Genomic DNA, 142,393 nt, shown 5'->3' with positions numbered 1-142,393 from the left:
AGGTTGGGCAGAGAAGTGATTGAGAGCAGCCCTGCAGAGAAGGACTGGGGGGTGTTGGTTGATGAAAAACTCAAAATGAGCCAGCAGTGTGCTCTCACAGCCCAGAAAGCCAGTGGAATCCTGGGCTGCATCAAAAGGGGCATGGCCAGCAGGGTGAGGGAAAGGATTCTCCTCTGGTGAGACCCAACCTGCAGTGCTGCATCCAGCTCTGGTGCCCACAACATAAGGACATGGAACTGTTGGAGCGAGTCCAGAGGAGGCCATGAGGTTGGTAAGAGGACTGGAGCCCCTCCCCTATGGAGACAGGCTGAGAAGGTTGGGCTGTTCAGTCTGCAGAAGAGGAGGTTGTGTGGAACCTCATTACAACCTCCCAGGATCTGAAGGGGCCTGCAGGGAAGCCGGAGAGGGACTCCTTGTCAGGAACTGCAGTGACAGGACAAGGGGAAATGGGTACAGACTGAAAGAGGGGAAGTTTAGGTGAGATATAAGGAAGAAATTCTTTACTGTGAGGGTGGTGAGACACTGGAACAGGTTGCTCAAAGAACATATGGACACCCCATCCCTGGAAGTGTTTAAAGCTGGGTTCAGTGGAGCTCTGAGCAACCTGATCTAGTGGAAGGTGTTCCTGCCCATGGCAGGGGATTGGAACTAGATGATCTTTAAGGCCCATTCCAACCCCAGCCATTCTATGATTCTATGTAACAGATTACAGATGCTGAACAGGCCACAAGTAATTTTTGAGAGCTTATATACAGCCCCTCTGCAAACAGGTTTTCAAGTGCTAAGTGAGGATACTGTACTGGTATTAAGGCATGGTGGCAACCCCTTGAACAGCACTGCAATCTCCATTTAGATGTTCTCCACAGTGTTTAAGGACCTGGGCAGTAAACAAGGCTTTGAATTACATCACAAAAACAAACATTAACTCCTGCAGTCCATAAAACTGGGCTACTGTGTAGGGAGGGGGTCTCACGTGTACGAATTAATTCAGCATCCTTCCAACAGTGCTGTTAGAATAAAAATACAGCATTTTGATAGTGGGGTTTTTTCCTCCTACTTAGGTAAGAAAGCTGTGCTTTTTTTTCTAACAAGATAAAAAATGGCAAATATGACATTCATATTGGTTTCATTTTGTGATTACCTAGCTAAAATGAGTCTACATTACCCCAATTAATGACTGACTGCAATGTTTTCATAGTACAGAACACTGGAACATTCAAAAGACACAAATTCCAATAAATACATTTGAAACGGACACTCTTTGGAAAAGTACTGGTTCTTTTGCAAAGGTTTTGGAATCTTTCATGCTTCTAATAAGAACAATCATTAAAAAAGCCCTAAGGCTAAATTTTGTCAGTTGTGCTAAAACGTACCATATGTGCTAAATGCATGTCTAACACAAAATGTGCACCATTAGAATATTTGTGTGCTTCCTTAAGCACTCACAAAAGTATGTACAGATCTTTGTATAAACTCACACCTGAACACAGAATAATGGGACACTCTGGGGAAGGGCAGGGCAGGGCCTTTCTCAATTCAAGTCACCTCCGCGCCCTGGATGCTTCTTGCACTGAGCATCAGGGAAGTCTGACTTGGAGGCAGATGCTATTCAAGTGGCCCTCACAGCACAGGAAAAATGTAAAAGCAATTGCCAGTAATTTGCTTGTGCCACTCTGTGCCTCCTGGATCCCCCAGGAAAGAATAAGACTGAGTGGCTTAAGGAGAAGAGGCAGAAAAGAGATTGTACACACAGCAGCTTGTAGTTTTGGAAGGCTAACCAAGAAGGCAGGAACCTTCTGAGGAACACACAGCTGACAATTCCCAATTCTGTTAACAAAAGCTGAAATAATACCATTTGGAATCAAAACTATTTTACGCCATGAAGCTAAAAGGATTTTTAGCTTGTTAAGTCCAAAGTTGTGCAGACGTTTTATAAGGAAAGAGGAATTTTAGAAGCTGTAGTGCTTGCACAGAAATTAAGGGCTTTGGGGTGGGGTTTTTTTCCCAAACAAATAGTACCATTAGGAAGAAATGACTGGCTTTTGTACTCCAACTGTTTCTCCCAATTGATCATTCACATCTGTGAATTACTGAAGCTAATCATGAAGAGTTCTTCTCTCATGTCAGACAGACAATTGTACAGTAGTAATAAAAAAGTCCACGGTTCTGCAGGAGACAAGCTGTTAATTGTACAGACAGCTTGAGGAAAGGCAGAATTACTGTTTTCCCAGACCTCCCACACCACATCTTTTGGATCAACATTGTATGATTTAAGACTAACACTATCGAAACAATGGAATTAAAAGAATGAAACTGTGAGCTTTATGGAACTGGCTTTTAGAAACAAGTCATCATTCTACCTTCCTCGTGAGCTAACTTTGTTCATCCTTACTCCCGCCAGGATGGGCCACGCTCTGCGGCACCTGGTACACGAGTTGGTCGGCACTGCCTGGCCCCAGCTGCCCCTTTGGTATATCGTACAGTGCCTGTGCTGAGGATGCACTGTCTGTCCTGGATAACAGTTTATTGCACGTTCCAACCAGTGGAGGAGCTTGAGTCCCTGCAGCTTTGAAGGTGGAAATGGAAGAAGCGCCAAGAGGTGTGCTGGGATGGCTGGACATGTCCATGATGATTGGAGTGGCGTACTCGGGTCCAGTGACAGGCAGTGGCTCAGCATAGGCGTGGTAAACTTCTTGGATGGGGGAATTGTAAGGGTCCAAGTCAGCATAACTGGCTTCTTTTCCTTCCTCTGGTTTGAAGGTTGATCTCTGGTGAAGTGTGCCCACAATTCCCCCTACCAGGGGCTGAGCATATTCTGTGTTGCAAGCCCCAACAAAACAAAATATAAACATGGTTAATGGATTGTTTTACAGACAACCTGCCAGTAGTCTCACAGAGATCATTATCCCACATCAAAGCAGTGGTCCATCTCTGTCCACCAGTGCCAATCGCTTTGGAAAAGGATTCCTTTCCACTCAACAGGTAAAGCCATTGGAATAGCCAAAACATTCCCACTTCTCTGATTTACGCTTCTTCCCAGGTGAGATGCAATTTCCCATGCTGCAAATCTGCCTGAAAATAAAGCTTATTGAAGTGTTCTTCTTTTTAAATTAGATTCAAATAAAATTATTCTGCCTGTGTCTGGATGAAAAGTGGTCCTTGGGCTGGGGGGTTTGTCCTTTGAGGGGACATGCATGTAGTCAGGCTGAGGTGTTTTAGCTCAACAGATAATCTGAGCTACAAAAGCTGGAAGTGAAAAGCCTAACATTTTTAGCTGAGTAAAAACAGACAAGCAGCCACAAGGAGAAAAGTAATTCTGCCTGCCATGAAGCTGTAACTCCTGCACATCTGCCCAATTCTGCCATCAGCAGGTAAGCACAGAACCAAAGGCACAGTCAGTCATCCTCCTCTCCTGCCTGGGTCACCAGGGAAAGGGCATGTGCCACTATCCATAAATCCTCCTTTTCCAGATCAAAAGTATGATTTAACCCTTATAGTGAGGGTAGACAATCAGGTATCACATTTCGGATCCGTGCATAAAAATATTGTGATCAAATTATTATATAGTGCATGAAAATATAATCAAAAGAATTCTTTAACCTTTTATGAGGTTTAAAAACAAGGTAAGAACTGCATTAACTTGGGCAAGTGTCTATCTACAGCACATTGAATGAGAGAACAGACCTGAAAAAGCCTGCATTTTAAGATATATGCTTACCCACAGAACTACTCATTTCTCCTGTTTCCCCCCAAAAACCAGAAAATAACTAAATGTAGCCAGATTCCTGACATTTTTTGCCATGTCATATATATATATATATAAATGGCCCACAAAGTACCTGCAGAATCTGTTTGCAACATTGTTGGGACTTCTCTTGGTCTTAGGTGACTGATTTCACTGCTGCTGTAGCGTACAGGAGTTTCTTCATGTTCTGCTGATTTGGTTGGGAGAAACTGCTTCATTCCTTTCCACCATCCTTCACATGGGTTAAAAAAAACAACAAACAAACCACCCAAGATTGTGTATATACTGTGTTTTAAGCTACTAAAATATTTTTCAGCACAGCTTGTATTTTGTTGAAGCAGGTAAATAACTCAATTATCACTATTTGGATTAATACCTTAAGACAACAAAGCTGTGACTTTTCAGAAACAGACACGTAACAAATCAAAGTGAGGGCATTAAAAGGTTCCTTGTCTAAAGGGTAAGACACACTTAAGATTGCCAGTAAGCAGACACACAGATGTGCAAGTTTTCAACACGAGGCCAGAGAAGTGAAGCACAGTCATACAGCAGTACCAACCCAACCACTGCAGCTGCCCTTTGCACTGGGGCACAGGCAGTTTCAGGACCACTGCAAAGGGCTCCTTGGTGCAGTTGTCTCACCCCAAGTTTGTGAAGCCCAAGACAATATGATGGAAGATATACCTAAATCCCACATGCTTACTAGGGCAATGAAGACAAATTTTGACAGAATTTACACACCAAGATGAAAGATTTTTTCCAGGACAAAAAAAGTAGCAAAGAAATGATTATGGAATGTATAAAGACATTCCTTATAAATTTTTTTCCTCTCGTGTTGTATAATTAAGAGGTTCTATACTTTGTTCACTAAAAAAACCCCATGAAGCTGTCAGCTCTAACAGGAGTCACGACATTTACTATTTCTGAAAAAAAAAAAGAAATCAGAGAAAGAAGGAGTGAAGTTTGTCCAGAAAAGACATTCAGTGTTTGCTATGCCTCCCTCAGTTAGCATTAGAGAAGCTTCTGCTTCTGCATCTGGAAGATGTGTTAGTGCAATCTGAAATACACATCGAACAAAACAAGCTGAGTCAGTGGTTTCATAAAACCATTTTGTTACCTGCACGATCCCAGTAAGGTAGATCATATGTGCCCTCAGTTTTTTTCTTGCTGTGAAAGAAAAAAAAAAAAAAGGAAAAAGGGTTATTTTAGCTAGTCTGCTTATCAAAAGATGCATTAATTAATGCTGACCAACTACCACCTTGGCTGTAACTGGTCCTCAAATTTAATGTATAAGCACCAGTAACCTGGCTTGCCTTCACCAGTCTGCTGCTACCAGAGAAACCAGATTTTAGTCAAAACACTTCTAATGAAAACAGTTACAAAGAGCTGTTTTGTCCTTGCTACTCAAGAGTGTATTTTCTCAGAAAGAATGCCATTCTTTCCACAAATGCAGACCACAGAGTTCCCACAGCAACACATGCAGTATTTCATTCCCACACACCAGGCTAACATTCATTTAAAGCACTTTCATCCATCTGTTCATTTACCGGTTTCTCCAATGCCACGCACAAACTAAGACAAGAATCAGAGTAGTGAAGACCATCACCAGCACTGGAACCAGAACTGCTGCCAATGCCACATCTGAAAGCCATTAAATTGAGTGGTGTCAGACAGAAAGAGCTTCTCATAAATCAGTTTTTGATTTGAAAATTACTTGGGTAAAGCACAGAGTTTTCACTTTTAGTGTCTATCACACCAGATCCCCCAGCTAAGCTACTCTGCTGGATGCTCCCACAGTGCAGGCTTCAATTAACATCTGGCTCTTCTACATGCATGCACAGCTGGTGGTTTTGAAGGGTTTTTCATCATAATCAACCAGTTTGTTTTAATATATGGTTTTTCCATTACAACAATGTATTCTGTTATTTATGCAGAAGATCCCTTAGTGCCACCACTTAAGTTTGAACCTACTTTAAGAAGTAAATTCCACAGTACCTTACCAGTTAATCCCAATCAGCCTGTGCTGGGTCTGTGTGTGTGATCCTGTCCCCTGCCATCCAAAGGACACTTCAGCAGTGCCCACATCTGCAGTGACTTTGCTCCCTTTTCTGACTGTTTTCTTCGACAAATGAAATGACTACACCAGGTGACATTTTTCAAATTTCATGTCAACAAGACTGCTCCAGAAAATATTTTCTATGTCAAAGGTGTTTTATTCTAATTATTAAATAAAGCAGTTACACCTGATTAATTCAGAAGGGAAGTCCAAGTTGCAAAAGCTGAACTCAGTGTGAAGAAGTTCTGGAAGATGGAAGTATTTTATATATACATATATATATAAAATATATATATTTATATATTACTTGGCAGATTATTTTTGTTTCTGCATGCAGTATGCAACTGTACATCTTTTATCATACTTGTATTTAATAACTGGAAAGCATTAGAAATCAAATATTGATGATCTGCTGTAGTATGTTAAGTTTTGAGAAAATTTCAATTCAGAAAGCATACTTAATATAGGCCAAAGCGCTATCAGGAGTTCCAAACACTTCTACTGTTTAACTGTGGATACCTTTGGTTACACTTGGAGTCACTGTAGTGTTTTTTATTTCAGGTGTGAAAGTTGTTTTATCTGTCTGCAGTGAAGTCTTCACTGAATGAATGAAGTCATCCATGAAGTCAGCATTCTTCTCATCATTCTTGTTCTGAGGTGGTGGTGGCAAGGTGAGTTTAGGAGCACGACCTTCAGAAGAAAAGAATTTATAAGGTAAGTTCTTGGAAGTGCTAGTTTTCCATATCTCCTTTTTAGGACAAGACAGCTGGAACCGTTTGCTATAAAGCTTTTGTTCACATTACATAATGAGGAAACCCCCTCCAGGAATCAATGACATGGAAAGCAAGTGATTGGCGTCTTTCGACATACTTATTTTGTAAATTACCTTGTGTACACCAAAATTCAGTATTTTCCTGGTTAAGTGTAGTAACTTTTGGATAAACTCAGATGTACCAGTTACAGAATGATTATGCAGCCAAAAAGTACTTCAATCTCATTGAAAATATACCCACAATATAACTTTTAACCTTAACAATTTCACTTACAACCTTACAAGTTTCATTTCTTATCTTGCACAGTTGAAAGCTTTCAGTTGTCTTACCTATACTAAACTGACATCCTAGCAATTCTACTTTCATTGCAATTTTCTGGTGCCATTTTACGGGGTTAATCCTAAAAAAACGTGCAATAATAGGCGGAATGAAATTATTGCGAACTTCCTGGTACAATTCAGTATTCCCTTGGAATATCTAGAAAAGAAGGTGAAAAAAAGAGAGAAACATTATGTTCTACAAACACAATAGCAATTAAGTAACTACTACCAATTTTGATGTTTTATTTAGGAAGAATAAGCAGTGAAGGATCCAATTCACCCCAGAACAGTGCTGCTGCCTGCACTTGTCCATTCCCTTGGCCCCATTAAATTTACAACTAAATGAAATAAAGAAAGCTGTGTGCACATGCATGCACACAGCTACATAGTTCAGAGTAAAGGTACCATGTAGTATCCAACTGATGCTCCCCAGGCAGTGCCTGCTGTTACACATCTCACATGTTTATGGCACTGAGTCATTCCAACTTGGGTCCTTTCTTGGGATTTTGCTCTTAACTTTTCAAGCATACATGGATAGCAAGGAGCTGTGACACTGTGCAAGCAGGAATTGAGCGGTGCCCTCACACAGCCCAGCAGTTCAGCACTGTCTGTCTGAGGATGGTGTTCATTAGAAAGCATTGGGAGGCACCCTCAAGTGTGTAACCACACTGTGCTCTCGTGGCTGCTGCCTGTAAGTGCTGAGCCACAGCCAAAGAATTTGGGCTCAGAACGTGAAAGCTCTTCTCAGTCTCATCTGGAGCCATGAGGTTCTGCAAGAGAAGGGCACCGGCTGCGTGAAGGATGAGCTCAAGCTGGTCCTTCACTGCCATGCTTGCACACAAAGAACTCATCAAAATGTGACAATACAGAATGAGTCTGGCTGAAGTTTAAAAGCAGTGAGCAGAGTCCCTGCAAGATGCAATGGAAGCACACTGACAAATTTACAGCTAACCATGGGTTTTTCACCCCCAAGCTGCTTAAAACAATACAGCAGCTTGGCCCAGTACTCCAACCCTCCCTCTCCTTTAGCAGGACTGGTTTGGCACCATCCCTTTTGGTAGGAAGTGAGCTGTCCCTCCATGTTAGTGCACAGCAGTGGGGCTTTGGCCCTGCCCATGCAACTCTGTTGTGCTGCTGCACCACTGAAGTGACAGTAAATGAGTTCTTTCTTTTGAAGGCATTTTTGATACAGCAAATCACAGTGGACACAGTGCAGAACAGAATTATGACACTTGCCAGGAAGAAGTCATTATTACAAGGAATTTTCTGCTCACTCACACCACTTGGTAACCAATAAAGCACCCTGCCATTCTTAAGGACAAGCACTGCATTGTGTAACAGCTGATGTGTCTGGCTAACATGGAGCAGTCAAGAGCTTTTAGCACATTTCTGATCAATGCAAATCACTGCTGTTTCAACCTTGATACACAAGAGAAGAGATTTCTGTATTGCACTCCTGAGTTTAAGGTATTTGAAGAAAATGACTAGAACATCCCTACAGGTCTGAAAAATTATTCCAGGAAAGTATCCATTCAGAAGAAGTCCCTGCCCTGAATTTAAGCTTATTATTCTAAAATATACTTAGCAGCAACAAATGAAGACAAAGTAAATGCAGGGGGCAAGCCTATGATGTTATTTTGGAAATAAATGAATAACACCAAGTAGTTAGTTGTATTTCATGTGTCCACAGCAGACTGGGTTTCAATTTACAGCCACTTTTCCCTTACTACTTTTTTTTTCCTTTTTTTTTTTTTTAATGACAGGCTTGTAGCTCCAGATCTCACCAAATAATTATTTGTTTTGGTAAGGATGCGAGGGAGAAGCAAATTACAGAAGTGACTTCCTGTGGGGATGCTGTACTGCATCCTTGCTTGTGCTGTGCCTGCCAGTGCCCATTACCAAAAGAAGGCACATCTGGCTGCCCAAGCAACACATGCAGAAGTTACAGATTAGGGACAGATGCCCAACTCTGAAAGTTAAATCTCAGGTTTCTGAGGCTCAGGTTTCTGAGGCTGAGGTTTCTGAGCATATAACAGCAAGGGCAAAAAGAATCAATGATGACTCTTACCTTCAATAAAGATTAACAGTAAAGATCTTTAGTCCAGGCTTTTATCAGTCAAGCTTTTCGTGTCTGGTGTTACAGAAGTAACTTAACTTTACCTGCACCTCCGTATTTTTTGTTACCCTAATTTTTGCATTAAAAAAAAATTTGCTTATGAGATCAATGCAATACAAACTTCTTCAGGAGAAATCACTTTCATATTCTTTTTATTATTAAACTCTTTCCATTTCCCTCTGTGCTGTTAGACAAAGCTTTTCCAACCTGCAACTCTGATTTGTCTTTTTCCCCCCAATTCAAACATTTTACTTTTTTTCATATATGAAAAGTTAAGAAAAGTTTTTCTTGAGCACTGCCGAACCTATAAAAGGTATTTGCAAAAAGGACTATAGGAAAATCTTGGAAAGCTTCTATTCTCTTGAAAAATGTTAGGAATTTCAAATATGTTTCAAAAAAACAGGGAATAGCACCTCCCAGTTGGTCTGCTGTTCTCAAAGGGAGAAGCCTGCAAACAGATGCATCCAAAAGCACATTTGTTTCAAGTGAGGTGATGGCAGATGGAGAGAAAATCTGCTATTTTGAACCAGACTGAACCATTTTTTCTGTCATTTAAATACAGCTGCCACTTCTGGGTACCTCTGATTCTTCATTCCCTGTCCCTTTAATGACACACAAAGTGCAAAGAAAGATCTGTTGCCTGTAATTTCAGGCTCCACAATTTGTTTCATTTCGTGAGCATGCAAGAGGAACAAAACATTCAAATTCAAGGCAAGAGCTGCAAAGATTTTTTAAGAAAATTATCAAACTAACACTGAAGCCTAAATCCAGGCAGCTTGCTAACTGAGATCTTATTTTATGGCCATAAGAGGGCACTCAAAACTAGCAAAATATGCTGGATTTTTCCTTGAGTATTTCACACCAACAGTCACTCTAGTTCACATGTAGGCTCAGACCCACCTGTAAATTCTCCTCCTCTCTTTCAAGGGTTTCCTACTGCAATTATGTTCAGTGTTCAAAAATCTCTTAATTTAACAAACTTCAGCCTTTTACTTCATCAACAGGATGCTACATCCTACCTTGAAACATTCTTAACCCAGAGTAAAGAGAAGATGACCAAGGACAGCCAAAGAGTGACCATTCTTAAAGCCTGTTTCTAAAAAACTACCAGGCTAGTAGTTAGTTACATGTATGTAATACCACAGGCCTACAGAACTAAGGTAAAATAAAACCAAGGATTTTAAAAACAAGAAGAAGGAAAATCTAGCTGCAGTCACATTATCAGGAATCCTGTCATTTCTTTTAAGAAAATCTGATCTGAACCACTGGAAAGACACGAATTTTCTCATTTTTACTGTCTATTAAATACTGCAGAACTTTAAACACAGGGGAAATAAGATTATCTTGCTGCTAACATTAGGGACTTTTTCTGTGTGGCAAAACATTTGCAGTCTGAACATACACCCTCTGCAAAGGCTACTCTCTTATATAAGAAACTTAACAACATTTGGTTAAAAATTGAGATTGACAAAAACATAAAACATGAAAAATTATACAACCCCTAACATTTATTCTGTAACCACAAGAGGATAAGAAAGTAAAGCTTAATTTTAAAACATGTAGCCTATTTTAAAAGAAATACAATTATTCTTGAAGTGATGCAGTACCACGCAGAGTACCACTGGCAACAGAAGTTTCTTGTATAGAATATTCCCACCCCAAATAGTAATAAAAATAATATCTGAGCTTTAGAACTGTCCAAATTCTCACATATTTGCATATGGTCATATTTTCCTGCTGTTTATGATTCAAAATAACACTGAAGAGTTATTTAATCATTCTTCACCATACCAAAATGAGTTGTATTTACAATTGTGAAATCTCTATAGAACATACCTACAAGGCATGTGGTATTTTTTACCTTATCTTTATCCATGCCAGGTTCTCTGTACACTGTCCACTTCTGTGCATCATCACTGTATAAAATTCTGTAGGCTGAGACATAATAGTAGTGCTCTGCTAAAGTTGATCCAGTAGTTATAATACCTGTGAAATTTGAAGCGCCCAGTTAAGACCAAAAACTGGTAACACTTTGTAAAAATTAACAGATCAGTTTTTGAATCCAAAGTTGCATAGCTGAGAGTCTTCACAGGTCCAGTTAATTTCAGGAAGTTTTACCCAAAGTACCAGGGTCTGAAACTTCCACAGTAACTGAAACTTAGTAATCATTTTACTTACTCTATGTTTTAATTTTCATGACATAACCTTGCTAAGCCCTTTTCCCCCCATTTCTTGATGGAAACAGCCCGTTCATTTGACCACAGCCCACTCCTGTCCCCTGCTGCTGACACAGCCCTTCTTGTACTGCCAACCTAAAGGCACCACTGAAAGAACTGCAGCTTCCTACAGCTGATGCTGCAGCACAACTCACACAGGAAAGCTGTTTTGGAAAAGCTTATTAGCACAGGAATTAGAGGAGTAATGCAAAATCCAAAGAGTCCCCAGGGAGGTAATAACAAAGGCCACTGGTAAACCCAAGTTGCTTAATGGCAGGAAGCCATGCTGCTGATATGAGGGTGTGCAGCTGAGGTTACAGAGACCAGCTCAGGCATTTTGGAAAGACAAACCCAAACTGATCAGCAGAACATGTTTCACAATAGCCTTTAAGCCCTGGACCCTATGAAGCCCTCCACCTAAATCCAATTTATTTTTGATTTACATCAGATGACAAACATGCCCATTAACAACAGCAAATCACCTCTGAACAATGAAACCAGAAAACACTAACATTGGCACTGAAGATACAACAGCTGCACAGCTACCCTGGAGATTAAACCCAAAATGCCAACACCTCATGAAGATTAAACCCAAAAAGCCAACCAGTGCTTCACTACTTGGAATGGGCAACACTGCAGTCAACAGGAATTGGTAACCATGAGCTGGCTGCTCAACTCCCAGTACAGAAAACAAACCATCCAGAGCAGCCTGGGAAACAGCACCTACAGCCGTCTCTCCAAATCAACGCAGCTGCTAAAATCACCCCCTCTGTGAAGGAGCACAGCCTAACCTGCCTAAGCCTGCACTGCGGGGCCTGTTTTCTCTGGAAAGGCCCAGCAGAGACTGCTGAGGGGGCTGCAGTCCCCAGCTCTGGGCCCAGCCCCGTTTGAGGCAAGGAGGTGAAGGGAAGGCTGCCAGCAGCCTTCCCGTGTCTGCTGCTCCCTCACACTGCACTGGAACTGCTCCTACCCCTGCTGTCGGATTCACTGCGGCCGTGACGGGCAGTAGGGAAAGCCTAGGAACACAATCAGTACACCTGCATCAGAGGTACCAGTGGGCTGAGCTGACTGGATTTCCACCTGCACCTTCAAGGAGACAGTAAGGAGGAAAAGGGAAATACCAAGGATCCAGTAAAACCACAGGAAACACTTCAACAAATTCTGATGGAAGAGATGTCTTCTGCCATGAAACTACACCTCTTCAGCTCCAGGTTCCTCAGTGTATATACCTAGGACATGGAACCAAATTCAGTGCCACCCGAGCTTTATCTAAAGGCCCAGAACTGGAAAAAAGGATGTCTGTAACCAAACTTTTAGAAAGCTGCTGAGAAGCCACATCAGATTCACTCACCTGTTATTTTCTTTTCTTTATTCAAGTCAATCTGCAACCACTGATGTTCATCATTGATAAAAGCAGCCCAAGGAGGTCCAAGCCTTTTTAGTCTGGCATTTTCAGGTTTCCAAATGTTTACTTGTCCTGTTTGGTTAGGCCACTCAAGAATAGATGATGATGTGATGTGGGAATCAGGAATCACCCCAGATTCCATCCCCAGTGTCCCATAGCAACCTGAACAATAGAAAAGGTGACGACTGAAAATGAGATATGACGTTACGCTGCTTGGATTTTAAGATTTTACATGCAAATATTAAACTGCTGTCTAAATTTATTCCGTAACAACAATACCAACAAAACACACTGTCTTTTGCTTTCTAACAGGGATACTAGAACCAAACTAGTCATGAGAATGCCATGATTTATGCCTGTTCCAAGAGCAATGTGGGTATTCTCTCCCTCACCACAGTCACACAGAGCACTCGACGAGAAGCACCGGGGACCTTTCATGGTTTAAGAGTATCTATGGTTCATGCAGGAATGGGAAACAGACTACTGGTTCATTTGTTCCTTTTTTGTGTCTATATAATTTCCTGGGTTTTTAGAACAACCCCAGGATCACAGTGTTAATTTGAAAAAAACCAAAGCATGTAGGAAGTCATGTCATAATCCTGGCCTTGAGCTCAAATACATCTTTGAAATTAGTTACATTTTTCTGGTCATCATTCTTACTAGTTTCTTCCCACACTGAATTCTGCTAGTGGCTAAAGAACATCTCCTGAATTCAGGGCTCAATTTCTTGTCCTGTAATACCAACAGTTTTCCCCTCTCAAATGCACAGTCCCCAGAAGTATCAGCACAGAGCAATCTTTGCCTTCAGTCAGGCCTGTGGAACAACCCAGCCTAGTTTCCCTTCTCCTTCCCTGCACCTTGTCTCTAGCTTATTCAATAATTTCTCACATCACTGAAATTCAGAGTCCAGATCAGCGTTTTGTCCTATCTCTTCCAATTTCCAGGCCATTTAATTACTTTCATACACACTGTCAGATCATATTCTGAAAGACAAAAGAACCCAGCAAACCCTGCCTGGGATCACTGTGTTTAATATTCTCTATGCATAAGGACACCAGATATGTAATTCTTTCTTTCAGCTCTTGCAGAGGTCTGGGAGAGAAATAATTTTAATATTATGTGCATTGTATTTTCTAATTTTTGCTTGTTTATACATTTCCATCACCAAACACTCCTGCCTATCAGATTCCTCTCTTTATATCCCCATTCACTGTCCCTTTTATTTATGTATTAGGAAAAGTATTTGTTTACTTTTGAAGAGTAGGTGCATGACTCCCCCTCTTTCCTTTTTTAACTTTATCTTTGTGAAAAGCAGACACGATGATTTATGGTTTTTACATTGTTATTAAAACAGTTAAAGAGACTAAGGAAAGGCCCCTGTCTTCACAGTGTTTCCAACATCCACTCAGAGATGGCATTTAAAGTGACCTACAGGAAAACTACCTTCCACTTAGAAAACTACAGCCAATTTATTTGAAAACCAGGTAAGACAGAAAGAAAAACATGCAAAGCAGTAAAGCTTCAAAAAGGGTCAACACTTGTTACACCAATCATCAACCTGGTACACATGGACAAAACAAAACATAGCAGCCAAGAAAGGACACAACTTAGAGCAAGGCCCAAGATGCCCTTCCAGAGCGAGAGAGACAGTCATTTATCACATAGCATCCAGTTGCACAAAAATGGGAGATAAAGAAGCCAAAAGGGGGTGGACAAAAGTGAGGAATCATTTTGAGATTTCTTCCAGCTTTCTAAATAGACAACCAGGAAAGTAAGGAGTAAACCTGGAAGAAAACTAGAACATACAGTTTTTACAAATAGAGAGCAACTCTCAAGTGCCCAGCTCTGCTTTAGCAGTGTGTTTTAAGTGTAAGAGTCAAGGCACTTTATAGACTACAACAGGGAACATAACCTGAAAGAATCTCTTCCTGCAGATAAGCAAGGCTTACTTTAAATATCACTGTACCTATAAATGGGGTGATGATGAATCATCAAATTGAGCTAGTAAAACAATTAAAAAATATACATTATTGAGGAATGCACTAAAAAAAAAGTCTCACAAATGAGAACAAAAATTAAGAAATCAAATGCCTGCACATTTATTTCTATTCACAAAGTTTGTATGAAAGCTATAACATGTAATACATGTGATAACGCTTACCACTCGTCTTAAAGGTGAAGAGACTTGTAGATAAGGGTCCCCTGCAGAGAACAAAAGATGATGTTTTGCAGTACCCAGTGAGGAAAACTGAAACAAATTGTCTTCAATTTATTTTTCTTGTCTGACTGCTGGCCACTGAAACCTATGCACATATGCCTGAACAAGCACTTAACATCCTGCCAGCAAGTTGCAGCGCTTTCAGTACAAACACCTTCTCAACTGAAATCTAGTCCAGAGATACTGGGTTAAAGAATTTCAAACAAACATCTACCCAGCAAAGTGCAAGACTTCAGTTAAAATGCTTTCCTTTCAAATTAAGCTAATCACAATAACACAAATCAATCTCCTGTGATTGCTTTCATTCATGGGACGTAAAATACAATGACAAGCTACACTCTTTCCCTGCAACTGAAAAGCTGCCATTAAATTACTGGTTTTCCACAGACCAGGAGGAATTTATGGCCAAGATGGTAAAAACTCCTTGCAGAATTAGGAAAATGATAATTTCTGGTCTAGAGATTAAAGATACTTGGTAAAACAATTAAACCACAGCAAAAGTGTGAGAAACTTAGCGAAGAGAACCTGTTCAGGGAACACGGAGCTGCACTAGCTGAAATTAATCCCTCAGTGAGACACTACCTCTAAGGTGCTAAAGATAAGGAAATCATAGAAAGGACACTTACACTTCTGAGGTGACATTGTTAGCCAAGGAACCTTCATAGTATGGAATGCCCTTGCTGATTACAACATTAATTTGACCACCCAGAGTATTTGACACGACGCCTGCGTGAACACCAGCCATACAAAGTGATGATGACTTGAAGAAGGGAGGGAAAGAAAAATTTAATACTACTAAGTAAATAAATTAAACACTACAACACATATTGTAAGTGTTACACTGTCCAATTACATGTTACTGTTACATTAAAAGACTCTTCTTAGTTAACTGTTACCTTGGTTATTTAGAAACCATTCACCTTTATTTAATACTGAATTTATGAAAAAACATAAAAAGAAGGCCCTACATTTCACTGTGTCCTTGCCCAGATGTATTTGGAATGTAACTGTTGTAATCAAATAACCTCAAACCAACACCAAGGTGAATCAGTCTGAAGAAGCCAGACAGCCAGGCTCAGCCTGTAACAAATTATGTTAGACAACAGAAGTTGAAGATGTAAATACATAGACAACCTTTTAATAGAAAGCACATTGAAAGTATGTTTGTTTATTTTCTCAAAATTAAGGGGTGATGCACTGCAGATTTTGTAGCTTTTTGCCAAGGGGTTGTATTTTTTAATCTTAAATTGGGGTTAAACATGGTTTAACCATCCAGCACTCTCATCCATATAAAGCCATGGTAATGCATACAACTCATCCTAAACAAGTCAATTACCTATGTTGTACAAGGCAGTGAAGATCAGTGATAAAAAATGTTTTTGCATAGTATCATGTTCTTGCCTTCTCTCCCTGGGTGACAGAATCTACCAACAAATGTCACAGTGACACTTCCCTGGCTTGCAGGCTGCCTGTGCCACAGTGAGTGGGACTCATGACACCAAGTCCTTCAGGCTTGCACAGAGTAAGCTCACATCCAGCAGGTCTGGGATCCTCTTTCCATTCAAGCAAGAGTACAGGATTCTGCAGGAGATGCAGCTCTCACCTCCCCACTCACCAGATGTCAGCAATGAGAGCTCCGAGCCCTCAAGGACTGTGGACATTAGGGTCACACAGGAAAGAGTCAAGATTTTGGGTATTTTTTAAAGCAGCAACCAGTTCCTGTACATTTGAAAGAGATGCATGAGAAACCTCTACCTGAAACTTGGTCTAAAGTGCTGGACAATTTCATTTCTTTCCACACAGCCTGACTTCTGGGAAATTCTCTGCCTTTTCTGAGTGATAAAGTATACAAAAAGAAAGTCACAAGGCATTTATTTCCTTAAGTTTCCTTTTCCTCCATAGAAAACAATTATTCCAGATTTTGGCAAAAAAACTCCCAACAAGCAGAACTCCCACAGATGCTGCAAATTTGTGAGGCAGAGAATCAATTTCATCTTGTTACCAGCTACAAAAATGACCTTGCAGCCATTTAGTGAGGACTCACTGTGGACCAGGACATATAACACAGTTACACTGTGGTGACATTTTTACATGGAGGTGATTGTTTAAGCAAGTAGCCTTGGATTTACAAATATTTGGGAAGAAAACCAGACAGACACATTTCAAGTTCATATTTAATACTAAAATCTTTGATTACTAACATTTTTACATTGTCTTTCCTCTGTGCTCGATCTAAGGGCTTATCAAAAGAGTATTTTAAGATAAAAAGCAAAGATTTCATGTAATTTTTAATAGAGTGCTAGCAAAATTATAATCACTTAAAAATAAACAAAGTGAACATCCTCCCATCCTATGGCAAGCTCATTAATTGACCTTCAAAGGCTTACATTAGAAAAATACTGTATAGGGTTTTGCAGTGTTTTAAGTAAATAGTACATTATTAAAGATGCTCATTAACAATTTATAGAACTACTGTTACAGTATTAACTTTGTTGTGCAAATTATTTTATAGCTGCTGAGCATAAACAGTATTTCATCTCTCAAGTGTAACAAAAATTAAGATAGCCACTGAGACACTGCTGAGAGAGGCATTACAGTGTCAAAAACAAGAGGACATCATTGAAAGAACTGGTTCTTTCTTTATAAATCTCACTTTTCTAACCTGAGAAAGCCAACAAAAACAAAACAGGAAGTAGAAAAACCACCTAACCTTTTGATTGATCCACCCTTGTCTGCAGGCCTTACAAAAATATTTAAGACTCCACTACACCACTCCTTGGAGATGTTACCATCTGAAGCACCTGTCATTTAGCACCAGTGCTCAAAAATGAGTACCATATTATTCACTCTCAGGAGGTACAAATCCCAGCATACAGGAAGTACAACCAATGCCAACAACTAAAACTGGCTTGTATTATCCACCACGTGTTTTACCAAAACTCCCTCGAGCCCGTGGTGTTTTTACTTACATCTCTGTATCCATGAGGAATAGTGCCTGAAATACCAGCAAAAGGAATCACACATCCAGCTGGACAATACTTACTGAAAGAGAATGAAATATCAAGTCAGGATATGCGTGCACCTACAAGTCTCCTACTGTTATAGAACAGTTACTATGTTTTGGATTTACAACACTCTGCTATTCATGTATCACCATGTAATGATACCTTCTAATGGAAGGCCTATCAAACCAGACCAAAAATACTCACAAGTACGCAACAGCAGAACAGACCTTTGAAAATGTTTTAAGTTTCAGCTGAAAGTACAGTCCCAATCTCAATATAATGAATTAATAAAGCTGGCATTTTATAATATAAATACCACATGGCTCCTGTAAATTCAAAGTCATATAAGTAACAATATTAATGAATTTTATTTTATGAACTAGAGACCTGCATATCTATTTGTTTTGCATCCTTAAATAAAACATCTGAAAAGTAATGTTATTTTGTAACAGCTTTTGGCAATGCTTTAATAATAAAAATCTGGCCAAATTACCACTAGCTCATGAAAAGCAAGAGGCAAGACACCAGCACCTCTGGAGCAAGCCTGTGTTCATGTTCCAGGGCCATTTTATACTGCACACATGAAAATTATTACATCTTCAAGAGCTAAAAGTAAAGTGGAGTAAACTCATTAACATTTTCACCACAGTTCACCAACAGCTGAAGCAACGTTGTAGGTTCCATGAAAACAGTGGGATTCAGAGACTTCGTCACATGTTAAGGCCACAACCTACAGTTACAGCCCTATTTTGGAACCTAAGAAAATGAAGGAGAAATGCAAAGGTTGTACTTTGGAATGTTTCATGATGCCATGGCTTAAGTTCTCCAAAAAGTAAGCTTAGATTATCCACAACAGTCTGTAGCTTTAAACACTGTCTTTGCTTTAGATGGAAATGGAGAAGGAGAAAACAGGGAAATGACACATTTCCCCCATCAGAATGTACAGCATTCTGTGTCTCCACAGAACCTCATTAATGAGCATCAAACTGTGAAATGGGTTTGCAATTTCTAACACATTCCATTATTTAGTGCTCCTTAGGTAACTGTAATGTGAATTTCAGTAATTAAGTTGTGTACCTGCTGTAATATGTTTACAAAAGCAATATTCTTTCTATGGAAATGAGATATTAGCTCCTATGTGTTAGTGCAAATTAACGAGGTTCTACTGTATACTGCATGTATATAACACAAATGGGAGAGACAGGAAGAGGAAGGAGGAGTGCAAATATCAAAATTCTTCAGCTCTAACTCTAATTAGTTTGTGTCTCAAGTTCTCTGGATGGCCAATTTTCAAGCTGCATCAGATATAAGTAACAAAGCCAAGTAGAAACACTAAAATTACTTCATTAAAGAGACTGAGAAGGAAACAGGTAAAAATCAGTCTTACTTGAATTCTGGTTCGGAAAAGTGACTTGCATAGTCTAAACAGGTAATTAAGTCTGGAAAGAAAAAATGTTAGGTCAAGAGGATGATAAAAAGACAACAAGCTTGAGTATGCTTTTTAAAGTGCAGGAAAACATACATTTGAGCCTCTGAGGCTTAACCAAAAGTCTCAGAATGAAAAGAAAAAAAATCCTACTGTATTTTCTTGCAACAGATTTTGTATTACAGTAGAACCTTGCTAATTTGTCTGAGTAACTGGGAAATCTACCGAGAATATGACAAAAGGTAAGGTTACATACTACAAAAATTCATTTTCTGTGCAGCTTAATTTTAATTTATAGCTATACTTCAGAGTAAATCAGAGGCAGAAACATAAGCTCTTTTCACAAAATTAAATTAATAAGCTAAAGAGGCCTGTGTTTCCAGCATTTAATGGTTCTGCAGTGCTGAACCCAAGCACCACAGTGAACAAATGTTAGAATGCCATGTTATTGGCATTCATGACTGATAACACAAATTTCATGTTTGTGTCTGCTGTGTATCAACACATACAGTCCAAAATAAAGAAAGGAAAGCATCAAAACCCCTACAAAATTAAAAACTGAAACTCTTTATCTGCTCTTTTTAGAATAACTTCCAGATAGGATTTTTGCCTTCTGAAGCAGTTGCTGGCACTCCTTCACTTCCTTGCAGACCACATATATCACTCACCTTTACAATGAGTGGGAGGAGATGCAAAACAAATACAGCAACCTCTTTCAGAGGCTTAAAGTAATCAAAACCATGTAAAAAAACCAAGAAAAAGACAAAAAACTAGTCAGCAAATTATGTAATAAAAGAGCTGAGGGAGTAGAGGATACTGCTACTGAAATAAAAATTTCCATGAGGTTAGTCTGTGTAACACATAGACAGTTTGATAAGAAAACTTGTTAGCTATCTGCCACCTTGACTACTGCCTGAAAAAAATGCATTTTGTCCTGAATCTGAACCAGTTCTTTCATTTATAAGACAACTGACATTTTTCCTCTGCTATGCAAGGCAAGCTTTGATACCATTTCTTTAAAATTACAGCAACTTTTAGGTAGCTGGCAGTCTAATTTTCTACACAGAAGTATCATGAAAAGTATATTAAATTTTTAGAAGCTATTTTTGAGAATGTGAGAGTAAATTATTTAGTTCTGTGTTTCTACTAGATAGCTCTAATTTTGCCAGCGAAGAAAAATTACTAAATAATTATAAATACCTGATTTGTCAGTGGTTGAATAAGCTGCAAGAAATCCACGTCCAGAAGTGTGAATTCCACTCATGAACTGTACTGTGACTTCATTACTTTTTGAAATAATTAAACCATCCATTTGAAATCCAAAACCACAGTATTTTCCTGTGAAGAGAAGAAGGAGAACAAATATTGACTTAAAACAACATGAGTAATAAGCATCTTATTCAATTTTGAGCATCTTATTTCATCTGCAACATAGGCTCACATTAGTTCTGGTGTATATTCAAAAGCAAATACATGAGCATGACACTAAATAATGTGCTTAGTGACCATTTAAAGCACATGGCAGACTGTGAGATCCACATTTGTTTTGTCACTGTCATCAGGTCTCCCACACCCCAACACTTGCAGATAAATGTGACCTTATCCCATTCACCTCTAGCCATTGCGTAACCTCCACAGTCAGCGCTTCAAAGAACATGAGGAATCTCTCAAGGAAAAGGATCAAGTTAGGACAATGAGAAGCATCTACAGAAGCAAATGAGAAAAAAGCCCTCCTTTCCCCTCAGCTGCTGGAGCACTCCTTCCTCATAGACTCTTTCATGGTTTCTGTCAAGTACTTTCCTTAATTCTGGACAACAGCAAGCACAACTCACTGCATTTCAGCAGTATCATACATGTATCATATCACAGGTGAGCACCATTAATACACATTACCAGTTAGTTCTCTTTCTGTTTTGTCACACCTAAAAAAATCCAACAGAAGTTCTGTACCTGGGTACTTCTCTTACCATACAAAATGAACAAAAGTAACACAATTTCAGCTGCTGCGGTCTGCAGATGTTGATAGTATTTACCCTACAAAGTTCTACAACTGCTACCAAATCACATTCATGGATGAATGGCTGTTACACAGACCCCAGTCAATGGGGAATTCTCCAGTCCTACTAACTAGAAACTTTAGAAAAGGTACTGAGCAGTTAATTAACTTGTTAAGAAAATAATAATCTTCCGTTCTACAGGCTACCTTGATCATTTGATATTGTAAAAACCATCTGTAACCCTATTTAAGATTCTGCAGTAGATAATCAAAGTGGATAATCACCAGCAGTAAATGACACTGCCTCTGTTTTAGCTAATCACTCCATTTGCTTTCCTTGTAATAAGTATGTTATCATATTGTAAAATAGCAGAAAAAGAGGCAAGACTCCTTCCTCAAATAAAGGCAAATTACAATACCAAAGTAAAGGCAGTGGAGTAGCATCGTCCTGCAGGAATAGCTCTTAACAAATATAATACAAAATAAATAGAATATGTCAATTTCCTTTAAAAAGTGATCTGCACTCCCAAACACCAATAAAACAATGTTAAAAAATTTTAGAAGTTAAAATACAAATTCCTATCATTATTCAGAGCTTTCCAGATGTTACTTATTCAGGTAGGTTTTTTTTAACAAAGCAAGGGTATCTTCTAATAAAACCCAGAAAACAGATTTTACAATACTTAAATGCAATTTATATTATACCAACACAACCTTTTCTTTTCCCTTTTTAAAGTTTTGTTTCCAGCCACTGGATCTTGTTACGTGATTGACCATCATGACCATCCTCTCAAAACACCATTTATCCCCTTCTTCAGGCAAACACACAGTGCAAGCCATTTAAATCTAGCTTGGATAAACTCTCCAGTGCTGCTTGCACCATGGACATATGGCCTTTTACAAACTGTAGAGTGATGCACCTTATGATTCACAGCAAGACATACTTTTGAGACTATAAATCATTTTTCTACCTCTTCCCTGGCCTCCTGCCCGATATTTGTCAATCTTTGAAAAGGCAAGCACCAGGAATGGACAAAGCATGACTGCAGTAACACCTCTGTCACCTGTATGTGCAGAAGATGTAATATTGCTCTTCTGTCTGTATGACTGAAGGACCCCACGTGCTTTTGTACAGCAACATTACAGCAGGAGAGGGAACTCCCATGTCTTAAATAAGTACATCTGCCTGCAGATGCACAGTGATTGGACTGTAATGAAATCTAATAAAAAACTCCTCTAGATCTTACTTATACTAGAGACAAACCTAACACTGAGCATTTGAAGCTTCTTTTGATTTCTTAATAAATACTCAACAGGCTTGGAATAAGCACTAGCCCTCAAAAGCTTCATTAGAAACCCTCTCTGTTTATCAATGAACCCAGTAACAATTTATTTTTTAATCGAACCAGCCAACCTTTAAGTCAATTTAGGTTAAAAAAGGTATGACTGAATTTCAGATTTTATTTAAAACAAGTATTTTAATGTTAGACCATGTCAGTAGTCTTGAATGGAAAAGCTCAGGATAAATCCAGATTTCTCCCAAGAAAATTCAAGTCACTGTTTAATCTCTCCAGTGTCTGTTGCTTCAAACACGAAAAAACCCCAAACCCTGTATGATCTGTATTTGCCATTGTTAACATCACTGTTTGTCCTGTGATTTAATTTATTAAGAGCAGAACAACACACACATTTGCTTGACATACTGTGCTGCTACACCAGCAGGCCACAGCTGAAAAGCAAGAGAAACAAATGAAGCAGGCATTTACTCGAACCCATGAAGTCCCTTGTAAAAGTGAGTAATAGACTTATCAGAACTTGACGTTCCTTGCCATTTAAGGCATTCAGTGTTTCCTATTTTAGACCAAGTCTGGCTCAGCAGCTCCAAGCACATACTCATTTTCACACACACTTACCTAGGTAACAGTTGGAAAAGAGGTTAACAAAGCTAACAGTCCACTAGCCTCTTTAGAAAAAGACTCAATTTAGCGGGATCAGCATTTGAACTGCACAAAAACGGTCTCAGTGAGTAAATCTCTCTTTCTCTCTCTCCAAATTAAAGCTTCAGGAAAGAAAATAAAGTTAATCTGCATAATAACAACTAATTTTAGAGAAGGAAGAATGACAACTCATTTTGAGTTTTATGCAAAGTAACCACAAGAGCCTTAACACTCTACATATACCTTGATGCAGATGATAACATCACACTGCTATATGAAAAAAACCCCACTGACTTCTAATCATCAAATTCTCCTGAAGAGAACAAAATCTAAGAACATTATCAGAAGATGGAGGATATTTGCACTACACACCTGAAGCCTGACAGCCTTTAACACCACCAAGATGAACAGCTAAAGTCAGAGTGAATCCATATAAAAAGAAAGGCATTTCAGGTAAGATATGTATCTATATATAGCTATAGATATAGATACATATATGTACATACGTCTTTCTTTAAAAATGAAGATGCTTCTAGTTTTACAGTTCCCTCTCCACTGCTTACAAGAACTTTGCAAGCTACTGGGAAACGTCAGAGAAAAAACCCCTACATTGCAGTAGAGCTTCCTTTGAGAATCTCAAGAATGAAAGATTATTACAGGATCTGTGTTGCGTTTAGCACACAGTTGTTGTCAAAAAGTAACAAAAGTACCAACAGTACACCCGAGTTCTATACAAGACAACAGTTCTCAAATAGTGATAATTAAAGCTCCTACCTATCTCTGTCCTGTTGGGGCCAATGCCATTATGAACTCTTAGGTAACTGGAATGACAGGAATCTGAGTCATCAATATCAAAATCACCAAACTTGAGCTGAACTCGCTGCCCAGGCTTCACACGGATTTCCCATTCGCAAACGGTGCTGTTGGGAGAGGTCCGGGGGTAGTTTATGGAGGCCAGGGTCCCACTCTCAGGGCCCAGCACAGTGTGTCCACACCCATCACCTAGGAAAGAAGAAAAAGAAATCAGCTCCCATGTTCATCTTCAAAGCCTCACGTGACACCACACCAACCATGGTGCAAGAAAACAGGCAAATGACACAGCAATGGTGAGAAAAAACCATCTAACTAATGTTTTTTGCTTAGCTTATCATCAGAGAGGGCTGCTACAGCTTCCTCAGTGAGATGGAAATTTACCCGTAATGGCTTAAAAAATGGCATGGACAGTACAGGAAGTGTCCCTGCTACTTTATATTCCCTCAACACCACAGTACAGAAGGAAACAGATGCTGAAAAGGACAGAGAAACCTGACAGTAAAACAAGAGCACATTGGTTTTACTGCATTACTGTACTGACAACATAATGAAAAAGAAGTAGAAAGCCAATGGACAGCAAATAAAATGCAGCAACTTAAATACAGCTCTGACATTACCAAACTGCTAATATGTTGTTTCCTGCTGCACCACTATTTAAATGCTGCAATTCACATACTCGATTTTTTGGAATTTGCACAACAAATGAAATCCTAACTCCAGCTTGGAGCCCTCTACCTAACATTTGAGTATTAATTTTAAACAGCTGTAACAGTACTAAAACCAGTTTGTTTAACAAATGGAAAACAAGGCCACAAATTGTATATTGTCAATATAAAATTATAAAGAGCAAACAGATAAATTCAATTACTCAACATCTAGACATGTTTCTCCCCCAGTAAGCAGCACAAAAAGTGTAAGAATTTCTGTGCTGGTTTAGAAGGGTGAATGTTCTCAGAGTAACGTTCACAATGATCACCATGATTTGTATTGACAGAAGTTTGTTTTGACAGCTAAAAGTGTTTCATATTATACAACAATATGTGTAGTTTCTCTACTAAATACGAAAAGGTAAGCCAAGCTTTAGGTACAAAAACTGTACGCATATTGAAGAATTTTAAGTACATTTCAAAATGCTTAAATGTATTACATGTTAGACTGAGTGGATAAGTAAGTCTAATGCACTGATGTGGAACAAAACCCCTGTGATTAATTTAACCAGGTCTGATTAATCTGTTGGCAAACACACCTAATTTCTGCTAACAAAAACTAGTCTCCTTGTAATTTGAGCACATTGAAGGATAGCTGCATGTTATAAAAGCTAAAGTGCTGTTGGTATACACAGAATCATAAACAGACGCAGATGTAAACTGCAGCTTTTTACCTTGCTAGCAGTCTTGAATGAAAATGATACATCTTCGGAAAAGTTAACTGCAATATCTGCTTAGTGAGATCAAAACTTTTATTTCTAAAGCTGTTGTTCAGCCATGTTTTTATTACTGTGATTTGCTTTAAAACACTTTGCTCTATCCCACGGCAAATATTATTTCCTTTTGGGGGATAGCTGATAAAATTACTCTTGTAAGTTAGGGTTTTTCTAACGTGAAACACCACTGTCCAACATTACAAAGAGGTAACTTAAACCGCATGCTGTACGCATCATTGTAATCCTGGTTTCTTTCAAAAGGCATGTTATAAACCTAAGAAAAGTGAAAGTTTTATCATGCAGAACCTGTATGGCCTTGGTTTATTAGCCACTAAGCATTCAAATGTCAGATTCCTGATTAGTCTTAACATGTTACACTTAACAATAAAAGATTCCTTTTCTAGTAAAATGGCTTTTCACAAGCAAGTACTCACACACACTACAAAATGCATGGAATTTATTATATTAACAACAACAAAAACAACAAATATATTCATGGTGAATATATTTGGGGTTAGAATTTTAAAACTCTTTATATTGCAGACATAAAAATAATTATCAACACAAGCAGCAGTCAGTTTTAAGTTATGTCCTGAACAAAAGCAACGAGCCATTAACCAATTCTGTGTTTTTCCTACTCCATGGTAAACAACTGCTTATTAACTCATAGATTGAAAATACTCTGCAGATACACTGACACAGTGGCCTTTTGAACATGAAATCATAGTAGCTTTCACCTGTGTGGGCAGATACACTGTTCTGAGTGCATTTTATGGAAAATAAAAATGCTTGCATGAACTACAATGCTCAGAAGTTAATTATTTCTCATTTCTATAGGGCTGTTATTGCAATGCAGTAACCACACAAATACTATTTCTTAAAACCAGGAATACCAATAATGCACATGATTCTGTATCTTTGATTCTTCCCCACATTCTTCCATCTCAAGCCTATACTGCTGGAAATCGAAGGAGAGCTTGGGTCTCCTCTTTGACCCAAAATGTAAATTTCTCCAGTTAAAAGTAGAAAAGATCATTCCTAACATTCATTTAAACACTTCTCTCCACTAGATTGCTGTTTAGCTGTCTCAAGCATCAAACAATACCTGCACTGTGCTTGCATGATGAACAAACACGGCACAGCTTTCTGATGGGAGAAGCAAAAGAACTCCAAAACAACTAAACACATTCAGGTGATAAAATACAAATAAAATGTTTTAAGTTTTTAAAAAACATTGGGCTTTTTCTTTTAAAGACACATCACTAAAAAATGACAACATTATCCCCTGTAGTTTGGAACAATGTCTTGTTTCCCATGGCTAGAGAAAAAAACTTTCTGATTTTCCTCACACAGTTTAACAAAAATGCCAGTCTCAAACCTCCCTTTTATTATAGGCTTTCTTGAAAACTTGAGAGGAAAAGTACTCCTCTACTCTTATTAAAGAACCTGCTGTCAAATCATACTAAAAAGGGAGGGAAAGGAAAAACAGTTGTGCTGAACTGCAGCATCTTACTATAAAGGCAATTTTTAAAAGTAGCTCGTTCTGAATGGACATATTAGATCTTTTTATTGTATTTCACTTAGGTTAGTGATAACAGAAATGCCAGACACTTCATGCCTGAAGAATTTGAAGGTTACCGTGGCATATACAGTCTGCTAAGGGCAGCAGCATCACTCATGAGCTGTTTGGAAAATTTTCAAAATCACAATTCCAGTGAAACTCGCAGAACAACGAAACCACGTTCTGTTGTATTGGTACTATAAAAGGGCAGTTCTTGAGCCTCTCCATGAAACGTGGTGCTTCATCATTTCTGCCATGCTTATTTAAACACCAGTGATGAACTCCAGAGACACGTACACACATCCAGCATTAGGGGAGCAATTTGCAACATTTGGCCATTTCTCCAAGAAAAAGCACAATTCTTTGCACTACAGCAGCACGTATAGGACAGCAGTCACTTCGTTCATTTGGAGGTCATTAAGTGCCACAGAATCTTTTGCTTCTGTTAATCTGTGCATGTGAGAGCAGAATATTTGAGAACACACTGAAGAGAGACATCAATTCCCTAATTAATTATTCCTGAATGGGCTAACAACCTCTGTTGTCAGTACACGGCTGAACAAGCCTCCTGCTCTCTTTCAGACTTCCCTGTCACACCACAGACCCCCTGCACCTGCAGGATAGATAAAGCCCTTTGTTGAAGCACCAGATCTCTTGTGTGCACACATCACACCTGACACTTAAAAGGCCTGCAGACGCGCATCCAATTTCACATGTCCTGGGGACCAAGTTCACAGCCAAGAGGAAAAGCTCAGCTCTTCACCAAAACTTGTGTTAGAAACACGGGCACCTCTTAATCAGCTGGCAGAAGAAGGCAGACTGCTGTCATCAGGAGAATGATCCATCTCTGGATGCATCTGCAGGCACCTCTGAATGCAGTCTGGATGAAGCCTCCTGACAGATCCCATACGACCCCGAGGCCATGGGACATTGATGTCTGATGCAATCATGCAGATAATTGAAAATGATTTCTTAAAGCCAAGTTCTTTACATCAACAAAATAGAGGACTCAGACCAACACAAACATACCAAATCCACAGGATTTTGATAATTGAAGAAAATGTGGAATTTAATAAAATGAAAGAACACTGAACATGCAGGAGTGGGTCCTAAGTAGTCTAGTAATACCCACAAAAAAAAAGATTTATAGTTGTGGAAGTCAATTAATCAGAACTTTCCCCCCACTAAGAACAGTTGCTGTTAGTGACTGCTAACCTTGTTCTCATTATCAAAACATGTTAAAAAATAATTTTTTAGACCAGTGAATACTTTCCCATTCCTTACTTAGAGAAGAGTGAGTGATAAAGACATTAGACAGTTCAATATTATAACATATAAAGCATATCAAAACACCCGTCTCAGTCTCAACACATGGCACTGCCTTTTGAACGGGATCATTTTAACCAGTGGATTTCCTGAGAAGACTTTACATACATTTTATATAAGCTATGATTTTCTGTATGTTTGTGACTAAATATTGGATGTAATTAAAACTGTTTTAACTAAGCAAAGGTAGAATCAAATCTAGTAGAGTTATGTAAGCAAAAAAGGGTGTTTTAAAGCATTTATTTTAACTTTAAATACACAACTCTTTCTGATTCAATGCTGCTGATTCAACGCACTACTATAATTTCTCCTCTTCTGTTCAGCCCCTGTGCTCTGCATTTCCCTGCTTTTTATCAGCATACCACTAAAAGATACTACATCTGCTTTTTGCTTTTTTCAGTGTGGGCATGAAAGTTTACACAAAGAACAAAAGAGTTCCATGAATAAGAAACAGAGGAATTAAGACCACAGAGACATCACATTCTAAATAGCTTTTCCAAGTGTTTTTAAATGCCCTTATTTGTGTCCTCCAAACTCATTGCTGTTTCCACCGAATTCCACAGAGTGATGTTCTTCAGGAAGGAATCCGTTCCTCTGTCAGAATTAATTTTCTTAACAAGCCAACAAGCACACAGTCCACTTTGATCTTTATGCCATTTATTTGCCTCAGTAACACACTGGTTTGGGCATTTCATCCCACTACAGACGTTTCACAACATAAAATACCCCACACTGCCACAAGTGAGGTCACAGGTCAATAAACACTTGAAGGCACTTTAAATTAGCACAGCCACACACAAAAGCAAGCCTTGTCTGCCTCTCCCTTTTGGCCACATGTTCTCACACCCTTCCTGGTACTGGAGGCAAACACTTATGCAGCCACATGGCCAACCAGAGCAGGGATTTGGCACAAAAACAGCTGCTAGGTTTAACCTAGAGCAACCCCCTAACTTATTTGAGTATGCACATGCAGCAGCACCTTCCTTGACAGAGGGATAAGACAGTGTGAGAGAAGGGAAACACCAGCAACTGCGTATTTCACCAGCACTGCCAACCTGTGCTTGCATTTTAAACAACCTTGAATGCCAACCAGAGAGGCAGAAACCATCCCAATCCTGGGAAGAGCAGTCACACAGGAGTAGTGCACTGGCTTGAGGAACCAAGCTGGCTACAGAGAGTGCCTGACCCACTGCCACCACACAGCGCTGGGTTTCACCAACCCACCTTTCTGAGGCAGCTCTTGGTGCCACTGCCAGTGGCAGGGCAAGGAATGGAGGGCAGGTGGGATTATGGCTGCCTCAGCTTGGATTGATTTACCTGTTGTGGGGCACCCTTAGACAGTTAATGAAATTATGGGCTGAGGTTTAACAAAGACAGGAACAGGACAAGAGCACAGTAAGCATTTGCTTTTCAAGATGTTGGCAGATCAGTGGGGTGACAGGAGAGGGTGAGAGGAGACAGAGGCTGATTCTTGTTCTTACAGCAAAAGTACAAAATTTAATATGCCATTACAACAAAATTTTACTGTTTTCATTTACAACACTGGTCACATGCTGGGCTAGTGATAATTAGCACTTTATTATTTTTATCTGTACATGCAGGTTTATAATCGTATCTCTGGAACTCCAGTCTTAGCTTTCAGCCCCTGAATTTTACACAAAAGAGTAACACTTAGGAATCCTAAATTGAGCATCCAGAATATGATAACATCTTAAAATAAATTATCTAAAATTATTAAGTTGTTAGAGCAGGTAAGATGTGTTCCTCTGCTGCCGTGTACTAACTGGACTGACTACTTCAAAAGAACAGAAGAAAGATCAGCTGTGTAAGACTGCTGCAAAGCTTTTACTTACTGATGTCAGGGAAACTATATGAATCCTCAGGAACAGTTTTGACTTGCTTATATAGTATGCTGGCAAAAGGAGCCTATGAAGACAGGCTAGGCATGGTGAAAAGTGATTTACACAAGGACTCTGTGCTCAATGGTACATAATGCAGAAGCCCTTCTGATCTGCTGCCCAGGCTGACTCACAGTGACAGCTCATGTTGTATGTCTTTGGCTCGCACACGCAGCTTGCCCACTTCCCAAGACACAGCATTTACTTTGCAATCTGCACCAACACTTTCTTAAAAATAAACACTGTTGTGCTTCAGTGCTTTAAGCGCTACACAGCAGAAACACAGATGATGAATAAATGAAAAATAACACACAGATGGTCATGCAAAACACTACAAGAATAAGCAATAGTCACGGTCAGAATGAGCTTCAAACCTCCTGAAAAGTTTTTCAAACTCTTCACCACACTAGGACCCCATGAAATTTCACAAGCCTCGCATATGTCAACTAAGAGGCAAAAAGTTCTCCAATCATACCAATAATTCACACACTAAATTAACTACACTCAACATTTTCTCCCTTCCATTTCCAGTTCATACATGAGACTGCACACCCTGAACTGCAGATCCACGGTGGCAGCACCATGGATCTTGCCTTTCATGAGCAGCTGTCCCCTCCCTGCCCCATCCACTGCCAGCGCTCACTGTACCCCTGCTGGGCTGCACCACAGTTCTGTGCCCAGGTTCCTATCCCAGCTGCCTTCTGCTGGGTGAGGGATGGGTATGGCCCACCAGCCACAGGAGTCTGAACAATGCAGAGGATGCATGGTAGGGACAGGGAGGAGGCAGCAGCTGTCACAGGTAAGAATAATTTTTGGTACCATGGAGTCGACAGAAGCTGGCAGGGAGGAAGCTCATGGTTTGGGTACCTGAAAAAAAAAGCCAAACCAAGTGTGGATGCTTTCAAAAAGAAAACCTCAAAACACACTTGTCATTATTTGCACCCCACAGCTGCACCAAGAGACTTTAAGCATATTTCTAACCCTCTTGAAAGTCTGTCATCCAGCTGATGAAACAGTCCCACTCTACATCTCTGCAACAGCAGTTCCTTCTCCCAGTGTAGGTGGCACACACCATCATCTTGACTTCTAACAATCATTTTCTAATCTAATTTCAAAATTACCACGGGGACTGTTTGGAGTTTCCCCATTTTGAACAACTTGGCTTCATTCTAGCATCATAAAGTTTAATACACAATCTGTTCTAAAAGGCATTTCATGCCTAATTTTGCCATGTAGATATTCCCTTAAAACAAAGATGTTTTCACACTTTTGACCCTCTATAAAAACAATCAATAAAATAAATATTATGTATTACTGAATAACAATATTATTAACTAGGAAGATGACAGTAAATTTAAACGTTTGAGCCACCATTTTTTAAGTGCTAAATTTATCATTAAAAGTACAGCACGAGCATGTAGGAAGACAGTGTGTGAAGCTTCAGTAGAAACTATCTGTGAACTTTAAGCTTGCCCATGACCTTGGCTGTATCTTCTTTGTAACAGGAAGAAAATGATGTTTTGTGTAAGAGGACTGGAGAACTTGAAAACATCATTTAAAAAATGAAGATATAAAGTAATGCAAATGCTTTATTTGAAATTTTCAAATATACTTAGGAAAAAGACAAAAACTGATCATCACTAGCCTGTGTACACAAGTGTTCAAAAGCATTCAATTTAATGCATTCCTCTTTCTACTCTTGTGATAATGAGATGTACCTTGACACCTGTAGACAATTGCATAAAAATAGAATTTAACAGATAATGTGGTTTAGGGCCTCGTGGCTTATCACAAAACTCACAGATTTGCAAAAGAAAAATTTAGTACTTAAGGCTTCTTTCCACCACACTGAACAAGGCAAGACATCTTTCTCCATATCTTAACCATTCTGGAGCAAAGTTAAAATAACCAGATGTGGTCTTTAACTGGCCACAGTCCTGCTAAAGATGCAGCGGCTGCCAGCTAAGAAACCCTGTGTGGAACCTGCAGGCCAACATTCATGCACAACACACTCAGCATACAGGCTGCATCTCTGCGGTGAACAACCCTTTCAGAGGCAAAAGCTCTGAACTCTGAGGAGTAACCAAGCAAAATTGCACCACTGTAATTCATCTTTCCACTCAAGACATTGAGGATCTTTCACCGGCCTCATTCTTGTGGGGCTACTCTCCAGAAAAAAACCCCATGTTTACATGCAAGTAGCTATACAAGTGGCTTGTCTTGCCATTTTACATTTTACACACCCCATTTTTGCATTTTTAATTTTATATTGGGGTGAAACTAAAGAGAACTGTGGCACAACCAGTTCAGTGTTATCCTTCAACATCCAAAGCTGCAACTGGGCACTGAAAGAGCTACTACTTCTACTTCAAGAATTTGCAATTAAGAGGTCATGATAAACAGTGTGATATGACTGACAGCATCACTCTGGGAAGCTTTTACACCATCATCAATTTTAGAAACCATGACAGAAGAATCATCTGCTCTCAACCATTTTCAGAAGCATGCCAAGCTTTTAAAGTTCCCTTTTCCACCATTAACAGTATCCATCAAGGATGTATCAAATTATTACCTCTGACAGCACTTCAATTAAAGAACTAAGAAAATCAGAGGGTTTTTTTTTTAAGAAACGGGTCTATCAGAAAAGCCATTGTAGGGAAAAAAATTTGGAAAGAGCATCCATGTGACCTCATGCACAATCCATCAAATTCCAGCAAGACTGACAATCCAAAGATGAGCTGCTGGCAAGGATTGTCATTCTGATGGATAATATTCCAATCCTAGATAACAAAACTTCTTCCTTGAGCTAAAAGTAAATTTGGAAAACTTCAAAAATCTAGGAGGAAGATTTAGAGGGAGGATTAACAAGGGAAGATATAAAGTGGGAAGGGAAGTGTTTAATAAAGTACATAGATGATCTGACCATTGATTTTATTTTCACTTTTCAGTACATAAATGATGTGTGATCTCTGCAATAAGGTTAATAAGGTGGTATCCTGTGATTAGCTGAATTAAGCTTTCACATCATGAAGAACGTTAAAATGTACTACACTGACTTAAAACTTTTACTGAACAATGAAAAAATGTTAACAAAGATACCTACACAGAACAACAACAACAAAAAATCTTAAAATAGCTGTTTGGTTTTTTCCTTAATACTACAATTAACAAAACCACTGTAATACAGTCTTGCCAATGAAAGACAAACTCTGGCATAAAGAAAATGCCAGAGAAATATTTCCTAAAAAAAAAAAAAAAAAAAAAAAAGAGAAACATAGAAAAATTACACAAATAAAAAACTTCCAGAGTCTCTCTCTCATAAAGAAAAAAAAGCAGCAAGTTTGAACCTGTTTGATCTTAATTCATAAGTAATTTTAAAGAATGATGGATTCATAGAGTACTGAAGACCAGAAGGGCCTTTTTAAGTATGATTTCTTGTACACCTTGACTACTTAGAGTTGGCTAGTCACTATACTAACTAAGGGGAATTCAGGATGTTGCATTAAATTTCTTTCCAGAAAGCTTTCAGACGTGAGGAAAGGCATCTCGAGAAAGAGACTTTAAAACTATTTCTATTAAAGCAAGCATGCTTTAAACACTCGGAGAAGGAAACAAATAAACAAAATACAAAAACAACCCCCCACCCCATCTGTTTCTAAGACATTCTTAAAAGCACACCTACTGGTACTGCCAAAAATGACACAAGTGAGTTCACAAACTTGGTTCAGCTTCCACACCAACATTTACTAATGTGATAGTAATGTATGCTATCGCAGCCGTGGTGCAGAACTGGGACCTCCTAGCTGTGACACCACTCAAAAACCAGGGGCATGCAATTTCTACTAACAGGACAAAAGTTAGTATTTTCAGTAATATACTGAGAACAGAGTCAAGTAACTGTAGGAAAACAGTGATTACCTGAGTCACAATGCACAAGACATTGTACAGAGACCTCTAGTACAGAGACCAGTGAAGAGGCCAAAACATCCTCCTCACATCAGCAAACATTAAAAGCAAGCACGGCTGACATGTACATAGTCAGTCCCCATTTATACATATTCTGCTTCCAGGACTCCTTTTGCTTCAAAAGGATGTACTTTTTTAGAAGCAATTGCCAATAGCTGCTAAGAATACTTGCACTTCTAATGGTTCATGGACTTGTATTTCATATTGCTACTGCAAGCATATTCCCACTGTGTTGTAGCTAGAGAGGTCAATTCAAATCACAGTCTCACTGCAAACTTGCAACAAAATATTTAGAAGTATGAGTTGCCACTTACTGCAAAGATAAACACTTACATGCTTGATTTTTCAGGATGCAACTAATCTCACCAAAATCAAGAAGATAACTAATTTCTGAGCTTCAGTATCCACCAGCTGAGCTGGTCTAAATCTTGCAGACTGCTAACTCACTGAAAATTAGTTTTATTTTGGTATTTGCAGAGAAAAAAAGAATATAACCAAACAGAAGTGACAACTGCAAACACAGAGATTTTGTAAGAAATGCCAACAGGAAGCATCCAAATGCCATAAGCAGTACCAAATGACTGTGCTACAGTTCCACAGTCCAACTGATTGAAATGCTGAGATAGCTAAACAAGTATTAACTATCTGCTTTAATTTCATTTTTAAAGAGTTCAGCAACCATAAATATATGTTATCCTCTTGCAACTCTTCACCAAGGGAAACTAAGTGGTCATGCAGGGAAGCACCAGAAATTACATGCCTGAAAAGAAAGCATCAGTTAAATGCTTCTTACCCATGCCAGGGCTGGTGTTTTTGTGGGGGGTGGGGGGGGGGGGGCGTGTTTCAGACACTAGACAAAAAATTCCTTAACCAGAAGCCATTTTCAAAATCAGTGTTATTCTGTGGTCCAAATGTCAAGTCACTATCAGATTTTCAAGTATAATTTTTGTTTCAAATAACATAAAATGTTCAGTTATAAAGCAACAAGCTCAAACAGAATATAAATAACACAGCTCAAGCTGTTTGCCTCCAGTAATGGATGGCAAAGGACATAGCTTAGCAAAATCTGGTGTTTCAGTCTTGCTGCATTAATGAACAAGCTTCACAGATAACGACCTACCACTCTGTATAAAAAAAACCCCAGCACTGAAAATTTTATAGATCCTATCTTAGTGCAGGTTACCACATGGGCTTCTACATTAATCCTACTCCTGCTCCCTCTCCACCTCCCCTAACTTCAGTTTAGTAACAAATCCACACTCTATGCTTGGATCATGGTTTCAACGACACTATTTTAAATAGAAGTACCACGGATATTCCATGTTATTTTAGAGAAATTAATCTAAAAGCAACTCTTATCAGAAAATGCAAGAGGAGAAGGAAATTCTTTGACTACAAAACAAATTCCAGATAATCCTAAGTGCTTTCCCCAAAGCACAGGGTGCAGTTATAAAAGTGGGGGTGACAAGCAATGTTTTTTTTTTTAAAAACCTTTCAAAATATGGATAAAATTGCCAATATAGAAACACTTCGCAATACACTGAGCAGCAATTCCAACAAGGATTGCATTTGAACTGATGACTATCTGAGCTATGAGAGCTGATGCATTCAAGGCAGCCTTTAACCAGCTGATGACTGAAACTACATAGAGCAGCAGTGATCACATTAAAAACCTAATGCATCATTTCTCACAGCATAAAGCAAGTTGGCAGAACTGCAGAAAAAGGAGACGGATTATTTTTCTCTTACATGAATAACATAAGAAAACATTCCTGAAAGTCTTGAAAGCTGAACATCTCAATTCAGTAGCAGGACAATAATTTTCCTAAAGACTGCACTAACATGCTGGAAGGTCACTGGCTTGAGATGCACACAGTAACAGCATACAAGCTTCTGAAAGAACATTTACATTACCTTTTTAACACTAGCTCAGATGCTTGATTTTTATAGCCACACAGACACAGACATATATATATATATATAAATATATAAAACCAATATGCATTGTACTGCTTAAATACAAAATACAGTACATTCTTATGAGAGCTCCAAAGAGTATTTACACAAAAGGGTGATTCCTGCATTCTTTACAGGAATGGACTAGGCTAGCACAACCTCAAAAGGCTCCCAAATGAGCTGGACTAAACCAAGCCAGTACTGCAAGGCAACCTCCCAGGAAGGATGTTCTGCAGAACACATGGATGTACCTTTTGCCCACCAGATCCACATACCCGCTTCAAATAAGGCTCATTAAATAGAGGAGGAGAAATAATGTTACTGAGGTTCTGGTTTTCAAAAGCAAAGAATATTCACTCTTTTTAGGTCTACACTTCCAATACCAGCTCACTTCCCTTCAGGAACAGCACTCCTCCTCGAAATTCTTTATGGCATTGTTCTCCTCTCTAAATCTATCTTCAAGGTGCAATACTGGGAAGTTAAAAAGAGCATCAGAAAACCTAAATAAGCCTACCCTAACTTTAAGCCCTGGTCTTGAAAAATTCTTCCATGCTTCTCAACACAGGGATGGAAAGGGATTTGCCTCAGCAATCCTGCCTAAATGGTACCAATCCCTGAATCCTCAAGCTGCACAATTGCATCTTCAAAACACTCTGAACTCTTAAGTAAAACTGTCCCATTAAAAAAGCAAAACAGTTCATTAGAGCATTGCCCTCCTCATCATAAAACACTTAATCTGATGTTAATTTGAGGGACAATAAATCCCTCATGCAAAGATCTGAGGGTCCTTTTAATCAAAATAATTCCTCATGGTTTTGGCTGTGACTCCTTCCCAGAAGAGCCCAGCCAAGGAGGAGGAATACAAAAGGCAGTGAGACACCACCCAATCTAATTTAGCAAGAATAGCAAACAGCACTGTGTGCAAGGCAGCACATGGCAATTGCTCATGTGACAGATGGCTCTGTGGTAGTGCTTTGTATTCACGTGCACAGAGCTCTCTGCAGCAGGAAAAGACACACCTGCACTGGGCTACCCTGGCAGCTGGAACCCTTGTCAGTCCCCTGTTCTAGAAGGAAATCATCTCTTCCAGGACCCTGAGGGATAAGCTGCAGTCTCTTGCGCAGATGATGGATATGTAGCTAGAGCCATCTTCTCTTTGCCTGATTCCTTCTCCCCAAACTTCGGCTGACGGATCAGCACATGCCCCATTCTGGACTGGCCACAGCCAGAGCCACCACTGTCTACTGCCCTGCAGGAGGGACCAGCAGAGGTGACACCAGGAGCGCTGCGGAGAGGAGAGCACACCGAGGAACTGAAGAGAAGCAGGGAACACACAAATGATCCACAAATACTGCGGCTGAGTCCCAAAACACAAGGCCACAGAAAACCATTTCATGAGGCTCAATGTGCACAGAGCCTTTAGTTCTTTCACTTCACTCTTCAGATGATGGCAACTCAGTACAAGACATTCAGAAGTTAATTTTCTCTGCTACACCAGAGCAAACATTTGTCAACTACAGTGGTGAATCACTTTTTTGCACTTTCTTCAGTGAGGTTTGAGCATATAACAACATCCTCATGAGCCGCTATTTCTTTAGAACAAAATGTGGGAATCACATTCAAAAACAAGCATCCAGCAATAGTTTTTTAAAATAGAAGACTGCAAACAAATCTGTTTCAAGTCACTGGGGAATCAGCTTCAGAATAAAAGGTTACTTTTAACTTTGAGCACTTTTTTCCAGTTTTACAGGTACATTGGTATCCACTAGGAATCCCAACAGATGGCTACCAAACTACATGTGTGATAACAAAGTTCTTGCTCTACAGACCGTACAAGCTTCATTATTTCAGAATTACGGACTCTTTATTCAACTTCTGCTTGGATGAAAGCTAAGCAACCATTGCTCCTGTAGCTGTGTTTTTCTAAATTAAAAAAAAAAAAAAGAGGTTAAACTTAGCTAATGAACAGACCATAAAACTTAGCTAATGAACAGACCATACCAAATTTATGTTAACACTTAAACATCTGTTAAGAGCACTGTTTCTCAAAATGCAATCCACAAAGAGCAGGAAGCTTACATGGTGCTGGCTTGCTTTCATTCACACCTGCCTAATTACATGAAAAACAAAAAAAGACGCATTTTTCAAATATCACTTTCCTTGCAACCAGGAGCTAGAATCACTACAGAACTGTTTCAAAAATCACAAGAGCTGATTTGCGCAGCCATCGGACGGACCAAGGCACAAGATTATGAAATGCAGCACAGGGCACTTCTGAAGGTGTTTGAGCTAAAAAAAAAATGCTCATAATTTTCCAAGACGGCAACACACTCAAGTTCAAGCCCTTGACCGAGGAATTCTGAACTACATAAACAGAATGATTTGAAATACGACAGACTGAAAAAAATCCCACATGATTCCTACAAGATAATACAGTGGGCTACTAAGTGAAAGACGTATTCACCACTGAAATACCTGCAATTTTCATTTCTCAGTTTGCTGCTGTCTGGAAGGAGAGGATAACAACATCTGACCCAATATTAAAAACAAGCTTCACACTGACCAAAATAATGCTCTTTTTAAATCAGTTCGTACCAGGAAGGTGCTCTAAAGAAAAGCATGTGAGAAATGAAAACACTATCTTCAGAAAAAGATTTAAACAACATGTTGTATGTGAGGCTTAGAGCTGCTGAATGAACAGTAGAAAAGAAAACGAACAACTGCTTCCTGAGAGAGGACCAGCCTCTCTAACATAATGAATGAGGCTAGGTTCCTACTCACTGTACTTTTATAAAAGAGCTTAAAAGCAACCTTAATTGTGGAATTCCCAAGTCTTGGCTTTCATTGTCAATTAAGATCTTCTCTTAAAAGCCTGTTCACATATTTAATGCCCTAACTGAGTAATAGCTTTGTGCTGACCAATCAAGAGCAGCTTCATTTCTGTATGGGACTACTCACCAAATTAGAATTATGCCAGCATTTAGAGATACAGGATATGGGCTCCCCAACCTTCTCTGGAGTAAGATAAATGAAAATATTTTGGCAAGGAAACAGTCCCTCACTAGCAGAACTCTTCTTAGAAGCTCTAGCAGTTTCTCATACTGAAACATTGTATTCAACAACACCAGAGTCTCTCACTTTAAAAGAAGCTCTCCTTTTTGTTGGCAAATAAAATGAAGCTTGTCAGTAAAGAGGTTCCCCTCTTGCTCAAAAGTGAGACTTCTGAGAAAACTTTAAGCATTAACTAGAGAAACACTGCAAATTGAAATGCGGCTTAGGAGCTCTTCAGCAGTTTCTCGAAGTACAGAAAGACAAAGTTTCACTCATTCCTAAAAGCCTGCTGTCCTTGCAGCGCCACTTCTTGTTGCATGGTCCCGCCCCCTCTAACACATCCCTGACTACTCAGAGAGCCAGTTCGACTCAGTCATCTAGAGGTAAATTATGACTCTTCTCTACCCCCCCCAGTTATTTCAGTTCTCTCCTAGAATAACAAACTCAGTCTGCTCACCAAAAGGTCGGACAAGTGTCGGGTCAGCACAAGTGTGATGTTCCTACAGCATGAACTAACACCTTGCTGCTACCTGCCTCACCCAGCAGCAACCTTCCAAAGACTAAATGTTAAAATAGCCCAATTTCCTCTCAAACGCAAATGGGCCTTCTCCTCCTCCAGTACAAATTACAATAAAACAAAACCAGGTGTGTCAAATGCTTATTAGTAATAGTTTTGTGTGTGTATAGGAACATACTTAAATGAAATTAGCTGGAAATACTAGGAAAAGATATGTCCACACAACTAGCTTGGTCTACGGACACATTGCTGAACTTTTTCCATTCAATTAATTAATTTTAATTATTTAAATATTTAATTTATATGCAACAACAGTAGCGTGCATATAGTTCCTGTTCCCTTTGTGTATTTAAATATAGCATTTCTGAAATTCAACAGTATTTCCATCTCTGAGATGGAAAAAACCAGAAAGTTACGTGACAACTTAGAACAGTTTCTGAGGAGATCAGTTTCTGAAACGATGCAAGACCAGTGCAAGAAGCAAATGGCATTGAAAACCACAAAATTAATCTTCTCAATCCCTTCCCAATCCCAGAAGTGAGTTTCAAGATGCTGTCAAAACACTCCCACCACTTTGTCCCAAGCGCATGATCAAAGTGACAGTCACAGTGGCATCCTCTGATCTTCTGCCATGAAGTGACCAAGCTGTGCCTCGTAATTTTCACAGTGCTAAAACTTGATCACTAATTCCACCCGAGAAGAAATCTCGTCGATTTCTCTAAACAAGAAAACCCAAACAACCCAAAAATCCAACAACGCCTACTCAGTCTGTCACACGTTCAGAACTCTCACCCCTATATACACTTCTGCATACTCTTGGGCGAGCGTAAGTTTATTTTCACAATTAGCAGAATCTCCCCTTTATCCGCCTCCTGGCTCACAGCCTACAAGAGGGGGGGGTCACCCGCAGATGGGGCAAACCAAACCCCACACACGCCCTGCCCTGCCCCTGTGCCCCGAGCTGCCTCCACAGCCCCGGCTCCCTGCCGAGCCCCGGTCGCGCCCCTGCCGGGAGAAGCCCTCCCGCCGCCGCCTCCCCGGGGAGTGCGGGAGCGGGGAGGAAAAAAGGTTGCTGTTTAGTTTTGTTTGTTCTTTTTTCTTCAAAACGGGGCTCTTCTCTCGCTCTTTGTTGGCCAGCAAGAGGGCAGGTTCGACGTGTGGGGCCACATGCCGAGGGGCTCCCCCTCCCAGCAGCAGAGCCCCGGAGGGTTGGTTTCCCACCCGCGGCCGCCGGGGCTACGGGGCTCGCCCGCCGCCGCCGCTCCCGCACCCACCTTTCTGCGCCTCGGTGCCCCGCAACAGCAGCAGCAGCAGCAGGAGGAGGAGGAGGAAGAAGAGGCTGGGGCGGAGCAGCGAGGCCGCCCGCCGGGTCCCCGCGGGGAGCGGCCGCCCCGGACTCACCATGCCCCGCGGCGTGGCCGGCGCGCCCGGCGGTCCCAGGGCATCGCGGGCAGCGGGGCGGCCGCGCCGGGCCGCGTCTGAGCCCTGCGCGCCCGCCAGCCCGCCCGTCCCCCGCGGCCGCCCAACCGCTTCCGGGGGCGCGGCGGGGCCGCCCCGCTTCCTGCCGCCCCCTCCGCCGCGGCCGGCCGGCCCCCGGCGCCGCCGAGCCCGGGCAGCGGCAGCGGCTCCGGCGCGGCCCCGCCGAGCGTGGGGCCCCCTCCGCTCCCCGCCCCGAGCCGCGCCCTCCCGGGCGGCCCGCGCGGGGCTCATGGCCCCAAACCGAGTCCTCAGTAGACAGCCCCTGAATTCCCGCTCTAGTTCGCCTCCGTCCTCCTCTGCGAGCTGGCTAGGAATATTTCAGGGGGTTTTGTGTCTTTTTTTTCCCCAAAGTAGAGATTGAGGCAAAATTTCTGGGAAAAACCCAAACAAAAGTCCTTGGAAACACGAGTATTAATGTTGTTAATAGAAGAGGATAATCTGGTGTCATAGAGCACCACACACAATGTGAATGCAGCTCTAGATGTGGGAGGGCTTGGCTATGGGGTCTCAAGCCATTGCAGCTTTAGTCCTTCTCCTCAGCTTTTGAGCACGCACAGTGTGTGATCGGAGAGCTTGCCTTAAAGGCTGAAGTCACCCTTGAGAAATAAATACTTGTTGGGGGGGGGGGGGGGAAGAGGTAACTCTCAAGTCATTAAGCACTGGTAGGATAAAAGAATCATCTTTCTAGTACCATCATTATGGAAAGAGCACTTTGTTAAGTGTTTTTCAGTGATAGATGAATGTAATTTTCAAATGGTGATAAAATCTCATGTTCATGCTTCCACAGCTGCAGTCACCACCCAGATTCCTCCCAGCAAGGTTTAAGGGTGAAGAGGAAGGGTGGGAACCACACCTACACAGACATCATTTCACATTTCTCTCAGCTTCATGATTGAAACCTACTCAGCACTCCACTGAGCACACTGTCTCTCACCACAAAGCAGAAGGGACTTGGGACAGCACAGCTTCCCAAGATCAGCCTCTCAGCCAGTATAGGCCTCATGGTTCATCCTTTCTGCTGTGGAAGGGCTGTTGCAAGTCAGCCCCTGGTGGCATCCAGATCCAGTGGTTGCACTGTAAAACATGTCTTAAGGAAGAAATTGTTACTTCTCTCAAACAGCTCTATGGAACAGCAGGAATGCCCAGTGCTGGCCCCACCAAAATGGCAGGAAAACCATCTCAGGAGTCAGTCTTAGGCAGTCCACTTGAAGAAGTATTTAGATTATGTTTAGTAATTGTTTTACCATTACTATTCCTTATTAAGATGCTGAAAACAGAACTATGTCCAAGGATATGCTTACAGCTTATTAAGGGCTTTGTATAAGGGCTATTACAGCCTGTTCACAAAGAAACACAAAGGCTCTCCTTCCCTGAGCGTATCATCCATACCACTTGTGCCAAATCACAGAAGATTCCAGAATAGATTTGGTTGCTCAGACTAAAGACAGCAAAATTCTGTTGCACATATTTTATTTGTTTGGCCCATACTTGTGCGACAGCTCCTAGGAGGTGGCTTCTCGTATAATCAGGGAATGATAAATGTGAGGATGTTAGAACATTTCATATTTTTCCCCTTTTGAAAACATTTAATGACATGGGAAGAGATCCCAATGAAAGCAAAGTCAATGGAAGGAAATCACAGATGAGTCTGTTTTAAGTCATCTTGTAAGATGTAATAGTCACCAAGGCATCTCACAACACATAATGGAAGGTGAATTAAAAACAATTTACATACATTCCTTTGTCTTCCATTCACCAGACACAGAAGTTCATGCCATAGGTCACATGAAGCAGTTATATCACTACAATAACATCCTTTCTGTACTACAGAGACCACATTCCTAAGATCACCAATCATTAGTGGTATTTGTTGTGTACTGGAAAAATCACTCCTTGAATAGTTTGTGGTTTAGTAGTGCTATTCATTAAGAGGAGCATCTGAACATCCTACACGGAATTCAGTAACAGTCTCTGGTGGACCTGACAGAGGTTTCCTCCTGCGTTATGTTCTGTTGTCAAGGTATTTTGTTAACTTGATTTGACTATTCTAAATGTTCTTATTTGTGCATGTAAAAAAGGAGCATCTGAATCTGTGAAATGGTTGATTTCTAAATGCAGTGTGAAAACTTGCAGAATTCCTAAGAGCAGCCAGAGGCCAAATTTGCCTAATCTATCTTGGAAGTTTATCCCAAAGCTACATTCCCTGACCACGAACAGTTTTTGTGACAGACCCTAGCTTACATATTTTGCAGAGGGAACACCACCATCCTGACAGAAGCAATTACAAACTATTGAAGGTAATACACCTTAAAAGACTCACAGATATTATAGAATCTACAGAGACAAAGGATTAGCAATGCAACTGTTTGAAAGGCTTGTCTTAAAACATGGTTTTCATGCAATAGAACAATCTGAAGAATTAGATAAATTCAGATGGTCACTATGGCTTTCAGAATCTTCCTTCTGAGAAGATTCCAGCACAAAATGAGTTTAGGTACACCAGCTGCAGAGTACTGCATATTTTGGTCTGTGAGAGTTCCCAGGCAGCTCCTCTGGGGCGAAAAATTGTGTAAGAAAAGCTCCATTTTAGTTTGCGACTTAGAACTGTCACTGTCATCAAATCAAAACATACAAAATTAAAATGCTGTGGGAAGCAAATACAAATATAATAACATATGATACCAATCTCATAAGGCAAGTTGCCAACACCTCTTATGAAATCAGCACAAATACTGTTTTTTTCAATATAGTAAGACAGAAGACCAAACCAGCTCCTTAGTGCTGACAGAAGAATGTTTAGCCAACTAAGCATTTCTGTAATGTTTCCTTCCCATTGTGAGTAACTTCTAGAGGTAACTGAAACTATCATCTCCATCTGGTTCTCTCATTTCCCTCGAGAAGCTTCTGAGTGCTGGGCTTCTTTCCCACCATAGCTCTCTAGATTTTACATTCTTTTGTTGCATTTCGAAAGCTGAATTCAGCTGGAGGGCAGGGCTGCTACTCAGAGAGAGCTCCAAAAGAGCAGTTCCAAGGTCTTGCATCTGGGAAGGAATACCCCCTTGCAACAGTACAGGCTGGGAGCTGCTTGGAAGCGCAAAAGGACCTGGGTGTCCTAGTGGACAGTTTGGATGTGTGTCAGCACTGTGCCCTTGCAGCAAAGGTGGCCAGCAGTGTCTTGAGCTGTATTAATGTGAGGGCCAGGGGGATGATCTTCCATAACACCTCATCTCAGTACTGTCACTAGTTTGGGGGCTCCCTCCAGTACAAGAACTATATTGGCAAATGGAACAGAGTCAATGAAAATGCCTCCAAAGCAGGCAGGGCTGGAGACCATGATGTGCATGAGGAGGCTGATAGAGCTGGATATTTTCAGCTCAGAGAAGAAAATGCTAAAAGGAGATCTTGTTGCTGCTTACAACTACCAGACTGCAGGACAGGACTGGAAAATGGAACCAGCCTCTTTTCAGAGGTAGCACCGTGATGGCACAAGAGCCAACAGACACAAATTACAACACAGTAAATTCCATATTCTAGATGAAGGGGGGGAAATACACCATGAGGATGGTCAAACACTGGACTAGGCTGCTCAAAGAAGTTGTAGAACCTCCCTATGTAGAGATGTTCAGGACTCCCTTGGCCCTGATCAACTTGATCTGATGAGGTGTTTTGAGCAAGGAGTTGAACTAGATAACCCCTGAAGGTCCCTTCCGACCTGAGTTATGACTGTATGATTCTAAGATACCAGATAACGTGCTATGGGTCAAAGTCCTATAGTTCCAGGTGACGGTCTAGAACCTGGCTTTTGTTGCTCTTGGCTACTCATTTTCATCTCATTTGGGATTTTTAGTTTTTGATATAGCTTTCAGTAAAAATCCTTCTCCTCTCTTTGCTCTCATTTTTCCTTTGCTCCAGTCTTTATTGCCTATTATGCTGATTTTTTAAAAAGAATAACAACAAAGTTTTAGTTGCAGAATGGGTTTAAATTCATCCTTTTAGAGAGGAAAATGGGTATTGATTATATATTACTCAATCAATGTACATAATTAGTCTCATCCTCAGAAACACATTTATAAAGCTATCATGATATATTTACCTGAGGTTAATTATTAATTCACTTCAGATAGGAGCCTCATGACTGTACATAAAGCACATTTATTTGACACTCTAGAGTTATTTGGTTGTTGAGTGGTTTGTGTTTTTAAAAGAGAATAAACACTTAACATTTAGTTCTGGGTTATTTTGGTAAGAAACATCTGTTAATTTTACTGTGCTGAAAGTCATTATCAGGGGAAAATGGTAGCATAAATTTCAAGAACAATTTTTTTTACATTTTTACTGCACTGTATGTATGAAAAAATTCAGGGGTGCTGGGAATAAAAATAAGCTATTTTTTGCTTATTTAAACATGGTAAATAGAGAAGGAAAATATTAGGGAGGATCTCTTACTGTCTTCTGCTCTTGAACATGTTCATGTTTATTGGATCAATGCCCAGTACTACTAAGATCCTTCAAGCAAAAACAGTTAGAAAAGCATTAAAGATGAATTGTATCTTGTAACTGTGGGTTTTATACATTTAAATAAAAGCAGTATTTCAAAGTACTGAGCAATTTAAATTCCCAGGATACAGCAATCCTATGTCTCAGTGAAAACTGAAGGAGGAGCCTATGATTACTATAAGATTAATTAAGCACTTAAGCACAGGCAAAATTTTAATCATGGCTTTAGCTTCTGTGGGAATTAAGAGCATACTTAAATCTGTATCTATTTTGCTGAATCAGGAACTATGAGTCTCCTAATTCAGTTATTTCCATACATTTCATCTCTATTTTATAGTTAAGATACTATTCTTCACATTCTCTTCTATATGTTGCAGTTTTGTCAGGATTTTAGTTTTGTCTTTTAGCTTTTCTTCTTTCATGCAAAGCCCAGGTTGAAACAATCTTTCATGACTTACACCTCCTCCAAATTCTATATATTGCCCGTATTGTTCTAGTTCTCTTCTCTGCCAGCATTCTTATTTGTTCTTACCTCTGAATTAATTTAATCACTGTGCCGGGTTGAATCATGATTTGATTTATACTGATTTCTGTTTCCAACCTCACTGACCAGTGGCAACTAGAAAAATTTTAGATGTCTGGCTCCTCAAATGCTGCAGCTCTACTGATATATTTACATGCTTGACGAGATCACATTTATGATTAGGAAAATAATTAAGAGCACCCTTTCTTTTGTCCTTTTGAAAGTGAAAGAGCGGAATTAAGTGTGGCACGTTTCATGGCTTTGGATCCAGTCTAAAGAAAATATTATTTCCATACATCAATGTCAGAGACCAATGCAATGTTTAGTTGTAATATATTTGTGCCTAATGCTGTCTACAGGGGAGCCTCAGATGTCAACAGAACCTTGAGGTGAGACTATAATGTTACAACCTGGGACCTGTGAAGACAATGTCTGGAAGCTAAGAACCAAAAGCAAGAACTTCAAGCAAATTTTCTGTTTCAGAAATAGATGCAGATGAGATTGGTAATTTCCTTAGCAAATAAAATAATTTGTTTCAAGAGTTTGTACTTTGCCTGTTCTTAAAATTGTGAGTCGGGGTATGAACATGTTGATATCAGCTCTTTCTCTTCCAGATAAAGAAACTGGAGAGCAGCTTGTTTTTTTGTTGGTTTTTTTTTTTGTCTGATTGATTGCAGTCCCACCAACGCAAACTGGGCTGAGCTGAGCTGCAACCATATCAATACAGTGATGAGTAAAATGAATTGTAGTGAAAAGAGGAGAATCAAAATGTGAAAGTATATTCTAGAAGCACCAGATTAATGATGAAAAGCTGGATAACTTTTGTACAGATTTAAGAATTGTGCTGCTGATGGACAGCCCTAACTGGTGCTGATGAAATTCAGAGCTGTATGCAAAAATGACTCAACTTCAAGAAAATTGGTGTAGCATTTAACTGAAATAGCAGAGAATTACAATTTTAAATGGAAGAAAACCTGAAAATATTAAAAGCTTTAAAGGAAATACTACACTTTACTAATAAAGACATCCATGAACTTTAGAGCATATGATCAAGTTTAAAGAATTAGGGTTGTTTTATGTGAAATCCAAGCTTTGTGCACAGGGCTAATTCTTGTCCCTGGAGAATAGCATTGCCAGTTACTAAAAAACCCACAAACTTGGGTTTTTTTCTGTTATTGCCAGCACTTGGATGCAATGACTGTGCAAGAATTTCAAGAATCAAAATCCAGATTAAAAAAAATAAGAGAGATATAAAAGATATTACAAAAGTGTAAGTTTCTGGCCTTTATGATTGTCAAAATAACTTTAAGAGATTCCCAAATCAACCAGAAAGTTTGATAAAAACAAAAGATAGAAGAAAGACTCCCTGGCCCTTCATCTTCTTTAAATAGCATTGTCTTTTCAGCCCCATTGTTTTTTTTTTTAATTTGTGACTGGCAATACTCAGTTCCCTCACCCCTTTGCATTTTCAGACATAAGGGGCAAATGACATCCTCTCCTGTTGAGGTGCAACACCACAACTTCTGTGCCAACACATGCCCGAAAGTGTCCTTCGGGCAAGACTTCGGGAGAAGGATGTGAGTTGTTGAATGAGATTGCAACCTCACAGTGTCAATCTCTCCTGTGAACAAGATAGGAGTAATACAAATGTTAGTGAAAATGGATTTGGAGAGACTCCTGAAGAACTTGGACAGCCAGTTGCAGCAGATGGGAAGGAAAAGGTTCACTAAATTGTATCTTATGGGCAAACGCAAAGGGGAAGAATTACCATACTGAATATCAGGAGGTTGGAGCAGCAACTCGCAGGAGATGAGGCACAGCAACACAGATGTGCAATGTTTTCCTGCAAAGCCCTGGACTGAGTGTGTATGTGTAATAATTCTGTTAAGTGATAGAGGAGGTATGGCAACCCAGCCTGCTCTAGCAAAAATTAAAGTTAGGGAATCTTTTTCAAAAAGGTTGAGTAGGTGTGGAACATACATTTTCAGTCTATTTCTAAATGTTAGGAATAAAAGCCTGCAGCTACTTGTATGATGAGAAGGAAAAGAGTGTCATTCCAGACATAAATACAAATAAATATGTAAAGATATAAATACATAAATATAATATATAAATCTGTTTTAAGCAGAATGGCTCAGTAAAACGGTGCAGATCAGGAGGGTCTTTTCATTAGGTTGTGACCATTAAGTACATGATTCTATCTCAGTGTAAGCTAAAATCTGCGGTGGTAAATTATATACTGAGATATGAGGTCCAGTCTCTTCAAAAACTTTACAGCAATAGGAGAAGGAAGGTGAACTAAAAGAAGCACTTCTTTCAGCATGACCATGAAAACCTTCTGCAGGCCTCTCATGCAAGTTGCAACAACACGAATCAATCAGCAACGTTGATGTTCTTCTTTTGTCACTGCTGGTATCCTTAGGCAGCAATAACACCTTCATTTTTATGTCAGTGAGAGAGAACACACATTTTATGTGTCAGTAATTATTTATGTTCAATCTACTGTAATAAAGGCCAGATGATCAACTCTGTTATGCAAATGGATGCATGGAGAGAGCAAGGAAGTCAGCAACTTGAAGTGGCAGAAGGAACAAATGACATTCTGTTCATGGGGCTGCTTTTCTTTATCCCTTGGCCTTTCAGTAGCTTTCTTGCCTGCAAATTCTTATTCAAGGGGAAGGGTGCAGTCAACTGGAAGGTGATGAATTCTGTTAGAAACCACTTCATGTCACAACTGAGACTGAGCTTACACAGGGAAAGATACACAGGATATTAAAGGTGTCCAGTAACTAAAAACCTTGTTACTTTTAGGCTTTTAGTGCATATAAACTCTCAATAGTTTAAGCAAACAGGGTGCAATGCTTAATGATTGTTAAGACAAAGACTTATTTTGCTAACATGCAAGTAAATAGGGTATCTATGGGATAGAATATAGGGAAGTAAATAGGGAAAGAAGCACAAACAATCTACATATAATTAACAGGAAATATACTTAATACAGGCTATAGTCTACATATATTTATATGTCTTTGTCATTTTAGATTTGTCTTCCTAGGCATGTGCATGAAATATTGAACTAAATATTCATCATACCCTTCAAAAGCAGACAGTGACTGTGGACCTCCAGGGCTAAACCCATTCTCTTCAGCTTAAGCTAAATAACCAAGCTCCCAGGAACTTGTGGGACAAGAACAGTTCTAAAGTAAGGGGTCTTCCTGACCAGCAGATTCATGCCAATATAATTGTGTCATTCTAGCTGAAGTAGCTTACATTCAAACATTTTATGCTGTAAAACAAATAGTATAATACTTCTGGTATTTAAATATTACAAATACTAAAAATTATTTTATGAAATCTCTTTTGAGGATTTAATACTGGGTGTTAATAGAGATTCAGTTGGGGGCCAGGCCCTGAGCCTTAGAGAGGGCTGTAAGACCTGGAGCATTGTGAATATTCATATCTTGCATCCACTGCAATCGATTAAGTTTTATCTGTATGGGATTAATGCATAGATTTTTTTATTTTCTTTCTCCCTTTTGGCTGAGATGGAGAAAGAATTCTGGGGAACAACAAACAAAAACGAACACCCCACATGTGAACTAACAAATTGATATCTTGATAATTGTGTATATAAACACATAAAAATTAATACATTAGTAAATTAAATAAAATTAATAACTCCATTGCATTTTCAGAAGGTAGGGACATAATAATTCTATTTCTGTCCGTGAGAGTAGCATATTCAAAATCTTTTTCTCAGGACAACCAATAAAGTAGGCTTACACCTCCATTTTGTAATGTAAAAGCTCCGGTTTTGAATACTTCCTGAGCTTTGGGAAACTTCATACCTGACTCAAAATTCGTGGCAGAATGTTTCTGACATTTGTATCAATGCTCTTGATTCTCTTCTGCCAGCTGTAGTCCTACTTCAGTGGATTAATTTCTGAAGTTTAGCCCATGTTGAAGGAAAATGCTTATGTATGGCTTATTGTTTCTTCTCTTGCTAACATTTCCTATTTTTCCTAGGGCTACTTACCCAGATTTTTCTGAAGAACATTTTCCTTCTCACTCTGTATTGAGCTTGAAGTTTGTGGTTTCCATTTCAGACCTGAAGAGGGATTTGCATGCCTAAAACATTCTTTTTTTACATCTCATTGCCTTGATGAAAAGACATTACCTCTCCCTACAGCCCTTGCCTGCATGCCTCCTGAGAGAAAAAATGCAAGCATTAATGACAGCACCCCACAACTGGCTCAACCTGGAAACCCTCACAGAAAAGATTACCCTTGCAGCGAGCCAATGTTTTGCCTAGTCTGACCTGTCAGGTTTTGGCCCTGTGCTTCTAATATCAAGTGCCTCCCAGAAGAACTGAATCAAAATATCTCAGATTAATCAATATCATGTTTATGTATAAAACAGACTTACTGACCTTTTGGTAAGTGACCTACTAGCAAAAGCAAGGTCTCAAAGGATTTACCCCTTCATGCTCAGCGTGGGGCAACAAGCCAGTATAACATCTGCTCAGTATGCATTGCAAAGCAAATGAACAACGCTGACACCATTAATCAGCTTGTCCAAGTGAATAAAATTTCAAAAGCTGATGTAAGAAAGCTTGGCTTTAAAAGCAAACATTTCATGTGGATCTGCATGGGTTCATCTAATGATGGATTAGTTAACCCTGAGAGATGAAGAATGACTCCAGCCCTATGTTGGGGGGGGAATGCATGTAAATCTGACAATGTACAAAGAAAGATTGTAAAGAAATTAGAGATATGGGAAGTAGTTCTACAAAAATTGATCACCTGCCATTGGTGCCTCAAACTTCAGTGTGTGATACTAAACACACTGAATAAAAACCACCTTGTTTTGAGTCCTATCCACTGCAAGCTGTGATTAAATGTATGTTTTTTCATTCAAAGAACTGTTAAAATGCAGGTAGCATTTTTTTCTTCCTTTTCCTCCTTTGCTGAGCCATGGAGAGGAACTGTACCTCAAAGAGGAAAATTACCTGGAATTAATTTCAGTGGAATAGATCAAAGCAGTGCAGCAGCAATTTAAATCTGGGGTTAAACTATGAGTGAAAATTGAGAAGAAGTCAGTAAAGGTAACTGATACTTCCTTATTTAATGAGGAGTAGTAGAACATCTGTCAGGGAAAGAGAAGGTAGGGAACACAGACACATGGAAGCTACACAGAGAAGCTACAGATGGAAAAAGTCCCCGCTAGCCAGCTTAAAAATGTAGGCCCTATTCTATTGCTTCGTCAAATCTGCTTTTAAAAGTACAAGACTTTTCTCCTTCCAAAATACCCTTTGGAAGATGTCTCCAGGCTGTAGTGTGTTTTGGTCTCAGTATATTTTTTCCTGATATCCTTTTTTTTTGACCTGAATTTCTTCCCATAATTACTAGCACACTCCTCTGGAATACAATAAAAATTCACCTTCCTCTGTAACCTTCACTGCCTTTCTTTTAGGACCTGATTCTCTTATGTCTTCTCAGAATATCATGCCCAAAACTTACTCCATTGGAAATTATCAGGATTATTCAAGGGGCAGGGCTTTAGCCTTATAGAATAAAGTAGGCATCACTGGAATAGGTACAATGTGTCTTAAAAAAACCTGAGACAAATGCTTTTTCATTGTGGAAAAAGACTGTATATTGAATGCATCAGTCTCTTAATCACTGTAAATCAGAGACTGAGAGTAAAGAGAGTGGCCATCACATGAACTGAAAGATGAGCTGTTCTAACAGAAGAAGCACCTTATTTTTCTGTCGTATTGTTTTTCATTTAGCTTAGGAAGGAAAAAGCTTGAGAATTTACTGGAAAAGTGCTACTGAGTAAGGACTGTGTCTTTGCTCCAACTGGCTAAAGAACAACAGTAGCATAAAATAATTTTGGGTCTGATGATTATAAATTATATCAGATCAATATAAATTAAATTATTGTAATTAATCAAAAAGAAGTGTTAGGGAAAAAAAGACATTTTAATAAAATTCTTATTTTTATAAAAATATGTCTTTTTTTTTTTTTAAATATCATTTTTATAAAAAGAAAGAGAACCATTTGGAGAAGTAGGGTGGACAGAATAGTTTGAAGTCCTGAACGTTGAGAAAGTTTGGGAGGATTGGTAAATAGGAAATGCAAAAAGCCTCTGTAACTCTTAGAGGAGGGATCTTACTGTAACTGGATGAGCAGCTACCTGAAAAAAATATGTTAAAAATAAACAAAAACTTAGGCAAAAAATCTGCCTTGGAGATGAGAAAAAATAGCAACGAAGTATGAATTGTCAAAAGACAAAAAAAAAAGGGGGGGGGGAGGGAAGGAGACTTTAATTGTTTAAAAAATGGATCACTGTGCAGTGTTAGCAAATCAGAAATGAATCTGCCAGAGACACCACAAGAAAATGGGGGCTATTTTTTTCATCGTGTATAGGAAATAAACATCTGTATTTAAGAATACAGAAAGAATATGATGATGGCACTTATGAACTTAGTACAGTATACAAGGCTTTAGAAGATGTTGCAAAGGAAAATACAAGGCATAAAGGTAGTAAAAAATAGGACAAAATAGAGTTTGGGTTTATGAAAGATAATGGATTCTGCTGGCATTGTTTTTGACAGCAATCAGCTTTTTTTAGGGAAAGAAAATACAGTGAGTTTATCATGACTTCTGTAAAGTATTCTCATACAGTTCATAAATTATAAGTGGAAAAGATATGAAGTAGCATAGGAATCTCCTGACTATGTGAATACAAGTGAGTATGATAATAGCAAGAGGATTTGGCAAGTCAAGTAAGGGAAAGAGAGAATGAGGATTTTTCACTGAAAGTTCAAGGAAGATTACAGAGAGACATCCTGCAGGACTGTTTATGCAACTCAATATTATAAAATACTCTCATGGATGGCCTTGGCACAAAGAAAAGGAGCACATTAATGAAATCTGCTGATGACACAGTGGAAGGCATTTCCAGTATAGTGACAAAATATTGTATAAGGAAGGGGAACAGATTATCATACAAGAACGATTGATTTGTAAGTCAGGAGCAATAGAAACGTGATGAACTACAATAAAAAAGACTAATAAGAATTTCTCATTTAAGTTGAAAATTTATCATTTGGAGGCAGGGACAATGACCTGCATGTTAGGTTGATGGCCTAACTGTGAGATATGACTGACATGAAGATATGAAAAAGAGAAATGCATTGCTCAGCTGAGAGACAAGATATTTTAACAGAGATAAGGAAATATTAAATTAATTTTACATAAAATAATATGGAATGGGTTGCCAGTATTAAAAAAATGAATTTGGTCTGTATTGGGTGCACAGAACCACCTTCAGAGATGGGATACTAGGCTGCTCAGGAGACTGGATTCTACATTCATGAAGAGCCTATCTGGATAAGGTGCCTAAATGAGTGATGTGGTTCAAATGAGCAAATAGGTAAGGTCATAGATAAGAGGAATTTGTTCTTCATTGCACAAGATGATACTAGCAAAATGAAGGGTAAAACAAGATTTCTAAAGAGCAGAGCGGGTAGTTACCAAACCAGACCTCTGACATAAGAAGTGCAAGAAGACTAATTATGTTTTTAAAGGACTGTTAACAGTTTGTGAGTAGATTTTTATTAAATGACTGTTTGCCATAACAGGAGATAGCACTTTGTGAACTTCAAGGTTTTTATACAGATTCTCATGACCTTTTCCCCTCCCACTTTCTTCCAACGGAAAGCAGAAAAAGCAAAGAGGGGAAAAGACTTTTAAAATTGCCAGTGCTGTTTAGGACTGAGGAATCTACTTAAATACAGACAGTTTGAAAAACTCCCTATGGCCTCAAAGAGCTGTAAGTAGTTTAACTTCCCCTCAGGCTCTAGTGAATTCACTACTTGTTCTTTGACTTCCCAATACCTCTCTGCGTTGTTCTGTAGAACTCCTACTTGTTGTAGTGCTCATCTAGGTTCAGCTTGTCCTGGTGAGGCTCAAATAGTTCTTGTCTAGGCTGTATTTGGGTATAATCTTGAAAGAGTTTGGAAATTCTGCAACATCCTCTGCCTGTGTCTGATGCTGATACCAGATACACCCTTGGCTTTTGCCTTCCCAAGACAACTTGCCCTTTTTAATTTAGCTTTCTTAACCTGAAAGTTTTTAAGTTTTAGCTTTCTTAACCTGACTCTATTCACTTTGACAACTGCCAAGTGTCCCCCAAACACACACTAACCCAGTCATGGCAGGACAACCACAGCTCCTCCAGTGGAGCTGTGCTAGTCTGGAATGTCATCAGTCAAATTTGGGATTCATAAAATCACGGTTAGAAGATTAAGGCAGAGACATATCCACAGATCCTCTTTCCAAAAAAACCGATGTCAAAAGCCGACTCTTAGAAAAGCTCCAGCAGAGATGGGGGAAGAAGTTCTAAGACATGCCCTTGTAAACTGCAGTGCCAAGCTCACTGAACTGGAGTGCTGGTGATTAACGCTGCTCGATTAACAGTGATTACTTCCACTCAGTTTGTTTCCTTTTCACCTCCTTGGGCGCCTCAGGCTCTGCACAGGTGTCCTGGTGTGATGTTGTGGCTGCTGTTTCTATAGTCTGCTCCCAAGCTGAGGTGGCACAATGTAAGGGTAACCAACAAACATGTCAAAATTTAAATAAAATGAGAAAGGAGCCGTCTGGGCCTCTGTTAATCACCACAAAATATTATCAAGAGGGAGTGTGAATGAATCTTAGACCTGCTAAATGGGAGTTGCAGATGGAAATTTAAAATCAATTTATTAAAAGAATACTAATTGAACATAAGATATGATTACTTAAAAATCATAATGTTAGATGTGTACCTAAGAAGTCAGTATGAAACATTCTGGAATATTAGAAATCTCACAGCTGTTTCATTTTTATTTTAAAGAGGAAGAGTTTCTAAAAGATTATTTTGAGCATTAACTCAAATAGTCCAAAGAAGCTCTTCAATTACATACTCATTATATTTTTTTTTTTCATATTCAGCTGTTGGCAGTTACATTTGCATGACAAACTTCTGTAATGGTAGGAGGAGCAGGCTTATGGGATAAATATGACTAGAAATCAGAGTTACAGAATTACTCTGCAGTGAGATCGTTAATTGTGCCATTTCTAAAGATAATTCTTCCTTTCCAAATTTGCCTTCCATCCCTTCCAGATGATCAGAGCTCATCCCTCTCACATCTAACATTAAAAGCGTAGTTCACTACCCTGATGACACTTGGCTGGCACTGTCAAAGGTCTTTTAATACTCATACAGACTAGAACATTACCCACTTTATAAGCTACCACCTCCCATTTTCATGGTTATTTTTTTTTTCTTTTCGGAGGGGTTGTGTTTGTTTGTTCATTTTTTGTTTTCTCTTTCAATCACAGCTGTTGCAACTACAGTTGTGATTTACACCTTCTGGTGCAGTTTCCTGTTCTGTAGTCTGTGTTCATTTACTAGATGTCTGCAGAGAGACAGAGACTTCCCTGACAACTTCCAAATTCCTTCTCATGCCCTTTCATATAGTAACTAATAATAAGCAAGAGCTACAATTCTTCAGCAAATTCCATTGCTATGGAATCACGATATCCACAAGGTCCTGATAATATCTGAGTATTTTGTACATAATTTTGTTCCTAGACAACTGCACACAGGGTCAGATACCTTGGGAATTTAAATAATTTTGTTTCCTATGCATTATCTAAGTGAGGAATTGCATGCAGGCACAGAGTGCCTCCCATGTTATCAGGAAGCATCTTGAAATTTGACCTATGTTTGAGAATGAACTTCTCTGCACTGAATTTCTGATGTAAAAGTCATGCCTGTTCACACTATTTGTCACCAGACTTTACTAACTGATCTACTTTTTACCAGCTTTCTAGATGCTGTGTTAGTTTTTAATTATACGTCCACACCACTGAAATCTCCACTCTTAAGCATTCAAATCTATTTAACTATCTGAATTGCTGTTCTGAAACAAATTCCTGAAACTCTCCTTAACAATGGGCTGAAAGAAGGACCAAGGCCTGATTTACTTCATGTAAATAAAAAAAAACCAACTCTACCAAAGTTGCTGGAGATCCATAGATACAAGCTGGTCCTTTATACGCTGTCTCGGGAGTACCCAACAGCATTAAAATGTAGCAACGTTGCTGTAGCTACAATAGGCTACAAAGGAGGTGATCTTTTTCTAGACCACACTGTTCATTGGGGTTTTTACTAAGCATTTCTAGACTGGTGAGAAGGGAGTTTTGTCTCTCTTTGAATATGCACGGCACTCGTTCAAACACTCCCAATCCCTGGTGCCCTCTTACCTTTTCTTTATATTCTGCTTTACAGAAGCAGATGTTGTGTTGTATTATCTGATCATTCTCTTCTCAAAACAAACCACGATAAAAATATTGGTGGTTATTTCCCCAGGGCTAAGTGGAAACCTGAAAAAATCCCTCAGCATTTCTTTTCTCAGAAAGTCCTTTGGGGTACCAGAATATGTGGTGTGCTTCTAGAGAAAGTATGACCAGATCTGTATACAATATCTTGATATCCCAGGCATTTTTTCCAAAACACCTAATTTTCATTTCATCAATCCAAATAGTCACATATAAATTACTAGAAAATGTTTGTTCCTGGGAAAGCAGAGTGTGCTCTGTGTTTATCGGGAACAGGCTGGAATTGTGGAATGTGTATTGCTCTGAGTAAGAACCCTGGAATGAAAAGCTGAATCCTTCCTCAAAAAGCCTGCTTGCTTGCTTTCCTTTTGTTTTTTTGGCTCAAGAAGGATATTGACACGATTTGCTGAGTGTTCCATAGAATTGCTGAGCCCTGTGTTACTGTGAAAAAAAATCCCTCATCACAGAAAAATACACTCCTTCAGTTAGAAGGAGGCAGTAAAAGGACCAGCACACAGTTTACGGAAATACTGCATTATAAACAGGTTGTAAAACATTTGAATCTGTAATTTTGAGAATATAATTTTGTGATTTTTGGTGAAAGATTAAAAGGAAAAATTCTTGGGATATAAGAACAGGATCAGATAATCAGCATATTTACATTTGGGAAAGTTATGGTCCTGTGTAGCAATTTAGTAGGTTTTCCTGAATTAACTCAGAGCAGAAATGATCAGCCTAAAGATGTCTGCAGCATTTCTTCCAAACAATCTGCTCCCTTACAGAAAAGTAGAGTCCTCAGAAACCTGTCGGTTTACCACAGATCATTTTCAGCTAGAATCAATCTTCCTGGTGCTTTGTAGGCTGAGATTGCAATCTTGTTGGAAAACTATCAGGAAGCCACGGAAACAATAAAATCTTTGGAAGGAAAGATGTATCCCAGAGTGGATGGTAAAAAAACTTCGTCGCCTGCGACCGCTCCACCTATTTCAGGAGCTGACTCAAAGATTTCTCCTGTTTCACGACTTGACTTTCTGCTGGGCTGTTGGCCAAGGGCCAGCATTCCAATTAGGCATGAGCTGGAAGACGGCCCACAGGTCAGTGCCTTTCCCTGGACACCAAAGACAGCATTAAGATAAAATCTTAACTGAGTTCTGGCCAAAATCAGACTGAAACCATTATTTACTCATTCCTCATCTTTCACGATGTTGCAGCTGGAGTTGTACATCTGAAAATTGGGAGATAGTAAGGCATGAAGCCTGAATGAAACTTCTTCATGTATGGGAAACAACAGGGAAGAAGCTCTATGAGCAGGAGGAGCAAAAAACAGTTGAAGGACTCTCTTTGCAAAAGACAGCTTAGTGGATGGAGTTCATGTGACTGAAATAATTTCCATCTTTACAGCACATTTTGGGAAGCATTGTAAACAACTTATTCACACAACTGCCACTGGAAATAAGAAATCAGCATTTTTCTCCTATTGCGAATGGCAATAATGGAAAAAATAATTTGAAGCCCCAGAAAACAGTGATAGGGCTGGGACTGGAAAATCAAAACATTAAGTAATCAACCATTGTACACAGCTTAAAGTCACATTTTCATTGAACTGGGCCATGCAAACATTCACATAAACTCCATGAACTGACCGCCTCTGTAAAACAATAAAACAACACGATCCCCGCCTTGTAGATGGGGAATTGAAATGCAAATATATTTTGTCACACAGGAAAAAGCAGGAACTGAACCAGATGTTCGAAGATCTGGCCCAGTGCCTGAAGCACAAAATAATGCTTTTAACTCATAAAAGTGCTCAAACAAAACTGCTCTTTCTCACCTTTTATGATCTGGTTTAGTAAAGAAAATAGAGAAAGATCAGTAAGTACGCTGTTAACTCAAAGCCAGCTTGGTGATAAGAGAACATGCTTTGATGACTGTGGAATGTTATTTGACTTTTTCTTAAATTAGGCGAGGGGGAAAGAAAGTGTCTGTTTTGTGTGGAGACGATTTCCAGACTTGAATCCTTTCCCTCTGTAAACTCCTTTTTTCCTTTGATACATCTTTTCCAAAATTACCCAGGGTCAACCCATATGGATGGTAGTATATACACTGCCCAAGCTGCTTTCCAAACACTGCAAATTGTTGTGAAAACTTGGTAGGACAGCTACCTGGATCTATTATTTACACTTCCCAGTCTACACTGTGAAAATGTGTTTCAACAGCAGTGTTGCTCCAGAATGTGTAAATAAATTTGACTACGGCAGTTGCACGGAGAAATGCTGTTGTGCTGTCATCTCCTCACCCCTCTGGATGCTGGATGCCTTGGCCCTGATAATTAGCCTCAGCTCCTGTGGGAGCAAAAATGTGCTGACTAAATGATTGTTCCTGTTATCTGGGTTTCCTACTGTGCTGGGAGTTCTGTGCTTTAATTCCATTAACGGCCTCAAAGCCCAGCCATGTGCAAAATGTCATCATTTTTTCAGCAAAATCTGCATTAAGGCAAAAGACACTGTTTAATAGCCTAGTTAGTGGGATGAAGTGAACAAAGAGCTGCATGACAGGTTCTTCGTGCAAGTGAGTGCCAATTCAAATCTATTTAACTACTGTAAATTGATTTGAAGCAGCACCAGATGTGCCACTAGATTTCCATTTATTCCTCACCAAAAGTCAGTTAGATGTATATTGTCTGGAAATTGTCCCAGGGAAGCAGATGTGATATGTTTCTCGAGGCTTTGCCAAAAGACCAATCCCTGGAGCTTCAGGTAGGAGTTAAGGGTTCTCAGCATCCCCCAGGAGACTCACAGCATGATGGCAAGCCACAGTGTAAGTGGAATCTGCTTTGTGTAATATGACTTAGATTCAAGAAGTCTTTTGAGTAATTCTGTGAATGGAAGACTAAAATCAAATCAGATATTTAAACCATTATAATCCTTTCCTACAGAACCCAGATGAAACTACTTTGCTTCAATAATCAACATTGTAATTCTTCAGTTCTATTTTATTTTGCAATGTTCATTTCCTGTGGCTATTTTCTAAGATCTCAACATTCACAGGAAACCTAACTCCCTAACACATCCCAGTTGGAGAGAGTTTTCACTGCTCACAGAAAGGTACTGAAAGGTACAAAAGTTCAAACATACTCAGCTGCAGATGAGCTCACCCTCACCAGTTCTCTGCAGCTGATTATAATAAAAACATCACCTCCCATGTGACCAGCTCTTGCCATTGAAAAGTAATAATGTCATCTCCGGTGGGATCATGGATGACATACAGCTAGTATTAAAACACAGATATTTCTCCAGATTTCTCTGCAGCCTGTAATTTCCTTTAGGGGAACAAGTATGTGATCAGGCAGAGTTTAAAGAGGGTAAAGGAATAAACACTCTGTTAATATTAAGGGAAAAAAGATGACCACCTTAGCAAAACAGATCGTAGCTTGGCAGTTGGGGTAAACGTGGGGCAGCACAGATAATAAGGGTTGATATTTATTCTTATTTATTATATAGGACGTTATATGGCTTTGAATAAAAAAAAGTTACTATTAGCATTTATTCCTTCAAGCTAAAGATGTTAGTGTCAAGTCTAATCAAATAGCCCATGGAAATACTTGCTTTATGGGGCATTTGATCAAGTCATCAGAATATTTAGATTAGTGTCTGTAGTACAAGAAATGTGCCTTTCTGTGCAAGAATATTATATCCAAGAAATATCACAGATTTCTCTGAAATTCTACTGTTCCTGGTGGCCTCAAGGAAGAGCAAAGGCATTCCTATGAAAAGAATAAAGCCCAAAATACTTCCTGAGTACATGTCCTTGCTCATTATAGATGCATGATTACTTGCCTAGCATTTAATTTGTGGCAGTCTTCCTTTCTAGGAAAAAAAAAAAAGAACCATTATATTATGCTTATCTGTCACGAAAGAGAAGACTGAATACTGTTACTTGCAGACAAAAGAATTCAGAAACCTTAAGGAACATCAGATAAGAATTACAATAAACCCCAGACTTTGCTTGAGACAACCAAAGCCGGGGGAGGCTCTGCGCTTTCCAGACACTCCTCTCAGCTAGATTCCATCACCAGGCAGGGGAATGTGTTGTAATAAAAATGTAATATCATCCCTCATGGTTTTAAGAACCTATCTCCCATCTCTCTGGGGAGGCAGTAACATAAGGCTAAGACAGGAATCTCCTCAGCAACATCCCGCCCAAACCGGAGAGTCTGAATGTAATAAACGTGGTCGAATAAATATTCATATTGAGTCAGACTCTTTTTGTACACAGACAACATACTTTGAAAATAAAGGACACTGTGTTCTTTTGACAGAGCAGGAGGAATTGCTAGCATTGCAGACTAATCAGTGCATTGGAAATTGCTGAGTAAGTATTGCTTTACCTTCACAAAACAAAAAGAGACCTTAGAATGTGTATTAGCTGGTGATGGTTTTATGAACTTCTTTAAAGCCATCTGTAGCTCTTCCCAGCTCTTTATTATTCCTCTAAGAAGAGATCACAGGACTAAGTGGGCCTGAGATGAAGCATAACTTACAGTGTGCCATCTATCATGATTTCTTAGGATTCCTTTTAGGAGATAAGAGGCCATGGAAAGTGTAAGGTAGGACTACACTCGACGCAGCTCAAAATGTGAGAAGATTTGGGGCATTTGAAAAGAAGTCTTTAAGGTTACTGCTGCCTGTACCATCAGTGCTGAGGCAACACTTGGGATGCCTTAGAGATCATGAAAAAGGAGGATTAAAAGGCCTATTGAGATTCCCCTGCAGGAATTCAAGGAGAACTTTTAAGTCAGGTTAAGCAGAACTTTTCATTCAAAATCAATACTCAGAGTCGTACAGACTTGGGATCTGAATTAGAGATACCTAATTATGTGCTGTTCCCAACAACTGCAAAACCATTTTTGAAAAGCTGCTCAATGGATACCAATTGTACTGCTCTGAGGAAAAGTGGCTGTGAGTGTTACATGTGTACTCAGCACAGCACAGACAAACATTACAATTCAAATTCTAGTAGAGAGAAACCCTGAATTCCCTGTGAGTGCTGAGGGTGACCGGACTCAGTGCATTACACAGTGAGTGCCTGCAGAGAAGCAGCAGATGTGGCTTATGCTGTAGGCATGCAACAGCAAGACAGAAATACAGGTACAGGCAGACAGAGCTACAGGCTCTTGGCTCTGCTTGTTGAATGAACACAAGAACAATCCAATGCCCCATCAGAAGGGCATTAGGCTTCCCCTAACTGTCCTATTACCAACTCAGTTTTTTTGAAAAGAAACAGAAATTCTCTTATGAACCAAAAGAGATTTAGGGTTTGATAATTTCTTGCCAAGTTATTGGCAATGTTGTGCTTCATACTCTTGTGTAGAAGCTCACAACAGAAACCCAAACTACAGAAGGTAAAGCTGAAGTAAATGTGTAGAAAAACTTGCAGTTTTCTGTGTCCCATTCTAACCTGGCTTTCATTCATCTCATGTAAAGTTAGGTGCTCTAAACCATACAAAAACTTTGAAGCTTTGCCGAAGTCTAATTTTTTGCCAGCAACTTGCCCACTACAGCTAACAGGAGAGCATTTGACAAACTTAAAGCTTGGGTGGTTTGAAATCATCCTGCAGTTTCATCTTAAATATTCATGGTTAAACAGCTTCAGTAAAATAACTCAATCATTCCCTAACAATATCTACACCATTATCTATACCCAGCCATAGTGCACATGTGCAACTCCAAACCTGCATTTCCTAGGCGGTGTTGACTTCAGTTTGGATTTCTGGGTGTAAAGAGTGGGAGTAGGCTTTTTTCAAGTCACAAAAGAGTCCATTTGAGAGAAAGAATTCTTTTAAAAACAGTCATTTCATTAAAGCAGCCTGACTTGGAAAAATTCTTGTAACTCACTTTGAAAAAAGAAAACCACAAACTTAGACAAGTAGGACTCACATACGCAGGGAGATAGAAGTACTACCCAGGCAATATTCAAAGAAAAACTTAAATGTTTCTTGTGTGTCATTTTTCTGCAGATTTTGAGCTGCTGTGAGGTGGGTGAATGTGAGGATACAGCAAAGTCCAGCTGTTCTCCAGTGCTGGGGAGCAGCTGGAAGCCAAGCATAACAAGGACAATAGGGCAGAAGCCGTGTCAGCCCTGTGCTACCAGAGTAAACCAAGCAGGGCCAGCCAGGCATGGCAGCCAGGGACAGCCCAGAGCCCAGATCACACATGGGCTTGAGGTAGGCCTAAGGAACACAAACAAGAATTAAGGCAAAAGATGAAATAATGAGGGATTTAGAACAATTCATTGCATCTTATGAATTAGGCAGTAAGTAAGGTCTCCTGGTCAATCCCTAGGTAGAAGGGAAGGACCAGCCACCTCCTGTGATTACCCACTGCGAACTGCAGTGCAGAATCTGCAGCTTATCCCCTTACCAGGATTCTTTCTACCTGCCTGTATGGGTCAGATTTGTCTAAAGTAAGTTAGAATATATTTTAGGACAAAGACCCAGTTTTTCTATGTGCATTTCAAGGCTGGTGCAGTTCTGTGATTTCCATCTTGGAAAGTAACGTTAAGAGAAGAGCAAACTGCAGGCTGGTGACATCTGCAAACTGAAGAAGAACACAACTTGTTCATCTGTCAGCCTGTCAGGCTCACCTGTGATTTAACTTGTGTATTTTCTGTGTCTGTGAGACATGTTAGAGGATCTCCCAGGTCAAAGTTATCTCGAAAGGAAGAAAACAGGCACAACAGCAGCTTTGTATGTTGATCATTAGAGATTTCTGCCAGTGATAAAACATATGCTTCAATTTTACTTCACTGAAATACATTCAGTAGGGAGACCAGGTATTCCTCTTGAAAAAAAGGGTAGCAAGGAAACTTTCATTGACTTTAGCGGTTGGGTGAAGAAATGAGGAAAAAAGGTGGAGCAACTTTTGAGACAATAGCTGGGTTCGTGCTGTCCTCTACTGGTGAAGAACACAAGTTACTGTACTTGTGTAAGCAGTACTTGAACTGAATGTTTTAATAAACCTTAAAAGAAATGAAAAGTGTAATAGCTGTACAAACTAATATATTGTCAGTATTAAGATTAAATACTTAACTTTTGTGCGTGTCTAAAAGCGTGATTTTGTCTTCAGACTGCAGCTGCTTCAAGTAAATCCATCAGTTTAATGTAAGCATTCTGTCATTACTGTGTATGCAGGAAAATGCTTCCCATTGCCTTCCCATTTTCCTTCTTCTTTTTTTTCTTTTTATTTTCTTTTTAAAAATCCAGCTACAAAACACAACTAAAACAGGAAAAATGCAGTATATGCCTATACAAGCAAACATCCCTTTCTCTTTCACCTTCTGTCTGAACAGATAACCTGATGGACAGCATTTATTTAAGCAGAGATGCTTGTAAAGGTGTTCTAGAGAGGTTGACAATGGTGTTTGATATGGGTTGTGTCTGTGTGGTTCTCTCCCTCACTCTGCTCACATACCCAAGTGAACAGTGGAGCTCCAGTTTCCATGGTGTTTGCCGAGCCCAGCATGGCCACCCAGCTCAGTGCCCACGGCGCAAGGTAACAGCAGTACCACGTATTCATGCAGAAAGGAGTCTCCAAAAGACATTAGGAAATGTCCTTTAGAGCCTTGTTTAACTGCAAGAGTAAACAGCAGATGAGGAGAAGGGCACGGCACACAGGCAGCATTCGTCACAACAGACTGCTCATTGTTTTACCTGAAGTGAGATCCAGAAAGTTTAAACATCCACCTCCTGGGAAGCTCGGGTCACAAAGTCTCTTGTGGGTCTCTGCACAGATGTGAAGAACTTATAATTAGAGAGGCTCAAACATGGTCTGATTCCTGAATCTGTGTAATGATTTTAATTCTTTTTTGACTTACACACTTGATATGTGGCTGGGATACAAGTTCAGTTCCTTGTTCTACCTTCCTCCGTGGCAGCCCTGTTTCTTCCCGTCCTCAGGAAGGATTCACAGTGATTAAGAGCAGACTTACAGCCTCTTCTGTGGTAATCATGGGGAGTATACCAGGGCTGATGAGAAATTCCAAGAGTTCAAAAATCACAGCCCCTGCTGTGATGCAGTATAAGACTATCATCTTTTTCCCCTACTTACCTGGAGGCTCCTGAGCTACACCAATGCCTGGAAACAGCCCAGAAACAGCTGTAAACTACCACTAGAACGGGACAATTTTTCCTCAGGGCAATCCAGAGGGAGCATGAGATGACATAACGTGCCTTCACATATCCTTGAGATGTTTGTGCACTAAACAGAGTTACACCCTAAGGACAGAAATGGAACTGATGAAAAGGTCATCTTTGTTGTGTTTTCTTTCTGAGAAAAAAAATCCATTAGAGGTTATCAGAGAAGGAATTTTATTTTTAGAATGCTCTTGTTCATGAAACTCAAGAGAATTTTTATCTTTGACTTGAAGAGGAACTAAATAATGCCTTTGGGGAATGACTTCTTACATTACCAAAAAAGAAATATGATTAGGAAAACCTGTGGAAAACTCCAGGCAATTGCTTTCGAAGAAATTTATATGTAGAGAGAAGTGTTCATGCTAATTCTGAGACATTATTTTGTCATGCTGTTAGTTTTATAAGGTACTGGTTTACAGTTTCTTCCAAAACCTATTAAAATTAATGGGGATCACAATTTTTAATTAGCACTGGATTAGGAGAGTGAGAATTTTACAGAGGAAAAGAGAGACTGTGATTTCATGAATTTATTTGATTTTTTTTTTTGCAATAAGTGAAAATATCTTCCAACACATACAAATATAAGTAAAGATAAAAATCCCATCCAACAAAGGTCTATAGAGCTTAGATCTGGTAAAGCATTTGCACATTTACTGGAGATAGTGTATTTGTCCTTGCATAGCATTCCTGACATTGAAAAAGCCTTCACGAATTTCTCCTTCTGCTGTTAAGTCAAAAACTCAAATTGTCTGTTAGCCCAGGCTTGTAAAAGCATTGATAAGCTACACTAAGACTAAGAATCATTGCTTCAAACAAAAACACAGTTAAAACTGACAGTAGTACCTTTTAAAATGGTTTTCAAGCAACAATTAAGAAAAAGGAACATATCACTGGAAGATAATTTTCCTCTGTTGGCATTTCTGCTGCCCTGTAAGCCTAATTTCACAGGTTTTCCACGTAGCAGTGGAGAGATGATTAGTCTGCAGGTGATTAATTCTGTGGTGGAGAGAGGTTACAGTTAAGGTTACAATTATGGCTGATGCTCTGGAGTGGTAGGGATGAGCTATATGGCTACAGTGGGGGTTAGGGTTCAGGAAAGGAAGAGCTGGACAAATACATTTACTGCAGGATCTTGTCAGTGTGGTGTGTCTTGGATGAGGGCTGGTAGTGGCAAGGATTTATAGCTTCTGGCTAGTTGGGATAGGAAGAGTAGGTTAATGGTTTCAGGACTGGTTCTCTTAGCAATGAATAATGTGTAATTCATCTCTGGCAGAAAACAGTGACTGGGCTAAGCATGTTGGGGGATTCACTGTCAGGAATGCTCTTAGGTGACTTAGGACCTCAAGTCCAGTAAAAGATGGTTAAGGTGTTGGTTTTACATTAGTTCCTTCAGAAGCTAGGGAAAAAGAGCAAACCTTGTTATCAGAGAAGCCACTCTTGGTATGAACTCAGTAGAACTTACTGGTATTGTATTTAAAAAAACATCCTGATTTTGAATGTTATGGAAGCTACAAGAGCAAGTTAATAGGTGGACCTACAAAGTTCTGTGGAAATCATGTGTGAGCTATTATTTATTATAAATCATATGTGAGCTGTGTGGTTCTCTCCAAACTTAAGTTTTAGGGTGTCTGAGTAGGTCAGGTTTTATTTTGTTTATTGGCTACCATTGTGTTTAAGGTAAAGAAAGCTAAATGTAGATCATTTTCTTTCAGGATCCTGACAGGCTGTGGCTCATCCTTCCTGTGAGAGCTGAATGGCAGGAAATATTGAACAGGTTTTGGATATGGTAACCAATATTACTGGATTTGAAACTAGGGATCTGTGAAGCAAAATTCAAATATTAAGTGTGGTTTCAAATATTAGTGTGGTTTCTTGCAGGGCATTGAGGCCTAGAACAAGGAGATTATCTTTCTGGACTTGGAATTTAGACAATATTAAAACTGCAGTTCAGGAAAGCAGGGGCTGCAGAGTCCTTCAGTTCTCTAGGGCAGGATGAAAGCTATGGTTAGGAAGGGTGTGTGCTTTCTGCATGGGCAAGTAAGGCTTCTTCTGAGAGGGGAGCAATGGTTGGTGCTGTGTTTTACATGAAGTCTGAGAAGCTTGTTCTGTGCCTGGCTTCTGTGAGATCAAGAAGTCCCATTTCACTCTTGATCTAAGTAATGAAAAGCAGGTATGTAATCTGTGAAAGAAGCTGGGCCATGGATAAGACTCTGGACAAGATTTTAATTTGGGATTTGCTTTAGGTCTTTAGCAGTTGCTCCATGTTCAACATGAGCTTTGATAAAGCTGAGATAAAGTTTGACATCAAGAAAGGTTAATTATTATTCATTTCAGTATGGCTGGAAAGGAGGATGTGGAGAGATGTGTTGTTGCCAGTTCTGTTGGGATAGGATAGGGATTGGACTTGGGGATGGACATTGGATTTATGCCTTCTGGTTGTTTTTGGAGAGAAGCAGATATTAACAGGGGTCTGATGAAGGCTAAGATGATTCCTTTATGGATTATTTTGAGACTGTATAGAATTATTTGCTGTAAAGAAAAGCAAGCAAGCAAGAAATCACAGTTTTGAGCTGTTTGTGAAGCTGGTAAATAGCATTGCAATTGTTTCATCCCATTCATGCATGTTTCATTTGAATATTTAAAGATATTATGTTATTTCCTTTTTATTTTATTTGAAATTTATATATATGTTAAAATGTCAAAAAAGTTTTTAAACTTAACACTATACTACATACTGATAGGTGGGACAAAACAAATGCTTTTGTTAATGCTCATTTTTTAAAATTCCTGTGTCACGTTTTCCAAACTAGATTTTTCTCCCCAACTTTTCCATTTGGCCAAATAGACTAAAATCCTCTTTCATAGTGCTAAATTCCTTTGCCATACCAGATTTAACTTCATGCATGAAGACAGATACAGATACAAAAACTAAAGACAAAACCAGAAACACTGATAGTATTAGTGAAAAATTAAACACTTCAGGTGTTTGATGTATCACTATGGCACAGCACAGGGAAGCACAGGAAGCGTGTTAATGGGATTTTCTGCCTAAGCTTCCACTGTTCACCTCTGTTGCTTTCCATGTTTTGCAGATGAATGCAAAGTTTCAACATTCATAATAGACCTCCTCGCAAAAGTTATGAATATTAAATATTCATGTATGAAAACTGTTCAGATCCAATCTTGGAATCATTCTGAGTTTGCTTATGACCAATTAAAATGCCATATAAATTTCAGATTCTGCCATCTGAGTGGGCTGAATGCAGAGAATGAAGGACAATATCCTGTACTTCTAATTTAATTTTCCCATCAGTGTTTGTTTGAACTCTATCTGTGGGTCAGAACAATGGATGTCTGTGCAAATATTTTCTGCTTACGCCAGCCAGGACTGGGTGCATAATTCCAGTTAAAATTTCAGCAATAGTTTATATTCAGTTAAGACGACTTTTTTCACATAGAAAATAACACTTTCAGATTGAGAACTTTATTAATGAGATGTATGTGTCACTTGCCTGTGGCAGAGCTTTGGGTTTATGCAAACTGGACCTCCCTCTGGCTCCAGATTGCGACTGGAGTTTGAGGAATCTTATAATCTTCAGAAAATGAAATTTTATTGAACTTGGAACAGTCCCATGAGCATCAGGGATTTGCTGTGCACACAGAGAAAACAGAAGATAAGTAATTGGCAGAAGAATGTAGTGAGTCAACCTGCAGAAAGAAGGTAAAACATGTGAAAGAAGGCAGCAGCAGGTAGAGGACGCAGTTCCCCTTTGGGTCAGCTGGATGTGTTTTTCCATCCACTTCCAAGTTTTATCTCTCATTCCAAGTATGATCAGCCTTACTTATGAGTGACAGGGAGGCAGAAAGAGGTGGAAAAGGCACTTCTATGCTTCTCAGCTTGGAAAAACAAAGTGGGAATGTCTGCCAAAGAAATCTGGACACTTGGGATTTTCTTGAAAGATCCAAACACTGTTATTTCCTCTGATTTTGTATGCGGTATCTGAAAGAGAGTGACTTGTCAGTGTTCCCATGGTCTTTGCATACACAAGGAGGAATGAGACATTTTCAATGGCATTTATTTTAGATTGATGGAAGGAACAAAGAACCAGGCAGCTTCCAAGAGGGTGTTTCCTTAGTGTGACCCTGAACATAGTTTGAGAACAGTCTGGCTGCTCCTTCTGAGCACAGACACAGCTCCTGGAAAATGAAAAGGTGCCTGCTATGAGCAGTAGACAGACATGGCAAGATCATGCAGCAAAATTCAGATATTAACAGGGAAATGTCCTCAAAACAGGGAAAGCTGGAGTCAGAATTTTGGTTTCGATCACTCAAGGCCCATTGAAGAAGCAGGCCCATTTGCAAAAGCTCTACACGTAGTCAGATTGCAGGCAAGCTTGAAACCTCAAAAGATACTCAGAAATGGGCAGTGGATTAGGTTCTTAATACAGCATCAAGTGGGTTTATATTTTTAATACCAGTACTGTGTATAGAATAAATGCAAAATAAATTCAGATAAACCATCACAATTCATGCTAAACCATGACACCCTCATTGCAACAGAGAAAACAAATTCATTTCCCCCACTGTGTCTCATATCAAGAGCCCTTTGAGTAGTGATCAGTAGTAAACAGTTTTGGGCCCAGTTTGCTCAGTCTGTATTTGACATCACCTCAGCTTTTCACGTAACAGTCCATACTACTTTAGGTAAATACTCCATCCAATCCCCCCCCTGAAATTATATAACTCCTTTGGCTCCCTCATAAATTACACAGAAACTAACAGAAACGTAATAAAGCTGTTGTAAGTCTCCACCTATTGAAACAGTAACATCCAGAGCAGCCAGAAGACTCACACAATCCTCCAGATGTAGGTTTGGTATGAAGATCATGGTAGTTTTAATTTTATCCATGACAGAGCAGAACACAAAGAAAATGTATCATGCATAAGAGAAACCCAAAAATATTTAAACTGGTCATTGCCCAGCTTACTTCTTCTTCCATTAGAGAGAAGTTTGTTCATGGCTAAAATCACATTTCCAAGTAATTCAGATTCTTTCAGACTGTTTCTGCAACATCAGTTTACTGGGACTCTTGTGATAGTTCCACCCGTCCCATGTTGAAGGCTGGGATCAGATGATCTTTAAGGTCCCTTCCAACACTTCACATTCTGTGATTCTGTGATTCTATGTTGCTGAACAATGGAGCTTTTGACAGTCATGATTGTCTTTAGGGTGGAAACTAGAGAGTGATGGAGAGAACAGGAAAAAGGAAACAGTACCACCTCAGAAGGCAAGACAGGAAATATCTGAAGTTGGTTTTGGAAGAGAAAATATAAAAAATCCCAGAAGCTAAACATTACATTTTGGCAGTATCAAAAGAAATTATCTTGACTGCAGACTCGGAGGTGTTTGGCGCTGTTTGCATTCTTAAACTTCTACATATATTTGACGTCTAGAAATAATGAATCCTGGAAGATTGAGTTTTCAAATTGTAAGAAGGTGCCTTGAAGCTTTCCAGATTCTGAAAAAGAATTGCTCAAGACCTTATTTGCTGCACCTTTAACATTCTTGTCCCCAAAGCTATTCAGATAGTTCTCCAAAGCTGTGACTCAGGAAATAAGGGCTCCCAGGGAGTCTTTCTCACTGAATAAATCCAGGTTTAGCACCAGAGCAGGCTTCTATTAGAAGTGAGTTAGTGTAATGATGGATCCCTCTGAGACACACTAGGATGAAATCCATCATGATAAGAGCTCTTCCCGGTCCATTTTCCTCTGCCTCTGTTCAGTGATCCTCAGAAAAACAACATGAAAGCTGACAACCACATTCCATGAACATTACTTATGGTGACTTCAGCTGCAAACATTTCCTCCTATTTTTCTCTTTGTTGTAATCATTACATGACCAAATAGCTGTAAATATTCACTATCACAATTGATTTAACCTATCTGTTTTATACGAGCCAACCTATCTGCTTCTAATTTCATTTTGCTTTCAAAACAAGTTTATATAACAGGCTAAGATGGATTTTTGTAATTTCCAACAACTCCAGACAACCAATCTAGATTTCTGTGGATCTCAATCAATTGTAGATATAATGGGATAATATCTCTGAATGAACTTTTGTCATGACAGCATTGTGGCAGGCCAAACTGCATAGATGGAGGGGCTTCAGAACAATATTTGGCAGAAAATCCCAGTATATTGGAGACTTGCAACTGTTCAGTTCAGTATACTAGGACTGAAGTCCAAATGAAAAAGGGGTGGCATTAATAATTTTGGAATTGGAAGGGAAGGCCTGACTTCAGCTCATTTAATTTGTCAGCATTTCTGATTCTTTAGTTGCAAGCTCTGCAGAATGGCAGATACAGCTTTAAAATGCATTTAAAAGCACTAAAATACAGTGGAATGGCAGCACATTTTCCGAGGGGTACCATTTCCGCCAAAAGCAGGGAGAAGAAGCCATGTCATTTATACCAGTTGTCATCTTCCTAAATCTATCAAATTCTCTTTGCAGCTACAAAAGTAACTCTATTTTCTTCTCCTCCTTTCAGAGATTTGAAATATTAAGAGCCAGTGTAGTTGTCTTTTATTTCCCTTACTCTGCCCTTTCCAGCTTTTGTACTTTCCTTATTACTCTACATGTCTCTTAGCACACTCTTTTCTGTACCATTTTCCCAGCTACTGAATGCAGAACTTTGTAAGAAATCCTTAAAACAATCATCCTGGGTAAACTGAATTAGAGATTTAAAAGCAAAACAAAACCATATCTCAAGAGTTCTCTATCTCTATGATCTTCGGAAGCGTTTCAGGACAGTGTCCAAAATATGTAATGCAATTAAGATACTGTGTTCTGGAATTGGCATAGCTGAGACTAATCCTCTTCAATGCTTTGACTCAATGATAAATATTTCTAATGGCTGTGTTTATTGCAAACTTGGGGCTCCTTCTATCTGGACATGAATTCCTATCAGACAGTTTAAAGTCCTGGATTAACCTTCAAGCATTCAAAGCATTAACTCTTTTTGATTGTGAGGAGCTAACTTCCCCAGACATGAGTAAGTATACGGCTCTTGGCTAGTTCTTAGATATATTTTACAGTTTGCAAGTGCAGAAAGAAAGACAGAGAAGGTTCACAGTCAGTAAGAAGCTGCAGTGATCACCACTCCAGAAGAGCCTTGCTCCCCATTCACACACTGCCTTTGGACTGGCTGGACTGAACCTGTTTGCAGGTTTATGTTTTGGTCTGAAACAAAAAGACATGAAGAGACCAACTATAGGGAGCAAGAGCTTGTAGGAAACGGCATGTTTTAATTTACTGCATCAATAGTCTGCAATTAAAAGTTTTGATAGTTTATGTGCCTACATAACTATCTACATTTTTGAGTGTAAATTAAATACACCAGTTGTGCCCGGAACTAGCTGACACAACTGAGATGTACCATTTATTTTCCTTAAATAAACCAAGCTTATTTTCCTCATTTTTTCTTTAATTTTTTATATGGTCCTATACCTGTAAAAAAAATACATGATAAATGGAAGCCTCTCCAGGGTGATCTCCTGCAGTGAATGCATCTGCCTTTTGGTAATGAAAGAAGAAACAGCTTTTTTGTTTCTTCACAAACCAGATGCAAAAGCATTGGATATTGAAATTGTAAATAGAATAGGGACAAATGGTAGATTTTTTAGAGGTTGTGCTTTTCTTCTTTGAGGCAAGATTTTTTATTAAATTTTGAAATTTAAACTGAACATAAAAGTCTTTGAAGTACAGACACCAATAGTGAGGCTGTCATTAAATGAATCTCATTAGAGTTAAGGAGAGATTCCCTGCAATGCAAGTCCTTGGAATAACATCTTACCACTTCAGTCTGAAGCACAGACCTGTTTACATAAGTGAGTTGATCAGAGACAGTTTCTGGCCAAACAAATGTTCAAGAAGATTAATGGTGAACACATGTTGTATTTTGTTATCTAAAACAACACCCAAATTCTCAACTGAAATCTAGGTTATGTGATGACATAGAGTGTTGTTAGGGGTATTTCCTGTTTTTGGAGTGTTAATGCAGTGTTCATTTTTTATGCTTTTTGGAGAATGCAGTTGGGTTTTTTGTAGAAGAATTTCACTCAGTTACTAGGGAAAGGGTGAATTTTCCCTCCTGCTGTAGGGCAAAGAAACATAGGCCTGAGAGGTGCCCCAAATATGTATGTCGAGATCATATCATTGTTTATCCACGAGGACAACAAGGAGACTACTAGGAAAAGCAGCTCCTCCCTCAATTCAAGCTCTTCTGCAGTGTTAGGATGCCAGTAAAGCTTATGGCATAGCAAGAGGTTTGGTATTACCCTGGTTCACCAGAAATCACAGTAATGTGCTGCTGGTTCTGTCAGCTCTAGGCAGTTAAGTATGACTCCGTTCTGATGAACTGATCCACAGCCTGGAGGCCTTTTTAGAGCTCCCAGTGATACTGAATAATTAAACAGCACTGATGCAGAAACAGTCCATGATGACCAACAGACCAGGCACATTTATCTGTGTATTAAAGAGAAACTCAAGCCACTAAATCAAGGAAGCTAAAGAAAGCTACAGCTGGAACTAGCCATTAATATGGAACTAGAGATGTGCTTTTGGAGCAAAGGCAGCCAGCAGCTTCTGTGGCTGCATAAGGGAAGAGCATGGCCAGTAGGTCAAAGAAGTGATTCTTCACTCAGACTGCTGAGGCCACATCTGGAGTGCTGGGCCCAGTGCTGCGCTCCTCACTACAACAGGGATGTGAACATACTTCAGCCAGTCCAGGGAAGCACCACGAAACTGACAAATGGATTGGAGCATCTGACACAGTAGGAGAGGCTGAGGGCTGGGATTGTTTGTCTTGGTAGGTGCAGGATTAGAGGGAATTCTTAATAATACCTGATATAGTGGGTGTAAAGAAAATAGAGCCAGACTCTTCTCAGGGGTATCCAGTTGAAGGACAAGAGGCAATGAGTACAAACTGAAATACAAGAAATTTCATTTAAACATCAGAAATCTTTTTTTTTTTTTTTTTAAACTGAAGGATGATTCAGGATTGTCACAGGTTGCCCAGAGAGGTTCTGAGTCTCCCTCCTTGAAGATATTCAAACCCAATTGAGTATGGTCCTGAGCAACCTGTTGTAGCTGAGCCTGCTTTGACCAAGGATTTTAGACTAAACACTCTCTAGAGGTTCCTTCTCACCCTAACAATTGTGGGATTCTGCAGTTGCAGGCTTAGCCATGCAAGTGAGTGTAATACACTGGGGATTCACTGTCCACATCACAACTGCACTCAATACAGATACTTGCTTAAAAATCACATCCTGGCTGAGCATTCAGACTCCTGTGTGAGTGAATATCTCCTAGAAATCTACTCCTCAGTGTGTCTCTGGCAGCTGCTTTCTACCTTAAAGTTCTTGTGTCCTATCTGTCAGTAGGAGAATCATGAAAATGCAAGAGCAAGGGATAGAAGAAGTTCTGGTGTATGTACCCACATAACACAGTCTGCAGCACACTGTCCTGCCTGGCATGAGAATGATCAAACACGTTGTTGCTGGGCCTACAGACCAAAGTCACGTTTTCAATCTGGCACTTCAAAAACTCTGCCTGGACTGGTTCTGTCCACGACTGCATCAGGTTATAGAGCTGCGAGCATTAGTGTTGTCCTTCTATTTTGTGTTGTTTCTCTTCAGTGAAGACTGAAGAAATACTAGCCCTTGGCCCATACCAGGGACTTCAAACAACCTTGTCATGCACCAGCTGGCGGCCATCTCCCTGTTACAGAGGGAAAACCAAAGTCAAAATATAATCTATGGCCTCCAACTCATGACTACAAGTGTTTTTAGGAGCGACATCTGAATGTCACCCCCACAGGTTACAGCTCTGTGCAAGAGAAGCAAACAGTGGGATTTGGGATGACAAAGGCTAGGCCTGCTTTTGTCAGAGCAGCATGGGAAAGGTATGGTACAGTGGAAAAAGAACCCAGGACTCCCAGCTGCTGGATCTGATTTCTACTTGATATTTTCTCCAACAATGTGTCCATTCCTTGCCAACTAAGTTCTAAATGATTCATTTTGTTACTGATAGTCATATTTTGTGGGTAGCCACTAGTCAGTTTGAGTTATTCACTTCTACAAAATACTTCCTCTAGAAGGCACTGTAAACAGAATTAATTTTTAAGTAGTTTGAGTTGTTTGAAAGCCATGAGCTATGGTTATTAATATTGGCACAGAACAGGTCACATGCTGATGATTCAAGGGATAGAAACTGGAACATTTTGGACAGAACTGATGTTTTTACATTCACTTGCCTTATATCCAGACACTCCGGCAGTATAAGTGTTAATTACACCCAAGACGGCAAACTGGGGATGTTACAGGTACTAATACGTGTAGTAAAATAAATCTTCAGATGAAGCAAATCTTGTATATTCAAGTAATTCAGTTTCCATTTCTCCGTTACAGCATGTGATTTTGTCACGCATCTCTTCTGCAAGACAGAGGAGGAGAAAGGAGTTTGTCTCATTGAAGGCAATGGAAAGTATGCTTGATATAGCATGCACAAATATGGACATGAAGCTGTGAGGCTGCACTGCTAACAGCCCTTACTGATACAAAGAAGCATGCACCCAGATTCCCAAACAACCTACAGTGATGTTTTCACTTGAAATTTTTTGCACTGAAGTTCATTCTTGCGATAAAAAATGGGCGCTCCCCAGCCAGTTGGCTCAACAAGCCAAGAAATCTCGCCACTTGGTGATTGCAGCCTAGTTACCGCGAGCACAACTGCACATTGTTCTGCTTCCCTAAAAAAATAAATAAAAAAAAAATCTCCAAGGCTTGCCACTGTTTGGAAAGAACCTATAATTTTTTTGCACATGTCTAGACTGGTTTACTGCTTTTCAGTGTGACTTCTTGTCATGGTATCACAGCCAGTATGTATTTTTTGACTGCTGCTGACCAAGGCAGACTCTGAGAAGTCTTCAAAAGCAAAAGAATTTGCCAGCAACTGAGTCAGTTTAAACAGCCTGCCAGGGATTTGCAGCATGCCATACAATACATTTTTGAGTCACCATCTGAAAACAGCCTTGATGAATAAGTACTCGACAAGAAAATGACTCTGAAATTCCCAGCTGGTCTTATGCCAGGATTCTGCCATGTTCCCTTTCTCTCCAAAGTCAAGGCACTTGAACTGATCTCGGTATAAATGGCTACTCAAAATGTCACGTTCAATAAGGAACATGACCTGGGGCTGCACAGGGGCTTTGACAATGCCACCTTCTGTGGAGAAACACGGGAGTCTGATGCAACAAGACACACACACACACACTGCAGGGGACTGTAAAAGAAATGAGCTGCTTGGATGTCCAGAGCCGTGAGGCTAATGCCCATCTCTCTCGCATTTCAGTCTGACCAAGAACAACGTGCCTGTGGTCCCGAGGGAAACAGAAGTTATTGGTGTTTAACTCACCGCTAGGTGTCACGACTTCTTCATTTTTAAACAGACTGCTGAGTTTTTGTACGCCTAGAGGAAGGAAAAAAGCTCAAGGTGAAGGCAAGAAGCCAGAATATTAGCCAAATACCTAGGCCAGCTCCAATCTAAATTTTTTTAGTAAAGTCATGTTGGTAGATAGCACATTCAAAAGAAATAAAAATTGAGAAATCATTTCCATCCCTTTTGCAGATTACTGCTATCCCAGACCATACTGAAACACTAAGAATGTCATTAGTGCAGGTGGCTGTAAAGTTCAGCATGCTTAGTACACCACAGAACTCTTCTTATATTTCTGCATTACCCTGCCAGAAATCAGCCCCAGATGCAGTAGAACGACAGGTATATGAAAGTGAAAAAGGTTTTCCTCATACTTACGACATGATTCTTCTCTCCAGTGTGTCTCAGAACAGCTGATTTTGTTGAAAGTCCATCCCTGTTGCTACTGACAATTGCTGTATTTCTTGTGGCTTTGTAGACCGACAAATACACAGACACATCTATGTACATATTTTAATATACATTCACAGGAAAAACACGGGTCAGGAAGCGTTAATGCAACTACCCCTCCCATTGCCACATACTTTTCCTATGCTGCTATGCTGTCCAGGGAGGTTTTACCACCTCCTGGTTTTCTGTCTTTTCTACTGAGAAAGCTGGTTTTATGTTCTCCATTGAGCTGAGAATTGTATCTCCTTTCTTGCAAGTAGACAAATTGTCTTCAGGGTAAGGCTGGAACACACTTGATTTTTAAGTGTGTGGACTGAAGACAAACCAGCGAAGGAGTGAGGAGCTCTCTCCCTCTCAAGGTTTTCACAATCCCCTTCAAGCTGGGGTAAAAAACTTGATATAAGAGTTGCAGCCTTGTCAGGAGAAGGACAAACATGGTTCATGAATGCTTTTCCCTTTCCCTCTGCATATTACACGTCACATTTAATGCACAAGGGTCTGGGGTGCACATGAACCCACCAGCCCAGGAAGAGGCAGGAGACCTGATACATCAGCCTAGATGCATCTGGGCACTTTTAGGAACTTGGCAACAAGAGACGACTGAAGCAGCTGCCCAGTATGGGCAGATGTTTTTTCCTCTGACCCCTTGTAGAGTACACACTTACTGGATGATGTACAGCTTGTTCTCTGAGCCAAAGGAAAAATCCAAACATTGCTGGCTGAAGTCAGATTTTATTTGACCTCTTAAGTAGTTTAACATGGTACTGGCCTTCTTTCCCATTTTAGGTCTTTCCCTTCCTAAACAGCAGAAGGGATTTAATGATACAGCTTCTCAGGCACCTACCTAATGCTCTGAGCTGGATTTTTCATAATTGCCTATAAGATAAAAGGTCTTTTGTTCACTTTTTGGGACATCTAGAAAAACACAGGGAAACCCAGAAGGGAACCTCACAAGCAACTTTTCCTCTTCTAGGTGCAAAGGGTATTTTTATTGTAATTTTTATTGTAATGTGCTATGAGTTTCCATCTTCCTATTCTTTAAGTTAGGAATTTAAGAATCAGCATTTGCATGAGAACTTAAGACTCTACAGTTTCCTGCATCCTTCAAAGTAGAGTCACTGGGTGGTCTTGGCACCGAGCTCTCATATGGGGCCAGTAAAGGTGACTTTTATAAGCACAGAACCCAAGAGATCTGATTCACATTAAAAATGTGCAATTAATCTACTGCATAAATTAAGATTGATTCATATCCCATATTCTGTGTCGAAGCAACACAGAAAGATTTCACCCCTTAGGATTCAGTGGACATTTTGAATACTTGTTTAAAAGGGACACTGTTCCACTTTTTTCTTTTCTTTTTAATATTGTCTCTTAATTTAATATTATTCACTTCATATTCCCTTTGCTATTACAGAAAGTTACATATAATTTTCTCAATATTTTTCCAGTTTATTTGCCTTGGGCATTTGACAATATCTTCTGTCTAGTCTGCTTCACTTTTTTTTTGAATTGGAAAATGTAATAGTAAAACCACAGAAAAGCAGAGGAATTAAACAGCAGGTGCTGGGACTAAGAATATTTCCCACTCATTCTCTAAATAATTTGAGTGTATTTCAAACTACCAGAGTCTTTAATTTATAGATTTACTTCAATAATCACCATTCTTAACAAATACAGGATAAACTGAATGTCATATATTATTTGGTTTTTTTATTGCTTCTGATAGGAAATGGGAATATAATGCCTCCATTTATTTTCTGACCCGTCGTTTTCATCTCCTGAAAAAAGCCCCATGCCTGCTAGATTGAAGAACCTGCCATTTCTATAGCTGTATGCTCCTTCTCTTTCAAATCTATTCTACCTATGTCTTCTCTTGTGCAGATGGGTGGTTCCTGGTTCAGTAAATACTTGTTGACTTGCAGAAGGACAAATTATTCTACAGTATTTTTGCCCTACAGGAAATAATGCCTGTCTACTGAGAAGATAATGGAAACAACCTCAGGATATCCAGATGCTTTGCTTTAGCCAAAATTATGTCTGAACATCAAGTATGAGTAGAAGAAATACGTATTTTTTCAAGAATTTCACATAAACTAGGTTAAGTGTATAGGAGGAAATGCTGGAGATCTCCTGATGTTCCTACAGTAACATTATTAACACTACAAATTGGTTTGATCTGCAATACATAAATTCTACCAATGCCAGTTTACACATTATACTCCAGCTGTAGTAGAAGGCTGGGATAGGAATTACCAGAGACATCAGATTAAACTCTTGAACAGCAGATCTAGGAGTGGATGAGTCTTGCCAAATCAGAAGCTGCTCTGAGTATATGCAGAAACATGGTTTTAGTGCTTGGGAGATCCTTTCTTGGCAAAGCTAGAGGGTGTGAGTGCTTAACAGAGTCAGATTCCACACCTGGACTTGGCATCTAAACTCTATTTAAATCTCACTTCAGAGCTAAAAGAGGACATTATGCACTTGTTCTGTACTCTTCTCTTTGTTTCTTTTGCAAAACAGGGAAACTGTTTTGTAGTGCTCCTCTGGATCTATGGCCAGAAACCACCTTAGGAAAGGTAGGGATTGTTACCTGTGAGCAGAGAACTCACACATCAGTGAAGGAAGGGGAGCTGTCCTAGGGACTGTGAAGTACTTGTACACTGTGACAAAGGGGACAATGATAAAGACCTCAGACTTACATGGATCTTACCTTTTTCTCACCCAACACAACCTGAACTTGAAGAGTTGAACTTGAAGAGGAGTAGACAAATACCTAGAGGGCAAATAGTAAGGTTTCCTTGTAGCCTTAAAGAGAGACAAGTGCTGATTCTGGATGAGAATTTTGACTGCTTAGGAGCAAATTTGCTTAAAAGTAGGAGATACACAAACATAGAAAGACCATTTTATAGACAGAAGTAAAATTATGGTACTTCCTACCATATTATTAATCCCTGATAAATTACACCTTAAAACAACTGACTGTAGGATATGAGAGGCTGTAGTATTCCCATTAGACACAGAGGGACTTGAAACACTGTGATATCAAATGACAAAGTGGGAAACATAATAATATGGCACTGATAAACTGTGAACACCAGTCCCTGGAGACTCTGAGAAGGCAGCTGGACTGTTCTGCTCTTGCAAACTTTCTTAAGTGCTGAATGGAGATGTGTGCATCTTTTCATGAGATGGCTGCAAACTAGGAGATCACTCTGGCTCGTGAAAATTTAATTAACAATATTCACTTGCTGCTGTGTACTGGTTTTTGGCAGATGAACCAACATGTAACCCATGGATATGGTTAATTACAATGTCTCTGAAGAAATGAAAACTAGTCAGGATTGAATTGCTAGAACACTGTACTCTGCACTCATGGTAAAGTTAGAAAATGTCTTTGGGAAGCAGAAGAATGTTGCTAAGAGCTAAAGCCATCAGAAGGGGTGTCTTTCAGGAAGCTAAAATAAACCCACTGAAGTAGTTTGGTGACCCCAGCAGCAAGCAGTCAGAGCTATGTCTTGGAGGACCCACTTAACCCTGGAACATGTCACTCCATCAGCACAAGCATCTGTTTCAAAAATGCATGTCATCAAAGAGGCCGCTGAGATGAATTTGCAACTATTATCCAAACACATGCTTCATAAAATATGCGCTCAAAGCACAGAACTCAAACTGAAAAATCCCCAAGTTCTCACTGTTTCTCTATAATGTTCCTTAAATAGCAGCTGGGAAAATTAGTTGCATGCAAATCTTAATGAATGAAATCCAAACTGCTATCTCCAAGCTTTTGACTGAATGCCACTGGTGGGTCATTTACCAATGATACTGTTCAGTTTATTGGCCTTTTTATTCCAGACTGGTGTGCCTAAAGCAGTCATTTATGACAATGGCCTGATTTTCACAGCAAGTGTTCCCATATGCTCCTGCTGGAACTGTAGTTTTCAGAGTCTCTAAAACCAGTCTGCTTTTTTGAGTGGTTAAAGATGGCTTTTAGTTGTGTAACTTTCAGGCATCCCATATCAGAGAGTTTAGGCCAAGTGGAGAAAGTTACAGCAGATCTCAGGCAGTTGCAAAGTCCTGCCAAACCCCAGGGGACAGCTTATTCATCAGATTTTATATACTGAAAATTGCATCTTTGCTATCTGGGAGTTGCACAGTCAGTCAGCAATCTTCTCAGGCATGAACACTGCAAGCAGCACTGAAAACAATGTGGGGTTTTTTGTTTGGGGTTTTTTTTATATGGCATGTCTCCAACCAGCTGGACTGAACATCCTGGGCAGCCCTAATGTGGACTGGTCTCCCTGATGACCACAGAAACTGCTCATATCCAAGCAGAGCACATTTTGGGCATCACAGAGAAATAATGTGCTGAATGGTAAACTGCTGATCAATGCAAGCACTGGGCAACTTGGTCTTGATTAACATTTTGCCAGTCAGTGTTAATTGGTCAAGCTTTAGTATTGCTTCATTTTGGGCAATCTTTTCTTGCTTTGATTTTATCTCTTGGCTTTGTCGAGCTGTCTTGGCATGGTAATGAAATGCTATTCAGGGAATTCAGATGGTAGTCACATTATTTGGTATTTCTATGCTAAGTGGCATAAATTTCAACCTGCTTGTTTTGTCCTTGACCAGGAATTTTTATTTGCACTTTTTCTTCCTTCTTTTGTCAAGGAGGGCAAGACAGATGTGCTGGTATCCGATTTTTAAAAATAGTCATTTGATTGACCTCACTAGGATTAACCTGTCAAGATAAAGGAGTGCCTGATGGACATCCATTCAGGAGTAGGTAGCAAAGGGACTTAGTTTGTTTTCAGACTTTTTTGGGGAGCATGCCTTTGCCAGGCTGTCAAAGTTTGTGCATGCTGAGCTTACTGTAGAGGGAATAACTTCTACATAGCCTGAGAGAAATGACATTTTTAAAATACCATCTCTAATTTATTGGGCTATCTAAGGCATACGCGCAGAAATGTCACTTTGGAGCTGGTGTCACAGTTCTGGGATATGAGCTCCTATTACTGCCAATTTGCCACTAATTGGATAAATACCTCAGCTGTTTTTGGTCTCATGTTGTTCCATCACAGTTAGTACAGGTGAGTACCTATCCACGGATGCTCCTGGAGTGAGCAATCACAAATCCAATAAGCCACCAAAATCCTGCATGCAATCTCCCAACTTTATGGAACAAGAACTGAAACCTGGCTAGCTCTGCTTCATGTATTTGACAGATATCATGTGTTCTGTCCCTTAAAATACCGTTGTACAATTCAATATATGGGTTTGATGCCATTGGGGAAAGCCAAAGGGAAAGGAAGTTTACTCTTTTCACAGAAACGCAAGGACTTTGCGATTTCCCTCCCTTACGAAAATGAGGTCAAAGAGATAGAGTGTCAGTGAAGAAGTGCAGAAGCTCTCTTGAGTCCACTGTGTGAGCACCCACTGCCAGCAATGATTCAAATCCCAAATATTTCACTATTTGAAGCAGACTGAAGTTCCTATAAACCCCTGATAGTACTGTTATGGATGAATGCCCAGTGTTAAAATCCAGAGAACAACACTATGCAAGAAACACGATGTATGGGAAGTACTACATGCCTTCCTTACAATTTACCTGCACTATCTTTATGATGATTAGGCAACATTTCCCTGAAGGCCAACTGGGTCATATGAGGTAAATCACGTATTGAGCAGATTTTTTTCGCCAGACATTGGCAGCAAGAATTGAATCTGACATCTTTTACTAGACATTAGTCTCTGGTTCTCTGGCTCTGGCTTGCAAATGCGTCGCCAAGACGCTTTGCCATTCCTTTATAACTAGTATTATTCAGAGTTATAATTTATTGGAGCTTCTGTGCTCTTCTTGTCTTGACTGGAATAAAATAAAATCCAGAAATGTCCATTTCTGTTTATGACCAAGAAAAATATTGTCAATGTAGAGAGGTAGAGAGGACAAAATACCTAGAAATAACAAGAGGATGTTTTAGGAAATTGAATTTATGTGAATAGCTTACACAGGAGTCTTTTTGAAATGGTCATTTTAAAATGAGGGGTCTCATATGCTTGAAAGGACTGGACAAAACGATGTTAACATGAAAAATCTACTTAAGAATAATGAAGCAGCTTTGCTTTTTAATGTGCTCAAATGTATTATGTGGGAAGTTAATTCCATTGACGGATTGTGTCTACAGATTGAAAGATGAGGGTTTATTGGAAATGTGCTTCTGCAAAAAGTAGTTCAACACTGATAAAAAAATTATCTCCGTACCCTGTCCTTTATGTGGACCCTCAGTGGAAATAGATATAAAATCTAAAAAAACTTGTCTTTTGTCTAGTTTGCTATTAGTGTACTACTCTAATTTTTCTTTTGGTGGTATCATTAAAAAAATTTGACATACCTTATCAATCAATATTTCTAGCTGTAGGACTGCTTCTGAGCTCACTCTCTGGTAATCAGGTGCATGATTCTAAAGCAGTTTTCAGTACAAGTTTTGCACATTGCTGTCCATGTGATTCTGTCGATCCTTACTAAAACCTCCTCCTAGGCAATCTGGAGTTGGTAACTTTTCCAGATTGTGCAGAGGACTGACTAAAAGTATGGCACAGACAAATGCTTTACTTATATTTGTTCCAGGTCTTTCCAAGTATCATCAGAGATAATCATTAAAGGCAGTTCTTTGAATCCAGGTTTGTCTGCATTTCAGTCAAAATGCCTTGATTATTACAAACTCTTTGCCTGTCTCTCCAAAAATGTTTTGAAGGCACAGTCTCCAAAAAGCAAGACATTGTTGCAAAGAGAAGATGTGTATGTTGTTCTCCACATGTTCTCCAGTGCACTGTAGCAGGAAAAAATATGGAGATTCAGAAAAAACACCAGAAAACATTTTAAAGCATAAAGTCATTTCAGCCTGGAATACATGGCATGGGAAAGCAGCAGAGTTTCCATGGCACACTTCTAGTATCAAGCTGGATTTTTTTCCATCAGCCATAGCTAGAAGAAAAGTACAGTACAGTAGAGTGTAGTTCATCCTGCACATGGTAAAGGGTAGCAACCTTCTACAGTACCTTTTTATTTTTATAAGTGTGCAATTGCAAGGACAAAGAATGTCTGCACATTGCAACTCAATCTTTTGATTTCATAACCAGGTTTGAAAATATTGCCATGTAACTCTGGGAAGTGGGGATCACTCAGTTTCATAGACATTTCTATGTGCATTCATTGATGCCCTAGCAAAGTACTACATGTTGAAAAGAATTCTGTTAGCTTGGACAAAATAAGATAGACATTGATTAGACATTGTTATTATTCCAAGGATTTTGGATTAGGCTACTGATGAATACTCAAACCAAATGCTATCTATGTAACTTTTTAATTATAAAATAATTTCATACACGAACAACATGGCTAACATGCTATTAAAACCAGGTTTTGATAGCCCTAATCATGGAAAATTAGCAGAACATCAGTGAAGTCATATATCAAGGCAAGAACTATGCTCAATAAAAGATTGCAGAGTAAGGTCTATAAATCTTCACCTAACATACTTTATGTGTGCAAATATGATGGGGAAAAAAGGTCTTCACCAATGTTGCTGATACTTTCAGTGGGTACCACAGTTAAGATATGCCTTACTTGTTCTACAGCTTCTTAGGAAGACATTAACAAGTTTGTGTCATGCCTTGATACAAATCTAGAGAAAACTTGCTGATGTTAATTGTGTGTGATGGATTAAATTTGGTGCAAAATCAAACTTTGGCTCAGTATCTGCACTAAAAATACAGCTGTAAAGGGAAAAATAGGACGTTTTTAACAACTTAACATTTATTGGACAAGGAGAGGTCTGAAGAGTGCAGAATGGAAAATGGCAAACATCTTTCACAAAAATAAGAATTGCCTCTCCTTCATAGGCCTGGATAGCTTGCATGTGTGGTACAAAAATGTGTAATGGAAACCTGGGAAACAAAGAAGGCTTTTCAGGCTGAGGATTCCAGCTGTTCACAGACTGTGGAAGAGAAAACAGACTTTATTCAATGTCTGCAGATGTTTCCAAACTTTCATAGCTCTAAAATTTAAATTCAGTTACCTAATCAATATTAAAGATCTGAGGGAAAATATGTTGCCCATTGGATACGGTTTAGGTGGTGAGGAAAACAAAGGATTCAAACATTCTCAGGCAGAAAGATCTGGTGGCTCAGAGGCAGCAGCAGATGAAAACAATGACTGGAGACAGCCCGTGCTGGAATGATAAATGAACATTCATTTCTCAGCTGCCCTGATACAACCTCACTGGCTTTACTGGAGTGTGGTGTAACTCAAGTGTAGTTTACCTACTAGGCCTGATCATCTGTAATGAGGACAAATTCCAACTTCAGCAGGGCTAAGATGTAATTCTGTACCTACAGGTTTCACAGCTGACAAAATGCCATCAGCAGTGTGTTTTACAAATTTGGCAACAAATTCATGTGCAGCCTGATACTAAAACATACGGATTTTCTGGTGTCCACTCAAGACAGGCATTAAGTTTGACATTTTACAGGCAGTAACTTCACATTTTCATATAGCATCAGCAATACCAACTTGTTTTACTGAAAAAGCACACATGGAAGGAGTGAGGCCTCCTTTCATCTGACAAGTAGGTATTTCTGGCTGGTGTGCACAACATCCCTTTGCCACATAACTGACTTCTGCATGCAATCTTCTGCAATGTCTGTGCTGAAAATTGTTATCGCTGTCCACCCCCCAAAAATGTGGTTCTTGAAGCACTCCATTTTATGGAAACAAATCAAGTAAATCACTTTACTAAATTACTCCCAAGTGCAGATGGTGGTCCAGTAATAAAAGGAGCCTAAATACATCTCACCTCAACTCCAACACACTAGGCTGTGTTATGGGATAGAGAAAATTCTTTTCTCTCTACCATCTCACATGATGATATCAGAACAGAGATGAAAAGATGGGAACTGGTACCCTTAGCAATTTCCGAGATTTTTGGTTGTTGCTATTATGGAAACTAAAAAAACTTCAGATTCATTACTTCTGAAAAGGACCAAGCACTGTATGAGTTAAAGCCTCTGGATAAGAGCAGTCTAGGTAAGAAGATGTTTTTTGGAAAGCCAAATTCATATGAGAATGAATGTAGAAGGTTTAGTATAATGATGAGGTGGTTCAGTAAAACAATACAGGCTTACCTGGTCTATTGTTATATCTAGTTTAATTTAAAGGTTTTAAATTTTCCTCACGTGTAAGAAAAATGAGTTTGATTCAGCCATATCTGCATTCAGGATTCAAACCAATACTATATTGCTGAAGACCAGAATTTGTGAAATATTTGTTAGAAAATAGCAGAGAAAAAAATGACAATGCAGAAGTGTGCTGCTGGGGATTCAGGGGAGATTAGGTGAGGAAAGAAAGTAGAGCATGCTGTTCTGTGTACATGGATAGGCAGATAGTTTTATATGCCTGGCTTTTAATGATGGTGCAAAGCATCTTTCTGCCACATCACTGTCTAAGAACAGAGTGAAGTAGGGTAAATTTCCTTTATGCTCTGTCCAGGATTCATTTAGAAAACTCCAGCTGCTAAGGCTGTGAGAAACAGGCTTCAGCTTGTCTAACTTCAAATGTGTTAAAACAAGTTCTGTATTATGACTGGAAAAACCCCAAAACTTTAATGCTTTTTGGAGAAGAAACTTCTTCTCTGTGTTCGTACCAAACCTAGCGGGCCCAGAAGTGGCACTTCCTTCTAATAATGAACATGGAAACATGTAACCAATCTTAACCAAATCCTGAATTATACCACATCAGTCCAAGAGCTCTTCCCACAGTCCCGCCTGTGAGCGGGTCTGTGTTACTCTCTAAAAGTTACACTCAAATTTTTACTTTTTTAGAGCAATCAATAGGAAAACCACCACAACAAAGTCCTTGTCCTGCAGATGTCCTAAATGGCTTTGTACAGCACATGGCCTTTTAACTGAATAACCTCTGTCCTGCTGCCGAAAACATCTGATGAGTAACTTTCTTTTGTTTTTAGTGGGCTCCTTATTGATGAAGGTAGCTGGGAACTGAAAATCCTGCTGTGGTTAAGACAGCAACATATTTTACTTATTGTATCTTTCCAGATCTTACAAACATGTTGATTTGTTTCTCACCTCAGATGGCCTGTCTTACATCTCATCTTCTGACAAACTTTCCAATTCCTATGCATTTTTGGGCCATTGTTTAATACCTTTTTACAGTGTGAGTAGCTCAAGACCTTCCCTTCCTCACGAATCTAAATTTTCTTATTGCTTCACAGTCCAGGGCTGGCACAATTATTTCAAATGATCTGCTTTTCAGATGATTCCCACATCATTCCCAGACTGTGAGACAGCCTGTTTATGTGATGGAAAGTACCAGAGGGAACCTTATACTGATAGGCTAATTGTTTACAAGAGCGAAAAAACCTCAAGTAATTTGACTTTCATACTCTGCATGTTCCCATGCTTCTGATTGTATCATCTTTGGTTTCCTGTGCTGAGCATCTCTGTGAAGTTCACTTCTTCCCCTTCACCTCTTTACTGTGGTCTATACTCCCTGTACAGGACCACCTTACTTTCAGGAAGATCTCTTGCTTTCTAAGCAAGGAGCTAAGCAGATGGCATGCTTACTATCTCAATATTCCTGTGGGCAAGACAGGACAACTATAAGGAAGTAGCAGAATGATGACACTGTATGGGGAGTGAACTGATGCAGGCAAAAAAAAAAAGGAACTGAATCATGTTAGGAAGCTAAAGGACAGGACATTTATGCAGCTAGAAACAAGAAGTCATTATTAGCCAGCCAGCCAAAAATCATGTACCTGTCTGTGCCCCAGTCCCTTTATTGGATATCACAGGTTTCTCTGCCTCATCCTTTGTTTTCCAGACTATTAAGATCTGTGAGAGAGGGACAATTCCTCTACTTGTGAAAAGCATCTTTTTACACTGCTGGGATATTTTGCCCAGGACATTGGGCTCTGACACTATTACTGTTTAAGTGAACTGGGAATCTCCCACTGGTGCTGACTGAAGTTTTTGTTACTGAGTGTCTGAAGAAAAATACTCTCAATTTTCCTTTGTAGTTTGACATGTACATTTCACTCTTCACTTGGAACTGTTCCCTTCTTATTTACCTACTTCTTTCAATCTCAGAGCTAAAGTCAGTTTCTCCTGCTGTTTCTTTTCTGAGACTACTAATCTATCTCCGCTTAGTCTGTCACTCATTGTTTATGGAGTTGGCAAGGAGCATCTAGAAAGCGAGGTACTGACAAAGAGCATGAGAAAGATAAAGCTAGACAATAAAAATAGCAGGGAAACCTGTCCTGCAGTGGAGCAAATTGAGTATCGATGGAAGTTCTATATTAAACATATTTTTCTGGGAATGTTTAGAAACAAAAATGGAATTGACAGAAGGAATGTACATTCATTCTTTCATAAAGCATTTTAGGACATTTTGAGAAGCTTGCCCAAGAAATACTGTTGCCACTCACTTTATATGCTTTTCTGTGTGGACTCAGCCATTGGAAATCTTTCTTTGGTTTGCATGTTACCTCTTATTTATTCAGCACTCATGTAATTTTAGACCATGCTTTATAAATTACATGAGTGCTGAAAAGGCAAAGGAAACAAAGTTGTCTTGAGACCGGGGGAGGAGGAACCACTTCAAAAGTTCTAGTCCAGCTGGCTCCAGCCCTGCAGTGCCCTCTGCATTAATCAGCTTCTCTCTGGTAACGGGAGAGAGAAAAGACAAGGAGAGATTTCAGCTGAATTAGTAATGACAGCTGAATATGCACCTGGTTCAGTGAAACTTAAAGTGCATAATTCCATCCCATGTACAACTGGAATCATCAAAAAGGTTAAACCTCCCAAGGTTTCCATAAACTGGTACTGCTCAGGTGCTAAACAACAGAATTGCACCTGGTTGACATCCACTTTCACAGGAAAATTTTAGTAAAATGGGTTTCATTGCTCAGTTTTAATGCCCCTGGGTAAGGTTGGATTTTTGTCCCAAGCCTGGAGCAGAAAGCAGTATGTAGCTACAATGCCTCAGTGGCACAGCAAGGGCTATCTGGGGTTCCCCTTGCTCTTTAAAAGTCTTAACCCCTGATTCTATAAGCACTGTGATATTTAAAAGAAACAAAAGGAAAAAACTGGTCAATAAAATTGTCTGACTTTCTAACTCTCACAAGTAAACAGTAGGGTTACTACATTTATGCTCCAGTTACTGCAGAGGAAGAATAACATCCTTTCCCTCCTAGAATGAAAATAATACCAACAACAATAATAATGTTTTAATTTATTGAAATAATCACTAAAAAAACGTTCTTTTAATTCATCCTAATTGAAGGAAGTGTGACTGTGGAATGGGACTTAACGATTAGTCTGAAGTGTGTAGGACACACAGTGCTGGGAAAATACAGTGTCTATGAGAGCTACAACTATATTTGAGTGTGTCTGAAGTTATGCTCATAAATCCATATTTAGACAATTAAATAAGTGGTCTGATTTTTCAAAAATGCTTCTGACCCAGCTTCTCCAGCTGACTTCAATAAAACGTGTGTGTGTGTCTGTGTGCGCGTGTTCAGTACTTCAAAAATGAAGCCACATATTTAGGTGCTTAAATCTAAGCATCTAAGGCTTGAAAATGCTGCCAATAATAATTCTCCTGGCTTCACCATGGGGATAACACACCAAGTGGATTTTAAATACAGGTGTTTCTACAGGAGAATAAGCAATGTGATCAGAGGGACCTGATGTAACTCCTGTTTATTTGGTTCCTTCTGAAACAGTTAGGGAATTGTATTTTTGAAACATCAGCATGGTCTTTCCTACACCTGAGCAAACAGCCCATAGGAAAGCTATCACAGAGAATTCCCTGACTCCCTGGCTCATCCTTCTGATCAATGTTTAATAAAACCATTCTTAATACTTTGCGTTGCATTAGTAACAGGTAACAACAGAAAATGTTTCCTCAAACTATTTTCTGACCATCAGGTTTGAAGGGAACTCTCCTCAAAAAAACCCCTCACCTATAGATATTCATACTTATTCTTTAGCTTCAAGTAAAAATAGCAGGTTCACCATTTTTAAACAGGACACACATTTTATTTAAACTTCATGGCTGAATGGTTGTTTTGGAAATAATTCAGCTGTAAACCAAATCTTTGAGCCACCCTTGTGCTGAGAAACTTAAATTTACTCGTGACTTTTAGTAGCAGCTGTTCAGATCTGATTGCTATGGAACAATTTACAACCAACAGGAAGAATACAGTTTTTAATTGAAGATAAAATAGAAGTGTCTTAGTAATCTTTGCATACTAGTCCTCTATATGTAAAATAATCTGCTCATTTCTGTGAGCTGGGTGAGCTTTAGCATAATACACAATGGAAAACATGGTGATTCAGGTTAAAAACCTGCTGTGTTCAAGCAGAAGGCACTTGGCAGAACTTGCCAAACACAGACCAGCTCCCCACCACAGTCTTCATGTTTGAAGCTGACTTCAGTGAAAAAAATTCAGCAGGACTGTATAGACCAATCTGGCTTCTTGTTTGGTTAGAATTAGAAACCTTTTTAGTTTTATTATGAAAAAAAAATCTTCCAAGAAAAATAACAAAACATTTCTAATTTTATACTGAGAGAATTATTCCACTGGAAAAAATTATGTGAAGCCTAAGCACAGGTATCCAACAACAGCTGTAATCAAGCTTACCACAGAAGGCATTTAAACTAAGAGCCTAGTGTCTGCAAAACTCGTGTTTCCTTGATTTCCTCTAGGGAGAATGATGCTGGTGAGAAGCAGGCCAGCATTCTCTTTACTCCCTACTTACTCCACTTTCTTTTTACATCCTCTTTTCCATGCTATATTTTCAGACCAAATCCCCAGACAACACAGAGTTGGATGGGTCTGCTGGGGCATGCAAACACAACCACCCCAGTAAGGCAGTGATCACAATCAGAATATCACCACAGGGTAGATCTACTCCTTTTACAAATGCACAGGGCACCTGATAGGCAGTGCTACCAGGCAATTTGCCCAAGGCAATATGTAATATCAGTGACAAACTGGATGTTGGATGTGAGAACTCCTGCCACTCGGCCTTTTTCTCAAATCACTGGCTGCACAACTTCTCCCAGTGTAAGCAATGCATCTTAAGTGAAAAGGAAAGCAATGTGCAAAGCAGCCATGAAGGTAACGAGTAATATTAAAAAGACAGCTATGAAAATAATATTTTTGAAATCAAAGCACCCAAATGAGAACTGAAAGAATAATCACATTTGTGTTTTTAACATTTTCAGTTGCCAGTAGGGCATTAGTCCTCCTGAGCTGTAGCAGCAGGAAGTCTCTAAGTTCTCCATATGGAGCCAAACAGCCAGGCAGTCTGGGACGATCCCTGTGGCAGGGAAAGTAACGTCTTCCATAGGAGACAAATGAATCTTAGAGAAGACCCTTTTGTATAATTCCCAGCAATAATTGTTTTCTGAGTCTCTGCAAAATACACACTTTCATGACTTCGGAAAATATTCTTTAAAATTATTTTTTCTTCACACATTCCTGATGCCAAGTCTTTGGTCCAATGTCTTGTCACATGTTTGCTTTAGACTTTCATCATTCAAGACTGGCAGTTTGGTTCATTTTAGCACTGGTGTAATTCTAATTACTGGCACTATGTAAGCAGTGATGCATACTGACATACCAGCCCAATGGAGCATGTAAGAGAAACTTAACCATGATGGAGTATGAGCACGATTTATTACCCCAAATCACAATAAATTAACATGCTGATAATCAGAGTTGTAACTTCTATACTGTAAATATAATTCCACTACCCTCTCAACATTAAGCCTGTAATACATACCACTCCTACAGATGTAAGCTGAATGGAGATTTTCCTCCAAGGAATGCTACTAGTCTAAAGAGATTTTTTGGATATGAGACACACTACCATTAGAATTTATATAGCACATCATTAACTTTAACATGCTGTCGCAATTTTAGTGGATTAGCTGCTCAGCAACTTGGAGAAGCAGTTGCAGGTATTTTCATGAAGAAAAAGAATGAGAAGTCCTATAGTATTACAGATTATAGGACATAATTGGCAAAACATTCAAGTGTCCTCCTGAGAAAAATCTGAGTGTACAGCTAATAACTTACAATAAAGGAAAATGTTTGCTTCCCATTTGGGTTTGTTTCTTGTTAGGATTTGTCCTTTTCAAGAATTTTTTGATAATGACTTAAACATTAAACATACAGAATTTGATTCTGCTATCTTTTGGAAACAGTGCTAATAGATAAATGTGGCAAAAGGGAAAATACTTCTGAGTTAGGTGACATCAGACCAGACAAATCCTTCATGCCATACTAAAAATTCTCTACTCTGGCCAACTAGCAAGAAGAGGCATTTTGAGAAGTAATTCACAAAATTAGGTGAACTGCAGAAAAAAATGTGTGAATTAAACAGAAAGCAATAAGGCATCAAAAAAATGAATGTACTTGTAATTGCACTAAACCCAGACACAATGTCTCCTGATGTTCTCTTTTTCCTGACAGAACTTAAACACAATTATCACCCCAGCTTCAGATAGTCTCTGAATTGCAGATAGCTAGAAAACATGACTATGCTGACATGTATTAGTGTGAAGTTGCCCCCTTCTGATGCTCTTATCCAGGTATCTGTTTCTAGTCACTTTTTGGTTGCAGGATCCTGGATCAGCTAGAGTTCAACTCAATTTGATCTGATACAGCCATTCATTTTTCCATGTATAATTAGCCCCAAAATGCAAAATGTCAGGAAAGAAGTAATTTAAAAATTACCTCCTTCAAGATAGAAAAGAAGGCTGCAGCTGTTCAAATTTCAGTGAATAAAAATGATACAGTTTTTTATAGTAGCAACTATTTTGCATTGAATGCCTTAGTTATCCCTATTTTTAAAGGATGCCTTGGGGACAGCTTCTTTTTAGCAGTGAAGAAAGGATGCACTGGACATTGTCAGTAAGAGGTATTTAAGGCCTTCTCAGGTCTTCATTTCTTAAGCATTTTGAAACCTTCTGTTGGTACTCTGCTGGGCCCCAGGCTTCCCATATTAATGAAGATTCTGGCTACTTTGCAGCCAGGAGAAAAACCCAAGGCACTCCGAAGCTAACTGTCTGGCCTCTTGGAAGCAGGACAAGAACCGAACAGACCAAATCGTGACTGATTATTTACACAAGAAGATTGTGGCTCTGTAAGTAATCCGTAATTGCTGGTATAACAGATTTGGTGTGTTATCTCTAAGTGTGGAGAGCCTAACAGCCTGCAGAACAGTTCTTCATCTCAAATTGGAGTTTACAAGAGGCTTTCGGCTGCAGAGATGTAACCATGTGGGACTTGCTCATGGTGAATAACACAAATGGGTTCCTAATAATAGGTGCTGCTACAAATAAGATGTACTAAGGTAGGGATTTCTTTAAAAATTCATAATCTAGAACTCTGCTCCCTCTGACTCCAGTAACAGAACTGTGGCTGACTGGAGGAACAGCAGAGTGCTTCTCCAAAATGCACCCCAAAGAAATGGCCCAGGTCGTTTGGCACTCTCAGACAATTGTGTCAGTGCCCTTGCAGGGCCAGCCTGGCTTCCTGCTCCGTGCAAAGGCTTGAGCACCCAGGTCTCAAATCCTGATCCTGGCTCTGATGAAAGCATTTGGGGTAATCCTTTGCAGACAGTTTACAGCCTCAGTTATTCTATCTGCAAAATGGAGATGAAGACTGTCTGTGGAAAACTCAGAAACTGTCTGTGGAACCAACACAGAAAAAATGCCAAATAAGAACTAGATTTTATTACTATAAATAATAATATCTCCAGGTCTATAGGGATACCATATTACAGAGCCTCTTTCTTTCCAGAATGATACAACCTTATTAGTTCTTTCACTGTTTCCTTTAAGGATACTTTTGGCAAACCTCTCAGGAATTAAAACTTTCCAGGTCCCTTGCTATATTGATAACACAATGCAAAAGCCTGAATAAACAGTTTTCTTTCTATTTCCCCCCACCACATTGCTAAAAATATATGGGATTGGGTGATAAAAGCAGATCATATTTGCTGTTCCAGAAGAAGAGAGTTTTGTGCCTGTGCTACAGCCAGACTGTTCATAACACATCACTGCCAGGCAAAGGATGCAATTTTAAACTAATTGTCTGTGTTCACAATGGAAAAGTCTTTAACAGGGAGAAGTGAGAAAACACAATTTGAGAAAGAACAAGCTCATTTCTAAGGACAGAAGAGAGGCTGACTGGGATAGCACAGTTGGGTTTCTGTTTTGTTTTAGGGCCTGACCTCTGTTTAAGTATTTGAGGCAACTGTAATGCCTTGTACATGTTCAACACAGCAAAGAACAAGATGCTGCAACAAGCACTAAGTAGTTAATGTCACAAATGATCAATATCTTTTCAAGTTTGATATCTGTCTGTGAAATTCCAATTCCATGGTTATATGGATTGATGGCTGCACTAAGAAATTATGAAGAACAAGGTAGGACTTCTCAGCTTCAAAAAGTCCAGCTGAATGTCATTTCAAGACCCTTACATTGCTTACATTTATGTCCCTTACATTACTTACTTATGTCCTTATGTTAATAGTAGGAAACTGAATCCCTAAAACTGATCATAGCGGTTTTATTCAAGAAAATCTCTATTTGGGATTTCAGTTCAGAGACAGAGGAGAAAAGGGACTGCCATATCAAAGAGTTATGCTGAGGTTGTTAAACTTCAGTAAATTAGCATCTTAGTATCTTTGGTATGGTCAGTTTTGAACAACCTCTATGCTTTAAGCCTGACCACATCACTCAGCCTCCTTCCTCCTCTCCCTCTGACCCCTCAGATACCTTTTCTTTAAAAGAGCTATGGAATATGCAGCATTAACTATTCTTAGGACAGCAGCACAGTCCCTGCTTGTTATGTCTCCTGGTACAGCATGGAGAAGCACTGTAGGCAACTGGAAGTATTTTGCTTGGATTTTGTCATCCCTTGAAAAAAACATGAAGGTAGCTATCTAGTCTTAGATATTATTAAACATTCTCACTAGAAATAGACATCTTTGTGGATACTGAAAGCACTACTTTCAAATATTTATTAAAAAAAACCAACACAACTACGTAAATACAAAGGACAAAATGAGTAAAAAATAAAACAGAGCATACATCCTATGGGAAAATCCTGCTTTAATAATATTTTTGACTCTAGATAATTTGCATTTCACAAAAAAATTTGCTCAAGGAAATAAAAATAACTCCTCAATAAGAATCTAATGAGTATTTTCAGCTTATAGTTTCAAAAATAAAATAGATACCAAATACTAGGATGCCTACGCCTGCCTCACAGAGATATTAGATGTAAAGAGGGAAGCATCTTTTCATGATCCTTTTAAAACAGCAGCAAGTTTTCACTTGATGTTTAGCTATTAGGTATGAAAATAATACAGCTGAAGAAAAGGGCTGTTAGAACAAGGTGGTAAAATTGAACAGGTACAGACAAAAGAAAGAGGGAATGGCTGCCCAAAAATTGTTTGAATGGAATTGACTACTTTGATACACTTTTACAGGGAACCCCTTTTCAGAATCTGTATTTCCTGAAAATCAGGCTAATTTAGGGTATCTAATAGTACCATCCCTCCCCCCCAAATGGAGAGATGCAGCATCAGCAGAGGTTTAGATTTCTGATACATCTCTATGGCATCATGCCTTCAATTTTGTGGGTTTTTATTTTGTGAACAGATGCCAGACAGAACAAAAAAACTCCATAACTCTTTTGCCCACTGAGAGGGAGCCATTTTGCTATCCCTCAGCACAAAGGACAAGCAGAGAAGCCAATGCAAACAGGGCAGGACAGAGCCTACAGGCAGGCTAAACTGAAAATTTGTGCTGTTCCTAAGATGTGCCCAAAAAAAAAAAAAAATCATTATTGCTTCAACTTTGGAGATGCAAACTGTAATATATTGGAAACACTGACCAATTCATGAGCATTGCTTGTCTCATAACTGCGAGATGAAAAATCCAACCAACTCTCTATAAAATTACTAAGATCATTCCTTGCTGGAATAGCAGATGCCAAAGAAAAACAGTCAGAAAGGTTGACTTCCAGAAAGACTAGCAAAAAGATATCATATTTAGAAGCTGGTCTCTGTTAAAAAGTTGGAAATAAAAATACTGTTTTGAACTGAGTACAGCTTTTCCCAAGCTTTTGACAGACATGACTGGCTTGTTACTGCAGCACAGCTCTTATTTAGAGGCTTATCAAAGGCTGTTTTATCTAACAGGTTCTACAGACAAGTTTAATGATAAATAGGAGCAGCTATAGAAGGGGCTCTAACTGATGGACACTGAATTCAGTGTCCCGCAGGTCGGACTGGGTGGTGACATCCCCTGGGGCGTGGGCTGAATGCTCATCTGTTTGCAAGACTGCCTGTGTGCCTGCCTGCAGAGAGTAGAGATGTGGATGGAGATTACTTCCAGAGACTGATGAATTCCCAGTTAACACAGGGCCCTTGATTTTTCCTGACAGAGTGAAGGGAGAGCTCTGCTGGCATCCTGACCTCCCTCTCTGGTGATTCAGACTCACATATTCATACCGGTGGGCAAACCTCCCATGCTTCTGTTTTGAGTTTAGAGACCCATCAGACTACTTTGAATTGGTGAACTTTTTCTTCCTGCAATTTAAACACATTTGTTTGCTTTTCCCTGAAGGGAGGTTCAATGTGAAATAGAACATGTTCTTTTTCCAGCTAATCAGAAACATATTCCTGGTGGTGTTGAATGAAGAACATATCCAAAAGATAAGCAGGTACAAGTGGTCTTTTTACAGACACCGAGACACACTCTCAGCATGCCTTCTCTGAGTTGGAGACAGATGGAGTGGAGATTAGCAGGAGGAAAGGGAATGAGATTTTGGATAGCTCTCAGTTTATCATGTGGACTCTGAGCGGGAGAGCCATATAGGTTATTTACATTGGGGAATTACCATTTCCTTGTCATCTCCCTCCTCTTTCTCCCCTCCACAGTGAGTTTGACTCTCTTGTCCCTTTCTCGACTTGTTTGCTTTATTCACATGCTTGAAATATTTCTCTTTTGGTCCCATGTCCCTCAGATGACCTTTACAACACATGATGTGAGTTAAGAGCTGCATGAAAATCTCTGCATAGTCTGTGCTTTCATACAGTTGCATGGCATGTAGGTAGCATCTATTAATATTTTAAGCATGCTGAAAGGACTATAGTGGCTTCATTGCATACAGAGCATTTCACTACATTTATCCTCTATTTCTGTTTTTCCAATGAGACATATGAACCCAGTGATTTTAACAACCTGTCTTAAAGGATCATTTCTTAGACCCCAGAGTTCACCTACTCAGTGGGGCTATTCCACAGGGAGGCAGTAATCCTGAAAGAGCCCTGATGGGGACAGTGGACGATAAATTTCTACAGCTGTACTGTAATATAAATTCAGGAAAGGAAAGTTAAATGCACTTCTGTCCTGTTTTTGCAGAGGTGCCTCATCACAGAGCAAGGGGAAAATAACGTAAATTCTTCTTGGCTCCCATACATGTGAGCTTTGAAGGTGATGCTTAGTTTCACATGCCCAGTGATCAAAAAGATGGCAAGACTTCAGAGAAGCAAAAAACGGCTGGGAAGAGCAATACCCAGAGGAAAATGAAGGTGATAACATATAAACTGCTAAAAGAATGAGAAATATTTAAACGCAAAGAGTGAGATGGGTATATTAATATAATATGCGAGATAGAATTAACAAGAAAAGATAAGACAAGATATGGAAAACTTCATGAGACTGAGCTCCGTTTGTTGTTTAATAAGTAGATGGACAAAAGCAGTAGTGGAAACCTTGGGAGATTAAAATGAGACAAGGAAAAACACCATCAGCATGCAGAAGGGAAGATTTTTCCACTGTTGAGAGGTGGAAGGTACCATTCATTAGAATGTTCATCTATGATATTTTAATTGGCAAAGTGACAGCAAAAAATCAGTGAAAGATGGAGGCTGATGCTTTATTTTAGTCAAAAAGAAAAAGTAGTTAGACAAAATAGCTAGGAAAAGACAGTAGGGGCCTCCCTGCTACAGATGCTGATGAATTCAATGTATGACAACTCAGTGAAGTATCTTCTGTCACTATGTTATTCAGAGGGAATTATTTAGTATTAGAATTTTATTGCTATCCTTTAAAATTTTAGATTTTATAAGCCTTAGTATGCTAGAACTTTCTTCACAAACTATTGACAAAAGAGCAGAATTTTCTGAGAATCTGAGAATGATTTAGGTTGGAAAGGACCTCCAGAGGCCATCTAGTCCAAGTCCCTACTAAAAGCAGATCCTTCTTTGAAGCTAGAGCAGGTTGCTCAGGATAATATCTAGCCAAATCTAGAATATTTCCGAGGATGAAAATTTTAATATTTCTTTGAGCCTCTTGTTCCAGTGTTTGATCTCCTTTGCTATGAATTTCTTTTTCTGGAATCAAATCAGATTTTCCCTTGTTATCTCTATTCTCTTGTGCCATTAAATAGTCCCTTAAAATGACACCATAACTATAAGATATAGAAAATGAAAGTTACAACACAATAAGGACAGATTAAGGCACATTTTAAGATTAGCAAGTCTTTACAAGAATTTGAATTCTTCCAAGATCTCTCAGCCATCTGAGGATCTGTCTGCTTGTAGATCTGTAATCATCTGTAGCAAGTTTCTTTTAATGGCTTTCTTTGACACCAAGCTCATAGTAGTAAATTAAAACCCCAAGTAATATACCAGTAAACAGGTCTTTCAACAACACTGATCTAGTAATACATGCCTACACATTAATTGAAAATAAGTGTAGGAAAAAAAGGCATATTTAACATTACTGTGAGGGCAGAACGGTGTGATATGGTGTCATTCAGGTAGTAAACCTCATCAATTTGTAAGTTAAATTGATTTATAAAAAATATAATGAGACTGAAAGCGGGCACTAAACAGTGGTAATGATTATGAAATTTCCTACTGAGACAAGTCCTATTTCTTGGCAGGCTGGTCTTGGTTAAGTTGGTCTGTGCACAACCTAAACAACAAGAAGTCCCCAGACAAATGTCAATATTTGAAGTGAGGGAACAACAGGCATTTTGGATAGCAAGCACATTTTCTTTGGATCACCCACCTTTTCAGCTTAATGTTGCTGAAATTTCAACAATGTATATTTTAAGAGAATATGTACGTGTCAGACTAGGAGCACAGGTCTGTCAGAAGGATCATCCAGCAGTTTAGAATAAGCTGCATGTCTTTTCTACAGCCTAAAACCAGAGGCATCCAAAACCAGACTCTTCCATTTTTAAAAATTGTTTTTGTTAACGCTTCTTCTGTGGTTGTTCTGCCAAGTTTGTATTGAAATACTGTGTTTGTTCTTTCTAAACTATCTCATGACAGTTCTATGTGAACTATAATACAAAAGGTTTTGAACACATTGATGTAGCCTTACTCTGGTTAAGAATACATCAAATTCTAAATTTGCCTCCAGTACTCATGTCTGTGCCTCAGAACTTTTCAGGGGCAGAGCTCAAATGTTATTGATAATTTTCTTCACTCTAGTTTGCAGGAAGACAACCCAAGGAGCTAGGGCAGATAAGCGTCTCAGGGATGTTTACAAGGGTGCTCACATGGAAGAGATGTGGGGTAAACATATGGAGATAGTACTGGAAATGTCCATCATTTTAATAAGGAATAAAAGAACATTCATGCTCATTGCTTACTGACTTTCCCCATATTCAGTAACTGAACTCAGATTCTGTTCTTATCAGTCTGGGGATTTAATAAATCTGTCACTGCCTAATGGCTCTGCATGTAGTCAAACACAGATATTGTGCTATATAGAATTCATCATAAAATTTTATGCTTGTTATTATTACCATCGTGTCTGTCAGCTTGAACACCTGCTGTTTGGGGAAGCAACTGCCAGTTCTGACATCTGAATGCAATCAGGAAAATTATAACCAACCATCACTCAAAACATCCTTTTCAAAGACACAGTCCAAGCATCATAATTTCCTTGGTTGGTTGCCTGTTAGCACCATTTGTACTAAGATCTTGGAGATAAGTCGAAAAAGTTTCCAGATGTACAGCCATATATCCTAACTCTCCGATCACAAGGAAAACCATTACAACTGAGGGGGTGATGGGAGAAATTCAATTTTTTGAGGTATGACACAATTATAAAGATAGGAAAAACAAAGTCTTTATAGGGAGTTTGTCCATATGTTGGGTAGAAAAAAGCAGAGAACTATCTTGATTGTCTTTGTATTAAGCATCCAGTTAAAATTTTGAATGAAAATTCACAAAAGCAATTTTACAATTTTTGCTCAGGTTGGCGGAGGGGTGGGGGGGGAAGAAAATTCTCATTAAAAAAAATTGTAACAAATTTTAGATTTTGCAAAAAGTTTTCTTTCTCTTGAAGACCACATGGAGAACACACTGCTTTTAATAGACAGACCTTTGGGTCAATACCTAAATAAGTACAATTAAGTAATGTAATCCATCTTGACAGTAAAATTGAACCCCATGGATTTACTTGGTGAGGGTAACAAGAAAGGATTTAGCACCCATTTTAAATGTGGGTGCTCCTCCATCTTGTCACATGGCAACATGTTCTGTTTCAAGCCAACAGAACAGGATTTGGCCTGTGAATTTTCCTACTCTGTCTGCTGAAAAACAGCCCTGTGTCCTAAAGCCACCCCTGTGTTTCTGCTAATGTAAATAATGGACGTAGCTTTGTACAGACAGGAGGAGTAAGATTTAGAGGGTTAAAGGTTTTGAGCAACAGGGAAGAACCTTCTTATTTGTAATCGTAAAAGTAAAAAGCTCATGTTCTTAATCCTGCTTTGGTCGAAGCTTTAAAATATTTTCATGCTGGTTTTAAGACTTCATTGTTACAAGTTGCTGCCGTTCTGCCCAATTTGTTAAACACAGGCTTAACTGTGGCTGCTGAAATGTTTGTAAAATCTTACTTCACAGCAAAATGAACTGGCATGGATGAAAAGCAGGAGAAAGGCTATGAGTGATTCAAGTTGCAGGTCTCCTACTACTCAGTCACTACTGAATAAATAACTTGGTGAACATCACAAGTACATAGGTTCCTGAAAATCCTTTCTTTTCACTAGCACCTACAGCACAGCAATCTACTAAATGAGGAGTCTGCTTCTCTCCCTTCACCTCTTGATAATATATATATTCAAATAAGTCTGAAGCTCATAAGCTTTGGTACTACTGGTCACCACAACCATAAAAGACAAGGACGAACTGAAGAAAAAGATGGACAAATGAAGGTTTGTTTACTGGATCCCTGGTATGTCTGTGGGTACTCCAATTGCACTGGCATTGAGTTAAATTACCTTATGTGAATTGAATCAGCTAAATAGAAACTCAGCATCCTAACTTGACTGAATAATTTTGAGTCTTCTCAAACTGAACATTGATGTCATTTTTCTGAAATTAATGGCCTCAATTATTTGGGGTGGCTGCTGGCCCATTGATTCAGCTGGATTTCATCTGAAATGTCTGTGAAAATGAAGTTTTCAAAAATCATTTATTTTAAGATAGACATCTTTATGTCACCTAGTAAAACTAAAAAATAGCACCCACACATCTCTGCAAGAAATAACAATGAGATCTTCCTTTCAAGCCATCTCATTGTAAGAAAAACTTCCTGCCAGGAAAGGCAGGAAATATTTGACCAGAAAGACATATCTTATGCTGAAGTCTGGGAGCTTCTTTCCAAGTGGCATTAATTCCACTACTCAAACCTTTCAGCTACTCAAGAGTGAATATGTAAGCTAAATCATGAGGAGCAAGCAAAGGCAATTTAACATGTACTGTAATAAGTAATAATCACCAACCACCATGAAAAAATTCAATTCAGGAGGTTTTCATTTGATCTATAATGTTTCCCAGCTGCCCAATACATTGAAATCTCTCCAGCATTTCAAGGAAGAATGTTTTCTCTTGTTCATATTGAATAAAGTTCTCAACAGTTAAAAACAAATCTCTTTCTGAAAATATTCTGCCTGAAGGATTTTTAAAGTTTTTTCTACACAAGTCATGGATTTCACAGGAGAGCCCACAGCAATAATTTTTCACTCCCTCAACCTAGAGAATTTCAAGTGTTTTATTCTTTCACTGAGACTAGGAGGACACAGGTTCAGCAAATTGATTTAATTATATTTTTCAACCATTGCAGAAAAATTATTAAAAATCCAGAGAAGGTTAAATGTTCATTCTCAAATAGACGAGAAACAAGATAATAAAATACCTCAGACTAAACATTTACACATTGTCTGCTTGGGCTGGAGTGTACCGACATTTGAGTTCTTTGGATCTCTGGTGGAGACTTAAGCTACAGCAAAGCTTTTGGCTGAACTGCCAATGGCACCAGTTTACCCAGGAGGCTGCAGGCATCCTTCCATCATTTCAAGATTCAGGTTGTCTGAACAAGCAGAAAAAATGTGGAAAAGAAGCTGAAGAATGTCAACGCAGCAGAGAATGAAGCTGGCCTTTGTGCTAGCTGGATGCCAACACAGCATATTTCCCATCACACCTACTACTCAGACTGTGCAACATGATTTTTTTGGGAAATGCATGTTCCTCTGCTAAACAATTCGGCCTGAAACATTTGGGTTTGGAGGTTATAATGGCTATCAGAAAGGTCTAATAGATGTTGAACTGCTTCCTCACATTTTAGCTGGACTAACAGCAAAATAATTTTAACAGCAGGGACTATCCATCTGAATTTCAGGCTACAAACTAAGTCAGCTTTTTTTCAGAGCTAAACAACATCAGGGACTTAAAAAGACATAAAGCTCTATTGCCTACTGAAAGTTAGTTCCAGACTTCCTAGCAACATATGCAAAAATACAATTGTGTTGTTCTAATGATGGAGGAGACAAACAAAGCTAAAAATCTCTTTTCTCACTGCAGCCTGGATGTGGCAAAATTCAACCCTGCATTAGTAGTAGAGCTGTTCCCCTCTTCGCCCTCCATCCCCTGGCCAGCTCTCAAGCTCTTCCTTCAGCCTTCAGAGGCAATGCCAGCCCAGGAGATAGAAGGAGAGAAATTTACTGTAAGAATTGGTGATATTCTCCTATAATAGGGTGCCTACCAGGATCCCCCTGAAAAGAGAGGCATGTGGGAACTGGATACTGCTGGGTCGTCGCTCTCCCTGGGGCTGTGCCTTCATTTGGGCTTAGTGCCCTGAGCAGTTTAGTGAAAAATGCTTGGGATATTGGTCTGCTTCTAATGTTGAACCAGACCTAGGCTGAGATGGGTGTACAGCCCTGGGGTGTCTTATCTCAATACAAAGTCAAGACTTTGCTGTTCATATCATCACTTAGCTGCCATTACCAGCTTCTTTCACCAGTGTGGGATGTTTACTGTGTCCATTGGAACAGACCAACTGGCCAACAGGGCCTGTGAGCTGGATGTTTGTACAGGGGCTGGCTCCATTGGCCACTCCACCAGGGGCTGCTACGCGTTACCTCAAAAATGCAAAAAGTGAATAAAGTAAAATAGCCAGGAAAAGACTAATAACACAGTCGGGTCTACATTGTCTAAAGCCCAATATTCCCTTGCTGAAAATAATTGACACCAATGCACTTCCATGAGGCAGTTGAGCAAATGGGAGTTTTCATAGGCTGAATAGAGAGGTTTTTATGCTGTTCAAGAGGAACTGCAGGGAAATCCCAAGCGGATATAAAGGAATATAGACAAGGCAGAATTTACTGAGACACACCTTAGATCCAGGGCCTATTACAATAATACCTGCAAATTAAACTGTGGGTTGCTGGATACCTCATTTTCCTTTTAGGATCCTGATGGAAAATATAGAAAGCCATCAAGATACTGTATGCCCTGGTGTCAGTAAGTGTCACATCCCTCTGTGAACAAGGTGTGATGGAGTAAAAGTGCTGACGGACACTGAGTGCTCCTTGGCTTAAACTCAATGGATGCTCCCCACACCTATTTCTCCTCCTGGGTAGCTACTTATTTTGACTAGAATAGCTCTCACTAGTAAAAAAAGTTACAATTAGGTGTAGTGTGAAACAAAATCCCAATGTTTCACATTTTGGTCAAACATTTCAATTGCTTTTATCACACACTGAACGTGCTTGGCAACAAGCTGAATGTAGACTCAAAAGAACATTCAGCTACTAACCCTCCCCTGAAATTTTGATTTTTAGTGTGAGTTTTAAATACGGTATGTACTGACCAAATTCCTGTTTTGTATTCTTACATTTCCCCTGAATTTTCTCTTGCATATACTATTACTCCTTCTGTCCTCTCCTAACCTATTTTGAAATGTTATTGTTTGCCATTTTAGAGCTGCTGTGTTTCACCTCAAAATTGGCTGCGTTTCAGTTGCGGTCACTCATTACATCTAGTTTATCAGTCTCTGAAGGACTATGGGGAAAAAGTGTTAAAAGGAGTAAAAATCACTACTATTACTTTGGGTGAATAGAACTTTCACCATAAAGACATGCCATACAGAAGATGGGGAGAATTACGTTTAATGAAGACTATTCACCATTTTTACCCACACTGAAAAGAATGGAAACATTCATTTTCTGAGAATGTGAGAATGTTTGCTGTCTCTGTACATTAGGCCCAGGAGATGCAAGGGTGCAGCTAAGAAAAGTGCTGGTTACTAAGAAATAACTTGAGTCTTGAAAACCTGATATGCTTGATGAATAAGCCATTAGATTTTTGCTGTGACTGTTTGAGTCTTCAGCAACTCAAATATATGCTATACAGAGCCCCTAAAGAACAGTGTCAAAGGTTAAAACATAGGAAAAATTAGTCAAATTTAGTGGAGAAAAGCCAAGAAGATTTGGCAAAAGAGCCCACACTTCTCACATCCCTCTGCTGCTAAAACATTCAGCCTGTGTTCTACTTCCTGCAGTTTCCTTCAGACTGCACCAAAGACCATTTTTAAAGGGTTGACAATGTAGGCCTAAAACGAGGTACCTGAAGAAAGTTTAGATACCAACAGATTAGCAAATTGGTTGATAAATTCCAAACTACTGCCATTGGACAGCTGATCACCAACAGTAGGAATAGCAATGCCCGTTGCCTCACCAACTGATTTAAACTCCCACCTGCTTTGGATCATATTTTCAGTTCAGAATCAACCCATGCCTACGTGTCTATCCTTTTCCATCCCATTCTGCCGACCGTGCGTTGACTGCCCCTCCTGGGGGCAGGGGACAGCTGCATCTCACCTCCTTGGCCAGGGAATTTCCTGTTTTCCAGCAGTGCATCTGCCAGCACTAGTGAATCTGGCAGCCATCACATGAGTATTTAGTAGTCTGAAAGTTTGCACTTCATTAGCTAAATCTAGGGAAGGCATATGAAGTTAGCTGGCCTGAATTTATCACTCATCAAAATCCTTATTAATTATTAGATAAGCCTGAGCTAGCATGAATCTTGCCCTCCATTATGCATTAGATATGGATACAACCCATTAGAAACAACCCTAGCAGTTCTCAGGGAATCAAATTATAATGATCTTCTCATCACAAACATACAGACTGTTTCAGTACTTACTAGTGATTTTGATGTTAACAGCATCTTCTTTGCCAACATCTTTCAACCCAAAACTTCAAAAGCTGATGAACTCTAATTCCTAGACTAGATCTTCCTTATAGGTGTCTGGTATCTTTTGGAAAATAGGAACTAGTAGCTTAGCAAACAGTGCTCTTGTGGATTTGGGAGAGATGATCAAGTTTTACAAGCCAATAAAGAAGTAACAGCAGTCCTAGTATGTTTTACAGGATGTAGCAGTAGGGTTTAAAACAAGCCACATGTAAATGTACAACTTAAAGATCTTTACTTTTGGAGATTTGATGCCTTTTTGGACCTGTCTAAACTTTTTGGCCTGGAGAAAAGGGGAAACTGCATGAGGCTTCCAATACCAAGATTTGCAGTTCTGGATGCAGGGCACCCAAACTCGGGGGGTGTGAGGACACTGATTTTTTCTAGTCTGGAGTATCAGACTAGATTTTTCTAGAATTTGGCAACATTATATTAATGAAAAAGCCTCAAAAATTTTCCCGTTAAAACTGTATTACCTCACACTAAATGTTTCCTGAACAGGAAGGGCAATCTTTTGTTTAAGAATTAATTTGCCTATTCATGCCCAACCATTTCAGTAAAAAGGTCCAGAAGCTCTTGGCTATCATAATCTTGAGCTGCTGCTCCTCTATACTGCTCTAATTTCATAGGCAGGGAAATTTGATATTTAAAGAGGAGAGTCATGACAGTGTGAAAACACATTTGTGGGGTCAGCATTGTAACTTTTGAGACCACTGTAAATAAGACCACTTTTTATATACACACTGATGCCAAGTCCTGCCTATAGTTGGATATATCTTGAACTTAATTCAGCCTTCTTTCAAGCCAAGAAACCGACAAAATGTGGGAATTTTGCAAAGAAATGGGACTTACATAGAAGTGTTGTCTATGAGTCTATCTTCCCAGCTCAATCACTTGAGTTTTGTGAATTGATTTTACCTGTTTCAAAGAGAGGTAGGTAATGAAGTTCCTTCAAATGGTGTCAAACACTGCTGGATAAAAGAGTCTGAGAGAATCTGGGCAGAACTCTGCCCTTATAAATACAAATTAATTGCAGCAACCTAGCCAAAGAGTACACACACATTCACTGGTAGTACATATGGTCACAGCAATGCTGTCACTTTCCAAGGGAAATATCAAAGATAACATGGGCAGAACTGATGCTGCTGTGGGGAATTTTACAATATAAAGAATGAAAATTCATGGAAATGCTGTTCATGAAATATTAATGCTTATATTAGTTATGAGGACCTTATTAAGAGAGTAGTTCACAGATTTAAGGTCAGCATGTAAATGTGGTCCAGGTTACTTTTCTCCTGCTGATCTCCCTCTTTGCCTGTCACTCTGCTTCCTCTTTTGGATTATTAAGGAGGGCATTGTAGTTTCAGATCAGCAAAACAAAGATACAGATGAGGAACACCAGCCTCTGGCAAAACACCTGTGGAATTTTATCTGATTTTTACTGCTCCTCTTGTAGGTACAGGTGAGGGTTTGGTATTACTTAAATGCCACTTTTTTTTTTTCAAATTTACATGCATCTTTAGGGATAAGACATAAAACCCCAAACTCTCCCATACTTGTCTTCACAAGAAAGAAACACACTAGTTCAAGGAGAAGAAGAAGAACATTTACTCCTACATGTCTGAGAAGTTAAAACCTCTGTACTTTATGCCCATTCACAGGACTGTTTGATGGAGCTGCTGGCATTCTCCACATTAGGAGAGGTCATAGAACCATTAAGGCTAGAATACACCCCAAAGACCATTGAGTTCAACCAAGGTGCTTCCTTTCTTCATTAAATGATACCATACTTTAGAGAAGCAAAACATTTCAAATGGGATGGGGAAACAAAGTATCAGTTACACTCTCCTCCTGTCTCTCAGACATCCACAAACTGCATTCATGTTCCCAAGGCATCTGGCTTTGTGGGTAGACATGTATTTTAAAAGAATTAACCTTAGTGATTTTAAATGCTGCCAAACATTTCCAAGAAAGTGAACAACAGTGGCTAGGTACAGCAGAGCAGCCTGCACCTGAGACTGGTCATGTGGTAAAACTCATTGATTTTCTGGACACTGTTAGAGGAACTGCCTCCATTCGGGACAAGATCCTTGCAAATATTGTGTACATAAGGGGATTGTTGCTAGAAGTGGTGCAAATGATGAAGGTTAAGAAACACTGAGAAACCAGATTATCCTTTTATCCAGCAGCCAACCTGGTTTTGTAAATTTCTAAAATAACGTGTTCTGCAGACTGCACCAATGTAAGAGGTGTATGAAAACAAGCATTGAGCCTGGCACATATCGCTGCTTTTTCTGCTTGAAAGATATTTGCAGGAAGGATGCCATCTTCCTGAATTTACCCATTACTTACTCAGCCTGTTTGTCATTTGTTTGCTCTGCTGTCTATTGCAAGCGTACAAATTTTATTTCTTTGGACAGAGTTTTATGGTCATGGGACAAACCTAAAACTCAGGTTCTGGTTTCTGGATAAAACTTCTGAATTAATTTCCTGTGAATATTTTTCTTTTCTTTAGAAAATAAGTTCGTTTACTAAAATATTCCTGGCAAGTGTGTCCCAAATGGACTGAATGCTTTAAATTTTTTTTGGTGAAAATCAAATTACAATTTCCTTTAAAAATTCCAGAGACTTTTGGAAAAGCATTTTCTACTCTGACCAGTGGTACTTAAGCTCACAGGTTGTGTCCGTTGCCTTCCTGTCTTGCTGCTATGTTTAATAAACACTGGTATGCCTGACATGTTCCCTTGCTCTAAAGTCTTCTGAAAAAGGAAAATCTAAATTAATCATACAAGGAGCTGAATTGTGTTTTTCTAATAATGGGTAAGAAAGCTTAAATTCACTGTGGAAATACCAAGGTGGCCACGGAGATTCCTATTTAAAAATGTAAGCACATGAAATTATATTTCATGCCCAAGGAGGTTACGGATTCTCTTTCTTTGGAGGTATTTTAAACTGGACCAGACAAGGTCACAAGAAACCTGAAATAACTTTAAAGTGGTTCTGCTCCACAGGTGCCTTCTAACCCCAACTTATATTTTTCATCTTATTTTTACACATGCACATAAATCTGCTACCTTCAAAAGGAAGAAAAAGACATTTGTATCAAACTAATACTTCAGGTTATTGAATTATTGAGACCTTTTCCATTTTTTGAGGGAATAACATCTATTTTTCTTACTATGTTCAGGATAATTTCTGTGGAAAAAAATAGTGTAGATGCATATATATTCCTGTGCATGCTCAAAGGAAGTGTGCATCTGATCACCTTTCTGTCCACAACCCACAGAGCAGCTGTGCTCCATTGAAACAATATGTGAAAAAAAAAGACATGTTTTGACTTTGTCTTAGACAGTGTTCGGGGAGAGTATTTTGGGGATTAGAATTACTGGCTATGGAATTCTTTATGGGAGAGCAAACCAAGTCTTAAGATCATGTAGGTCAAAGGAATAAAAGACCACTTCTTCAGCAGGGTTTTCTTCAAAACCAAACCAAACGAAAGCAAAACAAAACTGTCCTTTTGCCTCCCATATATCAGTGATGACCATCTCAGCTATCCACAGGGGAAAACAAATACTGCTTACTAGTACTTCACATACTTCATAACACCTGCTGAAAACACTGGCATACATTTATAGTGAATCATAAACACTTTTTTCACCATTTTTGTAAAACAGATAATTTTCTTTGATATTATTAGCACCTTTGTCATAATATACTTACAATACTTCTTTATTCTTATTTCTCTACACAATAAAAATAAACACAGAAGCCAGAACTAATGAAAAATCCAATAGAAGAATAAATAGGAATACATTTTTTCAGAAGTTTCTTCCATTATTTATAGAAAATAATTCTGTATGCATCTGGTCAGACAAAGAGAGTGTTGGTGGTCTTGGACTCCCCCATTGCCTACCTCAAAGTACAAATAATAACAAGGGAAACTGATAAGCACCTATTCACAAAGAAATGGCTCAAACCCAAGCAGAGTTGTGGCAGATGGCTTGCACATTTCAGGGGAAGCACAATGTGTGATTTCAATTTGGAAAGTTCTGCATGGGACTGGATGCGTGATGATGTGTACAAAGCGGCGAGGGGAAGGGATTCAGACAAAATCACTCTATCCCTGACTTCTCTGGTGGTTGGTAACGTGTGTGGTATTCAGAAGAACATCAGCAATCATTCCAGGCTACAAAGCTTTCTGGTGCCCCCAGGCAGTGCTTTGCAAACCCTGGGAAGGTTTCCTCATACATCTGTTCATGGTTGTCACAGGAATCAGCTATTTTTGTCATACCTGTGGACAGTAGTTATTTTCAGCCTAGTTTATTTACTGTGTAAGTGGAAAGAGGATCTTTAGTTAGTCTCTATTCAGAGCAACTTCCTAAATTTTTTCCAGACAAGCCCTCTGCCTATCCTGGTATCTGGACATTTTAGTTCTCTTTTAGGTTAAAAGCATTTACATTGCTCATAACTCCAGTATCACTACCATACAAGTAGTTCTTCATAAGCAGAAAAAAGAACTTCTGTTCCAAGGTGAAGAACTAAAATGCAGACCCCACAACACACACACACATGCACACACACACTTGCCTTTAAATAGAAGGCTTAAAATACTTTTCAGGAATCCTTATTGGGATTTGTAACTTCAAGCAAACATTTCTGAAGACAGGCCAGCTTTTAGAATTCTTATTAGACATTCCTCATAAAAAGCTAGGAAATCTGCTTCTATTGTCTTTGCTGCTTTTTCTTCCTCGACTTTAATCTCTTCTCTCCCATTATTACTTCTTGTGAACTGTGGAACAGACCTGCCTACGTCATGGAATACATGATATAGGAGAGGCAATGTAACTGAAACATGCTGGGATTTCTCCTGTTTTGCAGGCATTGTAACAGTCTGCAAATGTTCATCTATAGTTTCAAACTGACTTTATTTCCTTATTTCTTCTGCCAAGTGTCTCCTGTGGGACAGCACACTATCTTTCATAATAATGGTATGTTTTCCCCTATGAGCATCTTATAGCACGCTGGAAGCTGCACATCACGTTCAGAAGTACTGACAATTAGTCTGTGTGAAGAAGAACATCATGCAGAGAAAATCAGGAGGCAGTAGCCCTGTGAACAACCACTCCTTCACAGAGATTTTCTTTTTGTTTTTGAAAGGAAGCAAGTACTGAAGCAGAACACATTGGCTCCTATCACAAATTGGATTCAGAATTCCAGGGTGACTTGAGGTGAATTATATAGGCTTTGCCATTTTTCGGATATGGGAAGCATTTACACATCAGAATTAGGCAACTGGCATACACATTTAAGCAGAAGCAGACCTTACATGCACTCTTCCAGACTACTTAAACCTGTCACCAGGCAGAAAAGCTGCAGCCTTTCTTGACCACATTAGAGTTTTACAGTGTCTGTGTCAGAAGATAAATGGTCAGAAGACCCTGTCCCTGTTTGATTTACAGGGACATTTTACACTATTCCAGTACTAAAGAGGGGTTTAAAAGTGATCTATATCCACTTTAAGACCAGACAAACCTTCTGCCAACTTTAAATTCTAATGAAGATCAAGGCATTCATATTTGTGTGTCCCATTTCCCTAGCAGGTACAAAATGTTGTTTCCTTTATCTCTTTCTACAAGTGGAACTATGCTTCATTATATGTTTTGCAATGCTGAATGCAAGAAAATCACCAGCTTTGCTTCATGTGTGAGATGGTGTGATAACAAGAATACAACACTACAAAAAAAAGACCTTTGTACAGACCCTATTTGGATTCAGTGATTATATTGCCCTTCCAGTCTGACTTAATAATGTATATGAAAGGTTTAAAATCATAAGCAGCTCCTAAGAACATTTTCGTAACTTGTGCTCTGAATCATGCCTGGATGCCAGCCAGCAGTGCTGACTCTCTCTGCTGCTGCAAGTTGCCTCCCTTTCCCTGCATCTCCTCAGGACTGACAGAGCGTGGGAGGACAGTTCGAGACCAGAACCCCTCTGCCCTCTTGCTCTTCCTTTAGGGGATGGCAGTGAGGAAGCCCTTCTCTGGCTTCGCTGGAGGAGCATGGGGAAGAATTGGCCTTGAATCTACACCTGTATATCCCCTGTAAGCTGTCTGATGTAGGAAGCAGAGCTTCTTATCTCAAAGGAGGCTGTTAAATGGAGTCTGGTGTATATCTCAAGGACAAAGAGTAGTATCCCTTTGGGAGAAGGCACAATGGACACTAATAAGCATTTAAGTGAATTTCAGGGAAAAGGAGTTAGCAGGTAAAGGGAAGAGCAAAGGGACAGGTGGAATATTAAGCTGCACAGTGGCAGTCTCAATCACTTTGTGAATCATTATCAGAATCAGAAATCAATGAGATCACAGGTCACGTGCTATTAAAGAAAGAGCAAAGTTCATTTTTCGTTATGGTCCTGTGTTGAACCAGTGGTAGTTCCATACACAGTTCTCAAGTAAATCTGGAAAATATATTGCCCATTTCTTAGTAAAATAGAAAATGGATACAATAAATTACCCACCAAACCATGTGCACAAAGAAAATAAAAGGACTGTTTGAACAGCTGGAATTTAAAACTTGTTATATTCCTGAGTTATTTATTTTAATAAATGAACGGCTACAATTAAAGTTAAAATGATCATACATGCAGGAAGAGAAACAATCCTGTTATTACGGCTTCCAAGAACTTGTACCCTGCAACAGTGCTGGTAGAGGGCCCTGTGTTATTGGTGGTAACTTTAGATAGACATAAAAGCGTTTTTAACCACAGCCACTTGAAGCACATGAACCGCTGTCCCAGCTAGTGGGGATCAAGTGAGAGCAGGGCTGAGGCTGACACATTTCTGCTTTCATATTCAGTACCTTAATACTTTTCTGAAGCTTCGATATTGAAACCAGACAAATGACAGTCTCTGTAGAAGCCGCAAAAGTGGTTGGAATCAACCTAACCAAAGTGTACACACAGATTTTTTTTTTTTTTATGTTTGCCTCTGCAGTTGTTTCTGGACAGTACTTCACTTAAACCTAAGGGAGAAAATGCAGTCTTAAGTTCTCTTGGGTTTTTTACACGATAATTGGCTGTTATGAAAAGTATCCAGGTTTTCACTCCCACTCCTAAAGGAGAAAAATCAGGTCACAAGGTAGCATAAACCTTTTAAAATGTCACAATACCTTTCCAATCCACAGTCGGGAGCCCTGACTGTGAGGAGCAGGGATTGTGGATGTGGACTGTTGTACCTGCACAGTGCCCCTGGAGGAGGATGGCAGAAATTCCTTAGGCAGAATCAAGCATAGGGAAAAAAGCCCTCAGTATCTGCAAGATTTTGGTAAGAGGGATGCAGGCATTCAGCAGGACTTCTCAAAGTACTTTCATCAATAAATACATTGGATGTTATGCACAGTTGTCTGAGTTCTGATTCCACTTTGCCAGTGGGGTTGGCATGTAGCAAGCACAGGGAAGCTCCCCACTTTTTTAAGAAATGCTCTGGAGGTGGTAAACACTTTCATGAGGACCTCATCCAAGAACCACTGAAGTTAGTGAGGGCAGGATTTCAACCTCAGAGTAATTTTTAAAGGTCAGCAAAGTAAAAAGAAAGACTGCTATTGTTTTTTATGGGCTTTCAATGCACTTGTTTTTCACCCTTGGGAATTTGAGTCAGATCAGAACTTTGTAAGTCTGACCTGAGCAACAAGTAGTTGTCCTTCTGGTAGGTAATTTCCCACACCCAAAACCACTAAAATCTCTCCCACATTTCAGTATGATTAGCTGTTGCTGCTCAGGTCTGTGGAGTAGGTCCAACAGAAAAAATAAATCCAGAAGAAAAAGCTATACATTTTGCAATTGTATTTCATCATTTATGCCACAATACGCATTTTTTTCTAAATGATATTTAATTGCTTTCTTCTGAGGAACTCCCTTTAAAGCAATGTTTTCCTAACTAAATCCAGAAATTTCTACATCTCAGACAAATGACACATCCTGCATCTAGTCTGATTCCAAATAATTCCACTTCAAAACATGCTTTCTCATTTTGTTAGGTGAGTAAAATGAAGATAATCAGACTTGACAAAAAGTATTATTGTTTCCCAGTTCTTTCAGTCCAACTGCATGTCAGCTTTTTTGATTCTCTATGGGGTTTTTTTAATGCTCTGTAAATGAAGCATAAAACTCACACATTAGGGCAAGAAATGAAGGAGATGACATCACGTGAATATGCTTAATAAGGGCTCAGGAAAGTTGTAATTATTCTGCAATACCCCATCTTTCCTATCTACTTCCACCTTACCACACACATGGAGCAAACTCTTCAAATGAGAGAGAATGAATATGGCAAGTCTAGGAGACACCTCCTATTTCCCACAAAAACTAGCTAAAGAACATCATGCAATTTTAGGTACTGCACCTGAAAGTTCAGAACTGAAGAAACATTCATGGTACAGTATTTAGATTCATCTGTTTCAGCTCTAGTAGCCAGTTTTATGGGCTGTGGTCTATCCTCCTTCAGACAGGCAGTGGTCCTAGAGAGCTGGGCCAGTCACCCCAGAATTTTCCTGTGGAACGGACCCTCCCGTAAGTGCTGCTGTGTTTCTCATGCTAAACATTCACTACTGCCTTAAGGCCAAGGCTGGCTTCTTTTGGAGCTCATTATTGTCCCACCGTGCTTCCCTTCACTGCATTTAACCAGAAGTCATTGATTTCAGTTGGATCAGAGTAGTTGATGCTCTCAGCCGTGATGCAAAGCTGTGGTTAAGCTCTTCTGTGGACCCTGCAAGGCAGCAGCTCCCTGCCCCTGCACAAACACGTCTGTTTCAGAGAAGCTGCTTGGATCCTTTGGCTCATGCCATGGAGCAGGCCCCTGTAAGCAGAAGTGCTGCAGGTTTGCACAAAGGCAGCCAGGGGTCTGGGACAAGAGGAAGCAATTAACAACTGCTGCAGGGAATCTACACCACTACAGCACATGGTACCTGTACGAGCAGGTTTTCAGAACACACTGCTAAGGCAAAAAGGGGTTCCTGGCATCAGTTCGGATGGGTTTATTTTGAATAGAGTTGACCACTAGACCACTAGATGTGGTAGAAGAAATGGAGCTCTGGAGGCAATGAAACTGACCAAAGTTCGTGCCAAGATCAACTGAAAGAATTTTGAAGACTAAAATGCAATTTCCCGCATTCTCCTTATATGAAATATCTGTCTATGGAGAGCCAGAGTGGTCTGCTTTGACATTTTTATTTCTGGTTTTAAAATGTCCTTTTTCCATTAGAATGGCCTACCTTATAAGTAAGGAAGCACAAAAAGCTTATTAAAAAAGCGATGAAGAGGACAAAAAAATTGATTTAAATGCTGTATTTCAGAGTAAATTAAATATTTGCAGTTGTCCAAAAACACCTGTCTGTTGTTTCTATTTTCCTGAGCCGTCCAAATTGAATCTAAATAATATTTCTCCAACTTTTTCCACTCAGGCATAGAGAAAAAAGGCCTTTATTCTTCCAACTGTACTCAGAAGTTGTCAACCTTACGTGAGTTATGTGAGTTATCTTGAGGTACAGTTATGTGAGGTGCAGCTCAAAGCTATAACTTACCAGGCCAAATATCAAGTATTCTGTATGCTTGAACAAAGATTATTTTGCATTTTAAAGAAAAATATACTGGAAGTAAGCTGAGGATTTTGAATTTTCTTATTCTCCTATCTAGAGCTACTGTGGATAGAGATAGTATCCTCAGTTAATACAGTTTAGAAACTCCTAAAAGAAAAAAATATTCTTTTTTTTCAATTTTTTTTTTTGGTCATAGACTCATTCTTTAGAGTTTTCTGAGTCTATTAAATATCTCAGAGAGCACTGGGAAGCTTCCATGTCTAGCTCTGGTGAGACACTGAATCTGAAATCTGCCATCAGTTCAGACTTCCTTATTGCCTGTCTTACACCTTGGGTCAATGCAATTTGAAGCAAAAGAACACAAGGAAAGTATCGTGGGCTGGTACAACTGAAGGAAAAGGTCTATCATTAAGAGATAATTTGGAAAGTTCTTCAGGTTTTAGAAGTTAAATGTGGTCCTTGAAGGAGACTGGGAGGACTGAGGGCAGTCAAAATATGAATTACATTTACCTTCAGCACATTGACATTATTTTTCATCATCCAAATTGTTTGTTACTTAAGTGTCCTTTCAAGAGCACTGCTCTTCAGAGTCCACAATCTGCATGAATCAGGTCCCAGAAGTTATGAGAACAACTGTGTGATCTCTACCAGAAGGACAGCTGTTTTCTCTGGCACAGGCAATGCTGGCATTTTGTGCGCACAGCCCAGCAGGCAAAGGGCTGCTCACAGCAGCTATGCCACAGCCATATACCATTCACATCTGCAAGATTTAAGATGCCTTCAGGCACTGCCACCCTAAAGATGGCATGTCAGGTATTTTCCAGACACATTCTCTATGCCATGGGTGTACTTCCAACAGTAACAAAGTGCCACTACAGCTGTCACTGAAAAAGACAACTATAACTGCATCCCTTCTTCTCATCCCTTAATAAAGGCAGTGGGGAAAATGCAGAGATCTTGATCTCTGGGCCCAACTACTAAGAGAAGCAGGGTGTTAATATGTGTATACACGTGTGTGTGTGTGTGTGTGTGTGAAGCTGGCGTGCATCCTCACAGCAGTCAATACCTGTATCAGGTGTGTTCCATGGGACTCCTCACAGTCCTGGCACCTTGACTGCTTAGCCTGGTGACCTGGCTCTGCTCCCCCTGCACCTACGGTTGCCTGCATTTTAAACAAGGAATTGTGACAGCGTGTATCCCTTAGAGTCAGGAGCATAGAACTGAGAAGTTATCCTAGATCTGACTGATGAGAGAGCACCTACACAAGCAGTCAGCAATATTAAACCTTGCAGTAAAAGTTATTACCTCTATTTTCCATTAATACATTTCACTGAGGGTTATGGTTGCACTCACGATCCTAATTCCACAGACCAGGAAGCCAAATGAGCAGTGAGAAGAGAGCAACACTCCTGCTATCCTCCAGCAACAGAGATAGAAAGAGAACTCATATCTTTTTAGTTCTCTTCCAGTGCCCTAGTCCACTGGCAGCATTATCATTGCACAGATTGAGAGGTATACTCCAGGTTGCTGAGGTATCATGAAGTGTGGTGTACATTAATTACACAAAGAGACTGGAGAGCCATTGCATACAGCAGTATGTAATGTGACACAGATTAAATTCAAATCTATCATATTGGAAACACACATACAATTCTGAAAATGCATAAATCAGTATGGAGGCCGAATCTCTATATTGATTTAAAAGATTTTCAATCACTTAGACTCCCTGAAAAAGCAGGAATCAAGTCACCCAATTCCATGCATCTAAAATAGCAGGCCAAAGGCCTTCCTAGGTCCTCCCTCTGATGAGAACAAACAGTGCAGCTCTTCTGAGAGCAATTCAGAGTGTCAGTGCTCTGGATCAATTCTTCTGGGAGACTTTCTCAGAATACTGGCAGGAAGTATTGGTGAAACTAAGGAAGCAGTGAGTTAACCTGGATGATAAAAGATAGCTGGTGAAGATAACATCTTAATACATCCGTAGCTTTTACTCAACACTAGCTGTTGAACCTTTTGTTTTATTTTCTCTGTCACTTTATGTTTAGGATATACTGACCTCCCAGTCAGTTCTAGAACTGCTAGGTGAGGATATGCAAACAAGTATATTCCCAGCACAGTGTATGGAGAATATACAGACTTTGGATTGGCTTTGGAAAGGATAGAGTTAATTTTGTTCATAGCAGCTCCTATGGTGCTATGCTTTGGATTTGTGATGAAAACAGTCTTGAGAACACAGGGATGTTTTATCCACTCTTAGCAGTGCTTGTGCAGCTCAGAGCTTCTCACGACAGCACAGCTGAGGGTGCACAAAAGCTTGGGAGGAGACACAGTGGGGACAGCTGACCCCAAGTGATCATGGGGATATTCACACCATAAGGTGTTGTGCTTAGCAGTAAAAGCTGGGAGAAGAAGGAGGAAGGGGGACATTTATAGTGATGGCGTTTGCCTTCCCAAGTTATCAACTTGTGATGGAGCTCAGCCTTCCTGGGATGGCTGAACACCTGCCTGCCCATGGGAAGTAGCAAAGAATTCACTGCTTCACTTTGCTTGTGTACACAACTGCCTTTCTTATTAAACTGTCTTTATCTCAAAACACAAATTTTCTCACTTTAATCCTCTCAACTGTCTCTCTCATTCTGCTGGGAGAAAGTGAGTGAGCAATCTGGGTGGGAATGAGCTGCCTGCCAGGGCTAACCCACAGCATCTTCTAACATGCATGTTACAGTACATTTTTCCTTGGCACTCATTGTACATGCACATCTATCATGTCACATGTCATGCTTAGATGTCATTAACTTGGTATTTTTGAGCTTTCCCAGCTTCTGTCCTTAAGGGTGAGATGTAGGTCAATACTGTTTTTAAGAGTCTTAGATACACACTCTAAGAGAAAACAAATGAGCCTCTGAAGGGCATATTTTTTGTTACTGTAAGCTAGGAATTGAGGCTGCGATGTGAATTTACCAAAAGGAAAGCTAGTACACATTCTGCTTAAGATGTATCTTTTCCAACCTTAATGATTCTATGAGTCTACCTCAACTAATATCTGATAAACCAAATGAACAACCTACAGAAACTGGAAGCCAAACGAGACAGGTCTTATGCTTGCTCTGTATACCTATCCAGTTGATGGTCATTGTTAGAGACAAGTGCATCAGCAGGGAGAATTTGTACAGCTTGTTTACAACATGCAGTCAGCACAAAATCTTGATGGATCCTTGGTAGAAATTAAGCTGGCAGAGCTTTGATCCAATGACCAAAAATCATATACTGATTTTGGATATTGAAATATTTGATCAATGACCAGAGACCTCTGCCACTCTTTAGCTAAAATATTACCCATTGTATGCCAATCTAAGCAATTCACTTTCTGATTTTGTGATGGCTATGCAGGGAGCATTGCTTTCAATTCCCTCCCCAGAACACCCCCAGCAGCAAAAGCAGATGTTACAAGCCAGTTGATGGCGACTTACAAAGCTAAGCTCAACTGCAATTTGCTGCTGTTGAAGTCTGTAAGGATAAACCTGTGCCATCTAAAGGATACATCTCTTAAGTTCTTGAAGAGATTACTCAATGCACACAGTGACCAAATTACCTCCTTCGGATAAAAAGAGTTTTATTTAACCTTTTGAAACTGTGGCAATTCCATCCACTCCTTTTGGCTCATCTGTCTTGTTATGACTCCAAGTGTGAGCTGCAGCTCGTTTTCTCCAAGGCAGAGAAGAAAGGACTCGCTGAAATTCCTACATCAAGGCATAAACTGTCTTTGGACATTGCAAATCCTAAAATTTTACATGGGTTCAAGGAGAAATAGAAATTCATAGAAGACAAGTCTGCTGAGGACCGCTAAATTCAACCATATGTAGCTCAGAAACCCCTGAGCTGCAAGTGGCTGGCAGCAAGGAGGGTAACTGGGGAAAGTACTGAGTATGCCTGTTTTCTTTGTATACTTGGCTCATGCTGGAGGCAGGATACAGTGCTAATAAGAACATTGGTCTGATCCAGAATGGCTGCTCATATATGCTGTATTAGTTAAATAATCACATCTTCCATGCAGACAAACTGTCTGCAATTAAAGTCAATTTGTAGTTTCCTGGCTAGTTTCAAAACTGTAGCAAGTATTTACAGCCTCCACTTTCGCCGACCCTGAATGACCTGACGCTACAAGCTCCCAGCTTGTGGCTCTGCTGCTTAACCTGTGCCTCTGCTGCTTAACCACAGCTCTTACCCTGTGCCACAGCCGGCACGAAGCCAGCAACGCTCTGGTACCTCGTGTCTGCATGGAGAGCTGGGCCTGGAAACACATCTGGCTGTGACAGGGCGTGCGCTTGTGTGGCAGAGCGCTTCATCAGCCAGGCCGACCCCTGGGTCTGGCTCAGGTGCTGTGACTCCCCAGCCCCATCCCATCCGGGAGCCTGCCAGGGCTGGTGTGCAGGAGAGGAGCCGGCAGCGGGGAGGAAGGGTCGGGGACTCCTCGCACCAGCGCTGCGATCAAAGCAAACACGGCGGAACCGCAGCGGGGGCTGCTTGCGATTAACACCATTCCTCCTGCGGCTTCCAAGGCACCCTTTGATCCTTCCCCTTGCCCTGGAGGGGAACATGACCTTCACTTTGAAAAACACTGCTGCAGCACAAGCGAGCTGAAAGGGGGAGGCCGCTGACAATGTGCAGCTGTAAACCGGGGTTAAATATCAAGTTATCCCGGATTAATGGCTGCTTGCCGCTCCTGGTGCACAGCGGCAAATGGGACCCATTCGCAGCAGACGTGTATTGGTTTAAATCGGCCGGCTAAAGTAAAACCCAGATTAAGTGATACCAAAAGCAAGGCCTTGGGCTTTAAAAGGACATGAAACAGAAGGAGTGTATACACATTAACCTTCAGGTGAGAAGATATTTTTTTCCTTAAGCAGAAACAAGCACAGACCAACCAATGCTAGAAATCAAGATTATAATTTTTGCTTCTTTTCTAAATTTACTGCTTTGTGGGTTTTTTTTCCAAACTAATGGCCACAGTCCTTCCCCCAGACTTTTTTTCCCCTGGGTAAAATAGAACATAGTCCTTAGATGTATCAGCTCCTGAAATGGTAGTAATCACTAATAATGTCCATGTGTAGGCCACCTTACTCTTCTTATAATTTTTTTCTTTTGTTATACAACACAAAACACAATAAAACTGATACTATCCCTCTACTATCCAATTTAGAAATGAAAATTGAAAATGACACTAAAATATTTCACAATATTTCACAGAAAATGCACCTTTCCAGCTGAGGGTGGAAAATAACAACACTGACTGATAATTACAGTATAAAGAAATCATCAGATAATTAACATGTCCTGGCTGGGAGATGAGTTGAAATGTATTCTGTCATGTCTGGCAAGGTCAGAAGCATATCTGAAAACTAACCCATTTTTTCAAAGTTCTCTCCATTGAAAAATTCTCCTTAGAGTGTCCGTGTCTCTTCCTGAAACACCTCGGATGTTACACCATGTAGGATTCACTGAGTCCTAGCCATCTACCAGGGAATTTCTGAAGACTTCTGCCACATCTGCTACCCAAGTGTAATGCAGTCTGGTTTTACCTCATCCAATAAATGCACATATTTGGAAAAGCAAATCTTGGCAAGTGAGAAAATATTATGATGCATTCCACTGTTTCATGTTAAAGGGACAGTACAAAATCAAATTAAGCCTTTTGGGGAAAAGCAAACTGGAGGAGAAATTAAGCCCAAAGCTAAAGAAATATTCTCAGGGGATTAAATACAAAAGCATTCCTTTCTTTGGACTATGCTTTTCTACTCTTTTGTCAGAATGTTCTGTATTTGGCATACCACAAAGCTCCAGCTTTCATAAAGACTTTCAGACAGGCAGTGTTGCTGAAAGATCTGTGTAGAACCCTGGAAAGACTCTGTGTGGATTGGGACTTATTCCTTTCTATTTCAACAAAAGAAAATATAGTATTTTTTTCTATTGTTGTGTGATCTAACTCATTACTGTTGAAAATGCTGAAAGTTGCACCAGTGTCTATTCTGAGGTCCAGCTGGATTTATAGCTGACTGCACAGAGTCTTGGGAAGCTGCTATTTTTTGTCTAGTAAAATAAATCCCTAGAATGTGTCGGTAACCTCATAGTACAGGGTAAGGGAACAAACTTGGCTGACAGAATGGAATGGTTGGAAGGGACCAGCCTGAGCTGATGCTCCCCAAAAGACACAAGCAGCTTTTCCAAGCATAGGTGGGAAAGGAGGGGTACAACTGTCCCCAAGTTATTTTATTCTACCCAGGAACTGACCAATGAGAAGGCCAAGATGTCTCATTCATACAGATGCATAACCCTATGAATCATCTGCTATGCAGAAAGACAACAAGAGGGGCCAAAAAACTGTGTAAAGAGTTACTCCTGAATCCTAGGCAAGAGCAGGTTCCAAGAAACAGGAAAATTCAGTGGTTTTGGTAGGTTCTGTACTGATACCCTCAGGGACTGATGACCTTTCATAAGCCACTGTGTGGGTATAGTAATAGAATATGACAGTGAATGGTTACCCCATCTTTGTTGCTAATACTCTTTGCTCCTCAGAAGGAAAGACTCCCTGTAAGCTGCTAGGCAAAGAACTCCAGCTAGAGACAGTTCATCTCAGTGAATACTAGCTATTTTTGCTCTGATGCAAAACTCCTGCAGGAGAGCAAAGAAAGGGAATATATCCTTCATTTTTTCAGCAATAGAAAAGAGGATGCATGGACTGTGGGTGAAATAGGTGAAAAAACCAAGTGCAAGAGAGGATTTCAGAGAGCTTCACCTGTACCATGGTCTCGATGTGCACTAGTAGTGTCATTCATATCTAACAACCATACATTGCAATGCATAGGAAAGGTTGGTTTCCACACGTTTCCTACAATGGAGACTTTTCTTCGTCGTGGATAGGAATGGGACCTAATATCATTGCAATTGGAGTGGCTGCCACAGAGTTGACTGCCATACATTAGCCCAGTTTACAAAAATATCAGACTGGAACAACAAAGTCAAAAGATCACCCAAGATATTATTCCTTAGCCATGAAAATAGTTAGATGTTTGAAAGAATCACTTTATCACCACTTTATCATCACTTTATCACCACTTTGCAACATTCCAGTGTATTTTATATTTTTTCTTACTGTTATTAAATATGCCACTAATACTTTGTATGATTAGAAAAGAATACATTAAGAAAAAACATATTCTGAAATACTTTCTAAACTTTTCTACAACTTCTATAATTTGTGTGTGCTACCTGTTACTACCCACCATTCATTTATTTTCATTTATTCTTCCTGTGATGCTACTTGTTACCTAATCAACCCTCCAAAACCAACTGCTGGATTTACTTCACCCTTACTCTATTGCTAGTAAGAGACTTTTTGACATTTCAGTTTTTAAGATGCTGTTATAACTTAGTTAAACTTTTACAAGTTCAGTTGAATTTTCCATGCCTGGTGTTTGTTCCAGGCTGTTGTTATTCATGTGTTTTTAAATTTCAAGAGTCATGGTTCAATTGTTTCTAAGAAGAAAGTTAAGGAAAAATAAGTTTTGCCCACACATGAAAAAATTAGGCTATTTCTTGTATGCAATTTGTTTAATACTTTAAAGAATGTATATAAAATTTGGCAGGGGAAGGGGCACTCCTGCCAGGAGTCCTTTTTGCTGTCTTTGTGAAAGCTTTTTTAAAAAATGCATTTCACACATCCTTAATAAAGCCCTTGATTTTCTAGTACCTGTGATCTCTGGAGGCTCTTGCCCCACAGAGCACGGTCAGCACTCCCCTGCTGCCGAGCCAGGCTAGGGTTACTGGGGTCAGGACAGCAATGGTGGCTCAAAATTACTCTAGACTATGCACAGGAACTTAAAGCAAGAAGCCACTTTCTCTCTCTGTGAATAACATGACTGCCACTAACGAACAGCATGGAAGAGGAAACCCACTGAAGCAAATTCATTTGCAATATGTGCTGGACAGTATAAATAAAAACGAGTAGTTGAAAGTAATGAATCTAATGACAGACTGAAAACAGTGCTGGGTGCCTGTGAGAGGCTGAATGAATGGAGAGACAAGTGGCTGAAGGGAGAGTCAGTGGGATCAGACAAGAAACAAAAGGGTTGCCAAATTCAGTGGGGGTTTTTTTCTTGGTTTTACTGTAAAAACTGAAAAATGCTAGGTCTGGAAACTGATTTCTGATTTTTATATTACTCCAGTGCAACAATGTTGCTGATTTCAAGTGGAGTTACTCTAATTTTTTGGCAGCAGAATGAAGAGCAGAATCCTTCAGTTGCACTGGAAATCTTTCTGCTTTTCAAATGCACCAGTAAGAGTTACGGCTTTCCATGTGGCTGTTACAAATGTGTTCGGCCCTGGAACACATCAAGTTGTTCTACAAACCTACAACAGTTCTCAAATGTCATGTGCAGCAAACTAAGATTCTCTTAGCAAGAACAGTCAAGCAGGGCAGAAATGCATGACCCTTCCAAAACTTTAAATCATGTTCCAAGTGAATAATGACATATTTGGTTTGCTGCATTTTTCTTCATATTGAAGATGCCTTCATAGCAGGTGAAGAAAAGAAGCAAACCAGTTGCTTATTGGACAGGTTAAGCCATAGAGAAATGTTTGAATTAGAAATGTCATGAAAACAGCCACTTAGAAGCTTTGTTTCATGATGAATAGCATTAGTCTATTTAATCTACTTTGATGAGTGTTTGCATGTGGAACTACATGAATAGGGTATGTATGCCTAAGTAAAACAAAAACGCCTGCCACGCCTGGACATACTCTCAAGAGTGGATATAAAGTGCTTGATGTGGTACAAAGGTCACTCTGGCTTGGAGCACTAGAGCAGGAGGTGAGAGGCCTCCAAGTCCTGCCTCACAAACACCCCACATTCTGCTCCGTAAATGTGGCTGGCTATCAAGTAGGTCTTCCCCAAGACCGGGAGCTGAGCATATAATTCAGCTTAGAAAGGCTCCATCAGTCAGGTTTCGTGTAACACTACCTTCCTCATTTGACCACCCCTAGGGGAAAACCTTATGACTTCCCACAAAAGGGAGACCAAAGGCCTGGATATTGCATCCATTTTTAAAGAAAGAGATTTTAAAAAGGAAAAAACCCCAAAAGCTCTGAACAAAACCTTGTGAAGACACATACAATAAAATTTGCAAACACATGCTGGGCCAACTTCCGATCTCAGTTGAACAGAGTGAGCTGGAAGAGAGAGAGGAAGAGAACAGATGGGAGAAGTAGATGAAATAAGAAACAAATGTAGACAGAATGATTAATTTATTTTAGAATGGAGAGAACCACTTATCCATAACTGCCTATTTTTCCATGTATACAATGTTTTGAGTTGGTACAGAGGAATTATGTGATTGTAAATGGAAGAGCAAGAGAAAATGAGACTGTTTTTCTGGCCCTTGCTCAGAAAAGGATGTGCTTGGTCTTCTGTGGGACTTAAGAACACGTCGTAACATTTTTCTGAACTGGAGCTTCTATGAAGAGATTCTTCATGCTATGAAAATGTTATGTCTCGAGCTATCAGAAGTCTCTAGGTCTCAGTGGCACTTTGCACTTACAACCAAATGATATTTTGAAACCTACTCTGAGTTTAAACTGCTGATTTATCACTCACTCGTATCAAAACAAAGATTTGTTTATTTTTCTAGTTTTATGCTGTGATAATTCACTTTAGTGCACTTAAACTAGGAAAACATGGCAAAGAATGTAGCTAACACTTTTGATTAATGAAAATATGCAGAAAAAACACTATTAAGACACCAATACCAAGCACTAAAATGTGAGGGGAATACTGGAATCAATTGCTGCTTGATCAACATGAATACGGCCTTCCTGCATGCAGACATTCTACTGCAACCTTTAGTCATATGTCATCTATTACATTTTCCACACAGAAACTCTATCTGCTTCCAGTGGACTAAAAGGAGGGCTCAAACTTTATTAAAACAAAATACTGAATTTCTGTCTTCATCATGGGATGTGCAGCTGCCTCAGTCCCAGAACCTCTCCATTTCTCAGAGCAAAAGACATTGGTCTCTCAGCCAAGGACCACAAGGCCTGCTGATTAAAGCATTAGACACAAGCTATGTATTGCTAATACCTTAACATACAGCTAAATGACAAACAGAAATCAATCAGAAAGATTTTGCAGAGAACGCATTAATGACCAATACAAGCAGCTAAAGCTAGTGTAGGAAAATACAGAATTTTAGCTGTATTCCAGAATTTGTGTGCAACAGCACCAAACCACATGCTATGCCCATAACCCCCTTGATTAGCTGATATAAATCTGTTAAGATGTCACTAGCATGCTATCCGACAGCTGTCACATGAAAAATGCTGGCTCTATAAAAACAACTCTGGGAAAAAGAGGTCCTAGGCAGATGACAGGAGCTGCCTGAAATCTCCCTCAGCAAAGCTAGATTTCAAGGATAGAGATTCCATGATAGCTGGCCTTTATAGCATCTGCTATGGGCAGATGGGGCTTTTTTGATCAGTGGATTTTAACAGACCTTCACAGCAGCAATAGAAACAGTGGTTCTGGTGGTGTTAGCTATCATGTTAACATCATGTTCTCATATTCAGAAATCACTCATTCTTGAGTTCTTGCAGAAGTGACAATCGAAGTGACAAACTGTGAGAAAATATCCTTTTGTGGAGGGTTTTCAGAAACCAGTTGAGAACTGCTGTGCTTGAAAGTAATGAGGAGAAAATAACTGCCAAGGGAGGCTTCTTTCTTTCAGAATTGTTTCAACTAAGACATCAACTTCTTACTACTTTCAGGTCTTGTGACAAGCTCTCTTACTACAGATACTTTCTTAACAGGTTTAGAGCAGTGATTGCCTGACTACCTTCTGTCTACTGAGTTTTCAAGTGCCCAGTTACCAGCAAAGTAATAATCATAAGCCATGCACTCTAAATGCCTAAGACAATGTAAAATATGGGATGCACAGTGTTGGCATGGGGACTGTGAGATCAGGATTTTACTATTAGTTTTGGCATGCCCTTTCAGGATGATTTTGTCAAGATCTCCAGATAAAAATCTTTGAAGGTCTAAGACTTACATCTCTCTGTAAAATAACCTTCCTCTTTTCCTTCTCTAACATATATTTTTGTTGTAGCCAGGCTGGTTTCATGCTTTTTTGGGAGATGTGTTACAAATAGGGTTCCTAAGTGGCCCTTTCAGCAGCACAAATAATTAACAAAAGTGATTTAATTTATATCCTCTTCATGGATATTCTTCTGAAGTCCTCTTATCAGTTACAATGTAAAAGTTATAGCAATGTCTCACATGATTATTATTATTATCCAGTTTTGTCTTTGTGGGTGTGTATGTTGGGGCTGTTGGAGTACAGCCTCCCAGAGTTGTCATCCTTTCTCTTTCAAGGCTAAAATAAATACATGGTTAAATACTATGGGCTGTGGTGCAGCATCTTATGGAGAATAGAATTCTCAATAATTCATGGTATCAATTCAAAACATAAAGACAATGAGCACTGAGGAGCGTGTACCAGAAAGAATGGTGCAAAGCCATTAAACTGAAATATTTATGGAGAACTTCCTGTTCAACACTGTGTCTGCACACTGATGTATCTTTTGAGTTGAAGGAATGAGTGGAATTATTTGCTTTGTCTGCCTCTCAAGCCTTTTTGGACCATTAGAAAAGAGTGCTTGTTTTTATATATTTTTGATCAATAAATGCATTAATTCCTTATTTCTTTCAGTGCCCATTCATGAACCTGCTTTATGCAGGCAAAGGTCATATCTAGGCACCTAGAAATCAATTGGACTGATGGGAAAACACATTTAGTTTCTCACATTTTTATGAAAAGCTTTTTTAAAAAGCTGACATTGTTAGTCAACTAAATATTGCTTTTTGTTAGGAAAGCTGTTGGGAAAATTTCCAGTGCTGGTAAGAGCCATGTTTTCATGGATTAGTAAGAAAAAGACATCAAAGTATTGGCTGGATTGTTTCATTTTTATTGCAGTTTTGGGGAATAGTTAAAACCACGGTGCTAGACTTAGTGCAACGCCCAATATCCCTGGAAACCGATGATGCAGAAATGGGAGCAGTGAATGGAAGGACATCAAGCTAACAGTTCCCATGTCCAGAAACTAGAGCCACTTCAGTTCTAAGCCCAGCAAGGATTAGTGATCTCTTTCCTGACCGGGAACAGCATCCAGGAGGCCAGGATAAATGGCAGGGGCCATGAGGATGCAGTATCTTTATATCTATGCTCACTGTATCAGCAGCTTCCCTGAGTGTCTGCCTAAGAGAGATCTAAAGTTTACGGGGTGGCACCAGAACTGGAAGACCAACTGTGGGAAGTTCAAACTCTCAGTTCAAACTCTGGGGTCTCATTGAGCCTTTTTTTAAATAGGAGTTAAAAAGAAAATTATTTGACTCTCCTCTACATGTCTTCCAGTGTGAATTCATCTTTCTGGAGCACAAACGACTTGATTTCTTCACTAATGCTTTGTACAACAGTGTACAAGGAGAGATGCTGTGTTGATTGGAAATGCTTTCCTAGCTCCACCCACACATCACTTACTGAATGTGACAGTGACAACTGACAATTATGTTCAGCCTGCTGTTAGGTATCTAATCCAATGTGTTCCTCTAGGCTTCCTCTACTGTCAGTGGTGGGAGCGTTGAACTGGGCTCAGTTTATCCTTTCCTCAGAAAGATATCTGAGATAACTGGTCAGGACTGCCCTTAGAAAGGGTCCTTGCCTCTCTCAAATGACCTCAGAAAGGATGCTGGCAAGCATTTCAGGTTATGCATCTGCCTTTCAGATGCTGACAACAGGTGTTAAGACTCTTGGTCACAGGATCTGTTCTCCCAGGGGAATGAAATAACTGCCATGAGTTTTCAGGACAGGAATTCACAGCCCCAGCTGAATTCTTTATTCAGGGAATAGGGAAAATTTAAGCACACAGGAAAACAAGTAAGAAAAAAAGGTGTGCTGAGAAAGAGCTACCTGAAACAGATGACCAGAAACGATCAAATGAGCAGAGCAGCTACAGCCCTGCCACTAACACAGTTATGTGAGAACAGCAGAAATCTCATGGTTTTCGATTGGTCCCCTTTGGCAACTGGCATTACTGCTATTGCTTTCTTTAGAGAAAAAAAAGATGGACAAGGGTGAGAACAGTGCTTTGTTTCCTATCACAGTGCAAGGAGTGAAACACAGGATCAGAAAGGAGAAGCCTCACAAGTCCAGGGGGTTTGGGCCCACTTCTGTCCTCTCCCAAGGGAATAATTTCAGCTCCAAGGACCTAGCTGTGATGTGGAAACTATAGTGCTTAGGAAAGCCATACAAGACTGGTAAGGCCAGGAAGTTAACAAATAGGGAGGACCTACTTTTTATTTCAATTCTTTTGCTTACTTGTTTTTGTCTTGCTCCCGAGTATAGGCACCCAGATTCCTGCTGGTTTTTTTACAGACTTGAGGCCACAGATTTTTCTGGATTTCAGTCCTCAGTTCCTTACTCAGCAAGTTTTGAGGGATGCTCTCAATCTTCCCCAGATTGCTGGAACTGCAACTCCATTCCTAAAGATCTAAAGAGGCTGCCAGAAACAAACAAATTGCAGGCTCTGGGGAATAGGGTGGAAAATCCAAATTGTTCCACAACTCTTTAAAAATCAGACCCCTGTTTATTTTGATGCCTAAATACAGATTTAAATATTTAACTTCTGGCTGTGCACTTGAAAGCTCTGGTTTTAAAAATCCTTTAAAATCCTCTCTTTGGTGGTTTAGGGTCACTGAATCTCATCTGACCTTCCCATAATGTGCAATTTCCCCTTTGACAGCACACAAACAGCACAGGACTAGGATAGCCAATCCAGACAATACTGGCAGCCCAGGAGGCAGCAGGAGAAGGCTAGTGGTGAGGTGGAGGCAGTGGTGGGGCTCACTGTCCTCACTGGTCCCAGCACTCTGCAGGCACTTAGCCCCAGCACAGGCCTCTGGGCAGCTCCATGGCAGCAGAAACAACCCTGGAGGATGAAAGCACAATCTGCCTCTTCTGTGATTTGGGGGAGGAATAATCTGGTTTGGATTAAAACATCCCTGATACTTTTACTTATGAAACACCTTTGTAAAGGCAATGTGACCCCCTGAGGCACAGCAATCCTTACTAGCAGCTGCAAGCCTCCAGCTGGGCACTCTGTAATGAACCTCCATAATCATCTTGGGGCTTTTATTGGGCAGCTCGATCCTTGCCTGTGTGCACCAGCCAAGTGAGGAGAAGGAAGCTCCGATTGGGAGGCTGGCCAGGATAGGAGCATGGCAAGACCCTCCACTGCCATGTAGGCACTGATAACTGTGCAAAGAGGGATACAGGCTATCACCTCAAAGTAGCAGGTGAAAGAATCAGTCTCAATGAACAAGAGTTCACTGGCTGGAACAGAATCAGGCCACTTGGAAGTAGATAAAGAAACAGCCGATACTTCACTTTTGTTATTTGGTGTTCACTCACCTTGCAGAGATTCATGATGGCAGAAAAAAGGGGAGAGAGTTGGACACAAGATATTCATCTTGCTTTTGCCCTGAACACAGAGCATGTTAGTGCTCTCCAGATCGTGTTTTGGCAAGAACAGCTTTTAACATTTTAAAGGAATGTCTTCTTTTACCTCAGTGAAACTTGTTGAGCTGGCAGTCTTTATGACTGAAGCCCTTTATTGAACACAGAGCACTTGCTGAGATGACACAGCCAGAAGTGACACTGTTCCCTCCCATTTTATACTGCACAAAATGAAGAGACTGCTGTGCTAATGATAGACTGTATCCAATTACGAATAAAAATACTATGTTCCCACCACTAAAGCCACTCCTGGAACTCCTCAGGGTTCCTTTATTTTTATGACCTGTCTGTAAGCAGTCACTTTAACCCTCTGATATTTATAAACTGATATACACTACAATAAAAGATAGCCCTCTTTTACAATTCTGGATGATTGCCCATGGCCCTGCAGTCCCTCCCTCACTAGACATCATATTATTCTCCTTCAAGTATAATATTCACTAAGTAAAGCTTACTATTCAGAGCATATTTAGATATCCTTGACTGGAAATCACCCATACACTCCCTATCAACTCCTGCTGGAGCTTTCTGGTGGGGTGGCTACATTACACTGAGCAAGGGTTGAGAAAAAGTTTGCAGGCTTTGAGAAGAGCTGGGTTGGTGCAAGAGCTCAGGAATGTCAGAGGCAGCCAGGCTGTTACCATACACCAGCCCAGACAGTGCCCTCCTGACCCGATACACCTTTTGGCTCTATGTATATTTCTTCTTGTATCACTTCCTGCAAATTGCAGCTGGTCTGCTGAACCAAAACTTTCCTAGAAGATCCAGCTCCTGAAATTCTCACTTGTTACATGGGATGTGCAGCACCTTCAAGGTCAAAACATGAGTTTGGACAAAATATCTCAGGCAAAGTCTGAATTAAGGAATTTACGAGTTTTGGTTACAGCATGGTATCCTTCTAAATGGCTATCACTTTACTCACCAGTTCTGCAAATCTGAACTTGCTCCTAAAATGGTCCCATCCTTGGGCTTCAGATAGAAATATCCTGTACATCTGAGTGATCATACCTGGAGTACTGGACCTGGCCTAGCTATAATCTTTACCAGCTTCTTGGAGTGCTTCTGGCAACATCAACTGGATGTTCATCCTCCAGAGTCAGATCACCATAGTGTTGCATATCCTGTGGGATTCTCTACTAAAGCCACAGCTCTCTTCCATTGTCCATATTCCTTCCACCCTGAAGATTTTCTGGAAGAAGAGGTGGCTCCAACACACAGCCTCAGCTTGGAACAAGCATGGGCTGGCATGGTGGATCAGCATTTGTTTTGAATAAAATGAGGGGGGCAGTGTGTTTTTCAGAACAATCGAAAGGAATTTTAGCCTTTTACTTGAACCAGAGTAGAACTTTTCAGTATGAGGACCAGACACCTTATGGGGCATCTAGGAAAAACTATCCCTCTCTAGATGACAAGAGATGTTTAAGCCATGGGCTAGAGCTTTAGTGAACAATGACCCAACTTGCAGGACCATTAGCATTGCCAAACTCCCAAATACTTTCTTCTGGAGCTCAGTTCGTGTAGCAGGTCATTCAGCTGTATTTTAATGAAGTTCTGCCTAGACTTCCTGGCCGAATGAAATAACACTGCTTAAGCTCTCACAGCACTGGGTAGAAGGAAAGAACTCCAGACTGGACTATGTTATCATCTGTAATACTGTAACACACATTTTTCTTCTTTGGCAGTTTCAACAGCATTTGAAATCTTGCTATAAAGTCCAAGGAAATCAGAATATGAGACCTTTGTCGAGAATTTTCTTCTGACTTACATGTTTCTCAAAAAAAAATGCCGACTTGAAGCTCAGAGAATTGAGAAAATTGAAAATTACGCAGTGTAAAGATACTGAAAATTGCTCTTTTGCTTTGGAGACTTGGGCAGGTTCAGGGAAATGTCAGTGTAATAATGCAGTAACTTTGTTGAAGAAGTTGGACCATAACTGTTGATCTGTACTTCATCAGTGTTTTAAGAGCACCAATTTCCACTGATTTAACTTCAGAACTGGAAATTAGGTAGCTTTTTTTTTTGTAAACAATTTTGTCTCACAAGGACCGGGCATCATCTTCTGCACCTTTGTTGTTATTTTGTTTCAGTGAGTTAAGTTTGGACATTGAGCAATCAGATCACCAGTGCTCATGAGCTGTAATTTTCAGTTTTCTAAGGAAGATACACAAAATGGAAATTGGCAAACATGTGATTCCATTTCAGGGTGTCTGGTGAAAATATTTTGGATCAGTAACGTATCTGAGACAAGACTGGAGAATTGGCCAGACGTCCTGTATGTAATATGCCAAAAAAGCCAGAGCAGCATCCACTGACAATTCAAATACTTTTTAAAGTTCAGAAAAGTTTAATTAGAAGAGTATTCACTCTTTATGAAGTATGACTTATGGAACAGGGTTATATAGGAAGGCTGAAATTATCCATTAATTGACAGCTTTATCCTGAGGATTTTTTCCCCCTTCAACATAAATATTTGTCTTGAGCATTTTTTTTAAATTACAGTAGACTAGAAGTTTGCCAAATATTTAGTGGTTTTGTGAAGTTGTTTGGTATTCATGTCTACTACAGTTCTACAGAAAACAGTTCTAAGAGCCATTTCTTTCACCACACGGCTGGCAATCTAGAGAGGGGTGAAAGATAACAAACTTTAAAAAGATGTGCTAAAGAAAAATGTGATTTTAGGTTAAAAAAAAAAAAAGACATTTTTGCAGAGGCTGGATTCATGTCTTGCCAATATTTATTACAGTGTTTATCATTAGGATAGTGATTTTTCACATGTTCAGTCTATTCTAAAAGACAATGCTGCCATGTTTTCGGCTCTTGGGCTTCCCACCTTCCTGAGAGGAGATTGGAGGCTGATGAAAGCTCTCTCCTTCCCCAACCATGTTTACATCCTCACCGGCCCACAGCACAACCCAGACAGCAGAACACCAGAGCTCCAGATCTTTTTGGTTCTCTTCCAGACACATCACACACAGACCAAAGGTCAGGCCACATCTGGACTTTGAGGAGCACGGGCAAGGGAAGAGAGTGTGAAAGAAGCCTGTCCTGCATTTTGCCCTGTGGTCTAGTCAGGTGTCCAGTCACTTCCTAGCACAGTCTCCAACGCAGAGCTGCACTGACCCATCTACTCTTTTAAACAAACAGGTGACTTGATCCACCTTATTCGGCCCCCTAACTCACTGCTTTTGCTTCCACACCTGCACACTGTAAAGCTCTGAGAAACACAGCTTCCTGCTGTTCTGTGATGGCTCTTTGCTACCTTTTTACTTCATTTGTTTGAGAGCCAGAAAGGTGCATGACAACGGGCTCAGCTGGTAGGCTTTGGTATATAATTTATGCCACTTAAGTGTAAAAGTTAAAATTGGAAGCATTGAGGATAGAACAGGATTTATTTTAAATCGTAGCTGGGCTCTCAAATTAGCTACTTTGTAATCCCAGTTCAGCTTCAGGAATGCCTGCCTGGGAAATCCTGAAGACCATCTGAGGACAGCTTTCAGTAACCACATACTATGTGGAACTTTGCCAGGATGACATGGAGAAAAGACCCCAGAGACAGTGATTTCTCAGGAAGAAGTGTCAGTCCACAGGAAGCTATACAATTCAAAGCTATACAGTCAGTGGAGTTCTGAATTCTCTGAGAAAGAACCTTTCTCTTGAAGAAAGGTTTCTGTTACGCTACTGCAAATCTTCTCACTGGAGACTCTTTATGAAGTGTTTTAGAGACACATGATCACAAATGAGCAAACTTGTTTCTTGCTACCTGCATTTCAAAAATCAGGTGCCAAGTTTTTCTGTCCATGTGCTATAAACTCTATCATATGGAAAACAGAAGACTTTTGTGGCAGGAATTAAGTGAGAACAAGCTATGTTTATACTTATCAAGTAGTGATGATATGCAAAAGCAGCTTTTCTATTTACAGGCTTGGCCTTTTGTTCTCACAGACTGTTCAGAAGGAATATGAAGAGAGGCCAGACTGCAGGATAGACAGCAGCATTTCCTCCACTGTCTCTACTGTGAAGAGGCTTCTGACCAAAGAATCACTACTAACTAGGGAATCAGTAGTTCACTTTCAGATCTTAAACATTTATCCTTAATTACTATTTACTTGCACATTTAGGAACATTGGAACAGCCACAGATAAGAACCCTTTCATTCACAATCTTTGACACTAGGCATTCATGCTAGCTGGCAAAAAATAATAAAAAGGAAACCACCACTGCGTTCCCTCTGTGCCAGACAGCTGCTTGCTCTTTCCCTCTGTGTCTGACTTCAGTTTTTGATACACCATCATTCAGTTCTGCTCTCTCCTCTCGCCTCATTTCAAGAGCTGACATGATACATGGACTTCCATCCCGGCTTGCAAAATATAAAGGGTCACTCAAGACCATCTGAACATCATGTCCAGTTCCCATTCTCTACTAAAGAACTACCTCATCTTCTGATGCAAACAGAATAATAATTTAAACAATATAACTTTACACTTTTTAGGTAGTTAGGCTATATATTTATTTCTTGCACCAGCATAAGATTACTGGGCTTTATGTCCAGCTAAGTCCCTACCACACTGTTGTTTCAACCATATGTGTCTGCTTTTCTGAAAATCCATTTCTGCTTTGTTCCACAGTAAAGATAAGGTATAGAACTACTGGTGGATTAACTGCATCTTAGCTAGGCTACAACCAAAGGGGTTTTGGTAAAAACTTAACAGGCTAATGACAAAATGTGTTTTGTCATTAGCTGACTAATTGACAGCACTCTAAATTTGTTTTTTGCTAGTCTATTCCAGGCCTTAAAAGTTGGTGCATCTCTTTATACCTGGTGCATAATTCACACTTTGTGACAGACGATTCTTGAAGACACACAGCCAAATTTAGGCTCAGAAATCCTAACACCCTCTTGAGCTTCACTTCCATCCACAAACAAAAGAAATACTTGCTGTCTGTCAGATGCCCTTATTTGAGAGAACTTATATCAGTATTTATGTTGGTGTGATTCCACATCCTTTACAAGGAATAGGATCAGATACGCAGCAAGTTTCCCTGCTGGAGATTTTCCAGTATCTGGAGCAGTGCACCGTAAGTACTATAAATGTCAGCAGTGATACTAATTGTGTTACATATACAGGGTAAAAAGAGTAGAAAAGGCAAAATTCAGTAATTTTAGGCCTCCATACCCCAATCATCACCCTTCTGCTAACATAGGCTATTACATTAAAGTATGTAGGGGAAATAAAAGGAATACTTGGCACCATCATGAACACATGTAAGGCCAAGACAGTAATGTAATATGGATACAATCAGATTATCATAAGATATATTTAATTCAGGGCTTGATGACAGGCTTATTTCTAAGAGTTTTGACCTAAGGAACAATGAAACCTCATTTTGAATTCCCGAGGACTTTCAAGACTTCAGAATGCAAGGCTCTTTGATATATCTCAAGATTCCTCATTTTTTGAGACCAGTAGATCAGGTCTCTTCCTACCTGGTGCTGAGTATTTTCTTCTCTTGCTGAAGATAGTGGAAATTTAGGATATTCTTCAAGTCCGAAGGGCTTTCAGCACCTCTAAAGGGCCGTACCTCTGTTAACACAAACACAGTCTTAGGTTATATTTTAGAAAACACTTATTCTGGGACATATTTGATCAGAAAGCTTCTATATGCCTAAAGTCAGAACAAGATGCAACAGGATTCTTTTAATTACCTATGAATTTCAATCCTGTATATCCATTAAAATCTTACTCATTTCCCTAGTCTTTCCACAGAGTTTGATACAAATCAGAGTGAAATGAATTTCTTTTCTCCCCACAAACCCTATTTCAGGATTCATTGTAAGGTTGTATGTTTATCACTTCTTGAATTCAAGAAGAGAAGAGGATCAGCGCAAATTAGAACATTTTGTCTACTGTTGAACTTATTACAGAACCTGCCACTTCCATATTATAAATGAGGTTTAAGCAACAACCTTCTTCTGTCAGCGCTCTTTAAAACATCTGCAGATTTCTTTATTTCCCAGAAAAGACACTGAAGTTTACAAGGGAGTCCTTGTGCGTGGATGTGCAGCCGTGCCAATAAAACTCCAATCCTTTCAGTTCTGAAAATGTTTCATGTACTACTGAGACTACAGTAATGACTGCCCAAAGAGAGATGTACATTAGATTTTTCATTCTTTCTAAGCATAGGCAATTTTTTCCATTTATGTGTACTTTCTCCCTTACGTATTTTAAGACAATTTCCTTCCCCCTTCTTGTAACATTGGTGATGTAAATCAGTTTCCCAGCCCATGTGGAACAGAGAGGGCATAACTGTTACTGTGAATTCTTTCAACATTATTTCATCTTCTCAGAAAACCAAAATGACAAATATAATGGGATTATTTTTGACAACTGACTAATATGCTGACACACAAAAGGGAGACATGAGTATCTTCAGTCATCATCATTACTAGCATTGAGCAGCTGGTTAAATTTCAGACCTGAATTCTCAGGTTTTTTGTTTACAGTTCTAAGTTACATACACATAATAAGGGGAGTTAGAATACAAGTTAGCTAGCTGATTCGAGATCTAACAGAACCAGGTTTTGGCAGCTGTGTTCTGCTCTTAACAAAATCTCAGCTGTTATATTTTGCATTTACTATGACGAAATTAAAAAGCTAATCACAAAATTTTTACTCTATAAGAAAGAGAAACATTCTGTTCTTTCCAAGTTTTTCCTCAAATAAAACATTAATTACTGCCTTTAAAAAATGATTTTTCCACACTTCTAAGACAATGTCAGACATTAAATATGCATACTACATGTACCTCACTGGTATAGGTGCTCACACCTAAAAATAACCCCATATAACATCAACCTAAATCTAGAGTGATTGATAAACCCTTCTATTGCTCAAATACACAGAAAACAAACCATTATTCAGTAAGGTTGCAATTGCAATGGCTTTCTGAAAACTGTATCACAATTCTGTTTTGGACTAGATATTATTCCTGTACTGCATTATTTACTATTGAAACTCAGGTTTCATCTCCCATCCAGACTGAATGCTTCCTCACCCCAGATTCTGTATTTTCAGAAGCCTACTATAACCTGATGTGACACATCTGCCAGTGAAACTATTTCTGAACAAATATCTTAAGAGCTGCTTAATTACTGAAGTTTTCATTATCAGCACAATGTTCACTCTGCTAGAAATGGGAGTTTATCTTAGATAAGTCTACAAGAGTTTTCTCTTCTTTGTTTGCACATGCAAATTTGGCTATTTGGGGCAGTGTCAGGCTTTGGGTAACTGACACAAACACAGCAGATGGAGTTATCACTGCTCTCTGAATCCATGGTTATATACAGCTACCAGTATGTTTTATTCAAGTTACAAATTTAAGAAAACATTTACCAGAAAGGGGAAAAATAACAACAAAATCCCACTTCAGACAGCTGTAATTACAACTTCCAATTAATTTGTAACAAGATTCCTCCAAACACACAGGGAGAGAGGGAAGGGCAGGCTGCACCTTCATCTGGATTAACCATGCTTGGTCCCTCTATGTACTTTTGTAGCAAAGGTGCTGCAGGTGGATGCTGACTCCCAAACAGGAGGTGTGAACTGAAGGGGAGCTCACCTGTTGAGACATGGTCAGTTCTGGCTGAGCTTTTCTCAAGTATTCCATACTGCTTTTGGAAACAATCTTTTTTAAGGGAGAGACGGGAGACTTTAACACGTGTATTTTCCCCTGTGTCACAAAGCATTGCTGGGTCTATGTAGGTTAGAGGTTATCAGGCAAGCATTGGCAAGGACATTGTATAAGGTCTCCATGCACTTCACATTTCATGCTAGCTCTCCCATGCAACCAGCAGCCCTGTGTTTAGTTACTCCAGCACTGAGGAAAACCAACTGCAGCCTGGCAGTACTGCCAGGCTCACTGTTTCTGTGCATTGCAAAGAGTTCCCTCTCCCATCCACTCTCTCAGGGAATGGGAGTAGTTCTCTGATTTCTGCCATTTTAATCTTGCACACCAAGAGGTGATGGCTGTGCTGCACTCCTCTACACCCTGCAATAAGAGGCCTGAGGTTTCAAGTGCCTGAGCCAGGAGATTCTGAGTGTGCTGCTGCACCTGCCTTCTGCATAGTTTTGAAGAGGAAGTCCTTACAGTTTTCACTTTTGGCCATAGGACAGAAGAATTTGACTAAGAGAAAGGATGAAAAGCTCAAGGGTTTCATGTTAGTATTAAGGGGGTTTTGGCTGAATGTTTCAAGCTTCTGTGCTTAAATTTCCATAAATAAGGGAAGTTACTGTGTGTGTTCAGGTACGCTTGTTTCAGTATAAATGTAGAGATGAACTTCGCTGAATTTAAAATTTAAATGTTTTCGCCTTTCTGAGGATAAGGAACACTAAGCTGTCTGTTTCAGCTGGTTAAAATAAAAATCAGCTTGCACCACCATTCCAAAATCTTCACAGTAGTAAAATAGCTTCCATCCAAAACTTAATGAAATTAGAAGGCAAGTGTCCATGTGGACACCAGGGAAATAACAGCTATTTGGCAAGAGCTTTCTTGGCTGTTACTCCTCTAGATCATCCCTTAGTTTGCATTAGTTTTCTTTTACCCTCCTTAATCAATCACTAACCAACTAATTATATGAGATTACCATCTCATATAAATTCTTAGATCATTACAAAAAATCATACTTGAGATGTGTTCCTTCTGTTTCAGGAATTAAAATTGGGCTTGAAAATTTGGTATATAACTGACATCATCAAGGAATAAGTCTGGTCCTGCACTGATAGGAACAATCCTGATCTCTTGGGAAAGGAATGTATGAGACAGAAGTGCCCTTTTATCTCCTGACTGTATTTTCCTTAGACAGAGTAGAAAAATACTGAAAGATAGAGGTTAAGCAGAAATAGAAAACGAATTTGATAAGAAAAAACAATACATGAATGGGAGTGATGAAAAGTGACTACAGACTAAAAAGAACAGATGAAGCCAATAACTTGAAAAGGATTAGATGTTATGGAAAACAAATTAGTGAAATATCAAGAGGAAAAATAAGTAAAAAATGAGATGCCCCTAAGAACTGCAGGCTGGGAGAAGGAAAGTTACAAACAGGGAACTAGTCAGGAGTAAGTAAGAAAGATCAGAAAATGCAGCATGTATTTGAATTGGCACCAACAAGAGCAAATGAATTCAAATATGGCAAAAAATATTTAATGCCCTGTAAAATACCAGCTTTATGCATATAACAGTCTGACTGGTATGAAAATGTTTTTCTAGCTTCAGGCTTCACTTCACATTAAAAATTCTTGGAAAGGTAGGCTAGCACTCTGCTTTTTCTACTCCAGGCCTTTTCTGAACATGTTAGGAAATATACGTTGCTTTTTCTGAGCAATCTCGTGTGGGTGCCTCACTCTGACCACTCCTGTTCAGAATGTTTCTTGCACACCAACACAGACCACAAAAAAGGTATGTAATCCTAGATGAGAGGTCTGACCGAAGACAGAATGTACCAGCCTGGTAATTGCTCCAGTAAATTACAGCTTTTGTGAACAGATGATGATGATGATCATGATGATGATGATTTTTCCATACGTACCACAATCAAAATAAGAATCGTGACCTAAGGAATACTCTCCTAGTTGGAACTCTTAGCTATTTCTATGCCATCAAAAGTATTTTAAGATCACTTCATGATTCAATTTCCTGTTAAGTATGCAATGCTTAGCACATATATTTTATCCTTAAAAAACCCTAAGTGTTAGAGTGACCCCATTGAAAGCATGCTTCACATTTAGGAGATAAGAAACCATGTGGAGAGACCACTGTGCAACTGCAGTTAGTGAGAGGACTTAGTTCAAGGGTTAAAGACAAATATCGAAGTTCAGTTCAGCCTTGAGCAAAGTATATTGATTTGGGATTTTTATGTATCTCCCAATTCTCTTAGTTGGAAAACAGTCCTCTTGAAAAATGTCTTTAGCACTTCCTGTGCTAGAAGTCAGGAGTTTGGGTGGTTGTTTCTTGTTTATTTGGGTTGGGGTATTTTTTGGCTGTTACAAGGTTTTAAACACAACGCCTGCACTCTGACAGCCATTTGCTTGCTACATTGGTACTGTCAGACTCCAAGGTGTGGCACGATGTCTGGTTACATGAGCTCCTTAGCGAACAGAACATAAAACACACAGGCAAGGGGAGCTTGCCAAAACTTCACGGAAGCATATAATATTTTATGTTTTTCTGATGGGTAAGCCATTATCCAGCCTTGCCCTGAGTTATATAAGAGTAAGTGTTCTCAGGGCAGGCCTGAGAGACGAGGGCACTAACCTGCAGATTTGCTCTTGCTCACTGTACTCATGGTGAATCACTCTAAGAAATAGCCTGGGGTTGGGTTTGGGAATTTTTTTTGAACCCCCTTCCCCGTGTTTCACAGAACTGATATTCATGCGGTTAGCCATGATTTTGTAAAGATTGGCTTTCACTTGTAGCACTGGAAGTTGTCTGTAATTTACAGGATGAGAATTTGCTAATAAAATGCCACCTAAAATGACCCAAGTACAAAAACTCTTAACTGTGTTCTTACCACACACACAAGGGGCTGCAAAGCAAGGATCCTTTCTCACCTTGGACACTACAGCAAAAACTATGGAACAGTTTGCAGAGGTTACCAGAACCTGATGGAGAGTTTTTACTACATTCTAGGCATTGACCTTCCAATGGGCCCAGCACTTAAGCTAGATGCTAAAGTCAGATGGTGTTAATACTCTTGAAATACAATTTGAAATAGTGCACACTCCCAGAAAATTAGCCCCCTGGTTTCTAACCTCTTCCTCCCCCTTAGCATTACCATGCTACTCATCCTAAGAGTACAGCACCCAAAAAACATGATTATTTTGATAATCTGAGCCACAATGTATTCAATTTCCCATCTATAAATGCTTCAGATAAAATAAATTTTTTGTTGTTGTTTTGTGGACATCCCACAGTTCAGGCAATTCTGTCTCGGAATGGATGTGCAAGCAGGAGAAGCAGCAGCTCCCTGACAGCCTTACCAATGTATACTGCTGACCAACAAAATGTAAAACAAGTTTCTGATTGTTTGCCAGGGTCCCATCTGGGTGCAGAGAAGCAGCAGGATCACAGAAAGAGATTTTCCTTGTTTGTATTACCTGGATGGATTATGACATGTGTTTTACATTGGATAGGCAAATTGATTCGCATAAAATAAAAGCTTAAATGTAGTCTATTCCTTAAGCTTTGCTTTCCTAAGGTTTGTACAGATTCAGAGAGGTATATCTTACTTTCCTTTTCAAGCCTTCCTGCTTGCTGCCTGGGCTTATCATAATATTTTCCTAGGGGGCTGTGTAGAGGAGAGTTCCACTATTTTTAGAAGCTATTTCTGCTTCTCTCTAAGTATCATGGGATATACTTATGAGCAAGAAGCCACAAGTTCTGTAACCTTACAGGTTAAGAGAAGCAACAATGAGAAAAGAATGTTTAAATATTAAGAAGAGATTAAACCCAATTAGGGAAGATTTATACTTATGAAACACCATTTTGTTACTTGCTCAGCTTTTTTAGAAGCATGTAAAGAGATAATTAATGCACTTGAAGTTGTGAGCACTGTTTCTATCTGTCTGTAGTTTACTGGCCCCAAACCTATTGAATTTGTTAGGCATACTACCAGAGGGCTTAGTGTGGCCTCAGTAGCCTCAGACCAATTCACTGCCACAAAACATTCCCATGGCAAAAGTCATGAACAAATCAGGAACTCTGACAATTCCTCTGGCAACCTCAGCAGTGGAACCAGTGAATATCAGTTTCTTTCTATGCAAACCAAGCTTTGGGCACATGGAGTGCTTTCTAATGCCGGCTTTCCTGGGCAAACATAAACTGCTGCTGTAATATCAGCCACACAAGAAACAAGATGATCTCCTATGGTTATTTCTTTGTGAATAATGTGTCAAGAAGAGGAAGCCTGCACCAATGGAGTAAGGAGGGCTCCATACGCACCCGGGTATCCTTGCACAGACCCACAACGGGGCTTACAAAACTGCTCCTTGTGCTCATTCTTGAGTTTCGTTTCCTTTCTGGAACTTCACAGATTTTTATTAAGTTGCTCAATAAAATTTAATGGGATTGGAGTTTCATGCTGTGCTGAAGAGTTTACAGTGTATAAAATACTGGCACTAAGAGAAAAAAAAATTAATTTAAAAATATTTAGACATTGTACCGATGCAGCCACTTTGATTCAAGGATTTCAAAACCACATTCTGATCATTAATCACCGCTCCCAGATGCCATGTATAAAAAGTATTACTGAACCAAATGAGGATGAGACATAGCAAAGATTCTAACTGGCTTGTCTGAGCTCATTCGGGATCTAATCCAAATATTCTGTTCAAGTACATGACTATGGTATTGCAGTTGCTGTTGCCTTAACAGCAGGATCCAGAGGATTGACTACAGCTCTGGAAAAGAACCAAGGATCCATACTCCCAGCCAGCCTGCTCTGGTCACCATACCTGGCCTGATCCCTGAATGAACAAGGGGAATAGGTATTGTAGGTCTATGCTGAAAAATAGCTTAGAAGTTGTCACTGCATGATTTCATGTTTTTTATGGATCTTTCATTTCTAAGCAGATTTGCCATTTGCACAGGCACGCATTTCAGTATTTCTTCTGTTTTTATATGTTTCATCTCTTGTCATGATAGTAATTCCCCAAGCCAGGTACCTTGAACCTGTGTGCAGGTTCCTGTTTCCTAACAGAGGAAAAAAGAGTTGGCACATGCCTGT

General features: G+C 39.6%; 1 protein-coding gene and 1 long non-coding RNA gene across 2 annotated transcripts; both read right to left on the bottom strand.

The window, feature by feature from the left end:
* Nucleotides 1-697: 697 nt before the first annotated feature.
* DCBLD2 (discoidin, CUB and LCCL domain containing 2) lies at nucleotides 698-41,128 on the bottom strand. The gene is made up of 15 exons (XM_039559594.1): nucleotides 40,999-41,128; nucleotides 23,988-24,215; nucleotides 20,481-20,618; nucleotides 19,242-19,293; nucleotides 17,819-17,891; nucleotides 15,476-15,609; nucleotides 14,793-14,833; nucleotides 12,578-12,793; nucleotides 10,872-10,996; nucleotides 6,904-7,051; nucleotides 6,321-6,491; nucleotides 5,293-5,386; nucleotides 4,863-4,912; nucleotides 3,840-3,977; nucleotides 698-2,815 (listed from the first exon to the last, which is right to left on the bottom strand). Exons 1-15 carry the CDS (start codon nucleotides 41,126-41,128, stop codon nucleotides 2,373-2,375), a joined length of 2,181 nt encoding a protein of 726 aa, XP_039415528.1. The 3' UTR covers nucleotides 698-2,372.
* A 32,713-nt stretch (nucleotides 41,129-73,841) lies between these two features.
* Nucleotides 73,842-135,188, bottom strand: LOC104687091. The gene is made up of 4 exons (XR_005603839.1): nucleotides 135,098-135,188; nucleotides 76,677-79,521; nucleotides 76,278-76,331; nucleotides 73,842-75,296 (listed from the first exon to the last, which is right to left on the bottom strand). It is a non-coding gene; the product is annotated as an uncharacterized LOC104687091 (long non-coding RNA).
* Nucleotides 135,189-142,393: the final 7,205 nt, after the last annotated feature.

Source organism: Corvus cornix, chromosome 1 (assembly GCF_000738735.6).
Source record: "Corvus cornix cornix isolate S_Up_H32 chromosome 1, ASM73873v5, whole genome shotgun sequence".
NCBI lineage: Eukaryota > Metazoa > Chordata > Aves > Passeriformes > Corvidae > Corvus > Corvus cornix.
The sequence above is the reverse complement of the archived record's forward strand: the minus strand, read 5'-3'. Positions and strand labels throughout refer to the sequence as shown.

Excerpts from the sequence above, each read along its gene's own strand:
- DCBLD2 (XM_039559594.1), bottom strand. The coding sequence starts at position 41,128 with ATGGTGAGTCCGGGGCGGCCGCTCCCCGCGGGGACCCGGCGGGCGGCC. Across the intron at positions 17,892-19,241 it reads TTTTCCGAACCAGAATTCAA|TAAGTATTGTCCAGCTGGAT; the intron begins GTAAGACTGATT and ends ATTCTCTTTCAG. Across the intron at positions 10,997-12,577 it reads TAAAGAAAAGAAAATAACAG|GTATTATAACTACTGGATCA; the intron begins GTGAGTGAATCT and ends CAAATTTCACAG.